Raw genomic sequence first — 121,896 nt, forward strand, 5'->3', positions numbered from 1 at the left:
CCCCAGCACCAAAAATAGTTTTAAAAAAAATTAAAATTAAAAAATAATAAAAAATCAAACAACAATAACAGCGATAAAAAGACAGCACACAGGAAGAGTGATTATTTCTATCAAAAAACAATAAGAAAAAAACCTCGCTCTTTCTCATTCTTCTCCAAACCCCACGCCCCACTCCAGCTCCTCCAGAAGAACAATAGTGCGAGGACAATACTACAAAGCAGCTGTCCTTCCACCTGTGTTGGGGGTATCTTGGGGAATGGTGGAGAGTGTGACAAACTAGGAGCCTGTTTGAGGTTTCCAGATCTTCCAGTTTGTCCAAAGTATCAAGAGCCAGACCCAGTAGTGCACACCTGTAATCCCAGTGACTCCGGAGGCTGAGGCAGGAGGATGGTGAATTCAAGGCAGCCTCAGCAACTTAGTGAGACCCTGTCTCAAAATTAAAAAAATAAAATAAAATAAAATAAATAGAACTGGGAATGTAGCTCAGTGACAAAGTGCCCCTGGGTTCAGTCCCCAGAAACAAAACAGAACCAACCAACCAATGAAAAAGGAGGCAAGAAATTCAGATCTGGTTGTGAAATCTAACTTAGAATCTACCTGTGAGTTCTGATTTATAATGGTGTGGGGCAAATGCTGGTTTCGCAAAACCTGTGTATGAGTCACCTGGAAAAGTCCAAGCTGGAGAGAAGTCCCTAGGGACCTGGTCTGAGGACAAGCCTTTCCGTTTCCCTGTGCCTTGGATCTAAGGCGATGATAAGGACATAGACAACATGAATTATATATTCCTTTTTCATTTTTCTTTCTTTCTTTTTTTGGAGGGGAGGATACTGGACATTGAACTCAGGGACACTCAACCACTGAGCCCCATCCCCAGCCCTATTTTGTGTTTGATTTAGAAAAAGGGTCTCTCTGAGTTGCTTAGCGCCTTGCTGTTGCTGAGGCTGGCTTTGAACTCAAGGTCCTCCTGCCTCAGCCTCCCTAGCCCCTAGGATTACGTAAGTGTGTGCCCCCCCCCCCCGCCCCGCTGGTTTTTCCATTTTTAATGACAATTTCTATATATTAGGCACTGGGTCCGATGGGTGATTTCAAGATTAAAATGACATGCGAATCATGGAAAGATATGGAAAAAGAACCCCCAGGGAGAAGAGGAGGAGAGTGGGTCCCAGGGAGAGAAGGGAAACGTTGGGCTCTGGGCTTCCACCGTTTCCCAGCCACCGTGGGCCCTGAATTTGCACGACTGCTCCCCCCAACTGCCCGACTGACACCTCTGCCATGATTCAAGTCTAACTGCACCCTGTAAAACTCAGACCCTTCCTGTAACCAGTTGTCGTTCTCCTCCAGAAAATGTGCCCCTCCGCTGCTTCGCGAGGCATGCTGGTCCCGCAAGGTCTGGCCCCATGTCCTCTCCGTTTGCGTTCAGTCCTGGGGTGCAAGAGGGCTCTGGACTCGGGGTCTGCTGAGAGCTGAGAACCCGGGGGCACCGAGGGGGGAAGGCGGCTTTGTCCAGATGAGATGCCATTCCCGCTGGGTCCTGACGGCTGCGTAGGAGCCTCCCGGGCAGTCAGAGCAGAAAGAAAATGGCATTTCTTATTACCAAAGTGTTCTGCACTCCAGCACCACACGACTCTCCTGCGTGTTCAGAACTCTGATACCCAGAGATTGTCGAGTTTGCAGACGGAGACCATGAACCTCAAGGTGCCTCTCTGCTTGAGTTTTAAATTCTTTATCTACTTTTTCCTCTGAGCTCTCCCGGGCTCTCTCTTCTGCAGAACCCCCCATGTCCAGGAGCCGGGGTAGACGATCTAGCACCTTCTCGAACTCCAGCCTCCTCCTCGCTCTACACACACACCCACAGAAGGGCCCCTCAAACTGGACTCTCCCCTCTGCCCCCAAGTCACACACTGTGGCCACTCAGTTCAGCCTTGGGTCTCATGTGTGGACTTGGCTTTTCTCTTGTCTCTGCTCTTCCTTGTCCCTTGTCTCTTGTCCAGATCCATCTTGGTTTGCAAACTGAGGTTTTGACATGTGGTTCTCGGGCTTTAGGCCTCCATGGCTCCCAGCGACCTTGGGACCAAAGCCCAAAGTGTAGCAGGACAGTCACAGCCCCTTGGCACGGCTGGCCCAGCCTGCCCTTCCCTCCCCACCCTGAAATGCATGTTCCCAGGCGTTCTGTCCTCCTGCCTACCCAACGCCCCTGCACGGGGTCTTCTCTCTTCCTTGCAAAACCTTCCTGCCATTTCTAGCTGCAGAACCAAGAACAGGCTCCAGGGCTTCCTCCCCCCCAGGAGCCTCCTCCGCCTTCCTGAGCCCCCGCAGGGACGGAGCGAGCTGAAGACACCCGCAGACAGTGAAGAAGAGCAGACTAGGTGGGGTCTTGAAAGATCCAGAGGGAGAAGGCTTTTTGAAAAGTCATTTTTGCAAGAACATAACTTTTCAGGAAGCCTAGAGACCCACCCACAGGAAGAAAAGGAAAGCAATTTCACACTTTGGAAAACGGCCCCGGGGCAGAAGAAAATGAAAACCCACCAGTTGGTGGTAGGTGCTGCTGAGCTTCGGCAGGAAGAAACCCAGATCAAACAGGAGGCTGGGATGGTTCTGGAAGCATATGGACCCCAGGCCTCGCTGACTGACGGCCTGACACCGGCTTCTGAAGGACAGGGCAGCCACTTCTGTGAAGGGCTCGGCCAACCCTTCATGGGGGCCTTGCTCAAGGCCAACTAGCCAGGTGGGCGGACTGCCGATGGGCTCCGTGTCGGTCACCTAGGAGGACGGTGACGTTTCCAGAGGGGCACCTCCCTCTCTGCCACGGACATGCAGACATTTTCGGTGTAAAGCAGACTCTCAAATTCAAGCACTTGGACTGGGCAGGTGACAAGAAAGAATCATGTCATCCAGTAGAGATCAGGATAAACACACCGCCAGATTTTGTCACATCAATGGATTTTTCTAGAAACATGATATTGGGACTTCAACAGGAAGTCTTCTGATATTAAAACGTCGGCTCACCAGGAACTGGTGATTCCAGCTACTCAAGAAGGCCACGGCTGGAGGGTTGCAAGTCCAGGCCAGCCTGGGCAACTGAGCAAGACCCTGTCTCAGAATAAATAGAAAGACCTGGATGTAGGTCAGGGGTAGAGGGCCCTGGGTTCTACTCCCAGTACAGGAAAAAAAAAAAAAGCTCAATTATTAAAAATACCATAAAGGACAAAAGAAGAAACACCACCACCACACTGTCCAGATGAATCTCATTAATTGGGAGCAAATAAATAGGCCCCTTAATTTCATATTACCCCATTTCTTTGCCTGATCATGAACAATCTGCCATTTAGCTGGATTTTAATAGGTAGGTATTTCACGCTGCAGAATCTGGGCTTCCATGGGCACCCTGGTCACAGATTTTCCTCTGTGCGTGGCCTGTGTGTCTGTATCGTGACGTGACAGCCACATTGGTGCCATTATGATGGTAAGAACAGGAAGGCGCTCTCAGACCTCGCGAGCCTCCCTCCCCTGCGTGATTTTACAGCTCAGGAGACTGAGGTCCGGGGACAGGGACCAGCTCCAGCCTGCCCGGAGCCAGGGCGCGTTTGCACCGTCCACCTGCGCCCTGGCCTCTGGGTTTGCATTTTCCTGGGTCCTCGGGGAGGAGGGGGGAGCCCAGCGGGTGGCCAGATGTGCAGAGCTGGGGAAGTGGTTTGCCAGCAACTAGAAGCTGCAATCTGGCCTCCCCATCAGCCTCGCCTTTCTGCCCGCGGGAGATAAGAGACCAGCGCCTCCAAGGAACTAGCGGCTTTTGCACTGCAGAAAAGAAGGTCTTTGTTTGTTTGTTTGGGTTTTTTGAGTCATCAGTGGGCTCCGCGTGCCACCCCTGCCCCTCTTGGGCACGTGCAGGGTGCCCAGGGAGCCGTCAGCACCTGTGTGAGAGACAAGCTTCTGCCTCCCCCTCCTGGCATCTCTCAGGTCCCCCTCTTCCTGGGTCCCCTGTGCAAAGGAAGCCCCGAAGCCCACCTTTCGGCCCCGCCTGGCACACCGTGTGGTGCCAATGGTGAAGTGCAGGCTGTTCCTGGGGGCCTTCCTGGTTCGGGTCAGGTGCCACTTCTGGAGGGGACTCCTTACTCCGAGATCTGGAGAGGTGACCCTGAAGCTCCAGGGGACTCTAGCTGCTTTGTGTCCCATCTATTCTCAGCCGGGTGCAGACCTTGGCTACCTACTCCTCATGTTTACCTTCAAGCGCCTGCAGATCCCACAGTGTGGTTAGGTGCGTGCGCTCAGGAGGGGAGGAGGGAGGGGAGGAGGGGGAGTAAGAGAGGAAAAGGGAGAGAGCAGCAGTGCTCAAGTCCGCCCACCCACCAGCCATCCCATGAAGAAGGTTTTGTTGTCCCCATTTACTGAAGGAGGACAGGAGGTACTGGCCGGTGCTGCCTGCCTGGCTGCGCGTTCCTGTTGGCCATGTGTGGGGCTGTGGTCCACCCATCACTCTCCCTTTGGGGTCCTGTACAGAGGGGTTCGCCTGTGGAGGGACATGTGGCCGGGGAAGCTTGGGGAGAGTCTCAGGGTACTGCTAAATGCTCTTCTGCTGGGCAGGTTTGGCCCCAGACCCAACACCACCGAGGTCAGGTGGGAGCTCCGGTTCTGGAGTCAATGAAAGCAGGGTTACCTCTGTTGGCTGTGCCACGTCGGGTTGATGAGGCAACTTCTCTGAACCTAGTCAAGGTAGGATTTATACTAGTGGCACAAGACTATGACAGAGATGAGCTGACATAATGGAGCATTTCCAAAGATGTGGAGACCACAGGTGGCACTTAAAATGATTTTGGATAATGCCCAGAAAGAAAGCATTCGACAGCACTGCTCCTACCGTAAAGGCACCACAACCCGTTGAACTCCCTTGGGATTCTCCTAATTCATCCAGAAGGTCTCCATCCAAGGCAGCGTGTCCTTAACACCCAACGCCTGCTAATTATTTTGGTGGTTTTGCTCTTGTTTTAACAAGAGAGAAGACCTCAGGCTCGGGGACTACTGCCCGCAACGGTATGTAAGTAGAGTTTAATAAATATTTCCTCTGCGCTGGAGTCATTTTTTGGTCACTGGCTGTCTATTTATAGTAGTAACCTGAAAAATCTGCTTTGTTAGTAAAGGAATTTATGTTTTAAAAGCAGGTCCGAGCAAAGGGAGGCGGCCTGGGTAGATGGCGGTACCCAAAGCATTCAGAGGTGGCCAAGGTCATAAAGGAAGCTTAGGGTGATTGGGAGGGTCGGCCTCGGGCCACACAGCGGTTAATGATGCTGTTTTGATACCATCTCAAGAGGAGCCATGGGACCTGAGAAGCAGGACACATCCCAAATGCAGACCCTCTGCTCCCTTCCCTCCACCACCAAAACTCAGACTGAGAGAAGACCAAAGCTTATGTCCCGTGGGCGAGGCAGGGGCCTGGCAAGCCCCCCGCTGGACCCAGGACCATCCCTGCCGCATGCCCTGCCTGGGCGTCACTTTTCTTCATCTGAAACAGATGGGACCAAGAGGCTGATCGTACCCTTCCAGTTCGGAGGATCTAGCAATCTTTGTTTGGTTGGTTCCTCACTTTCTCTTGGAGATTCCTAAGAGAAGTGATCATGGAAGGCAGCCCTGGGCTTCCTCTAGGGAACATTGCAATGGGAAGACGTTCTGTGCAAAAATGAATGAATGAAAGAATGCATGGATGGATGGATGTGATTTTATAAATATATTCACTGGGGGGCAGGGGGCAGAGAAGTTCACTTGAGCTCACTGTTTCAGTTCCTCCTCTGCAAAATTCTGTTCCTGTTGGTACCGACCTCACTGGGTTCTGAGGACTCAGCAAGGCCACGTGATGTCTCACAGAGCATGGGAAATGAGATACACATCCGTTTTGTGGACGGGGCATGAAGTCACGTGGATTCCTCGGGCAAGTTTCCCTGTTCACTGAGGAGAAAGTCCCCGTTTGGTGCTAATATGGTTTCAATGCTTTACTGTCGCTTGCTCCAAATCCTTTTAACTAAATAGAAAGCCAGGACCTTGGCAGGCAGCAAGGTTCAACTGGAATAGGAAAGACTACCCCCAGGCGGTCCCTGGAAACAGGGACAGGGCCCAGGGACAGATTCCTCTAGGCAGGACAGGCACAGACAGGCGTCGGGTTAGGCAGTTCCTTCAGAACCAGAGGGGTCTTGGCCTAATTTGTGCAAAAGACCTTCAGATAAGGCCTGAAGACCCCTTTACAGAATAATGTGAGTTTTTTTAATGCAAAACAAAAATATCTGCACTGTTCCCGTGGGTTTTTTTTTTTTTTTTTGATCTTGGTAAAATATCCATGATGTAAAATATTTACTATTGTCGCTTCCCCCCTCCCCCAAAACCACCACCTTCTTTGGGTAGTACTGGGAATGGCACCCAGGGGAGCTCTACCACTGAGCTACATCCTCAGCCCTTTTTATTCTATCTTTTATTTTGAGACAGGGTCTCTCTATGTTGCTGAGGCTGACCTCAAACTTGTGATCCTCCTGCCTCAGCCTCCCAAATAGCTGAGATTATAAGCATGCACCTGGCCATCTGAGCATTTTTAAGCAGATGATTCAGTGGCATTAAGCCCATTCACGTGTTGTGCAAAGGTTGCCTCCATCCATTTCCAGAACTTTCTTTGTCTTCCCAATTGAAACTTTGTCCCCATTAAAAATTAAGTCATTATTCCCCCTCCCCCCTCCCCCACCCTTCTGTGAATCTGACTTCTCTATGTTCCTCATATGAGCGCTATATATGGAATTACACCGTATTTTTTCTTCCGTGTCTGGCTTATTTCATTTAGCATAAAATCCCCAAGGTTTATTACAGAATGTTTTCATGTGCACAAAATAAGAAATAGGCTTAAAAGAAAATCAATCATATGTAAAACAACAGTTCTCTAAGTAATTTTTCAAGCCAGGATAGCATCATGGGTGCTTTTTATTAAATAACAAGATACAGAGGTGGGCTTGACAATTGTTACAGTCTCCAGATAGTGATGAGCCTGTTTCAAGACAGCAAGAACAGCCAGAATGTGATCCGAAAATATCCGTGATTTTTCTATTGAGGAAAAATTTGAGAAACGCACTTGGAGTGCTGGTAAAGCATGCGATGTTGCCTGTATTCAAAATTGATGGAAGTGCTGACTTTCAATTTGAAGTTAGCAAAAATTAAAATATATATATATATGATTTTTTGTTTCCTACCCAATGTGTGGACTCCCTGAATTTATTCTCCTCCAAGAGCTGTTCCATTTGGCCTGGCTTGTTGCTATTGGTTGTGCACGCAGATGCAGACACAGGGGCAGCCAGAAACACAGGGGACCCTCCCCTTGCACAGACCACAGCGTTCTAACCAAGAGGGGACAGGCAGCCCGGTTCGTAGTAGTTGCTTAATTTTTCTCATTTACAAAAGGGCTCTGGATGGACAGCCTTTAATTATGAGACAGTTGGCTTTTCAAAAGCAATGTGTTCTAATCAAGACCATCTGGGCCCGGGCGGGGGCACTGCAGAAATTATAACTGCAGCTGAAAAACCACGGGACTCGCAGCAGGCGGACCACGGAGGCCTTGAGGGGGAGAATGGTTTCCATGTGCTTGGGAGACAGGGGCACGCCTCCCGCACTGTGTTCTCTGGCTTCAAAGCCAAGCCACAGTGCCAGTGGCCTGGGTTCTGCCTGCCCGTGTGGAAGGGGAACAGGAAGAGGCAGAAAATATGAGGCAGGGTGTTGGCTTAGATGTCCAGTTACGTGAGAATGTCAGATAAGCCAGGGATGGTTTTTAATGTAACTGGGTACCATGCAATGTGCTAAAGTCACACCTGCACGTGGTTTGTTGTTCATCTGAAATTCAAGTTTGAACAAGTGTCCTGTATTTTTATCTGTGAACTCTGGCAACGCCACCCCACTCAGACTGGTTTCTGGAACCTTTCCTCCATATCTTTGTAAAGAAACACCTGGGCTAGCCCGGGACACGCGGAGCTCAAGTTGGAGACATCTGGGCAGTCGGCACAAGGATCAAGAACTTCCGTGAGCTTTGGGGTCCTGAAGACTTCAAGTAAGTGGCTTTCAACCCACTTTCTGTTACTATCTCACTTTTTAAAACTGGTCTGTTGCTTTCTGGTGGGTTGACCTTGAGAGAGAGTTATTTGACCTCTCCAAAGCCTCAGGCTTGTTCTCTGCAAAATGGGAAGAATGAAAGTCAGAGCTGAGGTCCAGCCATCGGAATGCTACCTACCACCTGTACCAGGTCACCTTCCCCGGCCGGCTGGTAGCTTCCCAGTCTCCATGGCGGCCAGCTACTCTGACCCCTTCCCTTTCCTCCCTCACCTTCTACCTTTCTTTACCCATTTCTACCCCTGGCACAGCCAAGGGCATCCAGGACCCCGTTCTGGTGCGGTGCTCTTCTCAGCATGCTTTCTGATTGGCCAGTCTTAGAGCTTGTAATCAACCAATCAACCATCACTCCTGTTGGCAAATCCCACCTCAAAAGGTAGCTGCAGGGATGGAGTGAAGTGATGTGAAAGAATTGTGTGATACAGGACCTGGACCTTAGGTATCACACACACACACACACACACACACACACACACACACACACACACAAGTACCGAACGAATGAATGAATCAACCAATCAATGAACCAATGAATGGATGGATGAATGAATCAGTGATCCTTATGGACGATCCTTGGTTTTCTTTGTTTCTGGCAAAGCACTCTCCCTCTCCTTACCCTCCCACTCTCTACAGGTTACAGTCCCTAATATACAGGCTTCACAATCGTAAAGATCATCCTAGTTCAACCCGATCCACTTTACATCCAAAACCGAGCTAACAATTTACTGACTTATCTCAATAGGGCTACTTCTGTGCATTGGACCTTTGAGACATCGTTGGAAAGATCTTTTTGCTCAAAAACCTCCCTGTCATCCAGCGGCCACGAAGCCTGAAGTTTCATGAGAATCTTGGTCATCTTGAAAAACCCAACTGAGGCTCTCTTTAGCTGGCCACGACCCGGGTCATCCTGAGACCCTGAAACTCGGGGCCAGGGTGGTGGCAGTAAGGAGGCTCTCAAAGAATCTGGAAGGTGACCTGGGACTTGCCAAAGACAGATGTGGCCAACTGGAAAATTTGGTGACAGCATGGCCCTGCCTCAATTTGTCCCACCGAGCCAGTTAAACCTTGGTTCCGTGGCATAACACAAAGGACAATAAGCATCAATATTAATGGATCATTTCATTCAAAAGAGCTTCCCACAAGAAAGCCAGACCCCCAGATGCCATCTTTTGCTAAGCAAAGCTCAAAGCCTTTCTTATATTGATGGTCGAGACTTTTTTTATTATTATTATTATTATTTTTATTCTTTCAACTGAATGGATGGAAAAGTTTTTCACAGACCTACAAAGCGTGGGTCGTAAAACAAAGCCTGAAAATATCCAGGGGCAGAGTTATAGCTGGGAGGGCGTCTCTCCTCTTGCTATGCACAGATTGGTTCTACCGCTTGGCTCAATGCTAACTGCTGGGGTTCCGTGTTCCTGGCATCTAAATGTGCCTTTCTCTGCCGACACTTGGGGCCACCTGCGTGTCATCTTGAGGACATGGGTGAGAGCCAAGCAACTGCTGATAACTGGTGGTCCCCAAACCATGACGAAACACAACATCCAAGAATCTGACTGGGTCCCTTGGCAGCCTCAGAATTGCAAGAAAACGAAGACAGAAGTTTCTAGAAAGACAGGGGAGTTAAAATCCTGGCATTTTCTTCCGTTATCAATAACTGTGACTTATTAATTACCAATGGATGGTCACTAAACGAGGAAGGGTCTTTTCCCATCAGAGTCTAATTAGTTTTATTGTCTTTTCTCTGAAACCCATTGTATTCCACTCTACCCATCAGCTGCCTGCTTTAATTAATTTTGCACCACATTCAAAGGTTTTGCTTTTGTGCCTCTCTGTTTGATTTAAATTCCCCCTTTTTTTTGCAAATAATAAATAAATAACTATCAAAGCTAATGAGGCTCTGAAGATTTGAGATGTAAATATCATATGCAGATTCTTTTTTTGGGTCCCAGCTCAGCGGAAGACCAAAAATAACACTTGGAAGTTTGATTAAGAAATCTCAGGCTCCCCCTCCCAAGCCTCCCTCCAGACAAGCTTTCTGCTGGTATTTTCAGTTATTTGGCAAAGAAAAAAAAAATCATGCCTCCCTCCTCCACCAACACTCCAAACCTCAGGAGTAAGTGTTTTCAAGAATGGTCTAGATGGACATAGGATTGTGCCACGCTGCTGCCTAAGAGCTGACCCCAGTGGACAGGTTCAAGTCGTTCTGAGAGGCCTTCTTCCGTGTATCTGTGCGTACACTCACCGCACACACGCTCTCCGTGTTCACCCAAACACATGCACACACTTGTGTGCACACTCATAAACACAAACTGGCAACACAGCTCGTAGCGTGCAAGATCATACTCTTACCCATGCACGTCCACATGCACGCACACATTTGCACTGACATGTGCTCACACACCCTCACACAACCTGCGGACATCCCCAACATAGGCACCGAGCTTTGGCCGGTCAAGGTTTCGGGTTTCAAATCCGCGTCACGTGCGTGCGGCACATCCCTCCCAACATCCCCCCCATCCCAAAGCGATCTCTGCAATAAATTGCAGGACCCCCCTCCCGTGGGTGTATCCCAGGGCTGCCCCAGGCAGTTATTAAACTGTATCCCCAAAGCTCTCCGATGGTGCAATCTGCTTTTGCCTAAGATCTCTGTATCCTTTACCGAGAAAGTCTGATTCATTTCCCAGAAATTTTCATCTGATCTTAATCTTTCAGGATATAGTTAGTGTTGTGATATTTTCAGATATTGTTTTTGGGTGGCGGGGGGGCAGGGAGGGCGGATTTCAAGTGGCTGTCCCCCGGCAGTCCCCGAGATTACTCGGTGCTTATAAGCAGCTCAAAACCGTGTGACAGCATTTCCATGCAAGGGACTTACAATCATGTTTCATTAATTCGACGTGAATGAAGCCTCATTTCTGGCCTTGAGGAGCTTAAGATTTATGTGAAATTAATAACAGAACAGATGTCTTCACAATTTGGTTCCTCTAGAAAAAAAAAAAAAGAAGAAAAAAAAAAAAGAACCTGATTACTTTGAAAACTTCAATGCTATGAAATGCAGACCCAGGGAGTTCGCACTCCAGGGTAAAGAGTTCTGCGCTGAATACCGTCCACGTCTCAGAACTAAGTGGAATTTAAATGTCAGATTTATATTAAGTAGTCATATTCCCCATTATGACATATAATAAACAACAGCTTAGTACTTTCATTAATAAGATGGGTTGGACGTTTCGGCGAAAGCTGCGGAGATAGAGCTGGCACCTCATAAGCAGGAGGTGCCGGGCGCCTCTGGGGACCGTCGGGGGACACTCAGGCAGCCTGCTTTGGAGCTCGGTCTCTGATAATTTAATCATCGGTTCCTCCTAGGAGAGGGGAAGGCATCTGCTCACACAGAACTCACCGCTTTATGGAGAAGCTGAGCCGTCTCCTGCGGGTGTGTGTGCCCGAGGCCAAATGCTCTGCTTGGTGGGACACTTTGGGTCTGGCTGTTGATGTCATTTTTACCTCCTGCCTCAAATCCCACTTCTTCATGGAGACTTCTGTCGCCGCACTTGGTGCCCTCCTCCGGGCACCAGGGCCACGCACTCGGGTGGGGGCCCAGGGCTTTCTTCTCCAAGTCCAAAGGGGGGGAGAGAAGTGGGAAGTCGGTCCAGGGGATGTCGCTCTAGGGGAGGGGGGAGAGTCCCCGGTCCCCTGGCACCTGGCAGGAGTCCCCCACCCACTCTGGTGAAGCAATCCATCGGGTTGGGGACCCCCAACCATACCAGGGGCCTCTGCTCTCTGCCAAGCCCGCATGCTCTTCACACCTGCCGCCGTCTGGGTTTTCTCCGTGGGGGGGCCACGGGGGCTGGTTGTGAAAGCTCCTCCCGGCGGGCGGGCGGCAGACTGGTCTCCCCGCAGGGTGGGGCTTCCTGACTTTGGCTGCTCCTCTCTGAGTCCCTCCCCAGGGAGAAGCCGGCAGGGGGTCTTGTCTGGCCCCTGCGCTTCCTACCGTGGCCTGGGGCAAAACACCCAGCATGTTGGACCCTCTGACTCTTCATCGGAAAAGAGGCCTGACCAGGGCGGTGGTGAGAAGGGCAGGGCCAGGCACAGCGCACAGCCGCTCTGGGGGCTCCCCTCCCACGGTCCAAGCAGCAGTGCCCTGGGAATATTAGGGAAAGGGCCGCATCTTTTGCCCATCATGTGAGGCTTATCTTTTTCCTTTCCATTATTCCCTCAATGAGGTAGTAGAACTGTTTGCCTGACAGCGTCCTTGCACCAGGCCCTTGAAGACATCTATCGGTGATCTCCGTGGGAGTAGACACGCGGGCTTTATGCAGATACTCTGCCATTTTATATTAGGAACAGGAGCATCTAAAGACCATGGGGTCAGAGGGCGCCCTGGAAGCCACCCTCCCAGCAGGTATGAAGGATGAGACAGAGGTGTCTAGGAAGGACAGCACTTTAGGATGCTCCCAGCCTGCCATGGTCCCCCGCCATGGAAAGAGGGCTGCCAAGCCTTCTCTCCTCTTGGCTGCTGTGGGGTGGTTGTGTGCACAACAGTGGGGACAGGACTGGGCTGCAGAGGACAGGCTCCATGCCAGGAGAAGAGGCAGCCCCGATGGCCCCGTGGGGCAATGACAGACCTTCGGCCTCTTTCGGGAAACCAGGAGTGTGCGATGATCGTATGTGAAGGCTTTGGGTTTTGAGCTGAGGACACTCCATGTCTGCAAACCCTTATTTGAAATCACTGGGCTCACGGGGCACCGGGAAAGCCCCACTACGCTGGGCTGCGGACACAGTGGTCGCAGACAGAGCAGGCAGCTGCGGTTGAGGCCATGTGACGACCCGTTTCCTGCATCAGCACCTCTCCCTCCCGAGAAGCTCACAGGCTCCACGAAGTTTGGAGAGTCCCAACTGGAAAGACCCTGACGGTCCCTGTGTAAATCACAGCATCACTGCATTAGACAGTTGAACCCAGCTCTAAGTGACAGAAACCCATTCGCTCATATAACAGGAGTCCACAGAAAATTCTGCTCAGGGTCCTGGATCAGGATCTCTGACCACGTCTGCAGGATTCAGTTTCTGTCTGTCCTCGACTTCACTTTTGGCCAGGTTGGTTCCAAGCTCCAGCGTACCTCATGGTTGCAAAAAGGCTGCCAGAAGTTCCAGACACCCCATGTTTTTTAAGTTTGAGTTCCCAGAGGAAACATGGTCTGTTCTGACCCAGAGGTCTCAACCAACGTCCCTGGGTGTTTCGATGACTCTGCTGGGGTCACTTGCCCATTCTGGGGACAATCACAGTGCTCAAGATTCCGTGCCCACCTGAGACTGAGTGTGGGCTTCTGTTGGCCCACTTCTTTCAGACAAGAGAGCAGGGAGAACGGAACGGAGGCCGGGGATGGGAGGGCAGGCTCCGATGCCTGTTGCCATGGTGATTCAGCAGAACCCTCTTATTTCCACAGAGCAGCTAGGAAATTGAGAGGGGAAAGGATCAAGGTCAAGGCTGCGACCTCCACCACCCCGTGTGAGCTGCTGGGGGGCAGAGGTGGGACCACACGGGGCGTGGCCACCCGCGGCTCAGCAGAGCCACTCCCCCACTCCCCCGACTCGGTGCTGAAGGGGAGGAGAGAGGAGAGCTTGAAGGGACCCCTCAGGCCACGGCCCCCCATGAGCGAGGAGCAGAGCCCCCGTCGGTTGCCCGTCCTGTTCGTCTCTCGTCCCCTGTGCCACCCCCCTCTGCAGAGAGCCTCTCCTGACCCAGCACAGAGGTGGCCTCAAGACGTGTCATCCCATCACCTCCGTCACCCTATGTCTTTATTTTAACGCTGTGATTTCCCACCCCCACGCTCCTCGGCCGGGCGATGACCTTGCCCTGAGATCACAAATGACGGGGCGCACGGGGGGCACGGGGGTGGGGCCGGGCAGCAGCCCCAAGGGAGCAGGCCCCTGCGCGGGAGCCGAGGGGAACGGTAATAGGCCCGAGAGGTCATCATCCGTGTGGGGGCTCTCCCCCCCCACCCCTTCCCGGGCCTCTTCCCATCGGGGTCTTTAAAACCAACAGCATAAAACGACTCAGAGGAGAACGCAAGACTCCCCCCTCGCCAAAGGGGTCTTGAGGGACGTTCTGCAGGAAGAACCCGGAGAATTGGGACTAAGGTCGTTGGGAAGTTTTCTACTAAATACCCACAGGTCCCCGTGGGCTGTCAGAAGTCAGGAATGCGGCGGTCGAGAGGAGCCGGTGGACCTGAGGCACAACCCTCGGGGGCCTGGCGCCCCCACCCTGATTCAACCGTGCACCCACCGAGCCTGAGCTCGCTGGGCCACAACTCTAAGCCCCGTTCCCTACCTGCCGCATCTGGGTGGGATAGGTTCCCCCCAGGATTACTGCCGGAAGCTGGGTGCTCAGTGTGGACATGTTAAGAGGGGACTGGACCCAAGAGGCGGGGCTTAAGGGGAGGGGGCTAGGTCATCCAAGATGCTGCCCTCTGAAGGGATCACCTTGGTCTCAGTGGGGGAGGTATTTCCCTTAAGGGTTGGTTGCTGTAAAAAGCCTGGTCCCAGGATCTCCTTGGCTACCTGTCTCACCATGTGACCTCTCCTCTTGTGCACGCTCTGCCATGATGCCATCCACCCTGGGGTAATGGATGCAGCCTGGGGGGTCCTCACCAATGGGGGGCACCTCTACCCACACTTTCAACCTCCAAAATGGTGAGCTAAGTAAAGATCTTTTCGTGATAAGTACCCAGCCTCGGGTATTTTGTTATAGCCGCTGAAAATGGACTGATACAGCCCTCATATTCCCACTTTCCTGCCCTTCCTTCATCACCAACCCCAAGGCCACCACCACAGACTGACCCTTTCTTCTGTCTCCCACTTTCACTTCTCTCAGTGGAGACCAAGATGCTTCTCTTCCCTTTACCAATAAAAACACTCTTCAATTTGGTTAGCATTGACCAATCTCCTAGAAGTACTTATTATCATCTCCATTTTACTAACCAGGAAACGGAGACTTGAGATGTTTCCCGCCATCGAGTGGCCTGACCCAACCATTTCCTTCTGTCACCCAATGGCCCCGGTGGCCTGTCATTCGATTCTCTCCAATTTCCCTCTTTTTGAAACCAGGACGAACAGGTGTCCGGGTCCTCCCCGTGGAACTAGGGGGACGGGAGGGGCCTCCTGGCTCACTTCGGTGGGCTCAGGTGTCTCCGTTCCTTCAATACCATTTGCTGAGCTTCGACTTCACCTCTGTTCTCTTGGACCTGAGATGGTGAGGGGTTTGGAAGGCAAAGGAGGAAGGGAAAAAGAGAATGGCTCTTTTTAATTAAAATATAATGGATTCCAAAGGTGTTTCCTGCTGGGCCAGAGCTTATATTGGCAACTATTAATGGAAAAATAAGTTCAAGAATCAAGCCATTAGTTCAATAGACGTACCTCTTCAACTACATTTATATTACAATCTAACTCATATCTATATTGTAGATATAAACTTATATCAGCAAATACATAGACCTTATGTCTGCAAATGCAGATACAGTATTTCTTTATTTATTTTAGTATGTAATACATGCATATGTTCAGATAATTCTAAGGTTATGAAAGTCTCTCTCTCATATATCACCCTGTTCCTCCCCTTAGAGATAATCACTTCTTTCTCATGAATCCATCCAGAGAAGGTAAAACATGTGCCAATAAGACTGCTTATTTCTTCAGAACCTCCTAAATACATTATCCAAATTTGTGGTAATTGCCAATCTGATCAGTGACAAATAGTTCTGTGAATAAACCATGGATTTTCTCAACACATTTTTCTGTTCCATTGTTGGATATTTTCTTATTGGTTTGTACGGACTCTTTATATATGCAGCAAATCCACCATTGGAGACTATGAACTGCAAATATTTTTCCACATATACTTTGAAGGTTTATGTTTTGTTTCACAGTCTTATAAAGTTTTCATTGTAGAAAAATTAACCAATTTTTTTTAATGAATTCTGCTATTTCAGTCATATTTGGAATACTCTTTAACCATTCTGAGATCATATTAAATTTCTTTCATTTTTAAAATTCTTTTATGTTTATTGTGGGTCTAAAAGCATTTCGTGTGGAATTTATTTGGGGAGTTCATTGTGAGGTAGGGATCCCATCTTATATGTATATTTCCCCGCTGTGTAACCACTTTCCCACCCATGTTTATTAAATGACTCTTCTTTTCTCCCACTTACACGAAGTACCCAAACCTCGGTAAAAACTTCTACGTCAGTGGTCTTCACTTATTTCACAGTTTGGAGGCTAAATAAGGATTTCAAACTGATAATGTCAGTCACAACACTTGTGGGAGACACTTGGCACAAAACTTAGATGATATGGGAAAAGACTCTTTTGATAGAGAACAAGGGCCTTGGCCGACACCAACCAATGAGCGACATCAAACCGTCGCTCTGAACGAAGGCAGGCTGGGAGTGCCTCCCACCATGCACCTTGGATCACCTTCAGGTTCCAGGCACCCAGAGAAGATAAATCTGAACACCAAAACAGAGGCGCGGCTCTGGAAGCAACAACGTGCCAGGTGAGAGTCGGCCAGGTTGCCAAGGGTCCACGTGGAGTCGCCCCAGCTAAGACGGCCAGGAGGACACGCTCTTCATGTGACCTCTACCAAATGACCACGCACCTGGCCTCTCCATCAGAGCCACTGCCGCCCTGTGCACACCCCTGGTCACCCCAAGGAGGCGGCCTAAAGCTGGGGGTGATCCCAGGACCCGCTTCCCACCAAGGAGGGTCTGGGTGCCCTTTAATCTTCTTAGAGCCAAATCCTCTGAGCCCAATTCTAATTTGATATGGCTGCACTCCGCCAATAGAAACTCACAAACCGCCTTAACATCCTAATGCATCGCGAAAAAAGAGTCGCTAAGTACCAGGGACCCTGTGAGGACCCCAGGCTTCCATTCATCTCCAGCTTTGTGCTCGGGCAGCATATTAAAGTGATCTCCACTTCAGAGAGGAGCTCCCCAAAGAGGGCTCCAGTCGTAATTAAAATGTCAATGAAATACAAAAGTGCACGAGGGACGTTTTCAGAAATCATTCCCTTTTAACTTCCGGAAGCCTGGCTGCCGCGCCCCTCAAGCCTGCCTGCTGGTCTTCTGAGCACCCAGCCCTCCTTCCTGCCAGGAGGGAGCCCTTGCCTAGACCAGGGGCCATCCCTGGGGGATCCGGAGGGAGGCCGGCTGCAGAGGCCTGCCGGAGGCTTCTCTTAGGTGGCGCCGAGGCTCCGGTTAGCATCCCCTGGTGCACAGCCCAGAACCACCCAAGGGTAGACCGGAAGGATGGGGAAGAAGAAGAGAAAACAGCAGCTGGGCCCAGGCCAGTGAACTCAGAGTAGAGCCAGCAACACACGATTTCCTTTAATTCAGAAACTGAGAACACCAAGACCTGGGGTGAGGGCTAGACCAGGAACCAAATTGAGAATGGGAGGCAGGTGAAGGCAATAGGGAGTGGTGGGGACTGCGGGGAACTAGGAATCCTCCTTTCAAAAGAGTCCGCTCTTACTCCACTTCAAGGCGGTCTACATGTGGGATGCAAACCTGCTGTCCTGGGTCTTCTGGTTTTTTGCAGGTTTAAGAGGTGAAATCTAGTTTCATCCAGGTGACTTACTGAGTATTTAAAACCCTGTGGGAGCCCTGGGGCAAAAATAAATACAGAGATGAACACTGGCCTTCAGTCCTGGAGAGTCCTGTTAGCTCTCAGCCTTGTCTCTTCTCTTGACTGCAATCCATCCACCCAGCCACCATCCATCCACCATCCACCATCCATCCACCATCCATCCATCCATCCACCCATCCACCATCCATCCACCCATCCACCATCCATCCACCATCCATCCACTCATCCACCATCCATCCATCCATCCACCATCCATACACCCATCCACCATCCATCCATCCACCATCCATCCATCCATCCACCATCCATCCACCCATCCACCATCCATCCATCCACCATCCATCCATCCATCCATCCATCCACCCATCCACCATCCATCCACCCATCCACCATCCATCCACCATCCATCCACTCATCCACCATCCATCCATCCACCATCCATCCATCCATCCACCCATCCACCATCCATCCACCCATCCACCATCCATCCACCATCCATCCACCCATCCACCATCCATCCATCCACCATCCATCCATCCATCCACCCATCCACCATCCATCCACCCATCTACCATCCATCCACCATCCATCCACTCATCCACCATCCATCCATCCATCCATCCATCCATCCATCATCTATCCATCCACCATCTATACATCTACCTACTTATCCCTCCATCCATCCAGCCATCCAGCAATCTATCCACCTATTCATTCTTCCATCCATCCATCTATCCACCCATCATCCATCCATCCACCTACTCATCCATTTACCTACTCATCCATCCATCCACCATCCACCGTCCATTCATCCACCATCCATCTACTTACTTATCCCTCCATCCATCCAGCCATCCAGCAATCTATCCACCTATTCATTCTTCCACCCATCCATCTATCCATCCATCATGCATCCACCTCCTCATCCTTTCATCTATCCATCCATCCATCCAGCCAGCCAGCCATCTAGCCATCCATGCACCTATTCATTCTTCCATCCATCCATTTATTCATCCATCATCCATCATCCATCTATCCATCATCTGTCTATCTTCCTATTCATCCACTCACCCATCCTGTTTACTCATCCACTTATTCATCTGTCCCATATGCCCACCTGTGCACCATCCACCCATTGAATATCCATTGGTGACTCCAGGTACCAGGTTACACCGTAGAGGCAGGAATGAGCCTAACACCACCTCCCATCTCCTCCTCAGCCCCACTCTGTTCCTATCCTTGGCTTTAGACAGGGAGGCAGCCAGGCAGAGTTCTAAATAGTACTATGTGCGTGCTTTTTAAGTGAGGCCAGGGATCAGAAGTCAAGGTCTTTAGACTCTACATTTAGACTCTACTGTCTCGGCCTGCACAGTGCACGTGAACTTGAGCTAGTGCCTTCCCTTCCTCTGGCTTCTCTTCTCCCACTGCACAAGCTGGAAAACCTTTGTGACACTGTGAGTCATCATAGTGATCATTTCTGCCCTGGTTCTTGACTCCGTGTCAGGCCCAGTCCAAGGGTCATTGTGCCGACGCACCTCTGATTGGCTACTGCTGTTCCTAGGCTCACCCGCTGGAATCTGCTCCCTTACTTCCTCTCTGAGCCCTGACTACACGGAGGGCCTCCGTCACTGCTAAAATCGCCACATTTTGTGTCTTTAGTTAAAGAAGGACTTAGGAAAGTGATATCCCCTGTCTTCTCGGAGAGAGGTGGCTGCCTGGGCTGCCCCCTTGCTCTTGATGGAGGACCCTGAGAAGATGCAGCCTCTCTACCCACTCCCCATGCCCCTTACGCCCCATGGAGGAGGCTACTTCTCAATTCTGCAGCCCCAGGCCAGTGCCTGGCCAGAGACTGCACACAGTAGGTGCAACCTTAGTAGATTGCCTGGTGCACGGAAACCATCATTCACTGATGGGGAATTGAAGACCAGGGAAGAGAACGGACGTCCCGCCCTCTTCCCCGCTCCCACCAGTCTTTATTCACACGCAGGCACACGCGACTCCAGACACGCACACACCCGGCATATTCTGAGAAACACGGGCACAGATACAAAGACACACTCATACACCCTCGGACACCAGACACACACACACACACACACACACACACACACGCACAGACTGCAATGGTCCAAGGGTTGTGTCTCCCCCAGATTCATATGTTGAAACCTCAGCTCCCGAGGGGAGGGGGTCTGACGCAGGGCCTCTGGGAGGTGGACGAACAGCTGCCCTGAGAAAGGAGCCTGGAGGGAGACCTCGTGCAGACACAGTAAGAGGCCACAGGGCAAGAACCAGAAAGCAGCCCTCGCCGGACGCCACATCTGCACCCACCTGGGTCTCGGAAGCTCCAGCCTCCAGGACCGTGAGAAATCAGTCTCTGCTGTAAGCATCTTGGTGCACGTTGTTTTGTTACAGCAGCTCGACTAGACTAAGACGCACACCTATGGACAGACACACAGGCACATGCACACACCCTCTGACACAGACACACCTCACGTAGACACAAGCACAGACACAGAGGCACAAACACACACTCAGACCCTTGCTCGAGGTCACATGTTCACACAGACACCCAGAGACACACACAGGAGCCCTCCCGACCTGGGCTCCTGGAAACCACTAACACAGCCATGAAGCCCCGGGGCCTCTGACTCCTGCTCATTGTCCTAAGAGCAGGAAGTGCCTGCTCTCAGGCCTCTGCCCAAACCCACCCAGACCCTCCAGTTCATGCTACATCCTTACGTTATTCAAGTTGCCCTTCTTAGAGGGGAAAAAAATGTCATTTAAGCTGAGATCTCCTGGGCCACGAGCCAGGATATAACCCTGGAAGGCTTTGCTGCCGGTGGAGAAATCCCCCACGCTATTGAGGAAGCACCTCCTTCTGCCGAGGCTCAGGAGCACGTGGCCTTGACCTTGGACTGAATGACCCAACACTAGCTCATTGGCATCGACCGGGATGCAAACCCGAGGCGCAGGCGGTACTGTGAGACCACAGCGCCCGCTTCCTCCTGCCTCTCTGCACGCAGGGTTCCCGTCTCCTTATCTGCTTATCTCTCCCCTGTCTTTGGCTTCACATCTGCACATGCCTTCTGCACATGTGAGCCGACTGGGAGCCTTTGGTAGGGTCTGCTTTTGGATCATCCAGCCGGGGGCCTTCAGTCAACTGCTTCTGCAAAATTTACGACCCTGCGTCATCTCCAGCAGATAATTTGGCCATAAGTTAACTTTGGTGTCTTTTCAAGTCACAGATGCATTCCTGCGTCCCGGGGCTGGCTGCCCTCTCGGGGAGGTGGGGATGGGAGAGACACGTTTGGCTTTGCCCGGTCTTTGCCGCAGCCTGTGGCTGAGAAACCGTGGACACCGTTCATCTTATCTGAAGTCGTGGCTTTTGATCAACAGCGGAATGTATGTTTCTTCTCCAAAAAAAGGAACCCAGTGTATTCAACAGATTATACATTCATTTCGCCGTCGTGACATCGTATGAACAGATAATCCACCAAAAAAAAAAAAAAAGGAAAAAAAAGAAAAAGCCTCAGATTTCTTAAAAGTGAATTTAATTATAAGTGGTAACGTGCGCTGGAGAATTATAATTATAAAAAGTCATGTTCCCTAAGTCTGAAAGGAGAGATTATATTTCAAAGGCTTATGGCAGTGGAATTAAAGGACCCAATTTATTAGTTGTAAACGTCTGATTATGGGGGCTTTGCTTTAAACAGACCCACGCGCACGCGCGTGCGCGCCCGCACAGAGGATCACAGCATATTCTAGCTGGATTTAGTACGCATAATCCTTTTGACAAGAGTCGTATTTTTGCACCCAAAGCTGCCACCGCATGATTTTGTTTGTGAGACAGAGACAGGCAGCTAATCTCTGGTTTCTGATCCCCCCAAGAGCAATAACTTCAAGTACTTTGTGGGTAGGCGTTTCTCCCCTCATCCCCATCCCTGCCAGTGGGCAGGACGTGGACATGAGCCGAAGGACAGAAATAGCGTCACCAACAGGGCACTGGGAGGCACTGAGGCTGCAAAAGACCTGGGACTGGGCTGAATTTGTTCATTCCTCCACTGTTTATGAAGCACCTACTATGTCCTGGGCGAAGTGCATTCTCCACGCTCTCGGTGAAGCCTCCCAGACAACACCCTGAGATGGAGAGACCCGTGGGTGGCAAGCTTCTTTATAGCACAGGGAACTGAGGCTCAGAGAGGTCATCGGGCAGCTTGCCCCGTGAACCTGAGGTCTGAGAGGTGGAGGCAGCCCCTGCAGGGAAGTCCCAGGACCTCACTGGCCGGGGACCTGCAGGTTCCCTGGTGAGAGAGGGAGTGGTGGGCAGTGGGGGTGTCCACAGGGGCATTGCTTGGGGTGACAGGGCCGTGTCCACAGCTCCCTTAAAGACACGGAGGGCAAGAGAGGGTTCATCGTATTGGTTCAGAGGAGGCCCAAAAGGGTCGAGTGAGACTTTGCAGCCCTGATGTTGAGCGGAGTCCCAGGCAGGAGGAGGGTCCCTGCCGGGAGGAGGAGCCTGTGAAATAGGCAGCCTCTAGGGAGCCTTAGCAAGGAGTTTGTGTCTCGGACTATGTGACAGGGCTTTGGGGGTGTGAGAGGGAGCAGGAGGGAAGGAGATGAGGCAGAGGCAGGAGGTGAGCCCGGAATATGGATGGTAAAGAGCTTCTGGTGCCCAGCTAAGGAGCTTGGATTTCTCCTGTAGGCAATAGGGAGCCATAGAAGGCTAATGAGCGAGAGTCGGGGGAACTGCGGAAAGAGGTGGCCAACTCAGCAGCAGGAGCCAGGTGGTTGACAGATATGAGAGACAGAGACCTGAGGAGGCTGTGGAACCAGACAGAGGTGCCTGGGCTAAATTTGTTCATTCATCTGGCTTCAGTCCACTGAGAATAATGGAAATGGGTTAAGAAGCTGGCAATAGTGGTAACTTGGTAGATGGATTTTATATATATATAAAGCCCCAACCCCACCCCTTTCTTGATCCATGTCCTTTATCATGTGACTTAAATTCCTTCCCGTTTAGCAGTGCCCCTCCCCCACGGAATCTGATGTGACCTGTTGAAGGTTAGAAGTGAACACGTGCCTTGTGTCCTGAGCAAGCCTCAGGGGACTTCAGCCCTCTCCCTTAGAAGGCCACCTCCACCATGAAGACCAGCCCGCACTGGCCTGCTGCTGGAGCAGAGCCCACGTGGAGCACAGCCCCATCATCCCAGCTGGACCTGCCTTGCTCAGCCCGCCCCCAGCTGACCCTGCAGTTCTGCAGAAAAAGAGAGCCCAGCCCCATCAGCCAAGGCCAGCCCCCATCAGCAGGCCCAGCCAGCCAGCCTGAGAACTAGTGAGAAATCAGTGCTTGCTGTTTAAAGCCTCGGTGTCTTGGGGCTGCTTGTTAGGCAGCAATAGCTAACTGATACACTCACCAATTCATGCTTTAAAAAACAAAACAAAACTCCAGGCTGATTTCCCTTTACCACCCCACAATAATAGAGAGGGATCAGAGACCTGGTAAACACCATTTCTGGTCCAACAAAAATTGCTCAGTGCCAACTTGCTGGGGTGGGACAGAGGAGGGGAATCCTGATGATGTTTCGCCCCTGGTACCACCAGGAGTCACTTGCTACTTTCTGGATGTCTCCAGGCTATTTTACTCCTGTGTACCTCGGTCTCCTCATCTGTGAAATAAGGACCCTAATTTCACGTGGCTCGGCAGATGTCTTCTGAAAGGACGAGTGAACGCTGGTCAAATGTCCCCTGTGATCCATGCGGCCTGCGAGGCAGCGGCAGCGGGAGCATCAGAGTTTCTAGCCACAGCAACCCGCGATGGCTCTTTCTAACCCCCCACCAAAGAGCCTGGCCCGAACCCCGCTACTGGAAACCGGCGTGTCCTGCCCTCCGCCCGAGACCCCAGCCTCCCTCTGGACCCTTTTCCGGTTCATCTTGCAGCTGTTCTGGGGAGAAGCGGCTCACACAGAAATCGGGCCCAATCCCCACCTGCTCAACCACCTGCTGTGGCTCCCCAGGGCCGCAGGGAGGTGAGCTCAGGGTGTGAAGTGAGCTGGGTGGGAGAGGCAGGGAGTGGGCAGCCCCGGGGTGAACTGGAAGTGAACAGGGGCCACCTCCGCTTAGCTCCCGCCAACCGAGGCCACCGGGCCCTCCGGCCACCTGCGTCCGACCCGCCAGGGTCGCCAAAGAGCAGGCAGGAGACTCGCGTCTCACTTGGAACCTCGCCCTTTAGAACGCGGGGCTTGGCCGTTCTGTGGCCTGGGAGAGTGAGCCTGCTGCCGTGGCCAGTCCCTGGCCCCCGTGTGTCCCACTCCAGGACTTTATCTGTGGCTTGGGGACAGTGACTCTCACTGTCACCACGGCCTTGCTATCGTGTGACTCAGGCACGGCCCCCTGCAGGCAGACGTGGGGGACGGAGCACACGTCGGAGGCCTGTTCCAGCTGGACACGAGCTCCGGCCCCTCCAGCAGGGCCCTTTCCTATTTCCACACTGGCCAGGCCAGGCCACTGCCATCTTGGGGCACCCTCCCCTGCTTGGCCTTCAGGGACCCCGAGTTGTGCTACCCCTGGGTGGCCCTCTGACCCCTCCTCCAACTCAGTTCTCACTCTGCCCGAAGTCGACCAGGAAGGCTCCCCTCAGCTTCAGGCTCATCCTGGGGCCTTGACACCTGTCAATCATCCCCAGCCGACTGCAGGCTCCTGCACGGGCCGGGCTGGGCACTCACCTGTGGCCTGTGGCCTGGGCTGCAGGAGCCTGGGGAGAACTGCCCCCATCACACCCTCTGCCCTCATCACACCCCACCCCACCACAGAGAGGCCAGTGACCAGCCCTGGGTGTGTCCCCTGGGCTCCTGGAGGCCCATCGGGGAGGCTGGCCTCCCTCCCTCCAGCTGGCCCACTGGAGAACATGCCCAGGGGGTCCCCGAAGGTGCACTCTGAAGCCCAGCCCTTCTCCAGGCCCCCAGACCCTTTTTCGCACCTGCCTAGGATTCCCCGGGAGCCCCTCTTGGTTCTGCGGCGGGGGCTGATTCCTGGGCTGACGGAGTTTGTGGCCTCTGACAACCGCTTTGTGACGGTCACCCAGCAGGGAAGGCAGCTGATGGGACGAGAACGGGGATGGGCCGCACAGAGAGGCCAGACTTGGAGAGTGTGGCCCAGCACCTGTGGAAGGCCGCGAGGTCAGGGCTGTGACCGGAGGGCACTGGACACAGGTCAAGCAGGGTCACTAAAGAGAAGGAGCCGAGGTCCCGGGTGGCAACAGGGAGGGGGGCGGCTGTGGCCACCGCCTGTCCTGGCCGGGGGCAGGAGCGGCTGGAATTACAGGAAAGGGGATTGAGTGGATTCTTAGAAAAACAAGGGCCAGGCTCGTGGCTGGAGAGGATTAGGGTCACCAGCTGGCTGCTGCGGCAGGATGGGCCTGATGCCCCGGGATCCAAGGGCAGGACGCTCTCTGCACCCCCAAACTTGGCCCCCAGCCCCGCCCTCAGTTCCTGGCCATGGCCCGCAGGTGTCCTGGTGGCCTCCCGCCCCTGCCTCTGACTGGACTCTTCTCTGCCGGCTGTCTACAGGGGTGGGGTGGGGGGGTGACTGCTTGCTGCTGGTGGCCTGGGCTGCGGGTGGGGCCCCTCCCCACAGGCCGGGTGCCACCTGGACAGGAGCAGGGTGAGGACCCCACTGTCCCTGCTGGGCCGGCCAGCCTGGTCTGGCTCCCTGGCCTCACAGCCTCTGCTCCTCTACTGCCTCCCTGCCTCCGAGGGGCCCTGGGCGCAGGCAACGGAAGAAGGTCCTGGCTCATTCAGACCCCAGGGGCTTCGCGGTGGGGCTGGCGGGAGGCAGAGTCAGCCAGCCTGGGCGGGCACCGGGTCACCAGGCCCACAGCGAGCCCTGGCGGCCGGCTCCCTCTGCATTACACAACGGAACCCCACGAGGGACAAGCGTGAACCCGTCCCTTCAGGGCACAGGGGAAGGGAGCCTAAGGAGACTTGGAGGACCCCCTTGGCCCAGGAAGAGGGTGTGCAGGTCTCCAGGGCTGCCTTCCCAGCCACACATCCTCAGCGGGAAGGAGGGAGACCCCAGAGGAGGGGGGCAGACCGCGGTGACCTGACCCACAGATGCCCACGGTGGCTTCACCCACTCTCTCCAGCCACCTGGTCTACCTGCTGTTCCTCCAACACAATAAGCCTGTGCCCGCCCCAGGGCCTTTGCACCTGCCATTTCCCCATCCCTGTATCACTCTTCCCTGACCAGCCACCCTCGCCTTGCCCGTCAGATGATCCAGCTCCCCTCCTTCACAGGTCTAAGATCCCATGGCCTAAAATCACCTCGTTTTCTTGCTGTGCATCTCATCTCCTACCGAGTGTCAGGAAAGCAAGGATGACAGCTGACCTCGGCCGTGTTTGCAGTCCCCGGGATGGGGCTTCAGACAAACGGGAACCAAGAGACCCCAACGGACAGGGGGCCTTGGCCAAGGATGTCCAGAGGGACCACCATGATGCTGTCCAAGGTGCAAGAGCTTGACCTTGTCTGTTCCTAGGTCACTGGGTGACAGAGGCCCAAGACCATGGGCTCTGGAGAAGGCTTCCTAGGTCCATGCTCGCTGTGTAACCTTCAGTGAGTTTCTTAACCTCTCTGTGCCTCGGTTTCCTCATGAGTGAAGGGATAATCACCACCATAATATGTCCCCAGGGTCTGTTTGGAGGCTCAGATGAACCAGGTCACGCAAAGCGCCTTGAACGGGCCAGGATGGCGACACACGTAGCAAATTCAGCTCTTGTTACTATAAGGTGTTGAGGTCTGTAGACAAGTCAAAATAACACCTGGTATTTTGCCAGAGAAATGTTAGAGTTCATAAACAAGTCTGGATGGTGCCTGGCAAAATGCCAGAGGGAGTGGTTTAAGAAGTAACAAAAGCAAGCCATTAAGTGTGGAGACTTCTTATTGGTTGACTGATGTATCTAGTTTATGCTAATTAAGATAAGCTGTGCAAAATGTATAAATAGCTCTGTTGTCCTACAATAAACGGCTCCTATTCCTGCTGTATCAATCTACAGAAGTTATTCGTCACCCCCCGGTTATTATGCTGCAGCCGGACCCCGGCAATAAGGGGTCCGTATCTCGTCCCAGATGGAGGTTGGTGCCCAACCTCACCCTCACTCCAACCAGGATGAAGGACAGGAACCTACAGCAGGAAACAGGTGACAAACAAGAGCTCCATATGACCTGGGGCCAAGCCGGTCCCCCCCAGGGATAGCTCAGGTTCCTGTATTTTAAATTGGAATGCGAGCCCCAGCCCGCCCTGCCCCCTGTTAAGGTGATCCACGGTGCAGCAGGTAGCGAGGAGCTTCGTGAGCCGGGGACGGTGCAGACGCTGTCCCTGCACACGGGGAGCAGGAATAACCCCAGCGGAAGCCCCTTTGAGGTCGTGCTTCTTAAAGTTTCCCAGAATCAAAATAAAATGGGAATTATATTTATTATGTAAGTTCTGTGTCTGCATTTCCCCCCCACGCCCCCAATTCTGATTCTGTCGCCCTGAGGAGGGGTCCTGCCTGGAGTTTTAAAAACCTGCTCAGGTGTTGCCAAGGCTGAAGCGGACGGGAGTGTCATTGCGCATTATCGCCACTAGATGGAGTCACAACCCCAGAGAATGGTCTGACCCAGGAGGCGCTGAGCCGTGAGGCTGCCTGTCCCATCCTGACCACCAGATGGCGCCGCCTGCCTGCGCGGAGCCCGCCTCGGAGCCCGGCGCTCAGAAGGACACGCCCCTTCCCTGCCCAGGGAGTCCCTTGCCCCTGCCCAGGGAGTCCCTTGCCCCGGGAAGGAAGGAGCCCGGGACCCTGGGAGGCCCTGCCCTATTTCAGGGTGACGGGTGTCCAGCTCCGACCAGCCAGAGCTCAGCCCACAGGGGTCCTGGGACTGAGCCTCCTAGAGAGGCGCGCCACGTGGTAGACCATCAGCACACACCTGCCTCCTGGATGAACGGGGCCGGGGACACATGACCAGAGGGACCGTGGTGAACTCTTATTAAGTACCTACTGCATGCACACGAGGAACAGTGCTAACAGCTTAGTAAACAAATGGATCCCCAGGACAGCCCCGGGGCACGGTTATTAAGAGTTTGGACAAATAAAAAAGCAAAGCCCAGTGGGGTGAAGTCACCAGGGCCACCCCTCACAGACCGGCCTCCTGGGGCTGACCCAACAGCAGCACCGGGGCTCCATGAGGTGAGGTCACGGGGCAAGCCGTGGTGGCACTCACAGGCCTGCAGCTAAGGCTGGGGATGGAGGAGGCTCCCTGCAGGTGAGTCTGAGCCAAGGCTCAGGGTGGTGGGCTGGTCAAGGGGACATCTGGGGAACAGGGACACGGCCACAGGAAGCCCCTGAGTGGAGGGCAGTGAGGGCAGGGGACGCTTGGCTGCAGGACTCCCGTTTCCAAGGCACCGGGGACCGGGCAGGGCCATAGGCTCCGCCCCTCCCATGTTGGCAGCCACCCCACGGGGACTTGAGTGACACCATCTCGTGTGGTCCCTGGGGTCCCCACACTGGCAAGGCCTTCCCCGATGTGCCCGGACCCACCTCTGCCTGCGGCCTGGGCCCGCCTGTCCCTCCCAACCTGGCCAGGATCTTCAGGCTGTCTCTGAGTCCATCCAACCTAATCTAGATCAAAGGGAGACTCGCGGGTCCTCCGTCTCCCTGAGGTCCTCTAGGGAAGCAGAGGGCTCAGCTGCCCGATAGACCTCACTCCTCACTCCTTCTCTTCACTGTTGGGAAGTCCCACCTGGAGTCAACACTACATTTCTCCTGCTGTTGATCACAAATGAATAACTCTACTCTCGGATTCCCCAGAGTCTAATGCTGTCTGTCCTCACCTGACCTCCCCGTGACGGAAGGAGCAGACTGGGATGGAGTCTGTACCTTCACCAAAGAAGCCCCAGAGTTTTGTGTTGGCCCAAACGACTCCTGGGCAGCCCAGGCCAGAGCCTGCAGAGCGCCTTCCGCCCTTTCCTTCTGCCCTGGGAACTGCCCCACCGTGCCCACCTGCAGTCACTGGGCCTGCCTCCCACCTCCCCACTTTTAGAGGAGAATCATTCACTTATTCCACCGCTTACGGAGCCCACAGATATTTATTGAGCACCTACTGTATGTGAGACTGTTTTAGGCACTGGGGACGCGGCTGACTTTCCAGCCGGGACAATCAACAAAGACGTCAATAAGGAAGGAAGAAGGTGGCAAGATTGTGGTAAGACAATTGTCCCCGCCAGAAAGGAAACAAGACGTGAATCCCGAAGGCAAGAGGTGAATCCGAGAGGGCTTCCCCGAGGAGGGGTGTGTGAGCCGAGACCCCCGAGGCCCGCTCTGCCGGCCCAGGAAGCACTGGGCGCTGGGTGGGCGGATGCAGAGGTGGCGGGGACCTGGGGGGGCCTGGGCTGCAGCCTGACCGGAAGTGGAATGTCCAGGGCTCCAAGCCAGAGGCTGACCCGAAGGTCCCGCCACTGTTGAAGGAGCAGCCCAGCAGCTGCCACCACAGCGGTCACCAGGGCCACCGTCCTTCAGAACAGAGTGGGGCCGCGTGGCCGGGCTCAGGGGGGTGTGCTGGAGAGGCGGCTGGGGTCCTCCCCGCAGGGCACTTCTGTCTGTCCCCAGGGGGCTGCCACTGCCCTGGCCCTGGACACATGCCCAGGCTGTCCTGGGTCTGGGCTCCGGTGGGTCCGGCCACTGGGACCAGCGAGAGGTGAGGGGGGGGAGGGGCACCTTTCCATCCGCCTCCCCCAGGGTCCCTGCTCCGTGCTCCTCTCCCTCCTTCCTGGTTCCAGTGACTGTCCCCTCCAGGCCTGGGGTGGTGACAGCCTTGTGCTGCTGGTCCCGTTCTTGCATCATCCCTGTCTGTCACCTAGGGCATTGGAGTGGTCCTTCTGTCACCAAAGTCCCTACACGTTATCTGGCCGCCATCTCCTGCCTCCTCGTGGCTGCCACAGGTCCCCGCAGGTGGTGGACGTCTTGCTGCTCCTGGGGACAATTCCAGGTTTTATCCTGAGGAAGTCCAAGCCGCTGAAAGGCTCTGAGCCGTGACCTTTGGGGCTCCTGGTGGCTGGAGTCCAGGGCCCGGGCCAGGGACGGGGAGCAGGGGCTCCCAGTGGCCCCGGGAGGGTCTCCCCTCCTTCGGGCCTCGTGTCCTGGTCCACCCACGGGCCTGGGGCCCACCGCAGAGGCAGAACCCGGCGGGCAGCACCCTGGCTCCACAGCTACCGTTTCTCATGGCGTCAGTCAAGATTAAGTGACAGAAACTGGATCCAAGCAGCTTAAGCAAAATCACAACAAAACCCCAAGTTGTAAGGAGGGGACTCACTGGATCACACAGTGACAAGCTGGTCTGCTCCTGGCTGTGGGCAGGCAGGAGCCCAGGAGTGTGTCTGTCTGTCTGTCTGTCTCTCTCTCTACTACCTGGCTCTGCCCTCTTGCATGTGACTCCAACCTCAGAAAGCCTGGACCCTGTCCGTGCAGGGGCCCCCCACAAAGCCCAGCCAGGGCCCGGAACCCATGTCCTTGGCTCCAGTGAACCCACAGCCCAGCTCGGGATCATCACCGCTGCAGGGGGTTGGCTGCGGTCACCCAGGCCTGGGCGGCACAGCACTGCGGGGACAGGAGGAGAGAAGCTGGACCCCACAGACCTGGAGTTGGGGGAAAGGAAGTCCCCCGAAGGAAAATGAAGGGGCAGCTCCGGAAAGCTGATGGCCACTCGCTCCCCCAGAGCCCTGTCGTCCTGGGCAAGTGTCCTGCAGGGCTGTTTCTGTCTCTGCAACAAAGCGCCATCCTAGGCCGGGCGCCGTCGCCCACCTGGGATCCCAGCAGCTCGGGAGGCTGAGGCAGGAGGATCCTCGCAAGTTCAAAGCCGGCCTCAGCAAAGGCAAGGCGCTAAACCACTCAGTGAGACCCTGTCGCTAAATAAAAGACCAAACAGGACTGGGGTGGGGCTCAGTGGTCGAGTGCCCCTGAGTTCAATCCCGAAACCCCCTCTCCCCCCCAAAAACCCCAGCGTCATCCTAACGCGGTTGAACCTCGGCACCCAGAGCGCGCTGTTTAAGGAATTCCCGGATGGGTGGATGGAGGACGGAGAGGGAAAGTCATGCCGTGGCTTGAGAAATCCCTACATCCTGTCCCAGCCTCACGGGAGACAAGGGTGGCTGTGACAAAGCACTGAGTCACAGGTGGCTTAGAACAACGGCCTCTGTTTTCTGACGGTTCTGCAGTCTGGAAGTTCAAAGCCCAGGGACCTGCAGGGCCAGAGCCCACGGAAGTCTCTAGGAAGACCTCCCTCCCCGCTCCCAGCCTCTGGAGGTCCTCACACTCTTTGTCTCTCAGGAGAACTGCTCAGATCTCAGGGGTCACATGGGGTTCTCCCTGTGCGTCGCTGTGCCTGGAATTCCACCCTGTTGTAAAGACACCATGACTGCAGTAATGCCATCCGGCATCCAGTAGGGTCTCCATGTCATTATATCTACAAAGATCCTATTTCCTAGGAGGATGCACACTCGTGGGCGTTAAGACTTGAATACACACACACACGCACACGCACACACACACACACACACTGCATACATATATATTGAACCCAGGGGCCCTTTACCAGAGCTACATCCCCAGCCCTTTTTATTTTTTTTATTATGAGACAGAGTCTTGCTAAGTTGTTCTGGGCCTTGCTAAGTTACTGAGGCTGGCCTCCAATTTGCCATCCTCCTGCCTCAGCCTCCCAAGACACTGGGATTACAGGTGTGCACCACTGGCTGGGACTTGAGCGTTATCTTTCTTTGGGATACAGTCTACCTGCCACACAGCCCCTTCTACATCTATATTAGGATTGGCTGAAAGACGTGGCTGTAGGAAACGTACCCCTCAAGCTCGGAGGTTTATCAGGTAAGATTTGTTTTTCGCATGTTAACTCAGCAGTGGACCTTGCTACATCCACTTGGGGCTCGCAGGGTTACCAGGCATGGGAAGAGACTCACAGGGGGCCACAGGGAGTGGGCGCCACGCCCAACACCACATGCATTGCCCCTTGATCCTGCCCCTGCTCTCCCAAGCCACTGGGCTGTCGCTGCTCTGCTGGGCACCAAGGCCTCTCTCCAGGGAGCGGCTTCTGTACTTCTGGCAGCACTAAATGGGCACCAAGCACCTTCAGTGGACACCAGTGCCCTTGGAATGCCCAAACCAGCCAGGCAGGGAATGGATACAGTCAAAGCCAGCTGTCCCCGCCAGAGGAGCCCCGAAGCACAGGCTCCAGGACTTCCAGAGTCCATTCAGAAGCTCACACCCATGAGTAATGTCATGAGCAAAACTGAGGAGTGGGTCACGCACAGAGCAGCAGAGAGTGGTGTGGACTGCGGCAAACTCGACCCCGCCTTGTCATAAGAGGGGGCCACTGCTCTGCTGCCGCTGACGACTCCCCCGTGGAAACTGGCCCCCGGTATTGCCAGATGGGGGGGCATTTTAAAAAGAAAAACGGGAATCCTGATTTTTTTTAACATAAAGTCTTCCAAATTTCAAAATACTATTTGGAGGCTGAGGATGCGGGTCAGTGGCAGAGGGCATGTGCCACGCCCTGGGTTTAATCCCCAGTCTTTTGGGGGGAAAAAGAGAACCAGATGCAGCTGGGGCTGAGCGCACAGGCCGCCAGACTGCAACCCCTGGGTTCGTGAGACAACTTTTTCCATTTTCCCTGCCTGCGCCAGGCTCTCCCGCTTGGCTCTCGGGCTATCCGCAGGACATGGACGCCAGCCAGATGGGGCTGAGCTGGAAGCAATCCCCCTCCCCAGCTGACCTCAGACTTGCCATCCCCCACAACCCCAGCTGCTCACTGGCTGCTTCCTCCTGGGGGGCCAGGTCCCTCCCCAGAGGCTCCTGAAGATGGACTCTGGCCGGCCAGCAGCCCTGCCTGCAGGGCAAGCCTGTGCTGGTTGGAAGCCCCCTGAGACCCAAGCTGCAGAGGCTGTCCCAGAACACCCTCTTCATGGCAGAGCCCCCTCACCCTTCCATCCGGTGACCTCCAACTGGTCCCTGCTGACTGACCCCAGTGCCACCCCCTTCTTCCCAGTCTGGTCCTGGTTGAAGGGTTCCAGCCAGATCTCTCCCTTCAGAGAGAGGGAAGGTCCTTCTCTGTTCCTCTTGCTGAAGACACCTCCCCCGGTCCCACGCAGCACCCCCACCCCTTAGCAAGGCAGGTGCCAGCTCAGGGGCTGCTTCCTCCAGGAAGCCTTCCCTGACTGTCTTAACTAGTTTAGGGACTGAGGTCAGGCACCCCCCAGCTTGCTGGAGTTCCCACACAGTTGTCACCTACTGAATGGTCTTTCTCTGAGAGAGGGAGAGGACCTATGTTGGGAGACTGTGGGTGTTGGCTCCTCTAGGTCTATGTAGCCTCTACCATTAGGATTGAGGCCAAGCCAGCACTTACCTGTTGGGGGGATGAAAAAATGGGGGGGGGAGGCAGGGAGGGAGAGAGAGAAAGAGCATAGCTGGGACCTCCCACCTGAATCCCCTCTCTTTCCCTCTCACCTCTGCCTCTCTCTCTAAACATCTGCTCATCATGCTATGTCCCTGGTCATCTGACCGCAGGGGCCTGCAGGGTGTCCTGACCCCTGGGCATCCCTCGAGTCCTCCCCAGCCTTGCTGCCCTTCAACCTCAGGACACCGAGGGCCCAGATGTTTGTGGGCAGGGGGACCTCAGCTGTACTCTGGAGCTGTCCAGTGGGAAGGTCGCCCTGGTAGCCAAGTTCTAGACCTGGGGTAACCGGAGGCTGGAAGAAAAGAGAAAAGCCCAGGGAGTGGGGGTGGGGCGGAGGGGCGGGCCCGGCGCGCCCCCTCCCCCAGCCGCTCCGCCAGAGCCCTCCCAGCCCAGCCGGCCACATCTGGCCGCTGCCCTCCCTTGTTTCCGCTGCAATCCAGACTTCCCTCCGGCGGCGGCTGGAGGCCGGGCCTCTGGGGCTTTAAACATACAAAAGGGAGGCCGCCGGGACCTGCGAGACCAGGGGCCGCGGCGCGGGCTGAGGGCGCGGGCACCGGACCATGAGAGGCTGAGCCACGCGACGCCCAGGCCACTCAGCCAGCGAGCCCCCTGCACGCGGGACTGCGCTGCAGCTGCGAGCTCCAGCCCCGCGGCGACGCGGCCACACGCACCGAGCCAGCGACCCCCGGGCGACGCGTGGGGCCCAGGAGCTGAAGGATGCCGGCGCCAGGGGCCTGGGTCGCGCTGGCCCGCCCGCTGCGGGCGCTCTGCGTCCTGGGCTGCCTGCTGGGCCGCGCCGCCGCCGCGCCGTCCCCCATCATCAAGTTCCCCGGCGATGTCGCCCCCAAGACGGACAAAGAGTTGGCGGTGGTGAGTCGCAGCGCTGGCCTCAGGAGCCAAGTTTAGACCAACTTCGGAAGCAAAGGATGGGGGTACCCCGTGGGGGTCACGGGCGCGGGGGAGGGTCCCAGAAGCAGCTCGGGGGTCCTGGGCGAGCGGAGGGAGGGCAGGGCTTTGTAAACAGTGCGGAGCTTTGTGAGTGGACACGCCCCGAGCGGCAACTTGGCAACCTTCAGGACACATGGGGGCGTGGGGGGGCAGGAAGGACAACATCCAGGCGGAGGGACAGGGGGAGACGGGTGGGTGCTTTGACAAAGGTTTGGAAAGGACTTTTTTGCAAATAAGGAGTGCTTGGGTGTCTGGGGGGCGGGTAGGGGCAGGCCTCCCACACCACCCTTGGACCCATCTGGAGAGCCGGCATCAGAACCTTGGCAAGCATCTTGGTAGGCCTTTGGCAAACAGCCTAAGAAGTCCCTTTTGCAAACTGGGGACTTTGGAAAGGTGGTGCTTCGGCGGATCATTTGCGTGAACTTTTGCACACAGGAGGATGACCAGAGTGGGGCTTCGCAAACTCCTGGGAACTTGGGCACACTTCTGGAGAGGGATCTTTGGTCCCTGCTCGGCTTCAGGGGACCCCTGGGCACATAATTGGGGCAGGAGGGAAACCGGGCACGTCTTTTTTCGCCTGGTTTACTGGGCAAGTTGGCAAGAAAGGTCAAGGGGTGAGCCACGGAAAGTTTCCTCGAACTTCTCCAAGGGTCAGGAGACCGATGGCGAAGACCAGGCGAGGACCAGGCGGCCCGGGCTGGCGGGGTGGGGGGAGGGAGTGGCAGGCGCGGGTGAGCCCGGCGCGTGGGGCGGGGGGGGGGGACTGAGCCCTGCCGGGGTCGGAGAGCGGCCAGGAGCCTCCCTCCTGGAGGAGCTCCCGAGCTGCGGCTCAGATGTTGTTTTGCGAGCGCGCGCTCTTGGCTCCCGGAGCATCCTGGCCTCAGCGTTGCATAAGCCCTGGGCCAGGCAGCAGAAAAGCATCTCCCTTCGCCCTGAAAGCACCGCGGACCGTGGCCCACTCAGGGACCACTGGACATCTGTCTCCCCGTTGCCTCTGTCACCCTCGAAATCCCTTACCCTCCAGCCAGCCCCTGCCCCTATCTGTGCAGAAGAGGAATCCAATGCCCTCTGCCCACTCCAAGCACCTTCAGGATGTGACTCCACCCTTGCCCCCCCACCAACACACACACCGCCTGTCCCCTGGATGGGTGCAGTGGGAGATCTTAAATGTTTAGAGGTCTACTTTTTTCAGGTTGGCATAGTGTTGTCCCCATTGGTTAGCCTGAGTGGGACTGTGGACCATGACAGTGGTCTCTGAGTTCACACCTTTGACGTCAAGTAGACGTCTGGATTGCCCAGAGCAGTGCTTAAGAAGAGGGGCTCTGGGCTTAGCCTCCCTGGCCTCAAGTCAAGGAGTACATTAACCAAATGCCCTGGGTAATCATTTTTTCTTTTTTTTGGGGGGGGGGTACTGGGGATTGAACTCAGGGGCACTCGTCCACTGAGCCCCATCCCCAGCCCTGTTTTGTGTTTTATTTAGAGACAGGGTCTCACTGAGTTGCTTAGGGCCTCCCTTTTGCTGAGGCTGGCTTTGAATTGGAGATCCTCCTGCCTCAGCCTGCCCAGCGCCTGGGATTACAGGCGTGCACCTCTGGACCAGTATAGCCTGATAATCTCAAGCAGCTGATTTAACTTCTAGAGTCTCAGTTTCTTCACCTGCAAACCAAGGGTAATAATGGTACCCATCTCGGGGTGAAAAAAGAAGTCATGGTGTAGACACTTACTGTAGACACTTCCAAGGGTACCTGGCACTTGGTGAACACTCAGTAAGCAGTAACCCTTGCTGCTCTCCTACGGTGATTGTTGTTAGACTCTCTTTACCCCTTTCCTGACTACCCACAATGAGGTTAGGGCTGTGTTGTAAGATCTCCTGGCTCTCTTCACCTCTCCAACATGGCCCTTAGCACTTACCCAATTTCACATTTATCTGTGTGTGATCCATCAGCCCCCCTCCCCTACCTTGCACTGGGATTTGAACTTTAGACAACAGAAATGCCTGTCTTGTTTATCGGCTTGTCCCCAGCAGCAGTTGAGGAGTGGCAAATGATAGACACCCTCATGCATTCATTTGATAAATGAATCGGCTGGTCCCTGAACCTCTACAGGGGACTGCTTGGTTTGGGGTCTCCTTTGGCAAGAGCCACTGAAGAAGAGGACCACTTTGTTTTTGAAAATGTCAGATCCAGGATTTGAACCCAGGTTCTGTCTGCTGCTAGAGCTCAAACTCATAAGGCTTGAAGCTCTTGGTGAAGAAAAGGGAGGAGAACAATCCCTAAGTCACCAGCTGTAGGTGGCTAGCTGAGATGACAGGGGTAAAGGACAGGTGCTGGAAGGGTTTGCTCCACTGTGAGCTCTGGAGTCAGATGGCTTGGTCCTGAACCCAGATCTGCCATTTTTGAGCTGTGTGATTGTAGGCAACTTTCTCCTCTGTGCTTTATTTTTTCCCTCTCTTTATGCGGAGGATAATAATGTCTGCAATTCCTGTGAGCATTGATGTGTCGATGTTTAATGACTTCAATGCTAGAGCACATAGAAGCTCCCTGCACAGTAGTGGGGCTGTGCTTTCTACCGCTGTTATGTCACTCAGCAAGTGAGTGACAGCTCTGGTTCAGTGCTGGAGGCGGGTCCCTGCAGCCTGATTTGGTCAGTGATACCTACCTGACGGTGGCTTCTTCTCCCCTGACTCTTCATCTCCTCCAGCAATACCTGAACACCTTCTACGGCTGCCCTAAGGAGAGTTGCAACCTGTTTGTGCTGAAAGACACCCTGAAGAAGATGCAGAAGTTCTTCGGGCTGCCCCAGACAGGCGAGCTGGACCAGAGCACCATCGAGACCATGCGGAAGCCGCGCTGTGGCAACCCCGACGTGGCCAACTACAACTTCTTCCCCCGGAAGCCCAAGTGGGACAAGAACCAGATCACCTACAGGTGCCAGGGCAGGGCGGGGGAGGCAGGGCCATGGGGCTGAGGGACACAGGGTGTCCTTGGGCCTGGCTTCCTCCACTCAGGGGACCCACGAGGTCTCTTTAGTCAGGACTGACCATCTCAGGGGGATTGCATGCAAGGCTCTTGGAGTCAGACAGACCTGGACCCAGATCACACACTCACTAACCAGGGGGTGTTGGGCTTTTTTTTGGGGGGGGGGAGTACCAAGGATTAACCTCAGGGGCACTCGACCACTGAGCCCCATCCCCAGCCCTGTTTTGTACTGTATTTAGAGACAGGGTCTCACTGCGTTGCTTAGTGCCTTGCTTTTGCTGAGGCTGGCTTTGAACTCACCATCCTCCTGCCTCAGCCTCCCGAACCACTGGGATTACAGGCGTGCACCACTGCACCAGGCTGGTCTTCTTAATTTTGGGGGCTCCAAATGCTGGTTTTCTTCTCCATAAAATGGGGCATTAAAAACTCTTCCTCATAGGGTTAATTGTGGGACTAAGCTAGATGGAGTATAAATAAAGGTCTTCCAGAGTCTGACGTGTGGCAAGAGTGTAATAGGTATTAGTTGTTACTCTTATTGGAGGTGCCCTGGGGTAGCAAGGCTGTGTTCCAGTGTGGGTTCTGGTGCCAGATCCCTTCATCCCAAAGGAAAGGAATAAAGCACAGAGAAGTTAGGAAACTTGCCTAAGATCACACAGCTCAGAGGGAAGCCTCTGTGCTCATGCATGCACTTGCATGCTCACGGACACACACACCTGCCCACGAGCATACTTCACGTATGCACACCCTTGAACACTTCACACACGCACACCCTTGCACACATGCCTGCGTGCTCACCTGCCCGTCCACCCCTCCAGGATCATTGGCTACACTCCTGATCTGGACCCGGAGACGGTGGACGATGCCTTTGCACGCGCCTTCCAGGTCTGGAGCTCCGTAACCCCGCTCCGGTTTTCTCGCATCCATGACGGAGAGGCTGACATCATGATCAACTTCGGCCGCTGGGGTAGGCAGAAGAGGGGCTGGCGGGGGCTGGGGGGTGGGTAGAGACAAGGGGGCTGCATGGACGTCAGAGAGACCTGGGATCCTGGGTGACTCGGGTCGCAGTAGCGGGTGTAGTCACAGGGGTGGTCTAGCGGGGACAGCACGGGCAGACACCAGAGCCCCGTGGCCGGGAGCGCAGGGGACGGACGTGCTGCTGGGTGAACCTGGAGCCGGGGAAGCCCTGGTGGCTACTCTGTTGAGCAAAGGGCGACTCTGAGTGCGTGTGGCTATTTAAATTGAAATGACTAAAGACATTTTTTTTAAATGTAAATTCAGTTTCTTGGCCACACAGGTCCCATTTCAAGAGTTCAAGGTCCCCATAAGGCTAGTGGCTATCCTGGCATTTGGCCCTGTAAGGAGCTGTGGATAGGAGAGTAGGTCAGACACTGCAGCAGTGTAGACATGGGAGTCAGCAGCTGGAAGCTGGGGTCAAGGCCACCGCTGGGCTGGTGGTGTGGGCACTGGCGGCACATGGACGTGAAGGTGGGCAGTGCGGCAATGGGGCCAGGGGACAGGCACAGAATCAGTGTAGACGGGCTAGGAGGGCTAGACCTCAGTAGCAAGGCAGGCGTGGGGGTGAGTACAGTGGATGTGGGTGACAATGTGACATGAAGGAAGGGACACCGTGAAGAGGGCAGTGTGGACAGGAGGGTAGACCCTGGGGACAGCAAGAGTCAGTGGCGAGGACATGGGTGTGGCTTTGTAGGCCTGTGGGTGGGTGCGGGTCCTTGGGTTGGCACAGTCAGCGAAGGCAGGTGGTGCCCGGAAGGGGGTCTAGTGGACCGGAGGATGGTGAGAGCCAGGTCACAGACTCTCCGTTCACGCCCTGTGTTCACCATCCTTGGGTCGCCCCTGTGGGTCAGGGGCTGGGGACAGATGGCAGATGGTGCAGGAGTGCCGACTGGGGTGGGGACAGCCCCCAGGTCCACGGGGTAAGCAGAAGCTGGGGCCCGTGTGTGTTCCAGAGCATGGCGACGGCTACCCCTTCGACGGCAAGGACGGGCTCCTGGCTCACGCCTTCGCCCCGGGCACGGGGGTCGGGGGGGACTCCCACTTTGATGACGACGAGCTGTGGACCCTGGGAGAAGGGCAAGGTAAGATGGTGGCCCTCGGCCTGCCCCAGGCCTCCTCGCCAGTCCCCCCGCAGCTTCCTGTCACCTGGCCACAGGACCATGGCTTCCCTAGCCACCTGGGGCTTCCCCTCTGCTTCCGTGGGACCAGGCGGATGGAAGGGAAGGGAAGTCACAGCCCTGGGGACTCGGAAGCCTGGTGTCCAAAGAAAGTCCACAGGAGGTCAAACCCCCCACCCTGCCCCGTGTCACCCCCAGTGGTCCGCGTCAAGTACGGGAACGCCGACGGTGAGTACTGCAAGTTCCCCTTCCTCTTCAACGGCCGCGAGTACACCAGCTGCACGGACGCGGGCCGCAGCGATGGCTTCCTCTGGTGCTCCACCACCTACAACTTCGAGAAGGACGGCAAGTACGGCTTCTGCCCCCACGAAGGTGAGCAGCCCGCTCTCCGCCGCAGGCCCCAGCCTTGGGGGCTCCCTGCTACGGCCCCATCTCCACACGCCACAGGCCCGTCAACCATGGTCCCCCCGGGACCCCAGCCCGGGCCGTCCCGTCTTGAGCATGGCTGTGTCTCTCTCACCTGTGTCATTCATCATAGCCTGGTGTCCCGTGATGACGGGGACACGTTCTAAGAGGTGCATCGCTGGGCGATTCCACTGTTGTGTGACATCGTAAGCTGTACCTCCCTGCGCTACGATGGCGATGATGTCACTAGGAGCTGTGGCCCCATGGACCACTGTCGTGTATGGGATCTGTGGTGGCTTGAGACAGGGTTTCCTTCCCAGTTTGGCTCAGTCAGTGCGGGTGTTTCAAGGCCACCGTGAGCATGACTGTTTGTGAAGGGGCTGGTTTAGCGTGTTGATGATTCTTTCCGACAGACGCGAGAACAACGTTAGAACCACTAACGTGGCCAGTGGTTCTCTGTGGGACCATTTCCACACTCCAGTCAGGACTGAGGGCTCCAGGGGTGGAAAGAGGCTTGGGGTGGGGTAGAGAGTCTCGCTGTTGGATGGGAGGCAGGTCTCAGGCCAAGCTGGAACCTGACGTGGCTGGGGACTGGAACCCTGGGACTATCGGCCACTGTCCCTGCACAGGTCCCGCTGACAGAGCTGCGGTGGGTGTGTGTGTGTGTGTGTGTGTGTGTGTGTGTGTGCAGGCTAGCAGTCCGCTGTCTGGTTCTTGTGGACTCTGTCCTCCTGTTCATCCGGGTTGTCCATCCTCTATCTCTGTTTTGACGAAGACATCAAGCTTGACTTGATATTTCTGGGTGTGTTTTTGTCAGCATTTGAAATAACATTTTCAGAGATCTTTGAAGCCATCGAGAAGGAGTGGGATGAAAAAAAGGGTAATGATATTGACTCAATCCTTTCTAAAAACCATCCTTGACACACCTTACAATCATAAATTATATAAAAAAAAAAGCCTATAGTCTTCCATATTGGATGGAGTCAGCATGCTCCATGATTCTCGTGATCAAAAGCCCAGAAGATTTGGGGTAAATGGGAGAAAAATCTGAAAATGGGGGTCTAAATGCTACCTTCTTCTCCCTCTGATAAAGTATCTTCAGTTCCTATAAAGTGTCTTTATCATTTGGGGCTATCATTGTACATGTCCAGGAGTGTCTCTGTCCCCATTGTGACTTGCACTGGACAGCGTCCATCTTGACAGAGAAGCAAACAGCTGGCGAGTTGTCTTCCTGTTTACACTTTATTACCAAAGCTAAACTCTGCGTTAAGTAAGCGTTCAAGCCATCGACCCTAACAAGCCAGAAACTGTTAAAGAAGACATTTTCTGTATCTTGTATTTTCCGGGGGGGACATGCAGGTGACACTAACCTTCCCCGAGTCAGCTGTTCTAACTGGAACAGGGAGTCCCCAAGAAGAGGCGGCGAAGCCGCTGTATTTCATAATTTGGGGAGGGTTTTCCCTGCCTTGCACACGAGCCGTCGACTTGGTCTGGGGCCAGGTGTGGGCCTGCGCCACGTGCCTGTTTGGGGTTCCTGTTACTCAGACCCTCCTGACTGCTGACTCAGTGTCTGCTTCCCGCCCGCCTCACTGGGGACTGGACCCAGGAGGGAGGATCTGAGCAGAGACAAGGGCTTTCTGGGTGGCAGAGGCCCGGGGCTGGACCTAGTTGAAGTTAACACTTCACCTTTCTCCATCGGAGGCCCCCGGTTTCTGGACTCTGCTTCTCTTCCTGAGGTGCCATGGTTTCTGGCATGATGGGACAGTGACTCCTGTTAGGGGAGAGTGGAACAGAGAGGACAGGTCTTGGGTCCCGTGGTGGGGGGAGGCCTGGGCTCCTTCCTGGCCATGCTGGAGTTAACTGGGACTGGTGAGGTCACCGCTGGCGCCGTGGTGCACAGATGGTCCTTGTTACGCACTTGTGGTTTTGCTAGTTGGCAATTCCAGAGACACACCATTTCGTAGCTTTGGGACAGAGGAGGGGACGGGGGAGCAGGACAAGAACCTAAGAGAGAGAGAGAGAGAGAGAGAGAGAGAGAGAGAGAGAGAGAGAGAGAGAGGGCCACATCCTGGATCCCACCTTCCTCCCCAGCTCTCCTGCAGGGCTGCCCCCGGAGGCCAGAGCGGGAGCCTGGAGGGTGTATTGAAAAGTTCCCAAGGGCAGGGCCTCCTCCTCCCGACCCTCCTCTCCCTCCTGCAGGGACTGTCCACAGAGGGACTGTCCAGGAGAGGGCCTCTGATTGACAGGAGGTGAAGCCACACAGGGTCACCCCTGCCTGTGACGGTGTGTGACAGGAGTGGAGATGAGTGTGCTGGTAGTCGTCAGTCTCCGCCCGTGTCCTGATTCCTGTGACCAGGAACACTTCTGGAACCCAGTGTTCTCTGAGCCTCGGTGTCCCTGTCTGTCCGATGGGGACGTGCCCTCCATGGGTGGCATATTCAGCAGTCCACCTGGAGTGGGTGTTGACCAGGCAGAATGGATGGTGACTCAGGACTGGGGAAGGGTTCTGGAGGCCCTGCTGAGTGCCATGTGTCTCCTGGCTGGTGTCCACAAGGTCCCAGGGCAGGGACGAGGTGGGCCAGGGGGCCAGGGGGCCTCTCCAGGAGCTGGGAGAAGCGGCTCCTTACCCGTCAGCAGAGGAGATGTTTGAATTTTAACCACACAGGGACTTCGCTGGTGTGACCTGGCAGGTGGCAGCCAGCCGGCGAGTGCCCGGGCAGGGGACTCTCTCAGTCATCCTCTCTCCCCCACTCGCAGCCCTGTTCACCATGGGTGGCAACGCCGACGGACAGCCCTGCAAGTTCCCCTTCCGCTTCCAGGGCACCTCCTACAACAGCTGCACCACCGAGGGCCGCACGGACGGCTACCGCTGGTGTGGCACCACCGAGGACTACGACCGCGACAAGAAGTATGGCTTCTGCCCTGAGACCGGTGGGTGTCCCCGCCTCCCCCGCCCACAGGGCCCAGCACCCTGCTGCCTCTCAGAAGCCCGCCTGACCACCCCAGCCTCCTTGGTGGCTCTGAGGCAGAAGTCAGGGCCCACGTGAGGCCTTCAGGTCGTCCAGCAGAATTGGTGTCACCCAAATGTCACCACAGTTCAGCCAAATTGGTGACACCAGCGGTCACGTTGGGTGTTTCTTTCTGCCTCTGTCCGCGGGCCCCTCCTGGCCTGCTTCCCCTCAGGCTCTCTGTCCCACGGAGCACCCCGCCCTCCATCCTGCCCTCCTCCCTGTGGGACTCTGCAGGTCGCTCTCTAGTTGAGTGTGTTGGGGCCCTGAGCCCTGCCCCGCCTCCTGCTGTCTTGCCCCTGGGTTCACAGCCCCAGGAAGCTCATGCCGCTCCGGGATCTGGCAGCCGGGGTGGAGCCTGGGCCGCTTCCTAGCAGGACCTGCCCTGGCCAAGCTCTTGATCTCTCCAAGTTTCAGCTTCCCTGGGCCTGGGTCCCCTGGGGGGCAGCACGTGGCCCCCCGGCAGAGGGTGATCGGTGGGGGGATGGGGGAGCGCTGGCTGCCGCGCCTGGGGTGTCTCGGCGTGGCCTGTGGACATGGGCATCATGCTGTCCTCTCCTGGTGACCTGGACCCTGCACCTTGCCCACAGCCATGTCCACTGTCGGAGGGAATTCCGAAGGGGCCCCCTGTGTCTTCCCCTTCACCTTCCTGGGCAACAAGCACGAGAGCTGCACCAGCGCCGGCCGCAGTGACGGAAAGATGTGGTGTGCCACCTCGGCCAACTACGACGACGACCGCAAGTGGGGCTTCTGCCCCGACCAAGGTGGGAGGCCCTCCACTGGGCAGATGGACATCCCCTCCACACCTCAGCATCGACACTGCCCCCGTAAGGGACACAGACCCCAGGCCTGCACCTAGAGCAGAGGCCCTGCCCAGCCCCTCAGGTGGGCAGACGCAGCCTCCAGGCTGGGCCCCTCGCCCCCCCTCCCCCCAGCTGGCCTCGGTTCCAGACCTCGCCCGCCACCTCGGCCACACCTCCAGGGCTGAGGCTGCCGCAGCATGTGGAGTCCCAGAGGGCGATTCTCCCTGGACACATCCCCACTCTGGCAGGAGAGGCCTCAAGGGGCTGGGTGGGCAGCAGACCGCAGGGAAAAGGAGTCCCTCCCTGAGCCACCAGACCGTCCTGGCCCATCAGCTGTCCTCTGCCAGGTTGTGAATGGTGGTCCCCGTCTGTGCTGGGGACACAGCCAGCTGGGATAACCCCACCCTCCAGGCCTCAGGCTGGGGTGAGAGAGTGACCAGGAACAGCCCCTGGCCTCCCTGAGGATCAGTATGCTAGGGCCCTGTGTCCACTCTAGGCTGCAGGGCCTACGATGACCGGTGAGGGCTGGCCCAGGGCCTGCTGGGTTCAGTCAGCATGTCTTGATGCTGTTTCCTCACAATGAGAGGGAGCTCGGGGAGGGCCACAGGCTGGCCCAAACCAGCTGTGGACATGCCTGATTCACCTGCTGTGCACCTGAGGGTGGGCTCCTCCGTTGCCCGGACTGTGACTTTGAATTTGTTTCCTTGGGCTGCCACAACAAAGTGGCTGTACCACTTCTACCCACCTAAGTGGATTTTTTCATGCTTCTGGAAGGCTAGAAGTCTAAACCCAGGGTGCCCATAGGGCCATGTCCCCCAGGGCTGCCCCTCTCCACCCTCTGCTCCCTCATCACGTGGCCTTCTCCCCTCTGCTCCGTGCCGTCTCTGTCTCTCTTCTTGTCGTGGTGTGGGCCCTACTGCATCAAGGGCCACTCCACTCCGGTGTCTGGTCACCTTAATATTGTGTGACCTGATTTGCAAAGACCTCATTTCTAAATCAGGTCACTTTCACAGGTTCCCGGGGTTAAGACCTGAACATATCTTTTTTTGGGGGGCGGGGGGCATCAGTGAACCCACCCTGGGGCGTGTCTGCTGAGCCTGGCCAAGGGGAAACGGTGCTCGCTGCTCTCCCTGGGGCAGGAGAGCCCCGGGCTGGCCCGGCAGCCCCCCCTCCTACCTCTCTGGAGACCCTAGTTTAGGAGCAGGTTTTGTTCCTCCTCTTTCAAGAGACACAAAGAGACAGGAAGCACAATTTTTAACACATGGGACTTTGAACTTTAACAAAGGGGATTTGCAGGTGCTTCAAGCTTCCCTTCTGTAGGACATGGCAGCCCCCTCTGGAGTGGGCCATGGGGACTTTGGCTGACCCTACTAAAAAGCAAGAGGGCGAGAAGTCAGTGGGCAGCTTCCAGGGCTCTCCGCCCCGCCCTGAGGATGTCCGCCCCAGTCCCCCTGGCTGGGCCGGGTCTCACTCGAGTCTCATCTTTCCTTGTTTGTCCCTCTCTCCCTGCCTTGGCCCTCAGGGTACAGCCTGTTCCTCGTGGCAGCTCACGAGTTCGGCCACGCCATGGGGCTGGAGCACTCACAGGACCCTGGGGCCCTGATGGCCCCCATTTACACCTACACCAAGAACTTCCGCCTGTCCCAGGACGACATCAAGGGCATTCAGGAACTCTACGGTAACCCTCAGCTTGGGGGCTTGCGGGGGGACCTGGGAGGGGGCCCAGGGTGTGAGAAGCAGGAGGGCCCATGTGGCCAGGACTGTTGGGGACAAGGGCTGGAGGCGGGAGTGGTGAGGACCTGGTCCTGGGAGTGTCAGAGCAGTGCTTCCCCGTGACGCCTCGGACTCCCTGTTTCCAGGGCTTTCCATGTTCTAAGTGAGTAAACTGTGACCTGAGAATGGAAACTTTCAGGCCCCAGGTCACCCGGGTTTAAGCCACCCGGGGGGGTGGGGGGGTTAGAATCCAGGAGAGTTGGTTGGCCACAAGTTGGAGTTTCCCGTTGTGTGGAGAGACCTTCGTGAGAGAGGAGTGGAAGTTTCTAGTCTTCTTAATATGATTTTATTTAATAGAAGTATAACCACAAGTCCCTGATATCAATGATTCATTTTTAATTATCTGCTCCCAGTAAATTTAACTAGAGTTTAAAAAGTCACTGCCATTTCTTTACAAAAAGAAATTGAAAATATAGTGGATCTTGGTGCACACTTGGAATCCCAGGGTCTGGGGAGGCTGAGGCAGGAGGATTTTGAGTTCAAAGCCAGCCTCAGCAACTCAGTGAGACCCTGTCTCTAAATAAAATATAAAAAGGGGCTGGGGATGTGGCTCAGTGGATAAGCACTCCTGAGTTTAATCACCAGTACTGGGGAGGAAAAAAATGTATATATATATATATATGGATATAGATATAGATATATAAATATGTATGTATATGTATATAAAATTTGGACCAGGCCATAATTGTGCAGTGGTGCTTGGGGAAAAGCCTGGGGAACATCCAATTGGAAAAGAACCCAAGATCTGGACCCAGAGGTGCAGGGTCCCGAGCTGCCTCTGTCATTGACCAGCTGCAGGAGATCTAGCAAGTCTTTACCGCTCTGGACTCAGTGTCCTCCAGTGTGGCTGCTTATCATGAGAGTAAAGGCATTGCCCTTGAGGAAGTGGCCACACCCCTGCTGCTGGACACCCAAGCAGCCCCCTGACTGCCCTGACTCTTGGCGGCCTAAGAACCTGAGCCTTAGGTTTGAATTCCGGCCCCCGTGTCTCGACCTTCCTGGGCCCCCGTTCCCCCATCTGTGAACTGGGAATAGGGACGACCCCCGCCTGGGGGCGCAGCGAGAACCCATTCAGGTGTCGTGAACGAAGAGCACTGACGGTGTGTGTGTCAGTCCGGGCCAACACTAGACCAGAGGACATTTCATTCTGAGCCTTAGCCGGATGCGTGGGCAGCCTTAGGGTACAGCCTGTTGGGGACAACCCTTGGAGCTGGGGAGAATCTAAATCCAGGTGTCCCTCCCACCCCTAGGGGTCTCCCCTGACACTGACATTGATACTGGCACCGGCCCCACCCCGACACTGGGACCTGTCACTCCTGAGATCTGCAAACAGGACATTGTCTTTGATGGCATCGCTCAGATCCGTGGTGAGATCTTCTTCTTCAAGGACCGGTGAGTGCAGGAGCGGCGTCTAGTCTCTCTTGCCCTCTGTCCTCTGCCCCTTTCCTTTATTCTTGTGTCCCCATCCTTTACTGAGGACCCAGGATGACCAGTCTTTGCCTTGTGTCACCACACGCTGGCACCCTCAGCTCTCTGGGTGTCCTGGGTGTCTAGGCTTCCAGGTGCAGTTGGGGGTCAGGTAGACTCTGTATGTCACTCGTTCTTCTGGGGTCAGTGGCTGCTCGTGGCAGATGACAGGGTGCAAGAGGCCAAATCCCACCACACAAGGACATGGAAAGCTTCCGTTTACATCGTGTCTGAGAATATTTCACTGATGCAAATTCCGTGGCCACACCCCACGTCTGTTCTAAAGGATGGGTGGCAAAGCTGCATGGATGGCCGTGTACTTGGTCATCCCAAAGTAAAATGGAGGGGAGAACTGAGATCAAGCCAGGCTACCCTTGGCCTCCTTGAATGGCCTTGATCTCCAATGCCCTAATTGCTCTGGGTGTGGCAGAGAGGGACCAGATCCCCCATGCTATGTGTAAAGCCCCCCCTCACTTGTCTAAGGTCTGAGCATCGTCCTAACGCCCTCCAGCCCTGGGTGATGGCTAGCAGTGTCTAGGTCCTCACTAGAGGGTCCATCTAGCTCTCCATCATCCGTCCACCCGCCCGTGCTCACCTGCACTCATCCATCTATGCATTCACCCACTCACCCAGCCAACCACCTACTCCTTATCCCCTCTCCTTCCACCCATGGATGGCTCTGTCTATTCACCCACTCGCAGGGTGAAGTGATGATGAACTCTGGCATTAGAACACTGGACCCCCCACCTGCCGGCGGCCTAATCATAGCAACTTAATTAAGTACCTTCTTTGTACCTCAGTTTCTTCATCTACAAAATGATCCTATTCCAACATATCTCATAGGGATTCAGTGGGCTTAGTGCTTAGAACCATGCCTGACATGGAGTGAGTGTGTCCGGTCACATTAGCTATTACTACTGACCACTAATCACTGGGCATCTGTTATGCCAGTTGCTTTGGAGGCTTTGGTAGCTGGAGGGCGGGGAAGGACTGCACTGGGGACAGAGGCCCTGCTCCATGTCTAGATGAGTGCTCTTCAAAGGAGGTTCATAGGCCTCCTGCACCAGAGTCACCTGGGGCATGAGTGCTACATGTGTGGGTGTCTGAAATCGCGCCACACCCACACAGTGGATTACTCCTCAGAAATTAAAAGAAATTAATTGAAATTAAATTAAAAGAAATAAGAAAGAATCTGTTAACAAGAGGTGGTGTCCACTATAGTGTGGATGAATCTCAAAATGATTATCCTGAGTGAAAAAAAGCTAGGCAAGAGTAGATGCTCTGGTCGGGTGCGGTGGTGCACACCTGTAATCCCAGCGGTTCAGGAGGCCGAGGCAGGAGGATCGCGAGTTCAAAGCCAGCCTCAGCAAAAGCGAGGTGCTAAGCAACCCATTGAGACTCTGTCTCTAAATCAAATACAAAATAGGGCTGGGGACGTGGCTCAGTGGTCGAGTGCCCCTGAGTTCAATCCCCAGTAACTGCCCCCCCCCGAAAAAAAAAGAGTACATGCTATATAACTCATTTATATAGAATTCTAGAAAATGCAAACTAACCTACAGTGACAGAAGGCAGATGAGAGGTCAACTGTGGAAAGATGCGAGGCTAAGTGGGCACAAGGTGATCAATATATTTCTACTTCTGATTATGGTGATGGCCTCCCAGGGTAAACATAATTCCAAACTTATCAAATTCTATGCTTTAAATATCTGCAATTATTGAAAGACCATTATGCATCCACAAAACTATTTTTTAAAAAGGTGGGCTTCAGCCTCCAGCCCTTTGGCTGCACCCTCTGAAGGCAGCCCTCCCCCCCCAACTGCATGGTAGCAAAGTCCTGCAATAGTTCTGATGCACGTGAAAACCTGTGCCTCACCAGTCTGGTTTGGGAAACAGAGGCATAAAACACTGATAGTCGTATGCGACAGAATGAAAGGAGCGAGACTGCAGAGGCATTGGCAAAGTGCTTTAGTGGACAACCTAGGAAGCTTCACAGGGGAGCCAGCCTTTGAACAGGCGTTAAGGGGAAGCAGGATTCTGATGGGTGGCGATGGGGTGACCGGTTGGTTATTGCAAGAGACAGAAAAAATTGCAAAGCCTCTCTAGGACATGTGAAAGCTCCTGACTTACGCAGGGAGGAACAGGGAGCGTGAACTTGTGAAGAGCCTCCTCTGCTCCAGGCACAGGGCCAGGTGCCAGGGTGCAGATGCCCTCCCTCCCTGCCTCGCCAGGAGGGAGATGGCAGAGGCAAAGAGAACCGAGGTCCAAAATGCAATGATGAATCAAGCATCAGCAGGCCCCAGGGCCACCCTGCAGCTCCCGGGTGGGATGGGGAAGAGGTGAGTGGGAACCTTGCCCTCCTGCAGTGCCCTTAGCCTGGGACTCTTGCTCAGGAAGCCCTGAGCAGCTGCAGAGGTGAGGGGCCCAGCCAGAGCCATCCCAACCTGCCATATCACACTTTCTTCCAAAAGGACTTTGATGCGACTCATTGAGTTAATGAGTAAATACTTACGCACTGAACATATGCAGAAATCAGTGCTAGACGCTGGGAGGGCAGGAAGATGGTACTGCAGGGTGATTCAACTTGGCTTTTAGAGTCCAAAACCTCTCTGAGCTTCATTGACCAAACAAGAGTCATGACACCTTCCTGTACCAGGAGGCTCTGCTGCAAGGAGCCAAATTACCCTCCACTCAGGTTGCGAACTCATGAGGGCTTAAGCAGTGGAGAGAAATTGCCTTTATGTGATACAGTGTCCAGGGGTAAGGCCGCTTCCAGGGGCAGAAGAGGGTCCTTGACGCGAGGTATTGATGCAGTGACACTCTTGACATTGACTTTTATCCCAAGGCTGGGTCTTCCCCTGGTTAAGAGAACAGTGTCAGTGCAATTGGAGTGAAAGGGTCCCCGAATCCAGCAGAGATACACAGACAACACAGACACACACACACACACACACACACACACACACCACACATCTAGATGTGAGATGGTAAGATACAAGTTATCTGTTCTATCTTGTGCCAACATGAGTCATGGTAGCTGCTGAGTCAGTAACCATCGCCAGGGAATGGCGGGCTCTGATTGGCTGGGACCTGAACTTTGCAAACTTTGGTGTGCATTAAAATCATCTGGAAGGGTTACGGAAATGCAGATTCTCAGCCACAAGTCCAGAGAGTCTGCTTTATAGATCTCAGGTGGAGGGGCAGGGGACTTAATAATTTGCATTTCTAAAAAATCCACAGGTGATACTTCTGCTGCTGGCCCAGGGCCCACACTGTGAGGACCATTGGCTCAGATGAATCAGCATCTACTCCTAGAACAGGGCCTGGGTCTCAGGCAGTGGGGGCTGCTGCTGGTGGTGGTGGAGAAGGGTGGGGCATACATGGGAATTTTCAGAGAAAGGGTGATGGGGAAATAGATAATAGATGCCGGATAGACCATCAAGTGTGCAAACTAGACTGACTTTTTCAGAATTAAATTTTACAAGGCACGTAAAGTGTTTGGTACTCGGTGGAGAGATAAGACAATTACGACAGACTCTTAGAACTGATGATTCTGAGAAGCTGAGAAAAAAGAAGAACACGGTGTCGGCCGAGGTAGCCAGAGGAGGCTTCCTGGAGGAAGTGGAGGCAGGGAGCCCAGGGGCTGTTCTCAGCCCCAGCACCTTGCGCAGGGACTCCACCAAACCCTCCCTCCTCCTCCAGCCTGCCTTTGATCTTGTCTCCCCCTCGCATCATAGGAGCATTGCTGGGGTGCTTCTGGTGGGCCTGGGGAGGCCCATGTGGTCAGAGCTGCTCCTGGGTGACTGGAGGTGTGGGTTCCTAAGATGTGTCCTCCTCCTGTCCCCAGGTTCATCTGGCGGACAGTGAATCCACGTGACAAGCCTATGGGCCCCCTGCTGGTGGCCACATTCTGGCCTGAGCTCCCAGAAAAGATCGACGCTGTGTACGAGGCCCCGCAGGAGGAGAAGGCCGTGTTCTTTGCAGGTGTGCGGGATGGCCAGGCCCTCTCCTCTGCCCAGACCACAGTCCCCGGGCGCCTGCGTGTGCCTCTGCTCCTTCTTTCAGCAACGCTTCCCAGAGCACGGGATTCATCTGTCACCTGACACCAAAGAGCTTCACCCCCATAGAAACATCTCCTTTCCTTTGAATTATCTTTCAATCTTTCTGCTTCCTTTTCAAGAAGGAAGCAATCTCATCTTACAGCCCCTGTGTCTCTGACATCTTTCTTTGAGCCTTTGGCAGGCGGGTGCTTGGAGTTCGAATTTTTAGAAACTGCTGGTTTTCATTTTTAGCTTACACGTTCTTATTGTTGTTGTTGTTTGTTTTTTTTAAACAGAAGTAGTTAGTATAGGAATAGAATATTGGATACATGACATTGAGGCAGTCCCCTAAAGTTCTTGAAAGAAATTTATTTTTAAAGATTTCCAGTGGAATTCACGGAAAGCAAAAGTTCTAAGTAAATAGCAGCGTGAGGGAGTCTCTGGAAATAGAAAAATCTTCCAGGTCGGTGCACACGGCTGAAGTGTGGGAAGCCTGGTTCCTACAATATTTATTTGAGCATGTACTAGGTCCTGGGTTTTGCTGGGCTCTGGGAATGCAGCTTCTCTGCCTTTTTGCTCAGGGAGACAGGTCCCCAGGCTGCTAGGAGGGGATAAGTTTCGGGCTCTGATGGGGCCACCAAATGGGTCCCTGCTTTGGCCCGAGGTGGGGCTCAGCAAAGGCTTTTTAGAGTGTGGGAGGCTCATCAAGACCATGTGTAGCTGTTCTCTCCCCCCAGCCAACTCCCCTCTCCATCCACGGCAACCCTGGTCCTAACCAGGGTAGCTGCTGGCCGTCAGGGCATGTGCCTTTTTGTGGCAGGCACGACACTCTGTGGGCTCAATCTCACCCACCAACTCACACTTACCTTTTCAGCCTGACACTTTCTCTGTTCTGTGATTGACTTACAAAACCCTGTGTGTGGGGCCCAGTTTCAGCGCTGAACCCCTGTGTGAGCAGGAAGCTGTCCCCCACTGAAAATGGCTGTCGTGGGGTCCCATGCCAGACAGATGATGGGAGGGACAGCCTGGCCTGGGGGACTTGGCACCAGCCACCAACGCACCCTTTCTTCCACCCCAGGGAATGAGTACTGGGTCTATTCTGCCAGCACCCTGGAGCGAGGCTACCCTAAGCCGCTGACCAGCCTGGGATTGCCCCCTGATGTGCAGAAAGTGGACGCCGCCTTCAACTGGAGCAAGAACAAGAAGACTTACATCTTTGCTGGAGACAAATTCTGGAGGTAAGGGAGGCTGTGGGCAGGGGAGCAGCACAGCTGACTGCATGGGAGAAGACACTGTGGCTCCATGCCTCCTGGGTCAAGTTCAGAGGTCAGTGGGCCGTGAATGCCCCTCTCTGGCCTCTGACCTGCCAGGGCTGCATCCCTTCTAAGAAGTCACCAAGGAGTGAAGCATCCTTGTGCACACGGTTGGCATAACGCTGGTCAGAGTCTCCTGGCCTTCATAGCTACCTTCTATTTGGGTCCAATTCTAGTCTGGAGCCCGTCTCTTCTGGTGACTTACTGAAGAAGGAGGGAACCAAAATGAAGACAAGATAGCAGCTGCTCCTGTCAACACTGTGTGCCCCACACTGTTCTAGGGGCTCTGGGAGACACTGATTGATATTATTCCCATTTTGCAGATGAGGAAATTTTGCAGAAAGGCTAAACACCTAGCTTAAAGTCCCATTGCCATGTGGTGACAGGTGAAGCTTCGAACTCTGGCTCTCCCAGAGACCATACTAGTTAGTCTACATTGCCCCTGATGTAGTGGAGTCTCAAGAGGTGGGCACAAGAGTGCAGGGGTGGCAGAGGGGACATGCAAAGGCAGCCGTGTATTCCAGTGACTGGAATACCCTGGAGGCAAATGATGGTGTCCGTCCTTATGGGCTAGTGCCCAGCCCTGGCCTGAAGCTGTGCCCACAGGAGCCAGGATCCACAGTGGAACCTGCAGAAGCAGCAGGAACTCTCTGGAGTGTCCACCATGGGCCCAGTGGCTGTGGGAGCCTACTGGCAGGGGCACAATTTGGAGGCAGGTGGCTCTGTCTCTGCTCCAGGTCATTTGAAGAGAAGGGTCCAGTTCTGAAAGGCCACTATCAGGACTAAGGAGCTGGACATCCTCATGCCCAGGACTGGTTGGCAAGAGGCAGCCCAGGTCTTAGGAGTTTGATGACAATTGTTGACACTTAACAACTGAGGCCCAAAGAAATAAGCTGGAAGTTGCTTCTCCATGGATACACCAGGACAGAGCCAGGGTGGTGGCTTTTCCTCTCTGCCCGCCCCTTGCTCTCTCCGCTGTGACTTCTGGTTCATTTGGTCATTTAGGAAGGCCAGACTGGTGCACGAAGGTTATGGGGGTGACTTTCCATCCTGTCCCCCCTAGTGCCCCATTCTTCTGTGGCTGTCACTACATCTGGCTCCTACCCAGGAGCTCCTCAGAGGGACGTGCATGCTATCTGCCATCCCCCAAACAATCCTGCTTCCTCCAAGGCCCCCTTCCCTGCCCCAGCTGCCCTGATTTAAAAGCTGCTTATGTCCCCAGCCTGCCAGCGTCGGGGTGGAATGCTAAGACACTTAGCGACCTAAGCTGATTGATATCTCAGGCCTCAAAAGGAAAACAGTCAGCCAGGAAGCCAGAGAGTGGGCCTTCCGCCCACAGGCCCTGGGACACTCCCGACCACACCCACCTGCTACGGGTGGCATCTCGGCGGCACAGGTGCTCCGAGTCTCAGATCTGAGAACCCTGGATGGCGAGAGGCACAGGATCACACAAACAGGAATCTTGGAATCGGGAAGCCCTGCAGTCTTCCTTGCAAGTGTTGGAAGGACTTTCACAGTCACCCTTCCCACGCACCGGATGTGTGGAGACACACACACGAGAACAGATGTGTTCCCGTGTGAGTGAGAGTGTGCCTGCACACACGCTGACTCAGGCTGTGGCAGTGCCCAGCTGGGTTTCCAGGCAAAGTTATCTGCCTCCCAGGCCTTCTCCATGTCAAACCCACCTCCTCCTAAAGCCAGGGGCCAAGGTAGACCACCGGCACTACCCAGGTAGCTCCCTCAGCTCTCTGTGGAAGGGATGGAGCCGAAGGGCTACTCAGAGGCCCTGGGCTGGGCTTCCAAAGGACACATCTCTCCAAGAAGAGGTCATTGATGAGCTTGAGACTGCAGAGGCAGAACTTACTGGAGACGGAAAGAGAGCAGCTTCCAGAATACTGTGAAGCTTCCTCTGAGCCCACAGATATATATGCAACCTCTTCTACGTGCCAGGCACCTAGCGAGGTGCCGGGAGGCAGTGTTCAGGGAACATTCACCTCCTGTCCTTGCGGAGCTTACAACAGAGTGGAAGTGACTGGAATACACTGGAGGCAAATGATGGTGTCCGTCCTTATGGGCCAGTGCCCAGCCCTGGCCTGAAGCTGTGCGTGGCACCCGGATTTCTCATTTTAGTAAGCGCTATTTTCAGCCCCATGCTTACGAAGCTCAAGAAGGTCGAAGACACACAGGTTAGGAAGCTGGAACACAAATATCCTCATACCTGCTCTACGCTGCAGAGGAGGACCACCCGTGAAACCTCTCCAGGCAGGGCGCCAGCCCATGAGCAGCACTGTTCAAGATGGCGGCGCAGAGGGGAAAAGGGAAGAAGACACAGAGTCCCCTTCCAAGCCAACACGGCATGCCATCCCACTGTGTTCTCCCTGGAGGAGAAAAAATGGGTTCGCTTCTCTCAGCCTCGGTTTCCTCATCTATACAGTGGGGTCGACTCCTGCTCTTCCCGTTTGCTGGGGGAGAATGAGAGAAATGAGGGCATGTTCAAGCATGGGCCACACGCCTTGGAGCCATCATAACCCCTGGCGATGTCACTGGAGGGGTCCGTGGAGGGGTGGCAGCGGGGAGTGCTGGGATTTGAGCTAGGGAGCTTGGTTTTGGAAACCCAAGTCGTGAAGAAGTACGTTTTGCAAGAGGGAAGGTCCATGATGGGGCTGGAATGCTGGCAGTTGTGGGGTGGTGGGCTGAGGGGGATGGGCCCTGTCGTAGGGAGCGAGAGGAGAAGTTGGGACCCCAGGGGAGCTGGCCATGAGAAGAGGGGAACTGGCTCAGAGCTCCACAGAGGACAGCATGGCCCCCTCCAGGATGGGACTGAAACACAGAGGGGTCTAGAAGATTTTCTCCTTGAGGGACAACTTGACCTTGTTGACTGAGATGCCCACAGGCCTAGAGTGGGAGCTAGATAAATAAATTTAGAGTGTAATAAACAGATTGAGAGAGGGTGGAGAAACAAAGAAGTCAAAATGACCGCAACATTTAAAAAGTTTTCCAAAAAGTTTAAGAAGACAGAGTCAGGGAGAAGAGCCAGCCAGCTAAGGCTCCAGGTATCTACCTGAATTAAAGGCGGGGCCCTGAGTAAGTACGCACCCGACAGCCTCAGGTGGGACGGAGGTGGCATGTGGTCCGCCCTGTGACTAACAGGCCTAGCCACCTTGCATTGTAGCCTCACCCTCTCTCCCGGCCACTGTCATCTCCCAGGACATGGGTTGTCATCGCCACCTGACAGATGAGGCAGCGGCAACTTGTTCAAACTACACAGTGACAGGATGACGGGGCGGGTCCCCTTCCGTAGGCCCTGGGCCAGTGCTCCTCAGACTGCGGCAAGGATTTGTAAGGGACTAACATTTCCCAGACACCTACCAAGTCCGAGGCTCAGGGGCAGGCAGACACTTTGCAGGCCTGTTTGGCAGCGATCACAAGATTGTTTTTATGTCCTTAGCGAGTGGTGGTGCTGGGCTTCAGGCCCTGGCCCGACTCCTGCACTTGCCCTCTTTCTGGGTGCCTCTTGGAAGGGCCAGGCAGGGTTTCCCAGGCCCCCTCAGGAGCCATCCTCTGGGTCCTCTCTCCCTTTCAGATCTCGGGGAGGTGGCCTTCCGAGAGGCCTGCTGGTCCACCGTGTCTCCTTCTCTTTCCTGACAGATACAATGAGGTAAAGAAGAAAATGGATCCCGGCTTTCCCAAGCTCATCGCCGATGCTTGGAACGCCATCTCGGACAACCTGGACGCCGTTGTGGACCTGCAGGGCGGTGGTGAGCTCCCGGGCCTCTGTCCGCTTTCGAGGACTCCCCACCCCCAGCCGGGGGTGGGGGGGGGTCCCCGGTCCGCTCCAGCACACACTCCTTCATTGTGCAGGGCCGGCATGCTGGGCCCCAGGAAACAAACCAGCCCCTTCAGCCCAGTGCTGGGAAGGCGTCCAGACCCCTGACCTCTGTTCCCCCAGCCAGGCTCCAGGCAGTGAGACCTAAAAAGGCCCCTCACACAGCTGCAGGGCCTCCAGCCAGGGTGGGGGCAGGGAGGGAGGCCTGAGGGGGCCAGCAACATGGCCTGGTGCCCTGTATTCATTCTGGGGCTGGGACCAGGCCCTTTGGGGTTTTGCAAGAGGCCTGCGATTGCCTCCCATCAGCAGAAGGGCGCTCCACTGGGGACAAGGCCAACTCTGCCAGGCTCTCTGTTCGTTCCTTTGCTGAGCCAAATAGAACCAGCATCATCAGCAAGGGATAGAACTGAGAATTGAAAGCTGGATCCTGAGAAGGTTCCCTGTGAGCTCTCTAGGGCCCTAGAAATGAGTTCCAGTTGGCTTTGGAGAGGCAATTTCCACTCAATTCCTCAAGATCCTTTGGAGTCCCTACTATATGCTCAGCACAGAGCTCTGAACTCCAGCGGCCAGAGGTCCTACGTGAGCCAGTCGAAGGACTGTACCATCAGGTGCAAGGCTAAGTGTGCGGTCAGGTGTGAGGCTAAGGATTATCTTCAACTGAACATCTGTTGAGCACCTACTGTGTGCTAGAGTTTGAAACAAAGTAAGTAGGATCATATATCCGAGAGGGAGTTGACAGATTCTGAAGCCTGGGTGGGCCACACAGCACAGGTAAGACAAGGAGGCAGAGACAGGAGGGAGCAGTGAGGTCTGTAGTGAACCAGCGAGTGTGCAGGAGGGCCCAGTTGCTTTGCAGCTTCTGACAGTAGTCAGCCTGCACAGATTGAGATCTCGTGTTCTTAGATATTCTAAAGAAGCCAGAAGTCTATATTCCTGTGACATTTCCAGATGTTTACATGTTGGCAACTTACTCAGAATGAAAGATAAAAACAAAGAAGCTCATGTGAGCCGAATAAAAGCCATCTGTGGGCCTGGGAGGGCCGGACGCTTCCTGGTTGCCCTCTTCGGGTGTAGGAAAGTGCTTGGTTTGATGCTTGTGCCAAGGGGAGTACTCACACTATTCCTAACAGCATATTATCTAATTTAATCCATCTCAAGCTCTAAGAGGTTGGTATCTCTGTCCCCATCATAGACCTTACTCCCATAGGCATTTCCCTTCCTTCGGCCCCAGAAGGGTTTTCTCTGGCTCAAAACCTTCTTCCCGGTGCCAGGCAGACATTCCAGTTCCCAGGGATCTTCTGGGAGTGCCAGAATTTCAGGACGGATGGTCACAGTCTCTTTTCCCTCTCTGTCCCAGGTCACAGCTATTTCTTCAAGGGTGCTTATTACCTGAAGCTGGAGAACCAAAGTCTGAAGAGCGTGAAGGTTGGAAGCATCAAATCCGACTGGCTGGGCTGCTGAGCTGCTCAGGCTCTGCAGGCCCTTCACGTGGGTCCCTTCCACACACGGGGCCTGAGCACCGGGGAGGGACCGAGGGGCCTGTGCCCAGGTCCTCAGCTCTGTGGCTAATCCGCATTGTCACCCTCACCTGGTAATTTAAGAGTCCAGAGAGAGCCTTCATCCTTGCCCAAAGAAAGGTGCTGGATTGTACCCCTCCCAGTGTCCCTTCCCTGGAGTCTCACACCCCTCAGAGCCCCCCCAGAGAGATGCCCTGATACTGTCCATGCAGCCTTGCCTTGGGCTGACCTGGTGCTGCCTCACTTTGGGCTCTTCTCCCCCCACAAACGTCTGTGGCTCCCAGCACCCTCAGAGCCAACAGAGACTGTCTCCAGAGGGCACTGGCGGCCTGACAGCCTGGCAGGGGGCCGTGGGGTAGGGATGTGGCCAGGTGGCCACCCTAGACACCTGGCTTCTCACTGCCGGCTGCCTTAGAACCTTCCCTACATCAGCAGTTTGCTTTGTGTGCACTTTGTTCTTTCCACCTTATGGCATTCCCGGACACAAGGGCTCGGGTGGTCTTAAGTCACTGAGTGACACATGCCAGCCCACCCAGCGCTGCTGGCCCATTTAGGACGCCCTCCCCACCCGCAGCCTCCACTGGATGGAGGCCAACCCAGCCTTGGCTTCCCGCTCTGCTCCGCCCCTCTGCCTCCCCTTTCAACAGTTCCCCATGGGAAGTGGTGACCAGTATAAATAAAGACACCAAATGAGTGGCCGTGTCGCTGTCTGCTTTCTCAGCCCCCAGAGGGGGCTGCAGCCCAAGCCAGAAGAAGAAACTGAAAAAGAGCCAGTGTGCCCCGGGAGGGGTAGGGATGGTGCATGCTGGCGACATCAAAGCTGCCAAAAGAAACCGCGGGAGCCAACCTCAGGGTGGGCGGGGCTGGGATCTCTGATGCGCATGCGCAAAGCACTCCACCCAGCTGCAGGCTGAATGATACCTGAGGCTCCGGGTCGGTTTTCTCTCGGTCTGTTTCTTAATAGTGATACCTGTCCCCATGCTGGCGCTGACAGTGAGCAGCAGCCATGTCACCCTGCTTCATTAGCAACCTGCTGCCTGCCAGATACTCTACATGCATCATTTAATTTGCCCTTTGCAACCATCTCAAGAGGGAGAGACTATTTTAACGAGTTGAAACTAGGGCCAGAGACAAGTGGTCTGCCCAGGGTCCTGTAGCTGTCAGGTAACAGAATGGAGGCAAGGCCAGAGGATGACCTAGAGCAGGAACTTGACCCTCAGCCCAGAATCTCCAACAGCAGCCTGGCCCTCCACCTACCCCACAAGACCTTCCCCGGTCACCCTGAAGGACAGGAACTTGCTTGCTTTCTGAACACAGATGCTGTGGTCAGAACCAGGTGAGCTCACACCCGCCCCTGCTCTCCTCCTACAGAAGTCCCCCAGCTGCTGCCAAACAGCAACCAAGGCCTGGATTCTTTTCAGAGGTGCCTGCCAGCTCCAGCTGTCTGTCAGTCTGATAGTCTGATGCCTTCAGGCCTTTCCTGGTTGGGCTGGTGGGGAAACAGCTGAGCAGTGCTCAGGACAGCTCGGGGTCACCTCAGTGGACCGAAAGTGATCTTTCCTTTTATCAAAGCCTGCCTACTGATTTGTGTTCTTGATCACCCCAAACAGACACACTTTCTGCAGGTATCTGACTAAAGAGCTCCAGCCTATGCAGCCATTGAAGGTATTAGGAAGTCCTACTTGAAGACCACCTAGCCTGGGAAGCTTACATCATAACTCTAAGACACTGCTATTCAGGATCTCTATTACATTGAGAGAAATTTCAGCTGATGCTCAACATGCCATTTCTTGAGTGGTTTTCTATGAACATTACACCTGATTTAATCCTTGCTATAATCCTATGGGGGCAGGAATTAATCCCTTTGATGAGGCAAGGAGCTCAGAGAGGTTAAATGACTAACTCAAGGCTGCACAGCTCTCTGATAGGGTTAGATGATTCCGAGATTCAAAAGTGGATACATTTAGAGGAGGAGCTATACCAATGCCCAGACTGATTTTTTCCTGGTTCCTTGCCTGCTGCAAACAGAGTTTATCAGTAGGGATAAGTGGTTTGCCATCTTCATTCTTTTTTTTTTAATTTTTAAATTTGTCTTAATTAGTTATACATGACAGTAGAATGCATTTATGCACTTTGATATATCATACAGAGATGGGATATAATTTCTCATTTTTCTGAGTGTACATGTAGTGGAATCACATTGGTCATGTAGTCACATAATTACATACAGTAATAATGTCTGTTTCATTCTACTACCTTTCCTATCCCCACATCCTCTCCCCTCCCCTCCCTCCACTTCCCTCTACCTAATCTAAGGTAACTCTATTCTTCTCTAGTGCCCCGTCCCCCTTGTTGTGTATTAGCATCTGCATATTGGAGAAAACATTCGGCCTTTGGTTTTTTGGGATTGGCTTATTTCACTTAGCATGATAGTCTCCAACTCCATCCATTTACTGGCAAATGCCATAATTTCATTCTCCTCTAAAGCTGAGTAATATTCCATTGAATATATATACCACATTTTCTTTATCCATTCATCTATTGAAAGACACTAGGCTGGTTCCAAAGTTTGGCTATTGTGAGTTGAGCTGCTATAAACATTGACGTAGATATATTACTGTAGTATGCTGATTTTAAGTCCTTTGGGTATAAGCCGAGGCATGGAATAGCTGGGTCAAATGGTGGTTCCATTCCAAGTTTTCTGAGGAATCTCCATACTGCTTTCCACAGTGGTTGCACCAAATTGCAGTCCCACCAGCAATGTATGAGTGTACCTTTTCCCCCACATCCTTGCCAACATTTATTGTTGCCTATATTCTTGATGATTGCCATTCTGACTGGATTGAGATGAAATTTTAGTGTAGTTTTGATTTGCATTGTTCTAATTGCCAGACATGTTGAACACTTTTTCATATATTTGTCAACTGATTGTATTTCTTCTGTGAAGTGTCTGTTCAATTCCTTAGCCTATTTATTGATTGGGTTATTTATTTTTTTGGTGTTAAGTGTTTTGAGTTCTTTATATATCTTAATGATTAATGCTTTATCAGAGGTGCAAGTGGTAAAGATTTTCTCCTAATCTGTAGGCTCTCTTCTCACATTATTGATTGTTTGCTTTGCTGAGAAGAGGCTTTTTAGTTTGAATCCATCCCATTTATTGATCCTTGACTTTACTTCTTGTGTTTTAGGGGTTTTGTTAAGGAAGTCAGATCCTAGGCCAACATGGTGAAGATTTGGGCCTATTTTTTCTCCTATTAGGCACAGGGTCTCTGTTCTAGTGCATAAGTCTTTGATCTACTTTGAGTTGATTTTTGTGCAGGGTGAGAGAGAGAGGTTTAATTTCATTTTGCTACATATGAATTTCCAGTTTTGCCAGCACCATTTGTTGAAGAGACTATCTTTTCTCCAGTGAATGTTTTTGGCACCTTTGTCTAGTATGAGATAACCGTATCTATGTGGGTTATTCTCTGTGTCCCCTATTCTGTCCCATTTGTCTATAAGTTCATTTTGGTGCCAATACCATGCTGTTTTTGTTTCTATAGCTCTCAGCCAAGTTCTATAAGACTTTCGAAGAAGAATTAACACCAGTACACCTCAAAGTATTCCATGAAATAGAAAAGGAGGGAACCCTTCCAACTTATTCTATGAGGCTAATATCACTCTGATACCCAAACCAGACAAAGATACATCAAGGAAAGAAAACTGCAGACCAATATTCCTGATGAACATAGATGCAAAAGTTCTCAATAAAATTCTGGCAAATCAAATACAAAAACATATCAAAAAGATAGTGCACCATGATCAAGTGGGATTCATCCCAGGGATGTAGGGTTGGTTCAACATATGGAAATCAATAAATGTAATTCATCATATTAATAGATGTAAAAACAAGAATTATATCATCATCTCAATAGATGCAGAAAAAAGTGTTTAACAAAATACAGTACACTTTCATGTTTAAAACACTAGAAAAACTAGGGATAGTAGGAACATACCTCAACATTGTAAGTTATTTATGCTAACCCCAAGGCCAGCATCATTCTAAATGGAGAAAAATTGAAAGCATTCCCTCTAAAAACTGGAACAAGGCAAGGATATCCTTTTTTACCACTTCTATTCAACATCACCCTTGAAACTCTAGCCAGAACATTTATACAGAAGAAAGAAATTAAAGGAATACAAATAGGTAAAGAAGAACTCAAACTATCACTATTTGCTGATGACATGATTCAATATCTAGAAGACCCAAAAAATTCCACCAGAAAACTTCTAGAATAAGTGAATTCAGCACAGAAAGAGCAGGATATAAAATCAACAGCTGTAAATCAAATGCATTCCTATATATTAGTAATGAATCCACTGAAAGAGAAATCAGAAAAAACTACCCCATCCACAATAGCCTCAAATAAAATAAAATACCTGGGAATCAATCTAACAAAAGAGGTGAAAGTCCTCTACAATGAAAACTACAGAACCCTAAAGAAAGAAACTGAAGAAAACCTCAGAAGGTGAAAAGATCTCCCATGTTCCTGGATAGGCAGAATTAATATTGTCAAAGTGGCCCTACTCCCCAAAGCATTATACATATTTAATGCAATTTCTATTAAAATGCCAATGACATTCTTCATAGAAATAGAAAGAGCAATCATGAAATTTATTTGGAAAAATAAGAGACCCAGAAGAGCCACCTTCATTCTTTCATGCTAGCCGCTTGGAGATCCATCCCTTGGTCTCAGGTTCTGGAACAACCCCTGTGTCCCCAGGCCCTCACCCGTCAGGATCCAGACAGGCCCCTGTACTTCCTCAGGTTGAAATGGAGCCACGCCCAAATCGTTCCCTTTTTCTCAGTCAGGTTCCTCATCTACTGTGCAAGTCAACTTGTTTTTGCCTTTTCTAGTAACAGCTCTGTTACATCCTCTAGGGAACCATTCCCCAGTCATTCCATAAGATTTATGAGGAGCATTTTCCTTCCCTGGTATGAATGTCTATATTAGCCTACAAACTTGGAACTCAAACTGGTTTACACCAGAGCTAAGCACCCTAGTGATTTCAGTTCACTCGCTGGAACAGCCCAGGGGAAGGTGTTGCTCCTAGCATTGTTGGATTTACAGGAGGCAGTGAGGATCATGAACACAGCTCATGGCCAGAACAGTAAGACAAAGTGAAACCCCAGATTTGCCTGACCCTAAAGCAGAGGACTCCGCCTCAAGTGTCCCTGGTTGGAGTATTAAGGTTACAAAGCTACCCTTCACAGTCATCTTGCTCAAAGAAAGCAGTCATCTCCGAGGGGGCGGGGCTAGATTACTGAAGGGGAGGAGCCAGGTACCTAAGGGAGGCGGGGCCACAGCCCAGGGGCGGGGCGGCCGGCGCCTAGGTAATTTTGGCGCGTGCGCAGAGGGCCCCGAGCAGCGCCTCGGGCTGGGACTCTTGAGGGGCTGCGGCTCGGTCTGGGCTGGGGTGCTGGCTCGCGAGCTCGGCTTCCTTCTCTGCGCTCGGGTCCCACGCCCAGCTCGGCCATGAACCGGTGCTCCGAGGCGGCGGCGGTGGCGGCCACCGTGCCAGGCTCGGGCGTCGGGGCCGCAGAGCATCGTCCGCCCATGGTGCCTCGCCAGGCGTCCTTCATCCCGCCGCCGGTGCCCAACCCCTTCGTGCAGCACACGGGGCTCGGCACGGCCAGGCTGCTGCAGGTGAGCGGCGGGCGCGGGTGACCGAGGGGGGCGGCCTGCGGGAAAGGGGGCAGCCCCCCGGGGCGTCCGAGGGCCGCGGGTCTCGCGGGGAGGACGCTGGGGGCGGGAGAAGCGCAGGTGCAGAGGAGGCAGGTCTGAGAGGAGCCTCTGGAGGCCAAGAGACTGAGCAGGCGGAGACCCACCTTGCCCGAGCTGGGCGATCCGGCTGGATTGGACTTGAGACCTACCTCGGGAGAGTGGGCTTGGGGGAGGGTTTTTGTTTTTGTTTTTCCTTTTACCTTGGGATGAGTAAGGAGGGAGAAGGCTGGGAGTTAGAACAGGTGTGGAGTTAGAACAGGTAAGGCTGGAATGATCTAGCTGAGCTGGGACATCCAGGCCAGAAATCCAGAATCCAGAAAGAGGCGTGACTTATTAGACGTATCCCTTTAGGGCGTTTGAGGGTTTCCCATCTTCCATCAGCTTTCGCCCAAACATTTTTCCTAGATTCGAGGATGAGGGGGAGCCACTGTTAAAAGTAGCTGTTCCCACAAAGGAAGTTTGCTTTCCTTCCCTTATCTGAAAAAGGACTGCTTTTACGCAGTCTCGCTTTTTTGGACTTCCTCTTGGTGAGATTATTGATTGAAGAATAAGATAGACTCTGCAAGATATACTTGTCCTGTGTGTCCTGTGTGTCCTGCAGGGGAACAATTTTTTTATTTTTATTTTCTTTCCCTGTCTGTCTCACAGATTTCATTACTTTGGATTGAAGGAGTGTAATTTTGAATTATTTTTGTATGCACAGCTGAGACTACTGTGCTGTCCTGTGAGGGCAGGTTTAGTGCTGAGCTAAGCTTATGGGATGGTAGGATAATGGGAGGTAGATGTCTGGTTGAAAAGAGTATGAGAGAGGAAGAGAAAGGAAGAGTTATAGTAACACCTCCTTGTAAAGAAACTAGTTTGAAAAGTTGATCTGTGTCTTTAAATGGACAGATGTTCCCTTGGTAGCTTGACATGACTGTAGCACTTCTAAATATATTGACCATTCAGGATTAAATTTAGTCAGATCAGTCATATGTAAATGGAAAGTATGTTCACCTGTTGGCTTCCTATTTTGGAGCAAGATTCAATGTGGCGTACTTATAAATATTTGTATAGCATCTACAGTAGATTACTAATTTTGGTGTGTGTTGTTGTTGTTGTTGTCTGTTTTTAATCACCTGGTCTGTGACTGTTTAGAATGCTTTGAAAGGACTCTTATAAGAGCTGTAGTAGATTGAGAGGCACTAGTCTTAGAAGACTTCGGTATTTGTGACTTGGCCAAGTCACTTAATCTCCCTGAACTACTCTTCTATTAAATTGAAATAATAAACCTCAAAGGAAGGTTAGAATTAAGTGACGTAATGTATGCTGATCTTAATATTGATCATTATGCTATTAGTTGTCTATAAATTATATATATTATTAAAATTTACTTAGATTGAATGAGTTGAACATGGTCTGATTATTAAATTTTTAAAATCTCTCTTGATGAATGATACCAAAGATGTTGGAATGGCTTGAATGTTCTGGGTAAAGATGAAAAAAAATTATTTTTATTTTTATTTAATTTTTTTGGTGTGGGAGATTGAACCCGGAGACACTTAACCACTGAGCCACAACCTTAGCCAGCAAAGAGTAATGACTGAGAACAGTGTTGTCTGTATTATTTATTTTAAAGGATGGACATACTTTCATTCAAGAATGACAAATTAATACCTAAGAGGATTCACTCAGATTCAAATCAGACAATGAATGATGACTAGTGTCTTACTTAAGAACTGTTGTCACTTTGGGAACTCATTATAGGGCTTAATTCCATCCCTGGTCCATTTTTTGACTACTTAAGAGTTTGTTATTTTGTGGCATGGGAAAAAAAGTAGCTTCCTTTTTATGTCCTCAATTGAGAGCAGAATTGAAATGAGTTTTTGGTTGTAATTTGGGGGCCATTCATTCAGAACAAAAATATTTGTTGAATGCCTCTACTAGGTGCAGTACTAATATCTGAGGATATAGCAGTGAGCTACAGAAATAGGGCCTGCTCATCTAACGCTTATGTTTCACTGAGAAAGTTAAAAAAACAAGTACAAAATATATAATTCCATGTGTTAGTGCAATAAAGGCCAAACAAGATCTCTCCTAGTAATAGTTCTGGAGCTCCTCCACGTCTTGCTTATTCATAATTTATCTTACAGAAAATAGAATGATAGCTAAGTTTTACTGTATTCATAAGTCAGTTTTTCAGGTGAAGAAATTTAACAGGGTTAGTTCTGGTCCCAGGGATGGTGGAGTAGTAGTAGCTTAAACTGGACAAATCTTCTCATAGATTACAATGATTAGTCCTCATCAGACTATAAGAAACTATATAAAGGTACTCTGGAGGAAAAAAAAAAAAAGAGAGAGAAACTGGAGGAGATTTGTTCCTATACTATGTGAAATTTCCCTGTGTCCCCTCTTTTTTTTCCCCAGGATTCTCTCTTGATAATCATGGGAGGGATTGGTAGAAAGCTTCAGACTTATAGGTCTTTTGTGAGAGAGGACAGAGAACAGAGTTCATGGCAGTCAGAGTGACTGGAAATTGAGGAAGGAAGTACCAGAAAGGAGGAAGCTAGAGAGGAAGGAGCCCCTTAATTGGCATGTAAATTCCTCCTGCATTCTCAGCAGATCCCTAAACTGTATTTGCACAAGAGCCTTCAGGGATTCTGGAAGGAAGGAAAAACTAGAGGGTTAAAGAAGCTGATCACACGTGCTAACCATGCCTCCCCTGTGGTGGTTACAGGGAAAAGAATAAGGTTGGGACTCCATCAGAGAACCATTCCCAGAGAAATGTCATCATCTGCCCTGGCTGGTGGCTGCCTGCATGACTCCATTTGCAAGGCTTCTTTGGACCTGCAGTGGGGCTCATCCAGCACAGCCTTTTCTCAAGTGTGTTTTGAAAAACCATCAGAGGCACTTGTTTAACATTACAGCTGCCCACATAATTAGACATCGAACTGAACACTTTAAAAGAGTTCCTGGGTCAAAAAAGAAATCACCAATGAAAATTTAAAAATGTTTTAAACTAAATAGAAAATGAAAATCCAAAATACCAAAATTATGGGTTTCAGGGAAAGCAATGTACAGAGGTAAATGAACAGATTTAAATAAAATTACAGTTTTAAAAGTAATGATTCTAAGTTCTCACTTCCAGAAGCTAGAAGGATGATAAATTACACAAGAAGTAACTCAAAGCAAGAACATGAATACAAGAGATGAAATTGAAAGCAAACCACAAAGAAAGTCAACTAATTCAAATGTTTGGTTGGTATACTAATAAAATAGAATAAGTTAAGAAAATTGTTATATCCCCACCAAGACTGATGAATGCGAAAATACAAATTACCAGTATCAGGAATGAAAAAAAACATATTTAATTACAGATTAAATGACTATTAAGAGATTATTATCAAAACTTGAAACATGTAGGAAAGGACAAGAATCCATCCAGTACAACAAAATGAATAGAAGAACTAGAAAATATGACTAGATCTTTATGAAAGAATTTGAATTACACACACACATTTAAAGAAAACTCCTTGCCAAGATTATTTCACTTTATAAATTCTGTCAGACTTTTAAGAGCACAATAAAACACTTACACAAGTTCTTTCAGAAAGTAGAGAAGGGTGGAATACTTCCCAACAAGTTTTATGTGGTTAGCATCACCTCAGTACCAAAATCTGAAAAAGATATTACAAGAAAAGAAAATTATAGACCAATATCTCTCATGGTTTTAGATATAAGATCTCTTAACAAAATCAGGTCAAATACAACAATATTTGGGAAGTATAATATATCACATATATGCCAAGTTTGATTTGTCTCAGTAATCCAAGGTTAATTTAACATACCAAAATTTCAATTTCAGTGTAATTTACCTTGTTAGCAGAATATATAGTAAAAATCTATGATCTTCTCAGATACAGAAATTTTGTTGCTCACTTGATAAAATTCAACACCCACTGATGATAATAAAAAATGTTCTCAATAAAGGAGGAATAAAAGGAAACTTTTAACCTAATACAGGATATTTATGAAGTACTTCCTATTAATATAATGGTTTCCCCAAAGGTTGGGAACAAGGCAATTATCTTGTTCACCATTTCTATTCAGCACTGAACTAGGGATGCTAGTCAGTGCAATAAGACAAGAAAAAGTAAAGAAAGCATATAGACCAGAAAGAAAAGTGTACACCTGTCTTTATTCAGAGATGAGCACATGGTTGTGTATGAAGAACTTTTCTAAGGAATCTACAAAACAACTAACCTCTAGAACTAATAAATCAAGTTGGCTAGGTCATAGGAAATAAAATCAATTTTATGTCTATACCCTACGAGGATACAGTTGTAAAATGAAATTAAATAATCATGTGTATAATAACAATAACAATAATAACAATAAAATGACCTTACATACTTAATGCTTTTAACCAAGACCTTGTAAAACTACTACACTGAAAACAACAAAATATTGCTGTAAGAAATTAATGAAGACTCATGTAAGTGGAAAAATAAATCATGTTTATGAACCGTCAGAACCAATGTTATTAAGAGGACAGTTCCTTCCAGATTTGTCTATAGATTTATTGAAATCCCAATAAAAATCCTAACAGATTTGATTTTGTCTGGCAAGCTGATAAATTAATTCTGCAATTTATGTGGAAGTGTAAAGGATCTAGAGCACCTTACTCCCCAAAAAATGTTGAAGCAGAAAAAGTTGTATGTCACATACAACCTGATTTCAAGATTTATTTCAAAATAACACTAATTAGACAGTTGGGTGTCGACAGAAGGATAGATGAATGAATAGATTATATTAATTCATACTCATAGGTCTATGCTCTTGATAAACTCATAATATATAGAGTTTAAAAGAGATGTCTTTAATTTTATGTAAAAGACATAAAATTGTCCCTTAACAAGTTGATTTTTCAAAAAACTACTAACAACAATGATTGGCCAGGATATACAGCAATGTAATTCTCACACACTGCCAGTGATACTTTAAAATGATACAACTACTTTGGAAAACTGTTAGTTCCTTATAAAGTTAATTAACATCTATGCCTCAGCAATTCCACTCCTAGAAAACTGAAGACATATATTTACAGAAAGGTGTGTATCAGAGTGTTCACAGTGGCTTTATCAGTGAATAGATCATCAAAGGGTTATACAGTGGGATAATACTCTGCAGTCCAAAAGAATGAATTATTGTTATGCAAAACAACAGAGTTGAACCAAGAAATATGTTAAGTGGAAATATGTTAAATATGTTAAACCTTATTTAACCTTAAATAAGGTTACGTCGCATGATTCCATTTGTGTGACATTCAACAATACATCAGTCTAAGCTGTGGTGACAGAAATTCATCCTCTGTTGCCCAAGAGCATAGGCAGGGACTGGAAGAGGCACAAGCTGGCTTTCCAGAGTGGTAGGTATGTTCCATGTGTTGACTTGGGTGGCAATTACATGAGTATATGCCGATCAAGATCAGGGTCACTGAATTACACAGTGAAGACCTGACCTTTTTCTTTTATGTATGTTTGAACCAGACATACACATGCACTCTAATAGCTTGGCAGAGATCGGGTAACCAGAATACTTTTTGCATTTTTTTATCAGTTATTTGATGACATAAGAGCTAGTAGAGATAGAAAGAGGCACTGTTAGATAGTGTAATTTTTTATGTGAAAAAAAAAAAGACAGTGCATTATACCTAAGGAGAATTTATTTCCCTTGAAAGGCAGTGTGGTATAAGCAAAGGCCACCAAACTGGGTTCAGATCCTGGTTCTGCCATTTACTAACTATATGATCTTATTAAGTAATTTAATTTAACCCTCTGTATCACTTCTGTCTCTGACATCAGATTGCGGTTAAATGAATTACTACATGCCAGTGTTTACAGCCCGAGCCTGTAGGAAGCATTCATGTATGATTTGCTGTTCTTATTTGCATTACTTATTTTTTCTTTTATTTTCTCCTCCTCCATCTCCTTATTGTTAGGGCCGGCAGGCATATTCAATAGCACACTTACTTTCTCGTACTCTGGTGCCTCCATTCACATTCTTCCTTCAACCTGTAGCTGTCAGATAACACTTTCTCCCTCTTATCTTGCTAGTACTTGCTTGTCTTGCAGGACCATTCAGCACCTCCTCCAGGAAGCTTTCCCTGACTGCCAACCCAGACACCCCTTTCTCTGTCCCTTCAGCCTCTCCATTCACTCTGGTCAGTGTACAGATCAAGCTCTCTTCAGGTTTTCATCACTATTTCTTCAGTACATGATTGGCTTTGTGAGGTCAAACGCCATGGCTTGTTCTTCTCTGTCTTACATTCTAATGTGGGCAGCACAGTGCCCAGTTCATCTGTGGGTAGATGCATGAATAGCATTAAGCTCTCCTATTGCGTGTTTCAGCTCCATAGCAACATGTTAAAATGACGTCATTCGATCTGTTTTTATCCACTTTGACTTTCAGGCTTTCCTTCTTGGAATCATCCTGCTCCCACTTCGCCTCATTTTGATTGGATTGCTTTTCTTATTATCTTGGCCATTTGCCGCCGCCTTCATAGCTTGCTGTCCCGAGAAGCCGACTTACCCAGTGACCGACTGGAGACGGTAAGAAACATGTAGTCCAGATGTCAGGTAGATCCAGATGATCAAAAAAATCACTGATGAGTATTTTTATTTAACTTACCCAAATTTAATAATTCATTTCTTTGATAAAACGGACCTTAATTTATGTAGAAATTACTGCCCAAACACATTTCTGTTAATCATCTGTTGACGTTATAATTTTCTTATGTTAAAAAACTTTGTTTTCTGAATTATTGCCAAAATGATAATCCTAGTGGCACATGCTGTAATTCCAGTGGTTTGGGAGGCTGAGGCAGGAGGATTGCAAGTTTAAAGCTAGCCTCAGCAATTTACAAAGGCCCTAAGCTACTTAATGAAATCCTGTCTCTAAATAAAATGGGGAAAAAAAGGGCCGGGGTGGTACTGGGGATGATGTGGCTTAGTGATTAAGCGCTTCTGAGCTCAATCCCTGGTACAAAAAGAGAGAGAGAGAGAGATCCCTGTTTCTGATAGTCAATCAGTATACCTGCATATATTTCTTTATTTTTAATTTTTATACAGTGCTGAGGATCAAACCCAGTACCTTACATGTGCAGGTGAGCACTCTACCACCTGAGCTACAACCCCAGCACCAGTATACCTGCAAATATTGCAACTGTAAATTAGTTTGCTATATTTTGCTTTTCCTATTTTCACAACTGCTTTGGTCTCCCCATAGTAACAAAATGCTTTCTGCAGGGACATATAAGTGTATCAATTATATTATTTTTCCTTAGTTTCTTTAGTGATTATCATTAATACAGCTTAATCATTAATGCAGTCTAACTCTTCCAGATGTTAACATTTTATGTTAGACTTCCATTCTGCCACAGTTAGGTTGGCATCAGAGAACAGACTAATCCTAATGAATGAAGCTGCTGATGAACGTTCCGTTCATTTGTGTTGGGCAGAGCCAAATGGTCGCCACCTGTGTGTCATCAACATGGGGCTTCCTGATGTGGATTCCAAATCCATAGATCTGTTTTAGGACACTAGCGAACTCTCTTGAAATTTTGCATCAATTTTCCTTCCCCATCACACAAGGATATGTTCCTTAATCCAAATCTCAAATGTGGATACGTCCTCCAAAAATGTTGAGAATTACTGTTCTAGAAACTTTTAAGGATGTGCAGTTTTCTGTTCAGTGCATGTCCTAGTGAACTAATGTCAATAGCAAACACGAGGCTGGTTTGAAGTGGAGATGGACCCCGTGCTGGCAGATCATGGTGCTCTGTGTCATAACTCAAGGTTGTGCAGGAGAAGACAGCACTTCAAGGGATGTTTTTCATGACTCTCCAATTTTTTTTTCAGATTATCTCTTTGGTTTCTATTGTTAGTGGCTTATGTAAGCCTAGGAGGATGGGAGAAGTAGCCTTCAGAATCCAGAAAGAAAATATAAAAAATAGTAGAAAATAGTTTTCACTAACTCCCCTCAAACAGGCAGTGTTGAAGTTACTATGTGGCCTCAGACTTTAATGTTTAAAACATTTAAATGTCAGTGTCTAATGGCGCCGAATAGGAATACTTGGAAATGTTTGAAAGTTGGTGAAGGGGTGCACTTCATACCCGTGTGTGAATAGAGATTTCCTGTCCAAACTAAAGGGGAAGAGGAGAGCTGTGTTATTTCCGGAGCTCTTTGGAAAAGTACTTTGGTTTTCTGTGTCTCACTTCTTGCTAAGAAATAAAAGTCGCAGACTTCCTCAGAGGCTAGGTGCTGATAATTCCTCACTGTATTATTACCAGAAAGTTGGCGTAGGTCAGAAGCCCATTTTTGATTGCTCTCCTTAGATACCTTGCAAGCAGTATGCAGTCACCCCTCCACATCTGCAGATTCAACCAATGGTGGATCAAAGATATCGGAAAAACACATCTGTACTGAACAAGTGCAGACTCTTTTGCTTGTTATTATTCCCTATACAATGCAGTTTACTACCTATTTACGTAGCAATTACATGGATTAGATCTTACAAATAGGCTGAGGCAATTTAAAGTCAAGGTTATACGCAGATATTATTACACACCATATTATTTAAAAGGCATGAGCATTTGAAGACTTTTTATCCACAAGGGTTGCCCACGGATACCAAGGGACAACTGTGCATATTTTATTTTGTCATGAAAAGCTATATGCTTAATTCGTTTACGAAAATCTCCAGTCTGTGTTTGTGCTCCTGGGAATCTGCTTGGGTTTCCTCCTCCGGCAAGCTTATCAAGTTGGAGATTTCTCTTACCTGTCTTGGGTGTCCACCATGGGCCCAGGCAGGATTTTAATGAAAATTAGTCTCCAATGGCTAATTTTAAAAAATAAACAACTAGATTTCTGGAATCCCTTAGGTGCTTCTCTGGTCCATGGAAGTAAGATGGTAAATTCATTTCTGAAGTTGTTTTCAAGATACAAATTTATTTCCTGAAGCATGGGGGTTGCTGGGGAGCAAAGCCAGGGCCTTCCAGCATTTCAGCAAGCACTCTGTCACGAGCTATGTCCCCAACCCCTACTTCTGAAGATTCATGATGATGTCAAAGGGCTAATCGATGCAGATGAGATTTGCTTCTAAAAATTATTCCTAAAGTAATTCTGAGGACAAATTCAGGTGAAGGGTCTAAAAGTGCTGAGGAGATGGCAGTAATTTCATGACACAAATAGAGATTCCTGAGTTGGCTACTTTTGAAGGGCAGTACTGATTTGGTTGTCTCAGTGGGGAACATGTTAATTAAAAATAAATTTTATTTATTTTTTTGTAGTAGGGATTAAACCCAGGTATACTTTACCACTGAGATACTTCCTCAGTTTTTATTTATTTTTTTTTAATTTTGAGACAGGATCTCATGAAGTTGCTTAGGGTCTAGGTAAGTTTCTGAGGCTAACCTCCAACTTATGTTCCTCCTGCCTCAGCCTCCCAAGACGCTGGGATTACAGTTGTGTGTTGCCTCACCCAGCTAAAATTCATTTTTATCACTTTATAGTCACAGAGTAATGGAGACATTTAATAGCTACATATCCTGGGGCAAATTACTTCTCCATGCCTCACTATTGTCACCTGTAAAATTGGGATAGAAACAAATAATACCTACTTTTCAATAGATTAGGCCAAGGATAGTGACTGGCACCTACAGTAAGAGTTCCCTGTAAGTGTTAGCTATTCGTCTCCTGAGCTTATATTTTAAAATGCAATTCTTTGACACGTTTCTTTTTTCTTGTATTTTAGAGTGAAGCCATGCTGCTTAACTTCGATCAGCAAAGCTAATTATGTCTTTTCTGCATTTATTTTCAAAGGACAGTTACTCACTTGGTTTTGAGGTATCTGGGTTACGCCCTCTACTTTTCCATGGGATTTAAAGTGAGTGTGAAAGGAAAGCCTGCGAGCGCCTTGGAAGCACCCATTTTTGTTGTCGCCCCTCATTCGTCCTTCTTTGATGGGATTGCCTGTATTGTGTCTGGACTGCCTTCGTTGGTGTCTCGGTATGAAACTGTCCAGATCCCTATGATTGGCAGTAAGTACTTGAGAGGTAACAGATGAAATATTTTCATGCTTATGCTTGAAATTAAAATAATCATATTGGGGGTTCTTTGATAAATTTTTTTAAAAAACTTTAAAATATTTCAACATATTTCTTCTTCTTATAATTAGGTCCTATGTGGAAAGAATGAATTTATGAAAAAAGGCTAGACTTTATTAATCTATAGCCTCATCATTCTTTTTAATACCTATTTTTATTATCGTGTCATCCTGTCTTGTTCTTATTTATGGCTGGGGAAGACCAGTGTTCAAATACTGGACATGCTGATTCTTGTTTTTTGTTTTGTTTTATTTATTTAGTTATTTGAGAGAGAATTGAACCAATGCACAGTTTACGTGCTTTTTCATGAATTTCTGTTCAGGGTGTTAGGCTGGTAGGCGTACGGAGTCTTTTCTCCAAACTCTGTTTTCTTCCTGGTTACCCTGGGAGTCTCCATGAGGGACCTCTGAAAATCATGGTGAGGAACAGTCAGCACTTCCTGCCGTAAGAAATAATGAAGCAAGTGAAGTGTTTTTCCATCAGATACTTTGGTCCCTCCCTAAGGAATCAGTCTCCAAGTCACAGCTCCCAGTGGTCCAGGATTCTCTCTCAGGTGACAAGGGAGAGGGGGTGCGGGTGGCCCCTGTGCTCTGCAGAAGTGGTAGCAGTCCTAGAAGCTGTGTCCTTCAGCCCAGGCACTTTGTTTCTTGACTGTAACCACCGTGCTTTATGTAATGTGTTTTTATCTTCCTGGAAAGTGTGTAGCAGTGAGCTTTTGCTAAATGGAGGCTTATTTTGTGTGTGGTTGGAAGCTGTCGAGAACACTGACTTTTTGAAAATTTCAGTAAAATGTGTAAAGTTGCCTTCTACTTATATGCACTGTGAATTTAGATGATCATTTTTCAAAATATTCCTAAAATTCAACACGACAATCTTGAATATTCCAAAGGTTTAATGTCTGTCGAGGCAGAAGACCACTGGGGAGAAAAATTGTATTTGCCTCTTTTCATATTATCCGTTCTCCGTGTACTTCTGTTACATTAATGAAATTTGTAAAAAAAAAAAAATTTTTGTAGTTGTAGATGGGCAGAATACCTTTATTTTATTTATTTATTTTTTATGTGGTGCTGAGAATTGAACCCAGTGCCTCACACCTAGGCAAGTGCTCTGCCACTGAGCCACAGCCCCAGCCCATGAGATCTTTTTAGACATAACGGTCCACCTCTCTTTTTGAAATTAGAAACTAAGTTCTAATAAACTTTGCAGTATTTTTTAGTTTTTTCTTTGCCATCATTTTAGTTTTCCATAAAATTTGTCTTATGTTTTATCCTATACTGTTGCTATGCTGGCTTTAGTCAAAAAAATGCTTGGTTGGATTTTTTGTTCATCTTAAAGGTCTCTTACGGGCCGTGCAGCCAGTGTTGGTGTCCCGTGTGGATCCGGATTCCCGAAAGAACACAATAAATGAAATAATAAAGCGAGCGACCTCCGGAGGGGAGTGGCCCCAGGTAAAAGGCAGTCGGTGGCCATTTAGCCATGTTGAGTTGACTCCCCATCTGTAGACTTTCTTGGGGGGATCCACAGATGCTGACATCTGTGGACACCCACACCAGGTGTCTTCAGCACGATGGATGCAGAGTGAATGAACTAGTGAGTAATCAGAAGTCCTCCTCTGCGTGAGCTCCTTCATGGACTTCACTGTGTTATCCTTGTTATCTGCCACACTCTTCAGCCAATTTCTACTTCCCCATCATAAAACGTGATTTTTCTATCTCTGAATTTAATCACCATGAATTAATATGACTATATCATATAATTTAGAGTATGAAATTCTAAAGCCCCATTATATTCAACAGTATGTTGGGTTCACTGAAAAAATGGTGCAGATCTTTCATCTTTTCTTTTTTGGGGTACTAGGAATTGAATTCAGGGGCACTCAACCACTGAGCCCCATCCCCAGCCCTGTTTTGTATTTTATTTAGAGACAGGGTCTCACTGAGTTGCTGAGTGCCTCACTTTTACTGAGGCTGGCTTTGAACTCGTGATTCTGCCTCAGCCTCCAGAGTCACTGGGATTACAGGTGTGCACCACTGTGCCCCACCAACTCTTTCATCTTTTCTGAAGTATATTTAGATGGTGCTTCTCAGTTCACAAGGTGTATCAAAATCACCCATAAGGCTTGGTCAGCCCTCACCGTCTCTGCAGCCCTTCCTCACAGTGCTGGCTGAGGATTAGGAAGGGCAGTATTTATTGCATGGTAATGTCCCTTGATCTTTGTCCAGATGACAACAGGTGACCTCTAGCACACTGATGGCCCTGCAGAGGACATGCAGATGCTAAAGTACCAAAGGAGTGTGGCTGACCATGAGGCTTTAGAAACCAAGGCTTCTGAGGAACGATTTAAACAGTGATTGAGAAGAATAGCATTTGTAATTAGGGTTTGATTTTTCTCTTTGGATCAAAAAGTATATCTACAATAAGTAGGTGGGAGGTGAAAGGTAGATTTCACCTCATTTTGGTTGTTTTGAGGAAGAACTTTCTTTCTGTCCAGAGGAAGAATAGTCTTGCTTTGGGATCTCTAGAACTATTTTCTGGCATTGGCTGAGCAACCGCTATTCCAGGGCGGGAGTGGGCGGATGGGGTTATTGTAGAAAACATTCCAACATTACTGTTGCTGGGTGAACTAATGCCCCTTCCAGCTCTGAGGTTTTATGGTTCATTCCATGGCTGCTCCTAGTTAGTGATGAAGCTGTAGAATTTCCATTGAATACAACATTATATCTTTCATAGGAAACCCATTTTTTAGTTTGGAGGATGGAATCACACCGCATGTATAATAATTTTTATTTTAGAAATAACCTGTAATTATAGCAATTTAACTCAATAATCTTTTCCCTCTCTGTTATAAAATACATATTACTAACTGCGTCGAGTGCAAGAATTTTACTTTTATTTCATGTTCTTAGCACTTGGCTCATAACTAAATTTTAAAAGCTTCAGAAAACCAAGCTGCCATCTAGTTGGTTAATGAAGAAACTAATCATACTCCATGTTTTCTGCATGGAAAATATAAAGAGATATGTTAAAAGCTAAAACACATCCTCAAAAAACAGATAACAAGTTGTATTCCATCCATCGGCCAAGTCAGGTCAGCACAAAGCCATTTGCTACTTTGTCTTCAAGACCTCTGTGGACTCTGGTGGGAGTGAACATCATTTAATGGGAAAACCGAGACAAAGTAGGTGGTTATTTGGGTAAGGATGTGTAGCTGCAAGGAGGGAATTTAATATGATTTGCCTAGTGTATTCTTTGACCAAGACTTATAGCCTCCGTATTTCTTTTAAATTTATTCAGATCATTGGTAAAAACATCATTCAGAAAAATGTAGTATGTTTGTAAATTAAGCATATTCTCCATTCAAAGCTTAAATTCATTTTCTAAGAACCTAAATGGCCAAACTGTATTTCTCTTAGAAGAAAATTGAATAATCTGATTCAAGCTTTCAGTAGAATCAAGTGTTAGCTTTTTATTTCATTTTTGTTTTCGAAGCGTTTGCAGCTGTTTGTGAAGTCATAAGAAAGCGAATAAGAGGTAATCTATTCATTAGACTGAAATATTAAATCTATTCCTTTTCTCCCAAGATACTAGTTTTCCCAGAAGGTACTTGTACTAATCGCTCCTGTTTGATTACTTTTAAACCAGGTGAGATAAATTAATTTATGTATTATAACAAAGTAGTGTGGAAGATTTCTCAAATGATTATAGATAGCAATACACAAAGTAATGCTTTAGATTGCTCTGAGCATTTCCTTTTTTCTGATAAAAAATTTTTTATGTGATTCCATAGAACTTAACTCTTTCACTTTCTCTTTTGGTATCATAACCTCTTCTTCCTTATAGGGTCTGTGTGTGTGTGTGTGTGTGTGTGTGTGTGTGTGTGTGTGTGTGTCTATACACACAAACTGTAGATAATTTTCTTTTCCTCCAAGGAACACTTGCATATCCCCAGGGTCCTCTGATGTGAAGTGGAGTCCCTGTTTTATTATGGCTTTTCAGATGCCCTCCGTGATTCACTCCCTTTTGAATACGGGGCAGGTGGTCCTGAGCATAACTCTTGACCCTTTTTTAACGGTTTTGTCTGGCTGCTCGAATGCACATCGCTGAAGTGACAGCTCACTTCTGGCAGCTGTGGTAGTTCTCACTTCAAGGAGTTGTCTTTATCTTTATCTAGATATTCTTATTTCTCTTCATCTTGATTTTGTCATTACTGCTTTGTAAACAAATCTTGTTGAATAATAGGTATTTGGGAAATGCACACAAATAAGGAACGAAATATGTAAATGCCTTCAGCACAGGATTAAATATTTGCTTGACTGATTCATAATTTTAAAAATTCCTCATTTTGGTAAACACTAGGCATTTACCAACACATGCAATAGATTCTGTGATCTGTACTTGTAAGCCATCACCGTACTTATAGCATTTATAATTGATTTTTTTCTTATTGTAACATTTTTATTCATGTGAGAACCATATGACAGCATTTCAATGTGGTTCCAGGAGCCTTCATTCCGGGAGTCCCCGTGCAGCCCATCCTCCTCAGATACCCCAACAAGCTGGTAAGCACAGGGTTCTTCTGTGGGAGCAATTTAAATATTCCAGACAGCACTCCTGCTCTCAGACCCCTTTTCCTGTGTGAATAAGGAAAAGAATAGATGAATGGTGAAGGAATCAGCAGGTTCGTTCTGCTTGCCGTGGCTGCTTTTCAAGATAGGCACGTTGTGGATACCAATGTTAAATATTGCTTTATTATTATGAAGCTTCAGGAAGACATTTCTCAGCCTCTGTTGTCACTGTCTGATTAAGTCCCAGATGTAGGGTCTCACTGGACAGGATAGTGGAACTTTGTAATTTTAATTAAGCCTAGAAGGAGACTTTTCCTGATTTAGAGGTCATTACTGAGGAGTAGGGTTGATACAGCAGGATAAATTTGAGAGAAGCTTGATTTTTAATTACTGGCTCAGTACTTATGAGCTGTGTGACCCGTGGCTGGTAGCTTGATGAAATAAGGAAATATTTGAAAGCACTTAACACCCTGTACAAAGTCCAGAGTTAGCTCAGGAAATGCTGTTTTCACACAGCTGGGTATGTTCTTGTTCTGCGGATGTAGATCGTGCCACTGTTTCCCAAAGACTTATGGGGGAATGCTTTGGTTCTGAGAGGACTTTGTTTGCTAGAGAATTTATATAAAAAGCAGGCGATAACTGTTAGTTATCTACACTATTTAAGACTGAGAATTCTTCAAAAACTTAACACCATAAATACAAACAAATAAATAACCCAATTAGTAAACTGGCCAAAGAACTAAACACATGCTGGGCTCAGCGGTGCACACCTATAATCCCAGCGACTCAGGAGGCTGAGGCAGGATCTCAAATTCAAAGCCAGCCTAACCAAAAGCGAGGTGCTAAACAACTCAGTGAGACCCTGTCTCTAAATAAAAAATACAAAATAGGGCTGGGGATATGGCTTGGTGGTTGAGTGCCCCTGAGTTCAATCCCCGGTACTGCCTCCCCCAAAATTTAAAAAATGAATAAAATTTAAAAAGAACTAAACAGACATGTGTCAAAAGAAGAAATACAATTTGCCAACAAATATATGAAAAAATATTCACAATACAAATCAAAACTGCATTGTGATCCCATCTCACTCCATTCAGAATGGCAGTTATCAAGAATTTAAATAATAATGTATTGGCAAGAATGCGGGGGGGGGAGGTACACTCATATATTATTGGTGGAACTGCAAGTTAGTACAGTCACTCTGGAAAGCAATATGAGATTTCTCAAAAAACTGAGAATGGAATCACCATATGACCTAGCTATCCCACTCCTTGGTATGTATCCAAAAGACCTAAAATCAGCATACTATAGGGTACAGTCTCATCAAAATTTATAGCAGCACAGTTCACAACAGCAAGCTATGGAGCCAACCTAGCTGCATTTTAATGGATAGATGGATAAAGAAAATGTATAACTCAGCCTTAAGAAAGAATGAAATTAGGGCATTTGCTGGTGAATGGATGGAACTGGGGATGGTCATGCTAAGTGGAATAAGCCAGATTCAGGTACTCAAAGGTCAAATGTTCTCTCATATGTGAGAGGTAATCCAAGATGGCAGGGGGTGGTGGAGGAAGGAGAAAGAAAGGGAAATAGGGGATACCATCAAAATAGAAGAAAGATCAGTGGAGTAGATGACAGGGAATGAGGAGGCAGGAGAAGGGACGGGGTAAGGGAACAAGAGTGGAGTGAATCTGACCCAACCTTCCCGTGTGCATATGTGAATATACCACAGTGAGTCTCACCATCATGTATATCCACAAGACACGAACTGGAAAGAACCCTAAAAGTAAAAAAGCAGAAAGATTAGTAGAGGGAAGGGAACAGGGGAAGGAGGAGGGGAGGGAAAGGGAAAATCCTGGGGATTGAATTAGAGCAAATTATATTCCATACTTTTATAATTATGTCAAAATGAATCCTAATGTTGTGCATAACTAATAAGAGTCAATTACAAAAAGAATATTAAAAAAGATTAACAGTTCTCCATCAATCCATCTTTCTATTCAGTGACTGTTTTCTCAACCTTGGAAAAATGAAATTAAAATGAACAAAATTAAAATAAAAAAAACAAAATTAGAACCATCAAATTTTTGCTCGTTGCACCTCTGTTTATAGGTTGAATTTTTTTCTGTATACTCAAATTCTTTCAATATGCATTACTTTAATCTTTTCTCCCAAGTAACCCCTTCCTTTTTTTTTGAACTGTTTATTGTAAATAAATTGTATTCTGTTTATTGTAAGAAAATTCATTTTCTAGATAAGTTCATATTGGGAGAAAATAGCTAAGCATGTGTACTAGTTTTTGTAAAAATTCAGAATATTTTTTTCCACAAAAAGATCCATAGTGACATAGGAAGATGGATATTTTGCTATGTAGATACATATTCTAAGATTTCATAGGTCAGTTCACCACTTTTAATAATAATGTGCTTGTTTCATTTTTCAGTGCATTATTTTTAATTTCAGGAAAAGTATACGTGAATCCCAATATTAAAATGAGGTCTTTGGGGCTGGGGTTGTAGCTCAGTGGTAGAGCACTTTCCTCACACGTGTGAGGGTTCAACCCTTAGCACCACATAAAATAAGTAAGTAAATAAATAAAGGTATTGTGACATCTATAACTAAATTTTTTTTAAAAAAATTAAGTCTTTCAACCAGAAATATGAAAAATTGTGCTCTATATGTATAATAAGAAGTGTAATGCATTCTGCTGTCATATATAAATTTTTTAAAATTACATAAAAATGTTCATCATAAAAAAAATGAGGTCTTTATTTTATTCGATATTTTCCCTCTGAAATAACTGCTTGAATACTTTTGTCATTGTAGGATACTGTGACCTGGACATGGCAAGGATATACATTGTAAGTCATCTCTGTCTGTGAGTAGCTTAAATACATTTTACTTCAGGGAAGAAAATAAAAGATCATTTATTTCTTCTTTTAAAAAAAAATAAAGATTTGAACCAGAGTCTTTAGTACCTGATGTCTGCAGAGCATCATGACTTCGTCCAGTAACCCCTGGTATCTCCCATGTGGAGAATTCTCACCAGTGTTCCAATGGGCCTCAAGGTTTTTATTTTCTTATTTTTCTGTTTCCTCAAGTTTTTGTAAGGAGCATTGCAGTGACCAGTTTCCATCATATTTAGCTTGAGTTTCGCACTTTCATTTCCATTGCAGATTGAGCATCCTCTAGGGTCTGCGTGGAGACTTTACCACCCTGTTTTAAGCAGTTCAGATCACATTAGTTGCACGTCCTGCGATAGCTGGGATGTGTTTGATTTAAGTTGAGAAACCAGCTCGCTGGGATTTCAGTTCCGTTCTTGGATTTTGAAAGTGCAGGGATCAGCAGTTTCTCTAAGCACTTGAGTGAGGACAGCAACAGTTTCACTATTAACCAAGCTAAAAATGGGCCTTGAAAAAGAACAGAACCTGTAGAACCGCACTTTCCTTCAAGATCTTTTGTTTAGTTCCTCTTGTAAAATCTGATAGGTGATGACCACTCAGAAATAATAAAAAGGAAATCATCATTTGTCTTCAAGGACTCTGCCAGATTCTTTGAAATAATACACTTTAATGAGACGAATGGGTCAGTGGAATAACCCTTCGCACATGTGAAACAATTACGTTCCTATTATGCTTCCGTAAGGGGTGTGTAGACAGTACATTATCCTCTACTCTGTAAGAAATCTGTTTATTCTTTAGACTTCATGCCACCATGATTTTGAGTAGCTGATTCTTAGCTTTTATGCAAGAGAGAATTAGGAGAAACAAGTAGTGTCAGAAACACTTTAGAAATAGATGTTCCTAAAAATTGGGTGGGTACATATTTATACTTCCTGATGTGTGTCATCTTTCGGGCCTTTCCAAATTTAGTTCCCTATAGAGATAGTGACTCGGGGTTCATGGTGTGGTCAGTATGGCTTTTTAGGGGGGTGTGGTTACATAACAGCTCAAGCTGACATGAATCAAATAAATTGCTTTCTGCAGAGGGAATGGGATAGAAAATAGAGTGGCTTAATCTAGTCTTCTAACCTGGGAAGATGTGATAAAGGAAAAAAGAAAACAAGAGAGTGAATACAGGAAACCGTGAAAAAAGATACTTGAAGAATCAGGGATTTCTTAGGACTTATAAACAAACAAAATCTTTAAAAAGCACAATTTTGTGTTTTCCAAATGCCACATTTTGAGACCCTGTCCCAAAACTATAACATATTTAATGGAAGTGGTTAATTTACTTCCGAAATTTCTTGTTTTCACTGAAGTCCTTGTTTGACCCATCACTTCCTCAAGTATGTCTCTTAAAGTAATTTTTACAAATAAACAGTATTTAAATTCCTTTCTAGCAGAAAAGGATTGATTGGTCATTTTGTTAAACATATAGTCTAATCCACTCTGCCTGATTTCTGGATCAACTGACTAATGAGGCTAAACTAAAAAAATCCCACAGAAATCTTTCCCAGGGGTTCCAAAAATTGTCTTTGAACAGCTAGCTAACCACTTTCAAGAAACAGTGCTATACTCAGGAGCTTCCCTAAAAATGTGCCTTTGGATAGCTTCTCCAGCAGTTTAGGCCTTTGAGTTGTTGTTGTCAAGGAAACTTCAAATTGGGGGTTTACACTGCTGAGCTGTGGTTCTGACTCACAAATGCATATTTGGTATGGCATTTGGTATTTTAACTTTAAAACGGTTGTCTCAGTTCAAGAAGTATTTTACCTGTGGTGTAACTTTTATATGCACTTATAGCATTATAGTAAATATATGTATATAAACATAGATGTGTGTGTGTGTGCGTGTGTGTATATATATGTGTGTGTGTATACACACACACACACACACACATATATTTGCATGTGAATTAAGTGTGCGTTGGTGTGTAGAGAAAGTCTGTGGAGTAACATTAGCTGCTACATGAAGATTTAGCCCTCTCTTTTTTTCTTTTCAGCATCCAGCTTTGTGTGCTGACTTTCTGCCAGCCCTTCACAAAGGTGGAAATCGAGGTAAGTCATTAAAAATATAACCTTGGAACTTGAGATTTGGCTTTTCCTTTAGTTTTGAATTTCTAGTCTGGAGAGACCAGATGTGAAGTTTTACCACCTTTAAAATAAGCTCTGTCTTTCTGGGCATGGTGGTGCACACCTATAATCTCAGCAACTCAGGTAGGAGCATTGCAAGTTTGAGGCCAGCCTCAGCAACTTAGCCAGGCCCTGCTTCCAAAAAAAAAAAAAAAAAGGTGGAGAATGAAGCTCAGTAGTAAAGCACCCCTACTTCAATCTCCAGGACCAAAAAAAAAAAAAAAAAAAAAAAAGCCCTGGTATCTTATAAATTGTGTATATAAATCCATACTGTCAAACTGAACCCCTAGAATCATGTTAGGGAAACACCTCTGAAGGGCACGGATTAGTTGTTGTTTTCTCCTAGAAACATCCAAGAGCTGGTGCTATGTTTTTTGGTCATGCTGAGATGCTGAGCTGGTTTTAAAACAAATGATGTGAAACAAAACTGACAGTTTCAAGGAAGGCAAGCAACATGCAAATCTCAAGGAACATTTCACTGAAGTTAAACTCATTCTGAAATATAATTTGCTGTCCTATATCATCTGGAATTACTGACAACTTCTAAATGCTGAGTGGCTAAACCAGCCAACAAAGCAAAATAGACCTGTTATGAATTGAATTCCACAGACCCGCATCCAGAGCTCTGTGCCCTTCAGGAAGTACCAGGGTAAACAAAATGGATTAGGTCTCTTTTCTCAGTACTTTTTAGGGCCTTTGAAATATTGGACCACAGAAGCCATTTTTCTCTGGATATCACCTGAAACCAATGTTCCATAGAGTGTATTTCAGGAAGCCCCAGATCATACAATTCCTAGTCACCCTGAGCACAGATCTTTCTTTTGTAATAGCTGCTCAGGTAGTCTAGTCCAGTTCTCCTTTTCTAAATAAAAAATAAAGCCCGTAGTTAAAACAGCCATGCTGTCTTCTCTGCAAATGTGAAAGATCTCTCTCTCTCTCTCTCTCTCTCTCTCTCTCTCTCTCTCACACACACACACACACACACACACACACACACACACACACCTCTGTCCTTTTCTCCAAATTGACCGCTCTCCAGCTAAAACAATACCTAGCAACAGATGTGGAAGTGCACGAGAACTGTACCCCTTTGTTCCGCACAAGTGTCAGCGGTCAAACTACATTACAACAGAGGTATGTAAATTCCTCATTTTTGCCCTGACTGCTATTACCACATTTCCTTTCTGTGTCATGGCTTTCTTTCTTTCTTCTTAAAATGACAATATTTGCATTCTCCAGCTGCTTCTGAGACCTGTTTAGATAATATTTTCTGGCCAAAGAAAAGAATATACCCTTTGTTCTGTAGCTTCAGGAACAAAATGGCTTTCAGCCGGGTGAAAACAGTTGACTCAGTGGGGATTTGATGTATTTGAATTGTGGTGCGGGGTGAGAGGGTGGGCGTTTAGGGACTTCCCTTCAGTCATCTTCTTTTAATTATTATGTAATTATTTTTACAATGCTGCCTTTCGCCCGGCAACTCCAATTACTTTATGATATCTGAATATTTAAATTCCCCACTGTTCAGATATAACTAAAAAGTGTATCTGAGCAGCCCTTCAGTCCCTGAGTCTGTCCACGCCCCGGCTCAGGCCGTGAGCAGCGGGGCCCTGCCGCTGAGGTCCATCTTTTCCACCCCGTCTGTGGAGGCAGAACTTGAGCCTCCCACATAGAGGCTGGTTTGAGGTCTCTGTTCTTTTTGTTCCCGTTTCAGTGTCTTGGTGGTTGGGAGTGCTCCCCTCTTTTCTCTTTTACTTTAAAAGGGACTGAAATCCTTGTTACTGTTTTAGACACACACTCAGAACTTCTTGAATACTAGATAAATCTAATTCAAGGTGTATCACTCCAGAAGATAGTCTTAGGTTGGTGGCTCATACGGTGAACTTTGAGAGGATTATTAAAGAGCTCTTCTGGTCACTCTTATTTTTGTGAGTCACAGGACATCTCAGAATATCGACGGCCGTGTCCTTTAGTTTCACACGTCTCTAGTCAGGAATGATGATTACCACACTCTTCACTTGTTTGAAATCTAGTGAATATAACAGACAGGGAATTTTCTTATCTCCTTTTCTCCATCCCTCTCTGCTTCACCAACAGAGAGATTTATTTTTGGAAAAGATATTATTTTACTGACTCTTGGATATTAAAAAGGTAAGTTCCAAACCTCACGCCCTGTGGAACCGTTCTGGGCATCCTTGAGCAACGACGAGTGTGAAATGATTCACTGAAAGTTACCCTTTGAATGGTGACATTGCAAAGTGGAAAAGTGGCCACCTCATCCAGCAGCCACCTCACGGCCACGTGTGTTCTCTGTGCTTTGGGAACAAGTTAGCCAGCAAGAAGCACTGCAAAATATGGCAGAAATTAAGAGCCTCCTAGAGGACTTGACAGGAGAGGGTAGGTGGTAAGCCAGACCGTGCGGCCAGCAGCCGGTTTCTGAATGCAAGCTTGACTTCCTTATGGGCTGTATCTCAGGATGCATTCAGAGTATGTTAGAAGCCACTCAGTGTATTACAGATGCATTAAAATGATTTATCTGTTGGCATGTAGACATATTTGGCTTTGTAAAATTCCTTTACGAAGCTCTTAGTGGGCTTATAGTGGCTGGCATCAGGCCTAAAATCCTGCTGAGCAATTCATTGCCTTCGGTAATAGAAAGGAATTCTTTTCTCATTTGAAAAGCATATCTGATTTAGGAAAGGACTGTAGTTAATAATGAGTATTATGGTCAGCACCTATACAGATAAGTCACTTTTTTCCTTTTTCTATTTATTTTATTTCATGTTTATTTTGGGGGGTACCAGGGATTAAACTCAAAGGCATTCAACCACTGAGCCACATCCTCAGCCCTATTTTGTATTTTATTTAGAGACAGGGTCTCACTGAGTTGCTTAATCTGGCTTGGAACTCGAGATCCCCCTGCCTCAGCCTCCTAAGCTGCTGAGATTATAGGCGTGTGCCACTACGCCCAGCTGTTTATTTTATTTATTTATTTTTGTGTGAGAGTATGGTGCTTAGATTGAACCCAGGGCCTTGGGCATGCTAGACAAGCATCCTACCGCTGAGCCACATTCCCAGCCCTATATGTCACTTTTTTAGTCTTCAAAGAGCCAGTTACATAAGGAAGGTCAAAACAGTTGTGTCTCTCCCTCAACAATGAGGACACACTCTGAGGAAGGTGTTTTGGGGTGGTTTTGTCCACGTGCAAACATAGAGTGACCTAGATGGGAGCCTACTACACACCTGAGAGATGGGAACATATTGGCTGGTGCATGCTCACCACAGACTTGTGTTGCATGTTCCTTTGCTGAACACATTGGGTGGTTTAACAGTGCTAAGTACTTGCAAATCTAAACGCAGAAAAGGTGCAATAAAAATACAGTATCGAAGATTTTCTTAAGAAGGTACATCTCTATGAGGCACTTGAGTAGAGCTCACAGGAGTAGAAATCTGGGTGAGTCATTGGGTTGCTGTAGACTTATCAAGATAACCAGATGCACTAAGAATTATTTGTAATTTTGAATCTAAAATAAACCTTTTAGACAACTTCCATCTTACAACTACACGCTCCCCGCCACCTTCTCCACCCCAATACATACTGTTCTAACCAAGCTAATTTCTTCTGCACTTGGTTAAAATGTATGAATACTAGTAGAGAATGGAGCATTATAAATAGAATATTTATTAGCTGGCAGTTCTGTCCCGGTTCTGTTACTGCCTACCTGTTTTGTGCTCAAGAAAATTACTTCAACCTCCCTGAGCCTGTGTTCTCTCTGGACCGTGGTTACAGGAGCATCTTTCTGTAGGGTTGCGGGGACTTAACAAGGTTTCTTATGTGCTGCGTGTGGCAAGTGTTCAGTGTCTGTTAGCTTTTATTTCCCTTCTCATCTGGATGGATCTCTCTCTTCTTTGGGGAAAGAAACATTGAATTACTCATAAATATCTTCCTTCTTTTGCATTTTCTGTCTTTGAAGACTTAAAGAAAAATCACAGGAAGAATTAGAACCACACATTTGTTAAGATTGATCTTCTAAATTCTTTTCTAATAGAAGAAAAAAGAAAAGATTGAACAGAGTGTCATCGCTCATCGGTCTGCCTGTTCCCGCTCGTCATTTATTTAGCAGAGAGGAATGTGCTTGATGTGGTCAAGACACACTGAATAAACGAGTTTTCTGAGCACTGATGTCCAGGCCTGGCTCTGGTTAGTGGGAGCTATAAATATCTTGTGCTGTTTAAGGCCCAAGAGGAGGTGGGGGACTATGGGGCCAAAAGCACGATCTAGAGGTGTTACTGTGGGAAATGTGTCAGCTAGTCTGGTCCTCACCTGGGAAGGGTGGTACAGTTACGGGGGTGTGGGGGCAGGGGAGCCGTCTCAGGTGCAGTAGCAAAGGGAATAGAAGTTCCCAGAGACCATCGTCTTTCAGAAGTCGGAAGTGGCCTGCTGCTGGCCAGGGAGGGTGAGGTCAAGGTGGGATTGCAACCTGAGAGGCAGCAGCAGCAGCAGGTGTGACCTCCTTTAGCTTCCCTCCCCCGTCTCTAACAGGAGGGAGAGTGCGGGATCCAGGGGGTCTGTGGTGGTCTCTGTAGGTGGGCAGAAGTGAGAGTGTCCAGGTGACAGAGAGGCTCTAGGAAGTGCCTGACTCCCATGCCCAGGCAGATGTTGTCAGAGGGGGCGGGTAAGGAGGGGTGAGTAGGGCCTGGTGTGACCATGACATTGTCGAAGTCTGTGCGGGACCAGATGAGGGGAGAAGCAGTGCTCATGGCCGATGGGGACGCTGACTGAGGAAGAGTCGAGGAAGAGGTGAGGGTCACGTTTGCTTCCATGGCTGAGGTGGAATTGAGAAAAGTGTACTAGATGAAGGGACTCTGTGAAAAGATGTCACATGGGCCATCAGTGTGAGTACTGAGCATGATGAGAGAAGATGGAGGGGGAAGGGAGAGTTGGGGTCCCGCGGTCCTGGGGTATGTGCACTAAGGGCCATACCAGGTAGTAGCAATCAGGTTCCCTTCTTTTTGGCTAATCTTCCTCTCCAAATAAGGGATGTGTGTTCACGCTATGAATCTTGAATGACTTGGTACAAGATGGAAATGTAGTCTGGAGGGCCAGATTTTATCCTAGGAGAGGGGACTCTTTATAAGAATTTCCACTGAATTGCTTCTCAGGAGGCATGGTGCCCTCAGGGCCCAAGAGGGTCCAACCCAGGCTTTTAGTTATTTTATACTCCAGTTGGAATGTATTTCCTCAAAAAATAAATTACCTTGCCAATATGAGAGTAATTAAAAATCATTTTATGGAAAATATTGCCTGCATGCATAGAAACCAAACCCGCAGTTCACAGTATGGTGTTTGGTTAACAGTGTAGCAGCCATTTATTTTTCAGGGTTTTCAGTGTGTGCTTTTATGACCTATAAATCAAGTACATTATAAATAGTCACTTGGCTTTTTTGAAAAATGAAGAATTATTTGGCATTGAAAACTTTCTTCCTTATACCGTTTTGCAGGAGATTTTATGAGCAATGATTTTCAACCAACTTTCTCCTTCCTTGAGCTTCCTACTAAAGCAAATAGAAAAATGTTCACTATCAGGATGGGGGGGGGGGGATTTTTTGTCCCGTTTATTCGTTGAGTTTGTTGTTCTGGATACTTAAGTGATAGGGGGACCTCTGGTGGCTTAGTTTATTTTTCCACCTTGAACAATAACTGGATGGTCTGTTGAAAGCTAAAGGACCTTAGGTCATCTGGTAGAGCTTCTCACTGACGGGGGAGGGGCATGGAAGACTACAGGACTGTTCCAGCTCACATAGCAGAGGGTGGCTGAGGGCTCTCTGTGCACCATGCCCCTCTCCTTTGAACAAATTAGTAAAATGAATTTGCAAAGTAAAATGACATATAGCATGTGCTTCTGTAAGTCCTCGATGGTTTTTCTTAAAGGTGCCTTGCACACACCCGTGCTCTGCTTCCTGCATTCCAGGGTGCAGACCTTGCGTGGATCACTGTGGGGGCCTCCAGCCTTCCCCTGCTCTCCTCCTCCTCTTCTTGGGTGCCTCCTCTCTTTACCGCTGAAGTTATTGCTCAAAACTAGGGACCTGGTCTTGTCTTGCTTACGCATCTCTGAGTCACCAGTGCCCATAATCTTCAACATGATTAACGAGATTTGAGAACAGGACAATCTGGAAGAAGTGGCATCTCCTTATACAAAACTTTCTCTTTTTTTCACACCATGGCCCTGCCATTTATCTGTGGCCGTGGCTATATTACTTAACCCCTTCAAGTCCCATTATTCATCATCAAATGAAAATGGTATGGCTGGCCCCAGGGAATTGGTGAGAAAGCTAATCACATAAAGCCCCTAACGTAAAGTACCCAGCACATAGTAGGTACTTAATGGATGGCAGCTGTTATTGGTTGACTTACTCATTGATGTTTATAAATTAATTTACTTATCATTTGAATGTCTCAGGCCTAAGGATTTTTATGGAAGTTGTATTTGTCTTTCAGTTTATGCCTGTTCAAGTACCAAGTGATGCAGAAAAAAACGATCCTGTTCTTTTTGCCAATAGAGTCCGCAATTTAATGGCAGAGTAAGTGTCTGTATAAGATTTCAAGCAGTAAATAATTTGAAAATCATTGGTAAATGTCATTTAACATAGCTTTCAAATTCCTCCCCCACCCCCACTGAGGACCTCAGTCTCCAGCTCACTTTGGTACATAAGCAAAATAACATGCCCAGGGATGTGTGTATTTTCCCAGCTTCAGCCTCAAACTAATGGAAGTGAGTCTTTACCTGCAAGACCAGGGTAGCACAGCCAGAGGAGACCAATTGGCACTGTCCACAGGTGGATTCTCCCCAGCTGGCCCGTCACTGCAGGCAGCGCCTTGCGGTGGAGCACCCCACCCCTCCCCTCAGCTCCCCTGCAGCTGCCCACCCCTGAGGGTTTCAGAGTCATCAGGGCTGTGAGCACCACGAAGGGGAAGTTTGCAAAGGTTTGAAAAGATGCACAGAAAAGGAAAAAGTTACTCTTGTGAAGGAATGGCTATAAATTTAGGATTTAGAAACTGCAAAACATAGGCATATATTTTCCTGCACTTAAGGGTGTTTTAGCTGGCTGGTATTCTAATTAGATAAATCACCCAGTCTTGTAATGAAAGCATGCGTTTTGCTACACCACCCAGGCAGCCTTGGCCCTCCAGATGTGCACCCCCGCCCAGGCACCACCTCCCTCAGTTACCAGTAGGAGGTTTGGAGCTAACAGACCTGCAGTATTTTTTTCTCTTTAGTAAGAATTCAACGGGAACTCGGAATATAGCTGAATTTGGCCTTATAGCCTGATTATTCTGATTGAGATATATATATATATATAATATACATTATATAAATATAATATATATATAAAATATATATGCATACATAATCTTAATGTAATTCTGACATATGTACACATACATATCTTAATGTTTTATAGCAGAATAATAATTTTATATTCAAAATAGAACAAATGTGTATCAAAAATTTTTTTTGTTTCTAGGTGTACTTAAGAATTCTTATTTTATCTAATTTCTAAACCAGCTACGAAATTTGCTTTTCTGTATTTTGTTTCTGATGTTTTCATACCAGTTTCTGTCCAAAAGTTACAAAACAAGTACAGGGAATTTAGATAATTTATACCAGATATTTTGGCTCCCCCAAAATGTGCCCCAAAGCAGAGAAGGGATTTGTTTAGGCAGCTTTTTCTTAATTTGTGAGGAGGCAGGGTATAAGAGCCTTATTTAAAGAGTAAGAAAAACCTCCATCAGCTGCACAAAGTCCTCCCCAAAGTTCCTTCCCCTTGAGGGAAGTGCCTGTCTCCTGGCTTTGTTTGCTGTGAGCCTGGGCAGGAAAGGAGGAGATAAGAGCATCTGGAAGTGGAAAGGAGCAGAGCAGGTGAGGTGGGGGTGGGGCTGCAGTGGTGGTGGCAGAGGGTCACCAAGCACTGTGCTGGAACCTTCGCTTGCCTGGCGTCACCTCTCAGCCACCCGTGAGGGAGAGAGGACGTGAACTCCAGGAACAGTCAGTCACCCCAAATCACAGGTAGTGCCTGGGCTGGAACTCACATCCACATTCCTGTTCCCCAGACCCCACCTTTTCATTATTATGCTGTACTGTCTATTATTATAATTCCTGAAATCTTTAACATTTTTCTCTTCCCTTTTAAGTATTCTTACACCAAAATATGTGTTAATCAAAAACAGCCCAGAAAAACTATGTATAGAGAAAAACCTGCTTGATTCTAATTGCACCCAGTCAGTCAGTCTTCCTAGCAGTGATTTAACAAAGTCTCAAGTAAAATTGAAGACATAATCCTATGATTTTTATTAAATATTTGCAGATAAAATTTTAGTGAAGAAGAAGCTTCAGGAAATGATTACCATGTGTGGACAGCCTTTCTTCTTGTACTCGGTGTGCTTTGCAGTTCTCACTAATACACATCTTTTCTGATCCACCTCACTGCCGTCAGCCTCAGTCTCATTGAGCAGCGGTGAGGTAGAGAGGAGTTCTGGTTTCCTTTGAGGAAAGGGAGGTGACGTCTGCAAGAAATACCAGCTTAGTATCAATTTGCTTCAGTAATTTAGAAGATTGCTTTCAGGAAGAAGGTGACTTCTAGTTATGAAGGATGGAGAAGCACAGATGCTAAGGGTTTAGATGGACGGTCCACGTCCAGTGCACACAGATGCCGTTTATCTGTTCCAGCAGTGTCTCTACTAGCATTCTTATTTTGTCCTTAAACCTGGACAGTAATTGTTCCTATGTGCAGCCAAGAAAAATGAAGCTTGGGTTAATTGTCAGAAAGTTCACAGTTAGTAAAGGATTCCCGAAAAACTTGGACATAAGTCTTCTGATTGCTTTCCGTGAAACTCAAGTCAACAAAACAGAAATTATCAGCTATATGGACAGAAGCATGCAGACCTAACATTTTAGGGGCCCCAGTTAAGTCTTTGAAGAAGTAGAAAAATATGTCTCTTTGGCAAAGAAAGCCACAGCTACTGGCCTAAAAAGTAGTAAATACTTTTCCTTTTGCTATTATTTGTTGAACAGTTCAGAGCTGATGAAAAATCATTCCTATTTTTTAAAAAAATTGAATTTCAGTTTTATTCTTGATGCTTCTAGAGCTCTGGGGATACCTGTGACAGATCATACCTATGAAGACTGCAGATTGATGATTTCAGCAGGACAGCTAACATTGCCCATGGAAGCTGGGTTGGTGGAATTTACTAAAATTAGCCAGAAATTAAAGTAAGTACATTTTAAAATTATTGTACTTTCATAAAGGTATCCAAAAGGAATCTGAAATCCTATGTGCTTATTTTCTTTTCCTTTATTGATGCTCAGTTCTAGGACCAGATGTTGTTTGTCAGGAAAGCCAGGGTCGTAAATTTACCGACTATTTTGTTCATCTAATTTGTTTTTTCAAGAATAGTTAACTTCACCTGTAATCCCAGCTACTTGGGAAGCAAAGGCAGGAAGATCATAAGTTTGAGACCAGCCTTGCCAACGTAAGTGAGACCCTGCCTCAAAATAAAATTTAAAAAGGACTGGGAATGCAGCACAGTGGTGGAAGGTTGGCCTAGCGTATATGAAGCCCTGGATCCAAATGCAAAAAAAAAAAAAAGAAAGAAAAGAAAAAAAAAAAACCTTCCAGAGATCTGTTCACCAGTCCCAGGAAGAAACCAAAAGATAGTAAGCATCAATGCAGACAAATTGCCTCCCTACTCAAATAGCTCAGAACAGTTGCTCAGTCTTGCCCTCTGCTTACAGGGAGGACAGCATCATTAGATGGTACTGGCATATGGTAGTCAGTACTTCCCATGGGGAACATAAATTGACCTGTGTAATTTATGAAATTCTGACCATCAGTGAACACTCAATACTTGCCTAGGTCAACTTTTTTCTTCTCTTCTGGGTCTTTGTTATTATTACTTTTTTAAAAGGCACCTTTAAAAAATTTGTATTTTTGTGATCTAATTTAAACCATTTAGAACCTTCCCTTGGAGCTATCTGGTATGAAAGGTGTAACCCTCAAACTCTCTCATGTTCAATTCATTCTGTTCTCGACCCTGTTAGGAATTTGTACAACTAGACCTTGGCATCCTCCCTAGGAAGGAGCTGCAGAACCTGTTACTATTTCAAAGCTCAATATTAAAATAAAACATTTAAACAGTGATATAGAAAATGTATATAGATATAGAAAAATATCTTCTAGATAACAAAATGTTTTGTTATTATGTTCACAATGTTCCCTCGATTTGATAAATGTAGCCAGTCACTGAAATTGGATTTGTAAATATGCATTAGGCTACTTGTTGAGTTCTACAAGGCAAAGGCAGGATGTGAGGTAAGCTTCTGTATATTTTCCAGTATTTTTATCACCCTGAGAATTTCTCACATTTGAGGAAGTTCTAGTCTACCAAATCTCCTTCTCACAACATTTTCTGAAATACAATTTCATTATCATCCTGGAATTTCCTTGAAACAAGAATTATAACCTTTCGTAAAAACTCAGAAAATACGATTGACGTGCTAATAATGTTGAGGTTAAAATTTGCTTTCTGATTTTCTTCTCATAAGTCATTTATTATTCCACCCCATTGTTTGTCTTGTTTACTTTTTCTCTCTTAGATATTTAGTGTATTTTCAGTTATACAGTTATGCTTTTAAAAACTAAATGCTTGCCTAATGTTCAACATGTATTTGTATTTTTAATTTTTCTTAATCTCCAACACACTGTTTTATTTCTTTTCAACACATACTTTTAAATACTCATTTGATTCTCCCATTTGATTTCCTCTGAAAAATATATCAGATTCATATTTAATACATAAAATATTTTTCCCTCAGACAAATGACTAGAACTGTCTATGAAATGTCCATGTCAACTGAAAAGAACTAGTAACCTTTATATTTTTTGTTTAGATTGGATTGGGATGGCATCCGTAAGCATTTGGATGAATATGCATCGATTGCACGTTCCTCAAAAGGTGGAAGAATTGGAATTGAAGAATTTGCTGAGTATTTAAAATTACCTGTTTCCGATGTCTTGAGACAACTTTTTGCTCTCTTTGACAGGGTATGTTAAAATTCAATTTTATTTTATTCTACCAGTTTCTACAGAGCATGAGGAATATGGCAGGTATTCAGAGTACTTTAGACCAGTGTTAGAAGAGTCAAAGCTGAACACAAGCCACTGGGATTACATGTGCCTGTAATCCCAGTGGCTTGGGAGCCTGAGGTAGGAGGAAGGAGAGTTCAAAGCTAGCCTCAGCAAAAGCAAGGCCCTAAGCAACTCAGTGAGACCCTGTCTCTAAATACAACACAAAATAGGGCTGGGGATGTGGCTCAGTGGTTGTGCCCCTGAGTTCAATCCCCAGTACCAAAAAAGAAAAAAAAAAAAATTAACGCTGAGCTTGTGGTTTAATTACATGATTTAATTTTTCCTAGCAACAATAATAATAATAATGTATGTGTGCAACATTTATGATATTGTCTATTTATTTTAAATACCAGGTGATAAATAAATATTGTGACCATATAGCCACATTTGTAATATGGAAATGGAAAAGTTTATATAATTGTCAAGAATTTTAAAGTTTATATCTAAATTTACATATCAATCTCATGTGATAATATTCTGTTCTGAGAGTTTCTGGATTTATCCAAAACTATGTGAAGATCAAATTGATTTTATTTTTGGATGATGCTTTGTAACAAAGGTTTCAATTTTGTAACAAAGGTTTCAGTTAAACTCTTGGCTGCTTGTTAATATTTAAGTACATGTAATTAGTACATCAACTGAATTGTCAAAAAATTTCCTAGAAAATATATCAAGATTTAAACTCTCTACTTTTTAATTGTTTTCTAGCATATAAAATCAGTATTAAAATGAACTCTTTGGGTTATAATTCTCTGAGTTCTAACAAATGCATAGAGGCATACCCGCCTCTATGCGGTATGCCTCTATGCATTTGTTAGAACAAATACATAACAGTTATACCCCGCCCCCCCAAAAAAATAATAATCCCATTGTAGTTATCTACTCTTTACAGACAAGCTTTGGCCCTACCTCTAATGCTTGGTGATCACTAATTAGCTCTCCTCCCTGTAGTTTTACATTTTCCAGATGCCCTATAAATGGAATCATACACTATTATGGTCTTTTGAGTCTGTCTCCTTTCACTTAGCATAATGCATTTAAGATTCAGCCAGTGTTGTATGTCTCAATAGTTTCTCCCCTTTTATTACTGAGTAATATTCCATTGTATGGATGTACCATAGTTTATCTGTTCCTCTGTTGCAGAACATTTACTTTGTGTCTAGTCATGGGTAATGATGAATACAGCTATAATCTAAATGTTCGTGTATAGGTTTTTATATAAATGTTGATTTTAATTTAATTTCATTTGGGTGAATATCTAGGAGTATGAGCTCTTTATTTTTCCTTCTCAGTATATGACTGTTTTGCAATTGTTCCTAAGGGACATTTGTGTTGTAGGTAGAATTCCGACTTGACTGTTCTTCTGACAATTTAAAGACGTCCTCCTGTCTTCTGATCTCCCTGGTTTCACAACCTTACTGATTGTTCTCCAAGTTTTGACTTTCCTCACCAGTCCTGCTACTAGGGTGGCTTGTGCAGAGATAGTTACTTTCTGTACTTTCGTTCAGTGATTCTCGTTGTAATTGGGAGACAGAGGCTAAACTGGGCTTATTCTATTTTGGCTCGTACTGGAAGTCCCTGTATTAACTACCAGAAAAAGGTACTTTGCAAATAAATTATAACTTGATGACAGATAGGACAGGGTATTTTTGTTTCTTTGACTTTTTGGTTTTTTCTTCTTTCCTAGAGTTCGCCAGTGTGCCTAATGACTTATTCTGTGATCTCACAGACGAATGATTCTTTACCATGGTACTCTTCAGCAACCTCCTTCTATATGTAGGACCTGGGCCTCACTTCATTGCTTGCTCACAGCATACAAATAATTTGTTCTTCCTCATGAAATGACCATGTTTCGATGCTACAGTGTGACTCTAAAGCGTAATGAAGATTTAGGGGAAAGGAGAAGGATGTCATTGGATCTAACTTTGTAAACTGGGAAATTAGAGATACCTTTTTCCTTGTATATTTTCTTGTCTTTTTCCAAGATTTATGTGGCAGCTACCATGATGGCTGTAGACACCATGCAATTTGAAATGGCATTTCTCTGTATGAATCTGGTGTCAGGAAGGAATATGACAGGGACATACAAATAAGGACAGGGACGGTGGTGATGGGGGAATGAGAGGGACCCTAAACAGGGACAGAGGAGGAGTTTACAGCACATCTTAGACACTGTGCTCACTGGGATTTAAAATCAACATTAAACACAGTATCTGTAGAGGTTGCCCTGTCCTCGAGATGTCCAACTGTCATAGTTTGCAGTCACAGAATTGTTAGGACACTAGTTCTGACTCCTGATGATGGATGATAACCCACCAACAGCCCTACTGTTTCTAAGGCACCGTTAATTTTAGGAAGATCTGGGAGTGGGGAGGGGACACAAAGCGAGCATTAAAACATTGGCTCACTTTGAACGGGAGCAGTCAGATGACCCAGGCGGTTTGGAGACCCTTGAGCAGTGTAGCCCACTGGTCAGCCATGCTTCTCCGTGGCTGCTTCCGTAGGCTCTGATACCATTTATAACTGAGTTTTCTTCACTTCTTTAAATGATGTGATGTAGCCCCAGAGATGAACCTTAAGCTGGTCTAGAAAATGCTTTTCTTATGCTCTTCAACCTACCGGAAGATCAGGGAGAAAAATGACTCAGGCTCTTGTTTCTCCCTCCCGCTCCCCCTGTTTAGCACACCTGCATGTCTGTGCCTGTGAAGTTCTCTCTGTTTTGAGAAGCCGAGCTATGCAATGTTGCCACGCCTTGGGCACATGCCTGCTTCCACTCGGTCTCCTTTGTTCAGTCTGTTAAAGGGACCTCGCTGAGGCACATTCGAGGGGAAGAGCAAGGAGGCTCAGGCGCTCCGTGGTGGTTTCTGTGGGAGTAGCCTGTCTGGCTGCATTCAGTGCTCACCAGGTCTAGGGTCCCGGAGAGACAGGGCCGAGTTCCTGTCGTTCTCCAGCAGCTGTAACTTCTTGCAGTGCCAAACACCCAAAGCCCCTCCCTCACCCCCTTCCCATTTTATCGCCTTCCTCTCCACTCCCCCACCCCTTTATTTTCCTTTCTCAGTCTTTCCCAAGTCTGTTACAGGTGTGGTTCAGATTTGGGGGATGGAGAAGGGATCTGGTTCTCTCTCCATCATTCCCTCACTCTTCTCAGTGTGTTCTTGGCTAGTCTACAAAAACTTCATAATGGTTTCTGCCTTAGTTTGTCCTTAAAAATATGTTATTAGATCCTTCTAGCATGTTCTTTAGAATCCCAAATATTTGGTGACAGACCGTTTGAAGGTCCAACAAAAATATGGCATTCATGATCCAAAGCAGAGCAGAGTTTGCTAGTTTGGGATAGTTTCCTTAGAAAGATTCAATCTCTTTGGAAAACAAAGCAAACAAAACAAAAAACAAATCTTTTTATCTTTGGGTTCAAGTTAGCATCTTTATCTTCATGAATATGTATTGAACACTCCAGATTAGAGACTAATTAGGGATTCGCCAGAGTTGAGGACTGGAAAAATGGTTTAAAATCACCACCTTCTCTCAGTGTCTTCATATTCCTAATTCAAATTAAGTACCACATATTTTGCTAGCACACTCGACGGGATTTAAAAGCTTTTAATGAGATTAAGTAATAATACAGTCTAAATGAGAAGCAATTACAAAGCAGTCATTTTTACAGTTATAAACGAGTCTGTGTCATTCATTTTGTTCTTCTTAAACTGTGCAGTTGAGTAGACCCGTATGCTGCCCTTACAGCAGCATCTCGTGTACTATGAGATAGCCCTCAAATATTTCAGTAAGAACGTAATTGTGTTGTGAGTTTGCCAACACACCATGCTGTCTGTCTTCTTGCTACTAGCACGCCTTCCACCCTCCATCTCAGGACGTGTCCAGCTTGATGTTCCACCTGACACCATGCCACAACAGCGTGTATGCTCCCTGCTAACAACCTATATTTCAAGCTATATTCCAGAGTCAGCTAAGTATTTTGAAAGCAAAATATTTTTGACTCTGCAGGCCATAAAGTCTCTGTTGCAAATATTCATCTCTGCCACTGAGGTATGAAGGCGGCCATAAACAGTGCACAGACAAATGGGCATAACTGCACCCCAGTAAAACTTTATCTCCAAAAATGGCACCAGTCTGGATCTGGCCAACAGCTGTAATTTGCTGATCCCTGAGTATTGCCTAAGCCGATGCAAACAAAGCATGCTGGCAGGTTTAAGGAATGGATTGAAGGATGCCAGTCCGTTCTTACAGTGACCACTGTTAACCTGTGAGATCCTGACATTGGATTGAAAGCAGATCACTGGGAATCTTAATCTGGACTAATCTGTGTTCCTCTTGTTAATATCCTCCCACAACTCTAACTAGTGGTATATCCTTCATCTTCACACATGAGAGGAAAAGAAGGAGGAAGATCGATTTTCAGTTCCTCAGCTGTAGTCTGAGCCACTGTCCCTTGTTTTTACCAGTCCTCTTAGGATATAATAGAACGTTGCCTAGTAAAATGTAGACGGTTATTATTGCCATTCTGTAAAAACAGTTGGACCAGTGCCATGAGGTTTCTTGTTTCTGCTAGCTAGTACTCGCTCGCTGCTTCTGGCATTGCAGTGTGCTTTGCTTAAATATTAGACAGGAAAAGTTTGTGTCTACTTTAGCACTTTGGCAACCCAGGCTTTGGAGCTATTGTAAACTTCTGTAAATCTTTTGTTACTGTTTCATTAGGTGGAATGAATGTTTCTTTATCCCAAGTTCTTCCTGCCTGTCCTGTTCTTGGTATCAGTTCAAGTGTCAGTCTGGAGTGCCAGTAATAACAGGCGTCCCCTCTGCCCCTTCCTGTTCGGGAGGGAGGGTGTTGTCTCCTACAGGTTTTTTTTCTCATGCTGAAAGTTGGGGCAGGATACCTAGGCGGCTTTAGTGATTGAAAATAAACTGTAAAATCTCTATCATTTAAATTTGCAGTTCAGATTTGATAAGTAATACAGTATTAGATAGTTCACATGAGGATGCATCTTGATTCCAATCTCAGTTTGCCGGAACTTGCATTGTGAAACCCACTCTAATTCATATTATATAATTTGTTTTAGTAAAGGCTATGATTTTCTGGGTGGAACAGGTGAACTTTTCTATTCGGTCATCCTGAAAGCCAAGTCATTCTATATATCTGAGCCCCTTTCTCTTCAGTTCTCAGGTTGACTTGACTCCCATCAGCCCATCACTCTATTTTCTCTGTCTGAAGGCCGTTGTACTAGAAATATCTGTTTAGGCCTGAGAATCGTGTCCTTCACTTTTGTCTTTTCAATGCCTGTATAGCAGGGAGATGAACAGGGGAAGTGAAGGAGTCTGCAAAAAAAACTCAATCTTGACTTTTGAACTAAAGCAGATGATCAATGATTGGCCTCTGTCAAGACCCCAAGGAAGTAAAGAACAGAGCTCTGTGAAGAATGGGTTGCGTCAGACCCATCTCATTTCCTCTGATGACAAAGTGACAGTCCAAAATGATAAGGGAAAAATAGATATTATCTATATGGATTCTAGAAAGGCTTTTGATTTCATCCAATGTGACATTCTTATCAACAAATTAGGAGAGTCTGGTCTTGATCACATTGCAGGGAGGTGAAATTCCCACTTGATCGAGAGGTTTGACCCAAACTCAGAGTCGTAGGTCCTTCTGTTAGTCTAAACCAGGTTCTTTTCTCCCTCCTTGGAACTGTTTGAAGGAGCCACCTACTTGATGGGTTGAGATCAGGAATTCTTTGGAAAAACAGTCAGTGTGTCAAAGTGGGAATAAGGGTAAATACGCTTGTCTTCAAAATTGATGGAACCAGACTCAGGGTACAGAATGATTAAGTTGATATGTAGCCTGGAAAGGCTCAGGGACCAAAAGGACCCTTAACTGAATGTAAGAGAAGGCCGCTGCTGTCGCTGGAAACCTAGACTCAGAACTTGAGAGCTAGAGGAGCCTTGGGAGCACATTGTTCATCCTCTTCATTTGCAGAAGGGTTGCTAGCCCAAGAAGGGGGTTGTATGCGGTTAGCATTGACTTAAAAACAAAACTTCCTCAAAACATATTTTACATACCATAGAATTTCCTTACTTCAAGTATATAATGCAATGATTTTTTAAAAAATGCGTTTACCAAGTTGTGTAGTTATCACCAACGATCAGTGTCAGAACATTTTCATCAACTCAGTATGACTCCTTGTGGCATTAACTGTAAATTCCTGTCAACTACTTATCTCCCAGCCGTAGGCAACCATTAATCTACTTTTTATTAATTTCTATAATCTATCTTTCTATAATCTTGCCTTCCTTTCCTGGCTATTTCATGTAAATGAGATCTTACAATATATGGTGCTTGTGTTTGGTTTTTTCCTTCTATTGATTTATTTTTCTCTTTTATGGTACTGGGAATTGAACCAGGGCTTTGTACATGCTAAGTAAGCTCCACCACTGAGCTATAGCCCCTGCTTCTTTCACTTAGCATAATGTTTGAGGTTCATTATGTAACATGTATCAAGAATTCGTTCTAATTTATTGCTGAATCGTATCCCTTGATATGGATGTGTTCTGTTTTGTTTATCCATTCGCCAGTTGGTAGACACTCAGGTTGTCTTCACTTTGGGCTACTGTGAATCATGTCATTGATTACATTCACGTCATTGTTTAAAGTTCAGTAACTCTTCCTTCACAAATTTGTGTGAAATTCTCCATTAGGTGTGGCCTCTTCTTGTACCCTTTTTCTTCAAGGATGGACTGTAGAGTTCCCTCCAAGAAGGAACTCTGGTTGTTATTAATGTTCTAATAAATAGCCTTAGGATATTAGATAGTCCAGAGAAGAAAAAGCTTGTTAATCTAATACCTGTCTTTTATTCTCTGATGGCTGATGGAAACTGTTAACCAAATGTCCTCCTTCTTCACAGAAAATAAATAAGAGGGACCGAATTTAAATTGTAGCAAAAAAACCCCACTTCAGGTGGGCATAAGGAAGCACATTGTATGATAGTGGATGCTATCAAGTTAATTTGCAATATTACAAAACAAAGCCCATTCAGTTTCCTCTGAGAGAAGCTTCTGTGCATGCATTTAAATCCGTCCAAGGCCAGATGGCCTCTGTGAATCCTAAAAGCCAGGCAGTCTTTTTGTGGTACTTTTCTTTGTGGTTAAGGAAGACATTTGTCTGTTGGTGTTCACAGAGATCATTTCATTGTACCCATGAAAAATAAAACTAGTCATTGGAGAGTTTTATTTAAACCACAGGCTATACCAGAAGGAGGCATGATATTCTCCCATGTCCTAAAGAGAGCAATGTCCCCTAGCTACTGTTCTTTCCCAAATAATAGCAGGACTCATCATTACTCAGTTCTAGCACAATATGGCTTAAAAATTAATTTACAATGCATTAGACGAATGATCTTGAAAATGTATACTTGCTTAACTTTTCTGTTTTCCTTTTTTCTCATCTGGAATACTTTTAAGTCTTTAAGAGGAATTTTATGAAACCTAGATACCAAAACATATTTTATACAAATGTAGGAGATTAGTATAAATAGTAGAAATGTGAACATGGTCATCAGCTTATAACTACAACTAGTCCCTGTGGATCTACGTGGTCCTTGAGCGCAACAATGCTGTTGTATTTGCATTTGTATCCTAAGCACTGGGTCTAAGACTTGATATAATAAATCAGATTGAACTTTTTTTTATTTAAAAATTTTTTTATTGGTGCATAGTACTTATAGAGAATGTTGGGGTTTCACTGTGGCATATTCATAGATATGTAAAAGTCTCATTTGAATTACTTTGAAGTAAGCAGGGGAGATGCTATTATCATCATTTTGCAGACTTGAAATTAAGACCCAAAGTGCTACAATAGTTTAGTCTGTAAGTCTGTGATTTCATGAATACAATTTTTGAATACTTGGAAGACTAGAACTCTGACTACCTAATATCAAAGGTGGGGTTTCTCAAAGTATGCGTGGGATTTCCTGTTACAGACTGACTTCTGAAGATGCTTATTAAAAATAGAAAATAAAATCTCACAAATGTAATGTTGAAGAAAGCATCCAAGTATGGAAGCAAGCCAAAAAATCAGAAATAGAAGAGGAAACATCAACTATCAACTTTTATAGAAATAAAAAGGATTATAAGCAAGTGCTATGAACAACTGTATGCTACCAAGTTGGATAACTTAGATGATACTGACAAATTCCTAGAAGTACACAATCTAGTATGACCGAATCCTGAAGAAAAAAAAATTCTGAAAAGACCTGTAATAACTAGAAAGGATACTGAATTAGTAGTCAAAAACTTCCCCCAAAAGAAAAGCTAGGGGCCAGATCCCTTCACTCATTCTGTGACGCCAGCATTACCCTGATAACATGGTCTAGAAAGATACTACAACTATAGACCAGTGTTCCATATGACTATTGATATAAAAATTCTGGCAGACAGAATCAGTAAAATATTAAAAGAATTGTACACCATGATTAAGTAGGATTTACTCTTAGAATGCAAGATTGGTTCAGTATGTAAAGATCAACCCATGTAATACGTAATATTATGAGAAGGAAGTGGGGGAAATCACATTGTTACGTTATCTTCTCACTGATGCAGAAAAAGCATTTGACAGGATCCCATACTTTCAGTATAAAAACACTCAACACACTAGGAATAGAAAAAATGTTCCTCAACATAATAAATGCCATATATGAAAAGCCCACAGACAATGTCAGACTCAGCGGTGAAAAATCAAAAGTATTTCCTCTGAGACAAGGAACAAGACTAGTATATCCACTTTCTCCTTTTCTATTCAACATAGTGTAGAAATCATAGCCAGCTCTCTGCTTCCTGGTTGCCATGTCTAGAATTGCTCTTCTCCTCCGTGCCCTCTACCAGATGTTCTCCTTCACCTGGGGCCCAGAGCAATGGAGTCAGCTATTTAAGAACTGAGACCTCAGAAACCATGAGCCAAAGTCAACTTTTCCTCCTCTACATTGTTTTTGTGAGGTCTTTTGGTCACAGCAACAACAACACAAAAAAACAAACTGACTAAAACACACTGTTATACGAATTAGCCCAAAATGAATCAAAAGAACTGACAGCATAAATCTCTTAGATGAAAACAGATGGTAAAAGCTTCATGACCCTGGATTTCTCGATGATTTGTGGATACATTACGAACAACAGCACAGACAACAAAAGGCCACATCAAAATTTGGAACTTTCATGCATCCAAGAACAACAGAGCAGAAAGGTAACCCACAGAATGGGAGAAAATATTTATAAATCATATATTTGATGAGAAATTAGTACTCACAATATTAAGGAACTTTTATAATTCAACAATAATAATTTAAAGGAAAAATTTTAAAAAATGTTTGAAGGATTTGAATAGATGTTTCTCCAAAGAAGATAAAATAAATGTCCAGTAAGCAGGAGAAAAGATGTTCAACATCAAGCCTCTGTGGGGAAATAGAATGTTGCAGCCAACATGGGAAATAGTATGGGAGTTCCCCAGAATGATAAAAATAGAATAATCATGCTCTAGCAACTCCACTTCTAGGCACATACCCCAAAAGAATTGACATTGGGGACTTAATCAGGTGTTTGTACACCTATGTTCTTAGTTGCATTCTTCACCATAGCCAAAAGAGGGAAGCAGCCCACGTGTCCACCAGCAGATGAATGGAAAGACAGAGCTTGGCATGTTTACACAATGGGATATCGTTCATCCCCAGGAAGGAATGACATCCTGAGACATACTACAACATGGGTGAACATCAGAGACATTAAGTGGAGTAAACCTGTCACAAAGAGGACACAAATGCTACATACTTCCACTTTTATAAGCCATACAGAGTCATCAAATTCATAGAGACAGGAGGTAGAATTAGAGGAGGAGTGAATTGAAGATGAAAAGTATATACTATATTATTTCATTAAGATGCAAAAATTAATTTATGGTGCTAGATGTCAGGATATCAGTTACCTTGGCAGAGGTGAATAAGAAGAAAGAAGTTTTGAAGAAAGAAGCTTTTTCTGGGGTGCTGGTGAGGTTTATTTCTGGATCTGGGTGCTGTGACGCAGATGTGCACCATCAATGAAACTCTTTGAGCCGTATAGTTACAGTTTATATGTTTTTCTGTATAAATGATATACTTTTTAAATATCCCCAAATAATCATGGACCCCACCCACAGCAGGGCTCCAGAATCAGAATGTCTGAGGGTGGGACCTGGCCACCTGGCATTTTAAAAACCCTCTTCCAGGTTTTTCTTAAGAACATTGGACTTTGAAAATCTTTGCTCTAGTCAATCTTTGCTCAATCCCCACCCCTTCCCCGCCCCCGCCAGGATATTGGGTAAATATCTTTTCAATGCTCAATAATTCTTTGACTCTTCCCTTATAATAAATATCCCTTAGACAAAAAATGATTTCTTTGAGTCATTTACCTTCTCCTCCTGGGAAAATGCATACCGCCTTTCAGGTGCTGAGAAAAAGAACTCAGAAAGCAAAGGCAGGTAGAAGTGTATAGTTTTACATTTTCTCTGTAAAATACTTTCGTGTGGCAATACTATAATGTATCAATATTTATCTGGAAGAGTCAAAAACAATTTTCTTGAGGCCCTCTAAAAGTATGGCAGGTGCTAGGACCTGGTGGCATCAGGCAACTTCAGGTGGAGATGAGACTTCCCTTGGGGAGGCGTGGTGCTGTGGAGCAGGTCTGAAAAGCCAGTTCTCCCACACCTGAGCTACCTGCGCTCCACCCCACTCTCCCTATACCGTCTCCCAGGTAGAGGAGATAAAAGCTGCTGAAATTTTTACACTTTTGCTTGTTGAAAGCATGTTTCTTGCAAAGGCCTTGTTGGAAGGGGCCGATCGAGGTCTTGGAGAAGCTCTTGGAGGTCTCATTGGAGGAGGTGTCCAGAGAAGAGGAGGAGGAGGAGGAGGAAGCCTTGGCGGGATCGTGGGGGGCCTTGTGAACCTGATCAGCGAGGCTGCTGCCGCTCAGTATACCCCGGAGCCGCCGCCGCCCACCCAGCAGCACTTCACCACCGTGGAAGCCTCGGAGAGCGAGGAGGTGAGGCGTTTTCGGCACCAGTTTGCGCAGCTGGCTGGACCCGACATGGAGGTGGGTGCCACTGACCTGATGAACATTCTCAACAAAGTCCTGGCTAAGCACAAGTATCTGAACACCGCCAGATTTAGCCTGGACACCTGCCGCAGCATCGTGTCTGTCATGGACAGCGACACCACGGGGAAGCTGGGCTTCGAGGAGTTCAAGTATCTGTGGAACAACATCAAGAAGTGGCAGTGCGTCTACCTGCAGTACGTCAGGGACGGTTCCGGGTCTCTGGGGAGCTCCCAGCTGCGGGAAGCTCTGCAGGCAGCGGGCTTCCAGCTGAACGAACAGCTTTACCAGATGATCCTCCGCCGTTACGTCGACGAGGACCGGGGCATGGACTTCAACGACTTCATCAGCTGCCTGGTCCGCCTGGACGCCATGTTCCGTGCCTTCAAGTCCCTGGACAGAGATGCAGATGGCCTGATTCAGGTGTCCATCCAAGAATGGCTGCAGCTGACCATGTATTCCTGAAGTGGGCAGAGAAGCCAGGAGGCTTCCTGAAGGACAGGACTGCTGAAGGTCCTGCCACTCTGTCCACGCTTGCTATGACCCTGCCCAACAGCTGTCACTTCTGGTCGAGTCCTCTCAGGAGCCCTGCACATTTCTGATAAGGGGCTATCCTTAGCTGCCTAATTAAAACAGATTTTTTATGAAAACTGCTCAGTGGTTTGTATATCAGCCCGGGAGATAGCAGGTGATCATAGATGTATGTACGTAGTGGGGAGGTAGTGGGGAGAGTTCTAGTGGAGTAGAATTTAAGGCGTGGTTGCTTATTGGGCGAATGAATTCCAGCCATTTGGAACTTTGTCCTTGTTGTGACTGTTGTTAATAATGAAATTCTTTTTAATCCTGAAATAAATTAACAGAGCACTCCAGAGGTATATTTTCTTTTAAAAATGGAAGGAGAGAAGTTTAAAATCTGTTTTTCTCATAATTTCACATCTGGTCTTTTCATTATGTGCAAAAATAAAAGGTACTTTCCAGGAACCCTATTAATTGTATAGAAACAGGTTCAGAAATGTGAAATTAAGGGATTTTATGTAAGGTAGATTTTTTTTTTACATGATGCTAAAATTCTAGAATTCTTTAGTTCTATTTTCTAGTAAAAGAAACAGAGCAATTTAGGGTTATTTTAATATATTTTTTTTTAAAAAGTCGTGGGCATTGAGGAATAAAAGGATATGCCCATGGTTCAAAAATGTCTTCAGTTGCCTTAATGAATCAAAATGATCACTCTTAAATGTACATCATGCAAAGTTAGGCGTGCCTGGTTGATCTTAGACAGTGCTTGTCATGTCTTGCCTTACCTTAGAGCAAGGAAAATTCTTTTGCTTATCTTAAAACTGTAGGCAGGGGGAAAAAACTAACAAAGAAAACAAATAGTAATTAGCTAAATGGAATATGAAGCAATATAGAGAACAAATGTTGCAGTGGTTCTCAGCCCTGGCTGAAATTTAGATTCATCAAGAGAGGTCTTTAGGAATACTAATGCCTGAGCCCCACTCCAAATACCTTAAAGTAGTCTCTTTAGAAGTGGGGCGTGCAGATGGATATTCTGAAAGCTCCCCTGGGGATTCTGAGGAGCAGCTAAGATTGACAGCCCTAACTGCTACTAGTAGTATGCTGTCTCCTGTAGTTTTCAAATCTTTCTCAGCCAAAACAGGCCAACCAGGAAAGTCAGTGTTGCCTACGTCCAGGAGAAGGAAGATAGGATGCTGACAAACTGCCACCCAGGAGGTGAGATAATTGTGCCTTTCTTGAGCATGACCCTTAGTTTGGTTTTATAACTTTGATACAGGCTATTAGAGTGGAGAATGCAGAATCCAGGATCCCCTGGTGAGTCTGCTCAGCAAGAGAGCCTGCATTAGCAAGTGCTCAGCTCCCCTGGCTGCTGTTGAATGGGTTCCCATCCCTTCTGCTGCTCTGTTTTTTAGTGCATTCCCTCTATCCCAGGCTTCTTCGCAGGGTCCTCCTGAGTCAGAAAATAAATTCTTCTTTCCTCTTTTGACTCATTCAGAAGAAAGTTGTAACTGTTGCAATGATGTAACTGGCCTACTAGAAATCCCCAGAGAAATTGAGAGAGATTGGCATTGGGCCTGGGTGCTCACCATCATCACCATCATTTAATATTTATGAAACACCACACACATGTAATTTTGAGCTGAGCCAAGCACAAAGAGCACGTCCACTTTCCTCAAAGGACTTATAACTCAACTTGGTCTGCTAAGCTACTTAGACCAGGTGTGGTTATATAAGCATGAAGCTGCTGCCAGCAACCACACATTAATATTCAAGAAGAAGCCAGGAATATGTCAGGTCTGGAGCAGCCAGGAAAGGAAAAGGCTGCCAAGATGTCTTCTAAGGACTCAAAATATTTCAAGTTTTTAATTGAATTTTCCCACATGATGATTATGGGAAGGACAATGTGTAGTTAAATTTTTGCTTCAAACATCATTGTAACTGCTTTATTAAAAGGTAAGACAATCATCTCACATTAGTGGTGGTGTTATTTCCCCTCTTCCTCAAGTTAAGGGATTGCCTATGATTCTCCAGCATGCAGATGAGAAAGCATCCTGAAGTAACCCCAGTGTGTCTTCTGTTCTTTCTAAGTTTGGGTAAAATTTGTATAAATTTGTATGTGGTCACCAGCATGGCTACTAAAAATTTCAGTCCAAACCTAAGGGATTGAATTTCTTAGTTTTCATTTAATCTTTTATGTTTTGGAGTAATATATTTTCAGTGTTAGAAGAAGTATTAATTGACAGTGTTTTAGAAATTTGTCCATTTCTATATGGAAGACTACTATAGCCTAAGACGCAGGTCTTTGGTGTATGTATTCCATTATTTTAAAATTTATAATATTAATCAATGTAGTAAATTGAAACTAGTGATAAAATATGTGAAGTTGTACCATTTATACTTTCAATTTCAAAATATCCCATGTGATTTTGAAAACAATAACTTCGTCTTGATGTAATCCACTAAATTCTTCAACCCCATAAAGCAGGGAAAGGATCAGGGAGCTTTGTGGTTAAGAGCCGAAAACTTTCAAAAACATTTAAATTTCCTACGTCATCCTCAAGGTCACTTTTTAAATATTTTTGAGGAGCACTGCCTGTGTTTTGGAAAGCTGACTAACAAAGCAATCTCAGTCAGAAATCTTATCAGCATTGCACAAATACTCAGAATGGGGACGTAAAAAATATTTGTGGAAGCAACTGCAGGGTACTGATGTTAATGTGTATTGATCTTGAAGAACTTCCAGAATTACTTTTTTAAAGTATTTTGCTTTAGTGCTAAGTAAATAAAAAATATTTAATTTCAAGAAAATTGGTGACACACTTATCTGTGAGGTAGAAACAGACTCAATCCCAGTAAACAGACTTCTCTTCTCTGATTCTTTGGATAACTGAGAATTTACTGTATTTTAATGATACCATTCCTTTGAATTGTAGTTTACCTTCAGCAACTTGAAGACTTTTGTTGGCTTCTGGCTAGTAAAATCTGTTTTATATAAACATTTAAACTTACTTTGAGAACATTGATTATTTCTATATGCAGACACAATTTTATATCAGTTATAAAAACACAATAAAAAGAAAATAGTCCCCATTCTTTGGAGGTTTTCATTGCCAAATGTATACCAAACATAGCCTTAAATATTGCTAGACTTAAAAAGTTATAAAGATTATCTTATCCCATATGAATAAAAACATTGAATAAGTCCAACTGTGAAATAACCTTAGAGAATTGAAACTTGAGAATCAGGCCATTTACTCCTTGAATGGGCGGTAAATGAACAAGCAGCCTAGAACCTTTCTCTGGCTCTGGAAGCTAAGCAGATAGAAGGAGCTGGGTGGCAAGGGGCTCACAGTGACACACAGGCATTTCTGATCTGATCTTGTTGACCTAAAGGAACGGGATGAGGCCCACATCCTGGAGCTTTGTCACACATCTTTCTGCAATGACTCAAAGTAACTCCTTGGTTCCAACTCTGCGTTGTACCTGAGCCACAGGTTGGGACAAATTATAGATGGGTTAGGGACTGCCTCCAAATAGCTGGTCTCTTTCTTTGAAATATGGCCCTGAAAAGATTTTCAAGTCTAGATGTTTTTATTAAGTTTATAATTCTTCCCAGGGAACTTGGTAAGTATTTAAAAGATAGAGCCATAGATTTATGAATTAATTTGTGTCATGAAACTGATTCATAAGTATAAAAATCAGTGTATGTTGCTATTAACTTTTTATCTGTTTTCAAATATATTTTATCAAGCCACTTGCTTTATTTTGAATGACTGGCATTCAGACTACCTAAATTATAGTTGCAGTTAGAGCAATAGTGAGTTTTGTAACCTGAAGAGAAATATATATCTCAGGGTTTTTTTTATTAGTAAAAATGAAGAAATTGGATGATTTGTAAGATTCCTTCCAGTTCCAAATTTTATAATGAATTTAGAACCTTTGCAATGTATTATTTTATTAATACAGTAAGATAATCCCTTAGAATAATTTACATGCTTGTTTTTTTTCCCCTGAACATTACTAGAAAGAAAACTTCCATAGACTTTTTAATGTGACTGAGTCAAGGGTCTACCTTAATATAATTTTGTCAGTCAAAACTACTCATAAATAAGAGACTGTTAGTGAAAATTAAGGGTCTAGAATTCTGTGACTCATGGTAATAGCGAGGACCTATTATTGTTCCCCTTCTCCCTCACAGAGTGAGTTCCTATTCTTGACCTCTGTTATGCATAAGGTTTGGGAGTGTGGGTAAAATTTAGATATCTCACAATGGAGGTACAAAGTAAATTCAAAGGAGTATTTCCAATCCTGCAGGCAATCTGTTATTGTAATCTAAGCGTTCATACATCATTTTTAGATCTATTCTTCAGAACTTCTAGGTAAGACTTCTGTTTTGATTAGTGGGAAGAACCACTGAAAGCTTTCGGTGTCGAGCTATATGGCTATGACTTGGTCAGCCCCTCAATCTCTGAGACTCCTTAAAACAGCCCTCCATGGTGCACGGAAAAAATTGAAGGGTGGTGGCCCTAGAAGGAAATTATGTTCCCTAGAACCACCTCCTGAAACTTCACAGCGATGTAATGTTAGTATTGATTGGTGGCTGCCAGGAGGCACCATGTGTCAATCAGACGACCCACTTAAAATGGATGCATTTTACTGAATGTAAAAGATCCCTCAATAAACTTGATTAAAGAAAAGAAAAAAAAAGACAGCTCCCTACTTGTCTACCTTCCAGACAAATACGGCAGTCACATGACCCGAGTTTTCATCTTGGGAATAAACCCTGTTACTTTAGGGAAATCTTGAAACCTCTGTTTCTATCTTCTCTAGTAGGAAAGTGAAATTAAATTATCATTCCTTTTCGTTTCCACCCTGCAGTAAGATAAAGCAATATGATGAAAGCAATTGTTGACATTTTGAGCCTTAGTTATTTTGAGAAGCTTATGAAAGCTACCATATTTTTCCCCAAGAAAAATGTACACACAGGGCTGTGGCTGGGGCTGGGGCTTAGTGGTAGTGCACTCACCTGGCACACGAGAGACGCTGGATTCGATCCTCAGCACCACATAAAAATAAAATAAAGGGATTGTGTCCACCTACAACTAAAAAAATACATATTTAAAAAACATGTGCATACACCTTTTCAGATGCTCCTCATCTTCCTTCTTTCCCAAGTTCATTAATGAAACCCCAATGAAGAATGCTTGCCATACGTTTTAAAGTGAAGTTCTGAGCTCAGAGTGGTAGGTAAGGACAGATGAGAAAAAAGAAATTTTTTTTTTTTTAAATTTTAGCAACTGTCTGTGTGCTAGGCAATGGAAGTACACTGCCACACAAAGAACACAGTCCTTGCGATTAAGGAGCTCTTGATTGAAGTGCAGATACTTAGTCTCAGTCCAACATCACCTTCTTGTCATTGCCAAACATCATTTACTAATCTACCAAATGAAGTATGGCTCTAGCCCTGTTGTTACTGGCTCACAGTGTTTCTGAGAATTTATTACTTAAAGGTTTTGCTGCCAAAATGATTCTAATACCTGGAAACATAATCCCTGCACTTGTTGACGGGTTCTTTCTCTCTCCCCTCTTCTCGCTCCCTCTCTCCAGGTTTCTCTTGCTCTCATTTTCCCTTTCTCTCTTAGCCCTCTTCCTTCTCCAGTCTCTCTCCAGTCTGTCCTCCCTCGGTTTCTGCCTCATCCCTCTTTTCTTTGTCTTTGTCTTGAGCTTTCTCTTCTGTCCTCACCCTCTCCGAGTTCCTGTCCAGGTAAAAGTGTAAGGAAGACTGTGTGTTCACACAGCCTGGAATGGAATGAGCAATTCTTCTTTTATGTTGCTATCATGAGCTGCCCTCCGGGGTGTATCATTACTAGTTACAGCTCATTTTTATTGGCTTGGAAACACAGGATCTTCTGGGACCTGATTCTCCCAAGGGGCTATTGAATCGTCTCTTCCAGTTTACCCAAGTTTGTTCCAGTTGCTGATGGTTTACTGCAAATTAAAGCAGAAGGAGAGGAAGAATATAGCCTCCACTCAGGCCTCGTTTACCTTTTCCTTCCCTTCCCATTTTCTCGATGTGGCAGATTTCTCAGTAACCCATAACACCCTTTGGTGACCCTTTGGTGCTAGCCATCCTGAAAGTGGCACCTGCAGTGGTGAAATTAATGTTTTGGTCGAACTAAGTGTGGCAGTCCTAGACCTTGCCTCCACAGGGATCCCGTCAAGGTGAGACTGAGCTGGGAACCCACACTGGATGCTGGAGGGCCACAGTAAATGGCCTCATTAATAAAATACTTATATTTATTGATAAACAGGAAATGCAATTTTCTTCTGAATTGGGAATGATGGGACCACGTGTTTGCCATTCCACCCAAGTGAGCACTTTTCTCCAGACAGGCTCAGGGCACCATGATGATGTGTGGCATATTTCAGTTTCACCGTGTGACGTGATTAGCAGTAATTCAACAGTGACCTGCCTAATCGATTTCCTCCGTCCTTTCACAGAACCGCGATGGCACCATCGACTTCAGAGAGTACGTGATTGGCCTGGCCGTCTTGTGTCACCCGGCCAACACAGAGGAGATCATCCAGGTGGCATTTAAGGTACTGTCAACCCCACTGATAGCACCTTGGTCAACAAGTGTTGACGCTAAGTGTATTATCTGAAAATCAGTGAATCTGTCCTGCGAGTTTATAGATCTACTGTGACATCTACAGGAGAATAATGTGATTAAGTCAGTTGCTCCTGAGAATAAAGAAAACACAAGTATTCATTCGTTTAAGCAAAAATGGAAGCAGCTAGGAAACAACATCTAGGTGGAAGAATGGGCGATTTAACAAATTAACTTTAAAGATTATTTCTTTTCAGCCTTTCCATTTTGAAGCCATCAAGTGAGGCTTATAAATACCATTTGTCACTAGTCATCCTGATTTACCATCTGGAAAATTCCAACCTGTCCTTATTTTCTCATTCTGTATGTCAGAAATATGTTAAGTGGCAGGTGAGGTGGACTTCACGTTGCTGTCGAGATGTCAGGTGGACACCCTCCTGAATCTCCACGTTCCCACCTTCCTGTCTTAGCACATTGTTTTCATGGAGGCAAGGGATCTAACTGGGAGCAAATAAGTAAAATCCGTGTCCCTGGCCCCCAGAAGGACTTGATGAAAGTATGAATTGTGGGGACCCAGACTTCATTTTCCACTCAGGAGTAGAAACGGAGAGGTGTGTTTCGTTGTGAGAGTGAAGGTGCTTCATCTGTTTGTATTTGCACATGATGTTTCCTGCGGGTCCCAATCTCGTGTGATCCCCTAGTGAGTGAAGTAGTCTCCGTCTCCCTCCTGGCTGGCCAAGCTGTGGGCATGGACACTCGCGCATGCTCTTTGCTTTTTGCTGTGGACCTTCTCTGACCACTTTCTGCTCTTCTCTTTCTATCTCTGAGAAGGCTGTCCCACGGTGACTCCTGGCAGGGCTGTGCCACCCAGAGCTCTTTCTCGTGTCTTGGAGGCCCCCAGGGAAAACCTCAGGAATTTCATGTGCTCCTTCATTGATAACAGCTTCCCTGAGCTTACTGTTTATCCTGTGCTGGTTTAAACTCAGTTAACTGCGAGGCCTATAACCAACCTAAGTGGTTGATTCTTAGCAGATGGTCATAAGGCAAGGGCCAGAACTTCAGAAAAAGTTTAAAACCTTCAGCTTTTACAGACTTACGCATCATCAAACCCTAACATTACACACATAACTAACTTATTCCAATCCAGAGAGTTCTGTTTCTGTTATGGGGTTGTATGTGTAATTATAAGTCTAGCTGGGCAAAGAGTCACCTTTGGTTTACCAATGAAAGACCTGATAGAAAATTTGACCCTTAAGTACAGTAATTACTGTTTTTAAAGAAGTCGTGAGAATTTTGTCCAGCCTAGACTTTGGTTTGGAGGTGGGGGAGGGAAGAAAGGAAGACTCAGAGCTATAGTTAGCTCTTTTTTCCAGTAAGGAGGGGTCATGCTTCACATTGTTTTTCTTTTTTTTCTTTTTTTTTAACCTTCTTTAACCTTTGTTTTCAGGTGTGTTTGGGAGATGTCTGTACATACTCCTGTTTCTCGGTTAGCAGGATCCTTTTATGCATAAGACCCTTCCCCATCCTTTCCTGGGCTGCCTCTGCAGTAACTGCTGTCTTTTACCTTACTTCACCTTCACAGTGACCTTTAGAGATAAAATATTAGTGGAGTTTTTCGTGTGTGAGTGACAGAGAGACTGGCCGACACCACAGTGGCATTAGTTGTAGGGCCAGGGAGTGGACGAAGGGAGCTCAGAGCTGGGCACCAGCAACTATCCCTGCTGTGGGCCCTGGGGAACCCTCCCTTGGGCGCCCCCACAATTAAAGTGAACAAGCTGCAGCTCGGTTCATAATGCATCCTCCAGGGAGGGTCTGAATGGCCTTGGGCCACATGTTTGATGGGAGAGTTGGGAGATTTGGATTTAGAGTCCTGCAGGGTTCTGTACAGTGATGGGGGGTACCATTCCCCCAGAGGAAACCAGGGTGTCAGACTTTCCACCAGGGCACAGATCGCGGGTTTTCCATCAGTCTGGGAACTGGAGCAGGGAGACGCTGGAGCCATGGTGAGGGAGGGACCTGGGGTAGGTGTGGGAGAGGCAGAGGAGGTGAAGGGAGCCTGCGCGGTGCGGCCACTGCATCCCGCAGTTACCGTCCCAAGTCCAAGGTGCATAAGGACCTGGGCTCTTCAGGCGCTGATTCACTTCTCACTCTCCAACCATCTCCTGCCTGGTCCAGAGCTGAGTGGTGGGAAATGACCTATAATCCAGTGCTTTCTGCTCTGGGGACAAGAAGTTATGCCCCCGCCCAATGTGTGTGAATGATTGAAACACTACTCGCTGTGAGCCTGTTGTTCTTTTATAATTTTCATATCATATTTTTTTTCTGATTTTTTCTGGTTTTGATCTTATTTTTAATCAGAAGTAGAGAACTCCACAGCAGGAACTCTAGACGTTAACTAGACTTGTAAGCCAGCTCTGCCACTTACAAGTTGTATGACTTGAGCAAAGGTGTCTAAGTGTCTTGGGCTCCCACTCTCCCGTCTGTAAGCTGGGACTGACAGTGGCCCTCACGGAACGTGGACTGTGGCGGCCGCTTAAGAGCTAACACATGCACAGTGATCTGCAGACTTCTGGTCAGCACCTGTGAAGAGTCGGTGCTGGCCCCACTGAAGTCTTAGGAGACCTTGGGACGTGAATTGCTTCTCGGTTGCCCCTTTTGTTCCTGACCTTCAGCCTCTCCCGTTCAGCTGCCTTTTCCCTCCCCCCATGATACGTTCTTCATACGTTCCTGAAGACAGCCTCCCTCTGTGCCTGGCTACTACCTAGTTATCTCCACCCTTTACTGCTAATTTCTTAAAAGATGTGGTCATACCAGCTGCCTTTGCTCTTCTGTCCATCCCTTCATTCCCAGGACCACGTGGCTTCCAGTTCCCTGAAACTATGGACTGAAGTCGCCAAATCCGAGCAAACCTTTTTACCTCCTGCTTGATCTTTCTATGGCATTTTTCTCTGGTGGCCGTTACCACCATCAGAACCTCTTTCCCCAGCATGAAAACCCTCCCTTAGCGTCCAGGGTATGCACTCTTCTTCCTGGTCTCCTTCCAATGCTTCTCCGTCTGTCTGTCTCTCTGCTCTTCACACACCTCGCCTGCTGCTGTCCCAGGGCTTTGCCTAACTGCATGTTCGCGGACACGCCCACGGCTTCAGTTCTCACCTGAATTCATAGCTCACGCCCCACCAGTCTCCTAAAGCAATATCTGAATCCCTCATTTACTTCTGGCTCCACTGGCTCAAATTTAACCTGTCCAGGTCCAGCTCTTGATCTCGCTCGCTCCTTGCTCTTCTGCGTACCCTCTCTGGGGTCACATAACATGCGTTCACCCACTTCCCACCTAGAGCGCCTCAGCCATCTTTGGAGCCTTCCTCTCCGTCTGCACACCTCTTCCGCAGGTCCTGTCTCTGCTGCTTATCAGCTCTGCCCCTCCTGCCTTTCCTGCATATCTACCCCAAACTTAATTGGTTTTCTTGTCTGTAGCCTCACTCACCTCCTGCCACACCCCACTTCCAAGACTGCCTTCCGTTCACCTGCCCTCCATCATCGTCTGCAGGATTAGGTGACATGCTTTGTGTCTACCATGATCGCGATCTGCCTCTCGGGCCCTTGACTTGAGCCCCAGGCAGTCGCCTGCCATTCCTGACTTCTTCTGGGGACATCTCCTCATGTTCTGAGACTTGGCTCTAATATCAACTCCTCCGGAAGCCTTCTTGGGCCTCTTTGGGTGGATCCATCAGGTTCCCACAGGATTCACATGTCCCCCTGCCTCTATTTTAATTCTGGTTCTTTCTAGTACTAAACTATAAGTGTCGGAGTAGCTGAGCCCAAACTGTCTTCATTCATATATCTTGCCCGGGCACCGTGAATGTCTGAATTATTAGAGTTTATTTTCTAAAATCATTCCATACATCGAGGGCTCAAGGAGCAAAGTCTTATATTTTATTTTATTTTTCCTCCAGCTCTTTGATATTGATGAGGATGGCTATATAACGAAGGAAGAGTTTTCTACCATTCTCCAGGCTTCCCTGGGGCTGCCCAACCTCGATGTTTCGGGTCTCTTCAAGGAGATTTCCCAAGGAGACTCTGTTTCCTATGGTGAGTAGGCAGTAGGAGCTCCTGGTTTACCTGGAGGGTGTCTAGACCGCTCATACGGCACTGTTTCCCTTAACTTATAGATTAATAGTAGCAATAACCGTGACCACGATGGTGGTGGAGGTCGTGGTGTGACAGCAGAAGCAATACCAGATTACTGACCACTGGGCATCTTGTGACCATTCTCTATACATTAACTCAATTAATCTTCACAGCAAGCCTGTTTAATCAGTGTTCTTAATTACTTTTATTTGACTGAGGACAAAGAATATAAGTAAATTTTCTAAGATCATCAAGCCAAAGAACATTAGAGCCTGGATTCAAAACCCAAGGTAGTTTGGCCTTAGAGCCTGCACTATTGACTGTACCTTGGTGCCTCTCAGATCTGCTGCATGTGGCAGCCATCAGCCTGGCATGACAACCCTGAACACATTCATGAAGCTGGTTGTAACTACATCCCCAGTAGAGGGTGTGGTCCGAGGGACCAACAATGATAGGAGCTACACCTCACGGTCATTGATGTTGACACAGCAGCTTGTGTGAACCTTCACATTCGTTTCTCACGCCATCTCTTTTGCAGCCCCTGTGCGGGAGGGAACATCGTGGAGGAAGGCCTCTGGTGGATGTCTGTGCCTTCTCCTGATGGCCCAGGTCCACAAGGCTGTGCAGGGAGGGCTGAAGGACAGGAGCTAGCTCCCCTGGCATTTGCATTCCTGTCCCAGCTTTAATGTGGCCTGAGAGTCGGGCTGGCTTATCTTCCCCAGTCTCCCCCTCAGGCCAGAGGGGCCTCCTTAATTACTTCATTACCTCCCTGTAGGATGCTCAGAGTTTCAGCTTGCTGACTCCCTGGGATGGGAAAGCAGCTCATACCCGACTTTTAACTACTGTTCTTTGGGCTGCCCCACATTTCCTTTTAGGTAATTAAGTGCCTAGGTATTAAAAACACAGAAAGGATGAAATGGGGGGAGTCTATGTACTAGGGCGAAACTTCGGAAACCCGTGGATACTAATTCTGTGGTTGTTTTCCTTTCACAAGTAAAATCCTTTATTACTCTGAATTACCAAATTTTGAAAAACTATTCAGCATAAGTATTTCAAAAGAAAATGATACTAAAAACGATTTGTCCTTTTAGGGAAGTATGCTTTGTTTTATGAAGTTCAGTCATTTTTTTTTCTTTTCAGAATACACAGAATGTCTCTTTCCCCAGTATTGTACAAGTCTAGTTTTTTTAGGAATGTTTGAGGTACTTGATCATTTCATTTTAAAAATAGGTATTGACATGTGTCATGAATGTGATCCCTTAAGCTCTTTTTGGTTTTCCATTAGTCAAAACCCCAATTCCGCTTAGCCAACTGGAAATGAGATCCTCTTTAAGGCCACTGATGTCCCAACAGATGATCTTAATCTTTTGAACTTTAGTTCAAGTCTTAAATTGAAGTTCTGTCTGTAAATCCACTGTCAAGCTTGGGTACCCTGAAAGTCACTTAGTCCTCTTCTCCGTCAGCAAAATAGACTCACATCGAATAGGGTAGAGAAACTTCAAACTCGAAGGCAAAATTGTATTTTACAAAACCCTAGCTCAGTAGAGTCTTAAGATTCAAATCCTGGTAGTTACTTTAGTAAGCCTTCTACACCTCTGTTTCAGCTCTTAAATCTGAAACACTTGATAAAAAAGAGAAAAAGTCCACTCCTCAGAGGTCTTACTCCATGTGCCTTCCAAGCCGTTGTCAATGATAAGCCAGGCCTCAGCTTTTCAAGACTGATCTTTCTATACCAGAGTTAAGGGCTAAAATAGCTTTCAAAGCCATTAATAATAAAAAATCCTGGGTAACAATTCGAAAAAATATTATTACTGAAAGAAATAGTTTAAAAGTTATAAAAATCATTTTTATTACTCAAAATACAAAAAATGAAATAAAACAGAGAACAAAATGAAGTTTTATAAAGCAAACACCCCCATAATTACCATTCTGATCAAGAAATAGAGCTTTTCCAGAATCCTGGAACCCTATGTGCCCCTTCCCAACCACAATCCCTTCCTCACTTGTAAAGAAGGGGCCTGTTGCCCAGACTTTAAAAGGGCACAGTGGCACAGGAGTTCGAGGTAGGAGGATCAAGAGTTCAAAGCCAGCCTCAGCAACGTAGCAAGACCCTGTCTTTAAATACAACACAAAAAGAGCTGGGGATGTGGCTCAGTGGTTGAGTGCCCCTGCGTTCAATCCCCAGTGCTAAAAAGAAGAAAAAGGAGGGGGGCATCTCTGAGCTGGGCACTGGGCACCCATAGTCTCTGCTCCTCAGAAGGCCGAGGGAGGAGAATGGCCTGAGTTGGGAGCCTGAGGTCAGCCTGGGCAGCGTAGGGAGACAACAGACAGGAAGTCTCTGCCCTGCTTTACCATTGCACCACAGATGTGTGCTTCTTTAAATACTGTATTTTAGTCTTGTCTACGTTTTTTGAACTTCATATAAATGGACTCTTACAATATGTATTCTTTTGTATCTGGCTTTTTTCAATCAGCATTACCCTTTTAAGATTCACCCATATGTTTTTGTCACATGGCTGTTCATCATTGCTGTATAATATTTATTATGTTCCATGAACATAAAATTTATCAGTTTCTGCTGTTGATAGACCTTTGAGTTATTTCCATTTTTTTTCCTATTATGAATAATGTTGCTATGAACATTCTCCTACATGTCCCCAAGAACACCATTTGCACAGATTTCTCTGGGCAGTGTATCTAAGAATAGAATTAATGCATCACAGAGTATGTGCATCTTCACGTTGAGTAGCTAATGGGAAACTGTCTTTCAAAGCGATGGATAAATTATGTTCCCCTGAGCCATGTGTGCGAGTGGAGTGACAGAGTTTCCCAACTGTATGATTAAAGTCCTTTGTTAATTTACATCCTATCGAAAGAAGGTTCACCCAATTGATTGGATTTTCTTTCCTCCTCTTCCAGAGGAATTCAAACTTTTTGCCTTAAGACATCCAGAATATGCTAAGATATTTACAACGTACTTAGACCTCCAGACAAGCCATGTGTACTCACTGCCCAGGGAAGTCCACACAGCTGCCTCGGTTGCAAGTAATAAAGTCTGTCCTGAAGATCATGAAGATAGGACCTCGGACAAAAAAGATGACTGAAAGCAGCACCCCATGAAGAATATTGAAAGTATAAAAGCATTTATTGATAGTATTTCCAATGTGCATTTGAGGAATGATATTTAAAATGGGAAGCTTTTTTATACACATGATAGGATTTCTTACTAAAAATGCTTTTATTAACTAGCAGATATGAAGTGGCATTCCTTCTCTTCTTTGTTATATTATGCTTTACTGGTTTGTTTGCCAGTGATAAATACTGTATATTTTTATGGATTTTCCAGTTTCATTAGCGTAACCAAATGAATACACTGGCAATCCTAGTTACTGGTCAGCAATAATCAACACTGGAAAGAGTTTTAAAAAATACAAACACTGTTTAATCCACTTTCCTCTAAAAACCAGTAATACTGTGTTTCTCTAATTCCTTTCCTTTCTGAAAATAAGAAGAGTCTGAGAAGCATGGCAAAATGTTGTATCTTCGCACTCCACAGATTCATTTTTTCATCTAAATTTCGTTTCTCAGATCACTGACTATGGGGAGGGGGGGCTCATTTTCTCTTTAACATGCATCTCTGTTGCAGATTTCTTTCAACCCACTTCTAAGGAAATCATATCTTTTTACGTGATCTACAGGGTTAGGACTTGTTTGAAAGCTGACTGCTGTGGCCAGAGGCTAGGTGGGAATCGCTGTGATTGAAGGGAACATTGATTGTCTAATGAGAAAATGAATTGTTTGTCACAGAGTTGAATTTAATTTGGATTGGATGGTTCAGAAGGTAGCACTTGTCTGATAAATAAATCAGATTGGTTCTATTTATGTGATAGTAGAATTAATATATTTTATCATCCAAGAGGGAGTTTTATTTGTTAAGTGTCTTCTCCAATTTTAGAGCTTGTCTGAAATATCTACATGGAAAGCAGGAAGCTTCCAAAGTGTCACTAAATGCCAGAGAATTGAAAAACCTACTTTATTAATGCAAAACCACAGTTTATGCCCCAGGCAGGAATCCAATGGTCACATTTCTCCTCCAGGTTAAGCAATAATTTCCCTGAAGTGCCATTTGTATTAGGTCTCATGTATGCATATTGCTAGTATCACTTATGTTTGAGATTTTGAACAAAGACCAATTTATTAAAATAATGTACATAAATAGTTTGTTCTTATTCTGAATTCAGCCTTTGACACCAAACTCTTTGTTTTGGCTATGTTTCAGAATGTATTAATGATTCACCCCCCAAGCTATTTTTTAAAAGTCATTTTTGAAGCTGAGAAGTATCATGAGAATGTCAGAGATTATATTTGATCAAGTATCACGATTTTAAACTAGTTTTTACATAGTAAGCAGTTAGTTTTCTAAATTGATGGGTAAATATGTACTTGGGTAACTGAACACCAGAAAATTTCATCTATAAGTAAATGTAATTATTTATTTCTTGTATGTTGAAATCATTTAGAAAAGGTGTTAAGGTGAGTGGAAACAATTGCTTAGGTGAAATAATTACTAAATAATTTTAATAATGTCTGTCATATGTGATGAATGTATGTAATACTCAGGTACCATGATATGTTATCATGGAAAAAACCACCTAATTTTTATTAATCATTAAAGAATGCATTATAAATTAAAGGCTTTCTTTCTGTAGGGCTTTTAAAAATGATCCTATCATTTTTCTGTTTTAAAATAATGGTTTATGCTCATTACTTCCACTTTTGAATGTAATGTTTCTATTTTATGATTCTGTTGCTGAATAAACCAACTTGCCACAGTAAACATTCTTGACTTTGCCGTTTTGCCGCCATGTACTATGCTTCTTAATATCATGTGTGAGATGTGTTTGCACTTGGAGGAGTTGATGAGTCATTTTATTTGCATTTTAACTTCATGAAATGTCAGACGTGGTAAAAACTCATTACCCCCAAGAAGCAATCCGTATTATTCATACAGAACTTGGCTTTGCAGGGGTTGGATGTGCCCCAACACAGGCTGTGGTCAGCAGTCATCACAACTGGACAGGCCTCTCCTTGTGTCCCTCTTAACAGTGACTTCTTCCAGAAACACTTTTATCTTCTTAAGATTTAAAGTGAAGAATTAAGTTTATTAAATCTGTTAAATGCTCTGTGGTTTTATATACTAATTTGGGGAGGGTATTTCACTGCATAATTGTCATAGATTTTATGCCAAATTTTTTTCAGAAAAGTAAAGCATGACCATTATGTGAAGTTTTTTTTTTTTTTTAATTATGCTGGTATTACTTAAAAGCCATTTATTACTAA

At 47.2% G+C, this 121,896-nt stretch overlaps 3 protein-coding genes across 5 annotated transcripts; all 3 read left to right on the forward strand.

The window, feature by feature from the left end:
* Window positions 1–33,645: 33,645 nt before the first annotated feature.
* Mmp2 (matrix metallopeptidase 2) lies at window positions 33,646–58,150 on the forward strand. The gene is made up of 13 exons (XM_005318184.5): window positions 33,646–34,119; window positions 36,898–37,124; window positions 37,991–38,139; window positions 39,143–39,271; window positions 39,506–39,679; window positions 42,470–42,643; window positions 43,311–43,484; window positions 45,046–45,201; window positions 46,547–46,688; window positions 50,608–50,744; window positions 51,879–52,038; window positions 55,762–55,871; window positions 57,297–58,150. Exons 1-13 carry the CDS (start codon window positions 33,967–33,969, stop codon window positions 57,398–57,400), a joined length of 1,989 nt encoding a protein of 662 aa, XP_005318241.1. The 5' UTR covers window positions 33,646–33,966; the 3' UTR covers window positions 57,401–58,150.
* Window positions 58,151–62,836: 4,686 nt separating this feature from the next.
* On the forward strand, window positions 62,837–121,393 carry Lpcat2 (lysophosphatidylcholine acyltransferase 2). 3 transcript variants are annotated; one of them, XM_021721335.3, is made up of 14 exons: window positions 62,837–63,143; window positions 69,672–69,811; window positions 73,083–73,315; window positions 74,702–74,814; window positions 76,948–77,008; window positions 77,867–77,925; window positions 80,755–80,789; window positions 82,870–82,924; window positions 89,496–89,578; window positions 92,143–92,268; window positions 93,946–94,099; window positions 112,322–112,420; window positions 116,382–116,517; window positions 119,476–121,393. In XM_021721335.3, exons 1-14 carry the CDS (start codon window positions 62,973–62,975, stop codon window positions 119,658–119,660), a joined length of 1,650 nt encoding a protein of 549 aa, XP_021577010.1. In that variant the 5' UTR covers window positions 62,837–62,972; the 3' UTR covers window positions 119,661–121,393. The 3 variants fall into 3 exon arrangements, with proteins under 3 accessions (XP_021577010.1, XP_005318243.1, XP_021577013.1); XM_005318186.5 differs by having other exon boundaries at window positions 73,083–73,300; XM_021721338.3 differs by lacking the exons at window positions 74,702–74,814; window positions 76,948–77,008; window positions 77,867–77,925 and adding an exon at window positions 84,039–84,133 and having other exon boundaries at window positions 73,083–73,300.
* Window positions 94,879–105,954, forward strand: Capns2 (calpain small subunit 2). The gene has a single exon (XM_040279197.2). It carries the CDS (start codon window positions 105,017–105,019, stop codon window positions 105,767–105,769), a length of 753 nt encoding a protein of 250 aa, XP_040135131.1. The 5' UTR covers window positions 94,879–105,016; the 3' UTR covers window positions 105,770–105,954.
* Window positions 121,394–121,896: the final 503 nt, after the last annotated feature.

The sequence above is a fragment of the Ictidomys tridecemlineatus genome, chromosome 15 (assembly GCF_052094955.1).
Source record: "Ictidomys tridecemlineatus isolate mIctTri1 chromosome 15, mIctTri1.hap1, whole genome shotgun sequence".
NCBI lineage: Eukaryota > Metazoa > Chordata > Mammalia > Rodentia > Sciuridae > Ictidomys > Ictidomys tridecemlineatus.

Coding starts and splice junctions, on each gene's coding strand:
- Capns2 (XM_040279197.2), top strand. CDS start 105,017: ATGTTTCTTGCAAAGGCCTTGTTGGAAGGGGCCGATCGAGGTCTTGGA.
- Lpcat2 (XM_021721335.3), top strand. CDS start 62,973: ATGAACCGGTGCTCCGAGGCGGCGGCGGTGGCGGCCACCGTGCCAGGC. Junction 77,926..80,754: donor TCAGATACCCCAACAAGCTG/GTAAGCACAGGG, acceptor TTGTCATTGTAG/GATACTGTGACCTGGACATG. Junction 116,518..119,475: donor AGGAGACTCTGTTTCCTATG/GTGAGTAGGCAG, acceptor CTCCTCTTCCAG/AGGAATTCAAACTTTTTGCC.
- Mmp2 (XM_005318184.5), top strand. CDS start 33,967: ATGCCGGCGCCAGGGGCCTGGGTCGCGCTGGCCCGCCCGCTGCGGGCG. Junction 34,120..36,897: donor CGGACAAAGAGTTGGCGGTG/GTGAGTCGCAGC, acceptor CATCTCCTCCAG/CAATACCTGAACACCTTCTA. Junction 46,689..50,607: donor ATCTTCTTCTTCAAGGACCG/GTGAGTGCAGGA, acceptor TCCTGTCCCCAG/GTTCATCTGGCGGACAGTGA.